Consider the following 144,179-nt stretch of genomic DNA (forward strand, 5'->3'; position numbering starts at 1 on the left):
TAAGATCCCACAAGCCGCATGGCATGGCCAAAAAAAAAAGAAAAGAAAAAAAGAATGGTATTAGTTCATTTGTCTTAGAATACAAAGAAGGGTGAGGATATAGAGGGATAAATAAATCCTAATTCATTATAAGATAAAGGAAATAAAGACTAAAAGAAAAGGTAATTTGTTTTTAGCTGAAAGGAATTTGAGGTTAAATCTAAATATATGATGAGATTATCATCTCACCATATTTTTTATCATCCAACTAATAGTTACTACTGAGGAAAGCAGTGTTTTGAGCTGAGCAATGTGCTAGTTACATAAAAATGTATAAAACATAGTGCCACACTTTAAAGGCCTCATTGAGGGGGTAAGACTTATAAGATGAAACGAGCTCCATGGAGTAATTAATAGCTAACATTTGCTCAGTACTCACAAATTTAGAACATAGTTTCACATACCATTTTGTAAGTTTAAAAAATATATTTCTAGATTTCATTCTTCCATTGGGATGTCCTTTGTCTTCACCTCTGAAAGACAGCATTAACTCCGGGATTGTGATTACTTCCTAGCTTTAGTTCAGTTTTCTCAACCTTTCTTATTGTCCTATTCCCTGATCTTTCCAATTTCTTTTATGATCCAATATGTCAACGTCACCTCAATGGGGTATTGCCCTCTGAATTTCCAAAGTGATTTTGCTTATTTTAATTTTCAGACTTCTAAAATACATGGTTTATGGTGGAAATAATACAGATCCTGAGATTTCTAGGCTATAACTGATTGTACTGATAGATACTTTATCTTTTCAGATTATGTGACCTGACTTTTGGTTAAAATAATATGTTTACCTTATCTACTTGTGGCCTCACTTTTTTTTTTTTTTCTTTTTTTTGTCGTACGAGGGCCTCTCACTGTTGTGGCCTCTCCCGTTGCGGAGCACAGGCTCTGGACGCGCAGGCTCAGCTGCCATGGCTCACGGGCCCAGCCCCTCCGCGGCATGTGGTATCTTCCCGGACCGGGGCACGAACACGTGTCCCCTGCATCGGCAGGTGGACTCTCAACCATTGCGCCGCCAGGGAAACCCATGGCCTCACTTCTTAATCGCTCATTTAGTCACTGAAACCTTTAACTAACTTTTAACTTTTCTATTCTATATATTCTAAATATATGCAGCTATATATATTACACATTCTGTCACGTATATTCTGAAATTATACTTTCAAAGGTAACCTTATTGTCAAATCCAGAGTTCTCTTTTCCCTTCTTCTGTTTGTTTTCCTTACCCTCTCTTCGTTTCTATTCATTGGCCTTTCTTCTTAAAATATCTAGGATCCTAGAGACCAAGGTATTTAGTTCTCTTCCAATATCTTATATTTTTCTTGACCTCCTTCCATGAATCCTCTTTTGCCTCCCATCAGCCTCATTTTTTCAAAGTTTAAATTGTTTGCTTTCTTATGGGTTGCAGGAGCCACACAGGTTTCAGGGATATTCCGTTTGCATTTCCACTTTCACTCCTTCTAGGATTCCTCCAGGTTGAAATTATTGCCTTCCTCCACGCTTTAGTTCAATTTATACCTTCCCCCTGAAGCTTGCCTTGCCAATAGTAATTTTCCTTTAAATTTTCAGGAATTTGACTCTCTCTACCTCATACTGTTAATAAACTATCTGTTCATGTCTCACTTCCTGGTTAGAATTCAAAATCTTTGAGGGTAAGGGCTGGACTTCAGCTTTTTCGGTTTGTTTATTTGTTTGCTTAGAAGGGGACAATTAACATAATAATAACTATTTGTTGACTGAAAAAAGTCACAATATGTTTCATGGTTTCAGTACAACATAGCCAATATGTACATCTTTTTGGGTGTGCATATTAAATATTTTTCTTTTATCCTTTTTGGTCTCTGATTGTAATGGACAATTCCTGTTAAAAAGGTACCCTATGTAATCTTTTTAGAAATAAAAGATTAAAGGATGGCAAATGCAGGCCTATAGGAGATAGTGGAAATGGATATTTACAAAGTTGCTACTATGTGCCAGACACTGTGCTTTGCACTATAAAGATTTCTTTCGACAGACTCAAGAAACTGAAATCCAGCAAGGTTAATTTATCCAAAGTCCCACAAAAAATAAATGGCTGTGCTGAGTTTCAGAAACCCGGGTTTGCCTGGATGTTTGTGAGAATTAAATGACAAAGCTTTAAAAAGCACCAACAAATGTTGCTCTCACACGCATCTGTCCGGGAACTGGGTTTGCTTGAACAGTAGAGGAAAAAAGTTGGCTGAACTTTTTTTTTTCTTTTTGAGCTGTTTGGCATGTGGGTTATTAGTTCCCCTACCGGGGATGGAACCCATGACCCCTGCAATGGAAGCACAGAGTCTTAACCACTGGACCGCCAGGGAAGTCCCTGGCTGAATTAATTATATATATTTCTAACTCTAAGAAAGTGTCATGTCTGATTACAATAATCCTATGCTCTTTTTCATATTCAGGCTAGAAAAAAATGCCAGGCAATCTCTCAAATCATGACTATCCCGATCTGCTCCCCCCTCCCCATCAGGTAACAATTTAAACTATACTTTCGAAGGAGAAAAGGGATTTAGAAAGTGGTCTTCAGCGGACAGAGACTAAAGGAACCCAATAATTTAATCCTGTAAAATAGAATTTACTCTGTGCCTAGGATTTTTTTCCGACTAAGAAATGCTTCTGATTCATGCGGAACTTTGCAAGGTAAGCCGCGGGTTCTGATTGCAGCTGGACCTCTAAAGTTCGAAAGCAAACGGCTTTTCTCTCTATTTCTGTCCTCTTGCATCTCTCTCTCGCGGTCTCTTTTCTTTTAGGTTCCCCAAAGCCTGCTGCAGCAACACTGCAAAGTGGGGCAACCCAGGCTCATTTGCCTATCAGCAAAAACTCTTTGTATCCATCTGAAGCGACAAACCACACAACACGCCTGTCCCAGCAGCTTCGAACTTCAGGGCGGAGGACCTGTCGCAGCTTTGCCGCACGGCTACCCCATCCGCTCCGCGCACCTGGACGCGGGCGGCGAGCGACCCCTGGCCATGACGTCACCGCACCTGGCAGCCGCCGGGGGCAGGCGGTGAGCCGGAACGCGGCGGGGGCGGGGCAGGGAGGACCGAGGATTCTCGCGAGATTTTCCTCCTCCCGGCCCAGCTCCCGGCACCTTCCCGGCCTCTGTCCCGGTCTCCACCTCAGTCTCTGGCGTCGCGTTAGAGGACTGCAGGCGCCGAGGGAGCGGCGGGGGGGCGGGCTCCGGGGCTGGGCTGGCGCTCCGGGTTGGAGCCGGCGGCCACGACGAACCGGCAGGTCCCACCCCGTGGCGGGAGCGACCGGGGGTGGGGAAGCCGCCGGCTGGGCGGGCGGGGGAGGGCGCTCCAGCCGCCGCGAGTGAGGAGCGGCCGCCGCCTGTTCCTCACGGGTGGCGCGGACGGGACTGGCCAGGGAACGCCGCGGGCGGATGGAGGCGCCTTCTTGCCCCGTCTGAGCTCAGCCGGGCTAGAGCCGAGCGGAGGGCCCGCCTCCTGCCGCCGGAGCGGCCGCGCGAGCAGCCGGAGGAGGAGCGGCGGGCGCCGGGCTGCTCCCCGCGGGAGCCCCCAGCATGGGTAAGGGACTCGAGGACGCTCCCGATTTGGGGAGACGGTTCCCCTTCTCGATCTCGGCGGGGAGGGGGCGGGGGTCGGTCCCTGCGCGGCCACACTGCTCGCTCCCCGCCGCCCCTCCTCGCCCTGCCTTCCACCTTGCTCTTCTGGCGGAGAAGTGCACCATCTCGTACTTTCCTCTCTGCCTCTTTACCTGGTCCCGGGAAAGGTGAGGGGATGGGGGGGGGGCGCCCGATCACCTCGCCCCGCGCCTAGCTCCGCTCAGCCCCGAACCTTCCTTCTTCCCTAGCCCCTTCTTTCCTCCCCGATCCTGGTGGGATGGGGGAGGGTGATCGAAAAACTTGACAAACTAGCACTTTCAACTTCTTTATCTTCTGTGAACCTTTGTATAGATTGGCCTTTTAAAGCATTTTGTAGTTTGTTCGTTAGAAAAGGCAAAAAATTTTTTTTCCCTGCTAGAACTTCCAGGGGGTGCCTCAAGGGCAGGGAAGCTTGAGTATTTACTCCGTTTCTACCTGGGCAAGTGTGTTGGCACTTAAATATTAAATCTCTTCCTGAGAACTGGATTGGCGTTTGGTAGGATTTCTGCGTTGAGTCCTTTGAGAAGCGGTTTCCTGTTTGGAGTTAGACTTCCTCGCTAGAAGGCGAGAAAAGTACAAGGCCTTATATGTTATTTACTATGTGCTTTAAAGTTTTTGTTTGGAGCTAGAGAAAGAATGTGTTGCAGCCTGGTTTGAAAGGGAGTTTTGTTGAGTAGTGTAACAATGTTTTTGATAACAAAGTTCGGTGTGGGCTAGGCACTATCTCCCTGAATCCTTTAAAAATGAAAAGCAGTTTAAAAGAGAACTTTTTTTTTTTTTAAATCAAATGTGTGCCACCGTAAGGCATATGCATGCTCTGTAAGAGTAATCCCAGTGTTGGTTTTGTAGAGCAATCAGAAGGACGCTATCACTTCTTGCAGCTGAGGAAAGAGTTGGTACTGCTTCATCTCAACAAACTATTAACTGAAATTAATAATTCATGAAACTAACAAATGATTTAGGAGCAGGACAAATACACAGTACTGCTGATGTGGCACCTACTGCCCACACACTGTTTTGTGGGAAATGCCTTAAGGATAGCACGTTTATAGACAGTCGCCTAGCTCTTCTTTGTTTTCTTAGACTTTCTACTTCTGTGCTCTCCTGTCTCCCTTTTGCTCTCAGGTAACTTTTGTACACATAGTGCTCTTAAACTTAGAAACAGTGAAACCTTTGCTACTTGGAACTTTCCAAGGAATTTCTTTCTAATTTATTAGTTGAGCTTACTGGGTAATTGAGGGTTTATCCTCTAAGCTTCAAATTATAAAACAACTTTGAGTGAAAATCATACTAAAATTAAATATGGTATTCTTTTCTGTTTTAAGTAGGATGCAGAATATAATTAAATCTTTTGATGACCTAGGGTCATCATTTGTGACCATCAGTTACTGTGGGCCGTAAGGATCTGTTGGATTGTATATAGGACTGTAGATCAGATTTCTTTGCGTTTTGAAGTTATTAAGTAAGCATTTTTCTGCTTCCCTATTGGATGTGCTTGTCACTGTGATCGGTGTCCCCCTTCACCTTCCCACTGGTAATTTTTCTACGCCATTTTTTCCTCCAGAAATCAAATTTGTAATTCTGCATAAGGGTAAAAATGAGTTGACCCTTATTTAGTTGTGAGATCCTCTTTTGAGAAAAGTGAGTATCAATACTTGGACATTGGAGTATTTATTTTGATTGTTCGGAGGCCTTTTCTCAGTGACTTTGCCGTGTTCTGGTTAGGTGAGCTGCCAGATTATCTTGGTCAAGTGTGATGTTTGTACACTCTCAACTTGACTACCCAGAATGTGTTTTAAAGGTTGATTACTTGGGTGCATTTGCAGTTAGTTTTTGAAAGGTATTTGTCAGATATTGTCATATGAGTGTGTACTTTAAATTTATTGGTCATGTATTCATAATAAAATTATCAAAATCATTTAAAGGGAGTTTTTTCTTTAATATTAATCTAACATACTTGGTTTTGCTGTCAGAAGTTTTTATTTCTTATGACTTAAGACGATAGCTTAAAATATTTACATGGTATTTTATCTGGTTCATCACGAAATGAAAAATCTTTAATTTCTTCGTTTCAAAATAACTTGGATACCTATTAAGTGATGGTTCTTAACATTTAGGTGGTACAGCTAGAGAGTTAGAGCGTGCTTGGGCTCTGAACTGGGACAGTTTAAGGTCAAATCCTGGCTCTTCTACCTACTAGCTGTTGTGACTGAGCTTCAGTTTCTTAATCTACAAATGGGATAAAACTATCAACCTTATAGGTTGTTAGGAGGATTGAATGAGTTAATACTTGTAAAGTGCTTAGAACAGGCAATGTTGGTTGCTGTTATTTTCATTTTCAAATAAATTTCCCTAAATCTTGCATCAACTTGAAAAAACAATTCTCAATGTTTGACCTTTGTTAGAAGCATGACATTGTCTTTGAGGGACCGGTGGGATGAGATGATTTTGTATCAATGCAGAAACAGGAAGATAACTTCCAAAGTTTGATATACTGTGAGAAAGTTCATTATTGGTAGTAAGTTTAGGAAAAACTAAGTGGGATGAGTGTTAGTAGAGACTTATTTGAATGTTGTCTTAAACTAAAGCACTGTTTTTAGTTTCTGCATTTATTAAATGTGGAAGAATGCTTATCATAAGGAAATTTGAGGCCTTCCGTGTGGAAGAATTGGGGAGAGCTTGAAAAAGATGGTAAGACAATACTTATATTTCTTATTCCAAAAGTACAGATCTACATTTTGGAGTGGAATAAGACAGAAAGCAAATGGCACGAAGTGTTACTATATATAAATTTTTATTTCTGAAAAAGTAAGCAGATTTTAAGGATTGAATTTCTCTTAATTTTAGATAAGGTTATGAACTTTTTAGTTTAAATTATTTTTTACCACCTCACATATAATAAGTCAACATGTTTAAATTATGAGGCAGTTAATGGGCAGAAATATATACTTGGTTTAGAGATAATATGTGTACTTCTGTAGTACAGTGATTTATTTCTTTTCTTTGATTCACTCTTTGGATAAAATCTTGATTCATACAAATAAGTAGTGGCAACTGGAAATTGCCTCCTGGCGGCTCACCTTTCAATTTCAGGATTTACTTCAATTAAACTAATCCTGAGCATGAAAGAGGAATATTAGGAAATTTTTGTTTCAAAGTTGGATTGGACTTTCCTGGTGGTGCAGTGGTTAAGAATCCATCTGCCAATGCAGGAGACACGGGTTTGAGCCCTGGTCCAGGAAGATCCCACATGCCGCGGAGCAACTAAGCCCGTGCTCCACAACTACCGAGCCTGCGTGCCATGTTTTCCGAAGCCCACGAGTCTAGAGTCCATGTCTTTGCAACAAGAGAAGACACCGCAATGAGAAGCCCCCGCTTGCTGCAACTAGAGAAAGTCCATGTGCAGCAACGAAGACCCAATGCAGCCAAAAAATTAATTAATTAATTTAAAAAAGAAACGAAGTTGGATCACTAGCAAATCTAATAATCAGTTGTGTTCCTTAATTAGTAAGTACTCGTGATCAGATTTTTCCAAGGGTTTTGAATAGTTATAATTCCATAAAATCACATTTAGGGTGAAAATTCACATTCATAATATTTTATATTTTCCTATAGAAATTAGCCTGAAGTTTGCCATATATCTCTCATAAATGAGGGGTTAGCAAAGTAAAATGATGTCTTATTCACTTAATAAGATGATCTAAATATTAAGGCATTTAAGATAAGAAAGTTAAGAAAAGCATGAAGTGCCTTCAGTTCATTCCATATTGCCAATTGAAAATACCTTCAGATTTTTATTTATAAGTAATCCAATCTGTGATTTTTTTTTCCCTCCTCTCCTGTGTCATGGAATATTTTCCTCCATTAAGTGTATTTTAAGTATGATACCATTTTCTAATGTATTTAAAAAGTGGTGTCATGTCAAGAGGTTGAAGATAGGCAAAGAAAGGTGTAATGATTCTTGATATGTGTGAGAACAGGACAGCTGCAGAAGCAGTTCCTAGGTAAACTGGTGTAAGTTGTGAAAGATGTGAAAGTTTTCAGAGTTTCTGTTCAGAAAAGAAAGAGGGAATAAAACCTGATATGATGTGATTGAAATTTAGGTAAATTGGTAATCATCATGATGGATCTGTGACTTGGTAGAATTTGATATCCAACTACTAGGTAGGTTTACCTCAAGCAGGATTAGCTCTTTCTAGATGGAGAGGCCAGAACACTGGCCTGGAAATCTGGATGGAGGTACTATAGTAAGCCTCTCAGCATGAGGGATAAGAGTAGCAAAAGACAGTGTGCAGACAGGTGGAGTTGGCCAGGTTGGTGTGGGAGTGGGACGGTGGTGGGTAGCAGGTACTAGGTAGAGGTTCAGGCTGGCATCTTGGAAAAGGGAGGAAATGAGTTTTAGCAATAGGCCTTGAAGACCTCGGAACCGGGAAGCAGAACCAGACAGGGTCCAGATTTCTTATGAGAGATACAAGGTAGCTATTTGTTTCCAGGAACAAAAGTGAGCTTGGTTATTGGAATTGTTTAGGATGTGGCAAGCAGTAATATTGACAAGATACTGAGCTCCTAAGCTGTAGAGCCTATATATTTTCTGCTTGGCACTGCGTTGGTAGCTGGATCTATATGTGTGTTACAAGTGGCCCTGGGTAACTGGGGTGAAAGGAGATTCTCTGTCTCAATGCTTGAGGATATTTCTTGCCCACAGTCTGGCGCTCCCTCTGTTTATTTGGTCTCAGGGATTTGATACATCTGCTCTTTGCAGCTATTTATTTTTCACCTGTTCTTCTCCTTTCACACCCAAGGCAAAGCAGATTACAAAGTTTCAGCATACCCTTCTGTTTCAGAAACAAGTGCACAATCCTTAACAGTGTTAAATAGTCATAACTGCCAATATAATAATAAATGGGCAAGTAAGGCATAAGAAACTTGAAAGTTCTACTAATTTTTGATCCCTGAACAATTTCACTGAAGTTGTGTTAGGCTAGTTAGTAGGCTGGTTATTAGAGAGAGCTTTCTTAGTTGTTTTTTTGTTCGTTTGTTTTTTGTATAGTATACCTGCCCTTTTCAGTCCTCCCACATACTCCCCCCACACCATACTACCCACAGCTTTCTTTTAGATTTATGTTCGATAGATGTTCTGTTAGATAGATGTTCAGACTAGTTCACAGGGTCATTTATTGCTACTATTAAGCGGATAGAATTCCCTTCATAATCTTACTAGGGCTTTTCAGACCCAAGATTGTGCTTCTCTCCCTCCCTCCCTCCCTCGGGTCTTCGTTGCTGCGTGCTTTGTTGTGGTGCGCAGGCTTCTCATTGCGGTGGCTTCTCTTGTTTCAGAGCACGGGCTCTAGAGCACGCGGGCTTCAGTAGCTGTGGTGCACGGGTGCACGGGCTTAGTTGCTCTGCGGCATGTGGGATCTTCCCGGACCAGGGCTCGAACCCGTGTCCCCTGCATTGGCAGGTGGATTCTTAACCACTGTACCACTAGGGAAGTCCCTGTGCTGTACTTTCAATTTTCAGTTCTAACCTTGGTTTTAGCGCCAAGTGAGTTAGGTATTTTCTTTCTGGGCTCCTAAATGTTTCCTCCTTTGGGCTAAATTTAACTTTACCTCTTTTTTGTTTTTTGGTTTTTGTTTCATAGTTTCTGAAGACCTCAGTTGCCTGAATGTTCTATCCTCATACTTACTCTTTTCTTTCAACTGAAAGTGTATTTATTGGTTGTTTGTACTTAAAGGAGCTTTTATTCTAATAAGAAACTCTGTTTTTTAAAAATTCATTATTCTAAATTGATATCTAGCCTAAAATGTTGATCTAGTGTCAGATATGGCCATGTTATGGACTCTTTTTTTCCTAGAACCTCTTTATACCACATCATTCCTTTCCAGTGCCTCCATAGACTTACATTTTTTTTTTTAGACTTGCATTTTTAATCTTTAAAATTTTGTATACTTTATTCAACTTTCCATCATGATCACATACTGTTTCTCTACTAATTTGCAAACCAGAGATGACTAACATGGGATCCTGAATTCCTGTATCTATTTTAGTGCCACATAGCTCAGGTTCTTTTTAGTTTTATTTATTTATGGCTGTGTTGGGTCTTCGTTGCTGCGTGTGGGCTTTCTCTAGTTATGGCGAGCAGGGGCTACTCTTTGTTGCCGTGCACGGGCTTCTCATTGAGGTGGCTTCTCTTGTCACAGAGCACAGGCTCTAGGAGCGCGGGCTTCAGTAGTTGTGGCACGTGGGCTCAGTAGTTGTGGCGCACGGGCTTAGTTGCTCTGCGGCATGTGGGATCTTCCCGGACCAGGGCTCAAACCCGTATTCCTTGCATTGGCAGGTGTATTCTTAACCACTGTGCCACCAGGGAAGTCCCTCAGGTTGTTTTTAATGATTCAGTGTCCAGGTAATTCTCAGAGGGTGACTGTGTGGCATCTAATTACTAGGAGTTTCTAGGAGAAAAATACTTTAAGTATGGTAACAATAACAGTTACCACCAACGTTAAGAGAAAGGTTCTATCACAAGGTCACATTGTCAAGGAAAGGAGCTCCGGATGAGAGATTAATCAAGAAGTATTTGCCTTAATGTGAGGAATGTGATTAATGCCATGCTAGGTGCTAGGAGAATTAGGACAAATATAAGTTTTGGTGCCTCAGATAGTTTACAACAGTGTTGCAGGTTGGGCATATTATTAGAATCATCTGGATTTTTAAAAAATTCACACAGGAGATTCTGATGTAAATGCTCTCATGTCTCCTTACCTACAGTTGTTGATGAGTGTCATCAGAGTGTTGGGATGGCTAAGAGTGTTGTGATAGGAATAAGAATTAACATGGTAGGAATAAAACTTAACATGTGAATCATCAGAAATCCAAATAAGAAAAGGGAACATAGTACATTAAGAAAATATATTCCAGTGTCAGAAATGTTAAAATGTAATAAGAGAAGTATAAGGAAGATCAGGATATAGATTCCTGCATTGGAAGGCAAATAGGATTTGTTCATCTCTAAGTTTGACCAGTGACCTGGTGAGTACTTGGCAGTAGCCAAGATATTTTTTTCTCTGCTCCTGGTACTGTCTTTAGAGTGAAGCACACCTTCATTTGAACTGGTATCTTCAAGATCCTTTTACCTGAAATATTCAAAGTGTCCTAACCTTCTTAGTGTCTATCAGTGCCCCAGTACTGAGGAGGCCAGAACTTCACCCAACACCTAGACTGACCTTATTAACTATAAGAGTGCCATTCCTAGAGTATTTGCATTTATCATGATTATTGTAATAATCAAGTGCCAAATTGTTTGTTTTGGATTATAAGTACAGAAGTTCATATATTTGTAAAATTGAGACCATACAGTCTTGGCTAAAGTAGCATGTAATGTTTTTCGGAAACATATTTCAAGTTGGTCTTTCAAATGTATATTCTTCTGCATGTTTGTTTTTTCTAATTCTTTGTTACACTTTTAATTAGTTAGAAATGTGTTTTACTATCAAAGTTTTTTATTAGACTTTAATTAAAACTCCTACTCTGCTGCAGCAGAATGTACCCTGATGAGTATTTCGCCTTGCTCTTGTGGGGTGTGTGTATGTGTGTGCATATGTGCGTGTGTGCAAGCTATTTAAGATGAAGACTGCATTTTTACTTACTTACCAATTAGAACATTCTTGTCAAACACATTTTATGAAGCAGTTAAAAAAATTACCTTAGTACAGCAGAAACTAACACAACTTTGTAAATCAACTATACTCCAATAAAAATTTTTAAAATTACCTTAAATGATGACAGTAAATCTGTTGAGAGTTCAGAATTTTCAGAATGAATGTCAAATGGAAACCTAAAGGCTATACTTTAAATTTCAAGATAACCTCTTTCCCGCATAAATTTCTTGTATTCTTTATATTCTATACAACCCAACTGAACTTATGATTAAATCTCACAGTTTAAAGCCTAAATAAAAATTCCTTTGTTATTCTTTTTTTTCATATGTAATAACTTTACTTGCCCTGAGCTTATGGATGCCAGAGACCCCATCACTTATTTTATTCTAAAAAAGTTAACACTTTAGTAACTAGCAGAAAATTGGGAGCTTGCTGTGTGTCCACTAAGTCTGTGATTCAGTAATATTTTAATTTGGAGTAATTGGGGTGGATGAGGTCTAACTTTCTTTTTACAGGTACAGTTGACCATTGGATAACACAGGTTTGAACTTCACAGGTCCACCTATATGTGGATTTTTTTCAGTAGTAAATACCATAGTACTATAGGATCTGTGGTTGGTTGAATTTGTGAATGCAGAACCGCCCTGTCCGAAGGGCCGACTGTAAATTATATTTGAATTTTCAACTGTGAGGAGGGTTGGCGCCTCTAACCCCCACGTTGTTCAAGGGTCAACTGTGAACTCTTTAACCCTTTCTGTATGACTCATTGAGACTCTTAAGTCCCTTTAGTAGAGAATCAGTAATCTGGGATATTAAACATCTTGTCATGGGGATCTGCAGATTGCCTACTCCATGTATGTTACATTGATGTTACATACTTCTAATAAATAAAGGGGAAATTACTTATTTTGCATATGAGAGTTCTGTATGATTCTCCAATTTAATCCTGTTAAATAAATTTAGGCATAAAGGCTTAATTTGCTCCAGAAAGTTTGTTTAAAATAACTTGAACAATGTTGTTGAACTGTAAAATTATATAATATTAAATGGGTATCATGAAGCAAGTATACATATGGTCTTTGAGGCATACTAAATTGATAAATTACATGTATAATTAAAATGTTTCTATAGCCATGTTAAATATACAGCAAAGGTGAAATTAATTTGAATATTATGGGTATGTTGTTTTAAAGAAAATACATTATTTCAACATGTTCACTATAAAAACTTATTAGTATATATTTTTTTCTGTTTTTGGAATCTGGTGTGTATTTTACATATATATAAAACATCTTAGTTTGGACTAGCCGTAATTCACATGCTCTGTAGTCACCTGTGGCTGGTGGTTACCAGCTGGGAAATGCAATTTTAGAATGTAAATCTTAAGGGTTTTTGTGAATCTCACGAGAGTATATATTAAAATATTTTTAAAGTATTATGTAGTTAAAATTGTTACGTAAGGAATTGAACTATTTTAGGGTTTGTTAATGGTAAATAAACCATTTTTGGCCTTATCTGATTAGTTTTGTATTAGATATTTAATTATTTATCTTGGATAAATAATTTATTGTAATTAAATAACAAGTATATTTTCTCATGGAAAAAAATGCTCAGTTTAATAGATTGCGTGTAATAAGCTTGAAGTTTAGTTCTTCTTCTAAATAAACTGATTTTTTGGCAGTCGGCCTGTTGGTATATTGGAGAATTTGAAGCTTTTGAATGACATTTGGTTTGACATTTGAATGACTTGAGTGTATAATTTGGCCTTAGTAATAAGAGAGCTGTTCTTTCAGTTTATAATGCTTAACTTCAGAGATAAGTAAGATTTAAGTGTGACATTTCACAGACATGAATGCTGTTGGTAAGAGCTCAAAAGAAAAACACAGACATAATTATTGGGGAATAAGTTCTCAGAAATGACACGGGAAAAATATTTCAGAAGCCTGTCAGTTTTAAACATGTAAAATTTTGCAGGGACCTATGTGATGGCATTGTTCTGGGTAAAGTGTCTATATCTTTTGTTGGATTTTCAGTGAGGTCTGTGATCAGAAAAAAGTTCTGAAGGACTGTTAAATAGCTATTATGTGATTTTTTTACCCCCCTACATTCTAACGTTTCTAGTTTTTTAATCATATTCCACACTAATTGTTTTTTCCATAATAATAATAATTATAATTCTATCTTGTCAGTAAATACTTTGGTTTAAATTGGACAATGTTTCTTGAGATGTCTGTATCTATCAGCACAGACAGAAGCACTCAATAAGAAGGTGGGCAAGATCCTCACACTCCTGTTGCTTAATTGTTAGTTGGGAGATTGTAGTATATTATGACAGGTGTTAATATTTAGTGAATATTTATTAGGTACTTCTGTTTAAGGCATAGTTTTAGGCACTTTATAAGCATCATCTCATTTAATTCTCACAACAAATCTATATACATTTTTGTGTACTGTTATTTTTCTCATTTTACAGATTAGGAAGCAAGCACAGAAGTAGAAAGTAATAAATACTGAATCCAGGTACTCTTAATCACTATAAAATGTAGAACGAACTCCTAACTGCTCCTCTGAGAGATGTCCTTTGGGTTATGGAAAATAGGTATTTCTGATCCTCCTTATCCTGCCCTGCTGGTTTTTTTGGTGTATCCAGGTCCTAGAACAAGTGCCTTTTAGTAGCAGCCACTCCAGTATTTGCTGAATGAATTTTTTTTTTTTTTTTTTGGCTGCGTTGGGTCTTTGTTGCTGCGCGTGGGCTTTCTCTAGTTGCGGCGAGCGGGGGCTACTCTCCATTGCGGTGGGCGGGCTTCTCATTGCAGTGGCTTCTCTTGTTGCAGAGCATGGGCGCCAGGCGCGGGGGCTTCCATAGTTGCAGCACGTGGGCTCAGTAGTTGTGGCTCGCAGGCTTCAGAGTGCAGGCTCAGTAGTTGTGGCACAGGGGCTTAGTTGCTCCGCGGCATGTGGGATCTTCCCGGACCAGGGCTCGAACCTGTGTCCCCTGCATTGGCAGATGGATTCTTAACCACTGCACCACCAGGGAAGCCCTGAATGAATGTTGAGTATGATTATACTTGTGCCTAAATAAGAGGTTGTTTTTGTGCCTAAATAAGAGGTTGTTTTTTGAATATTTATTTATTTATTTGGGTGCGCAAGGTCTTAGTTGCAGCATGCAGGATCTAGTTCCCTGACTAGGGATCGAACCCGTGCCCCCTAGCATTGGGAGCACAGAGTCTTAACCACTGGACCACCAGGGAAGTCCCCAAATAAGAGTTTAAAATTTTAGACAATGTAATAGCTTTCATTTCAATGCTCCACATAGCTGTTGAGTGCATACTGTATGTCAGGCATTGTGATGGGGTTTGGGAATACAAAGATGAGTGAAACATAGTCCCCTGCTCTCAGTCCTGGCCAGATAGTGTTTGGGGATCATTTGCATTTAGCACTTCTTTGATTCTAAGAATTTAAATTATTGTTTTTTGTATGCATGCATTTATTTTTGGTGAATGCTTAGAAACATAAGATGCTTAGAGATTTTGGTGGATGCTTAGAGAAATTCAAATAATTGCTTCATATTTTTTCTTGATTCTGATTATTCTTATAGGTTCTTGCAGTTGTCTGTATAACTTCATTATGTTTTTAAAGTCTGCTTAGAAAGTGAGTAAAATTGTCTTTTATAGCAACTTCCCACTTTTTGGTAAGCTTAATATTCCTTTTTAGCTGATATTTTGTTAATTATTATCATTTAGGAAATGCTTCCAATGCTAGACATTTTATTGAACATTTAATCCCACAAGAGCATTCTGGGGTAAAATATCATTATTCCCATTCTTCAGATTCAGAAATTAAAGTTAAAGAGATTGTTACTCACCCAAGGTCAGACAGGATATGGAGAAGGCAGAATCAAACTTGCATTGATCAAAGCATTTCCTCTTAATTATTTTTTAAAACGTTTTGGGAAAGGAGAAAAATGTTGAGCTAGACAGAGCAAGTAACATAAATTGAAATGATTATGTCTTAGTGTGGTTTAAAAATGAACCTTAAATATTTATTACCTGAAAATTGTGAGTTGGTGTTACACATTGTTCATGTATTGGGGCAACTATTTTCTCTTAAAAGACAACAAATTTTAACTGTGTGTTACACATTGGTCTTTTACTCATTTATCTAGTAGGGTATAATAGGATTCTTTTTTTTTTTTTGGTGAGTTCTATAAAACTTCATGACAAATATTCATTGCTATTTTTAAAAATCTGGCTTGAAATGTGCTTAAAACTAAGTTCTAGTGTTTTTTCAGAGTTAATAGTGGATTAAAAATCTGAGGAATATTTAATTGAGTTTTCCAACTTATTTGCTTTTTAGATAGATTTTGTATGTTTGTTGTTTTTAGGATTTATTATTTTGGGAGGAGACATTAATCACATGTATATGGTAATTTCTTTGTTTTGGGCTAATTCTTAATCAGTTTTTGTGAGATTAAATCCTTTTTCATTTTTGAACTTTGCTTAAGGTATTTTTGTGGATATCTGTCACCTATTGATCTGATTTAGTAATGTTTAAAGGAATGTAATACTGTGTAAAAACTTCCTCATACCACATTTGCTTTTCTTCTTTTTGAATATGTGGTAAGAGTATATGGTACTTTGCAAACTTTCACACTCTATTTGAAACACAGAAAGGAGGGGTGGGTTTTCTATATGATATCTTAAGAATGACTGGATTTACTTATCTCTGCTGAAAAACATAAGAAATGTTATGCTTATCAGTTCTGTGTTTAACAAGCTTGAGGAAGTAAATGACAGAAATTCTAATATTATACATATAGCTAAAAGAACTTTAGGGATGATCCTGTGCTTGTAATTAGTGTTTTGACTAATAGCTCTGGGTAACTGTAGGGGACCTAAATAATGAAATGTCTGGTTAATGACATTAAGCAATGCTCATCAGTTTTTCATTTCTCCATTTATGGTAAAGGTAGTCCTGGAAATAAATTTCTGGTAAAAATTTTTGGTTTATGGTAAAAAAATATTTAATCCTGAAAATAAAAATATTTTTAAAAAACCTTTTTTTAAATAGGAAATAAGAGGTGGAAGCATTAAAGTGTTTTTTATTATTATAACTACTTCTTTGGCAATAAAGCTTATATTGGAGTATATTTTTGTTAATTTTTGTATAACTTTCTATATTTTGACCTTTGCTATAATGAACACCAGTTAATTCTCAGTGGTCTAATGTAACCAGTGCTATAATAGAAATAAGGTGAATTTGACACACCCAATTAGATGCCATTGTGCTATTTATCTGTATTGTATTGACCCAAACCAAAGTAAACATTCCCTAGTGACTGCTCATACAACTCAAACCTATTTGGAATTTGTGTAAATTGTTTACATTATTTTTTCATTAGGTGATATTTCATTATCCAAAAAATATGTGTTTATGAAGGCAGAACAGTCAAAACTTTTATAGTACTGCCATTAATATTTTTGTGCATAATCTTTTTAAAAAATTCTGAATTTTAAGATTTTTAAGCCTGGTTTTCAGACATTTTTATTTTTTAGAAGATCACTATTTTTAAATTAAGTGTTTAACCATAATTCAAAAAGAGTCACCTACCACAATGTTCATTGTAGCACTGTTTACAGTAGCCAGCACATGGAAGCAACCTAAGTGTCCATCGACAGATGAATGGATACAGAAGATGTGGCACATATATACAATGGAATATTACTCAGCCATAAAAAGAAATGAAATTGAGTTATTTGTAGTGAGGTGGATGGACCTAGAGTCTGTCATACAGAATGAAGTAAGTCAGAAAGAGAAACACAAATACCGTATGCTAACACATATATATGGAATAAAAAAAAAAAGGTTCTGATGAACCTAGGGGCAAGACAGGAATAAAGATGCAGACATAGAGAATGGACTTGAGGGCACGGGGAGGGGGAAGGGTAAGCTGGGACAAAGTGAGAGAGTAGCATTGACATATACACACTACCAAATGTAAAATAGACAGCTAGTGGGAAGCAGCTGCATAGCACAGGGAGATCAGCTCCATGCTTTGTGACCACTTACAGGGGTGGGATAGGGAGGGTGGGAGGGAGATGCAAGAGGGAGGGGATATGGGGATATATGTGTACGTATAGCTGATTCACTTTGTTATAAAGCAGAAACTAACCCACCATTGTAAAGCAATTACATTCCAATAAAGATGTTGAAAAAAAAATTGTGTTTAAAAAAAATACTCCACGGGCACTACCCCCCATCCCTTCCTGCAGCCAATTTGTTAGGTAAAAATGTTTTTTTGTTTTGTTTTAAAGTGAGGGTTAAGTTCTTAGAGTGGCTTAGTGTACTTTTTAAATACTTCACTTTCCTTTACTTGTTTTTCATTCTAGGTTTTCATATTTTTCTTTTCGGTTCTAACAGATACTCTTAATTCTTTGTCTTGTTTGCTACAAATATTTATTCCCAGTTTTCAACTTGTTTGCTTTGAAATTTCGTTTGCTTTAGTTTAGAAATTTCTTTTTTCTCCATAATTTTGATATTCACTTTCATTTCCTTCCCTCCCTCCTGTCCACTTCCTTCCCTTTTGTTTGAAAGTGTGTGTGTGTTTGTGTGTGTGTGTACTGTGTTCTTTTTTATTCAATTAGAATTTGTGGGATATGGTATGAGATGAAAATCTGTATGTAGCATGTTCGCCTTTTACATAGCTTTTCAACACTGGCAGTTTTGTGTTGACATTTTGGGCCAGAAATTACTTGTTGTTGAGGGGCTGTCCTGTGTTTTCATTGGTGCTTAGCAGCATCCCCAGCCTCTACCCAGTAGATGCCAGTAGAATTCCCTGAGTTGTAACAACCAAAAATGTCTCCAGACATTCCAAAGTGTCCCCTATGGGGCAGGATTATCTTGGTTGAGAACCATTACCCTAATATAAATTAGTTCTGAATTTACATGTTCTAAATCTAGTTATCCTGAGAGAAACTGAATTGCTATTTTAGCCTCAAAGCTTATGTTTCCTAGGGCAAAGCTTGAGGTTAAGATCTCATGCTATATAGGCTTTTTACTGTGACGAGAGGGATCTGGTTCACACAGACACACACAAAGGTTAATTTTTATTGAATGCTTATTTTAGAATCTGTGGATCATGTGGTTTCTCATATTACATCTATTTATATGATAAATTAGATTTTCCAAGATTAAACCTATCCCATGATAAACCTTGCTTAGTTGTGGTAGCTAATTAACTATGCATTTGAATTCCATTTGTTGACATTTTATTTAGAACATTATCTATTTGAGAGTACATTTCTGGGTGTAGTCTTTGGTCTTGATAATATTCAAATTGTTTCAAATACTGATTATTTTAAAATAGTGAACCTTTGTGGGCTTGTTTTGTGTTCTATAGTAGTTTTGAAAGAATTAACCTTTAAAACAAACTATTTTTGGTAACTTTTTTTGAGGTCATTTTTTTTAGATCACTCTCTGATTTTATTCCTGGGTTATTGATCTGTTGATTTTAAAAAATCTCTTGAGTAATTAGTTTTTCTTTAAAATAGAAATTTATCCATTTCATTGAGATTTTTAGGCTTGGAACTTTATAGCCTCTCCAAGAACCAGCCTAGTTTCGTAAGTTCTCACATGCCTCTGGGCTGCTGAGTCTGACCCAACTCTGCAGCATCTCTTTTTAGAATGTTGAATTGGCAGATCTCTTTGTGTATTCTGTAATCTCTTGTGGCTCCAGTTGATTTTTCATTGCTCATCCTGATGAGGCTTCTTTGAAGTATTAAATCTTTTGAGATGCTTTGGAAATGGATTGCTGGATGAGTTAACCATGCAAGTGCTAGTGCCGTTTGAGATCACTTAGCAGAACTGATCAGTTAAATATATAGTATTTCGGTCTTTGGTATTAGGACGGTTATTCATATATTGGCAAAAATAGCCCCAAATATCTAGGATGAATTTATTTTGAAGTTTACTGACTTCAGAAGGATCTGGTTTATTTAGCTCTAATAAGTGAGACGTTAGTGTTTTTTAAATATAGTTTGATTATCTGAGAAAAATTTAAAATAGAATGCTACTCTAACGTATATAAAATTAGCTCTTACAACAAACTGATTTTTAATGAATAAGTTAATTTTACTGGAAAAAACATGGACTGTGTTGAAATGAAAGTTGGACTTTCGAATAAAGGTTTCGTTAAAGTGGATAAAATATATGAAAGTTAACTCAGTATAATTCTGCAAGATGAGCAAAATAAAGAATAATTTAATTTTATTTAAGGAGGAATTCATTGTACTGAACTGATATTTACTGCTGGAACATATTTTTTGCCAAAACTTTTATAACTTACTCTAATATTTTGAGGAAGATTTTGTATAATTTATGTAGTATGTATTGTGTATATTGTATATATGCATATTGTATGTGAAGATATTATAAAATACACTGAAGTACTTAACAATTCTTACATCTGAATATAGACATTATAATTAAATAGATGGCTAGGGGCAGATAGCACTTTTAAATTGAGCAAATAGTCAGGAACTTGAAAAACAGTGCATTTGTAAGTCAGGATTTCTTGTTCCGTATGACTTGTTTTATGGAATCTGTGGTTTCTAAGATAATAAGGTGATATTGGAAAATTGGTGTTAACTTTTTTGTATTGAGTTTGGTTTGGTAACAGAATTATAGAATTCTATCAGAGAGTAGGGCGGATGGGATTTATGACTTTTAAATGATTCCTTTATGGTTGAAACATATCCCACATGGCTCTGACTGACTCTACAACTAAGTGAAATGTTTTGGTGTGTATTGTGGGACAAAACATCAGATACCCTCCTGTATCACCTTGGAATGAAACCCTCACTGAGAAAGAGTGACATTACAATAAGGAACACTGTTTTGTATATTTGGGGTTCTGACACAGTAACATTCTGTATATACAGTCCACTATGGGATACTAACGTTAGTGACATCTTTCTGATTATAAAACTGTTCATCTTAGGAAGTTTAGAAAATACAGGGAGGATAAAGAATGACAAAAATGACCCATAAACTTCTACAGAGTGAACAGTTATTTTGATGTGTTTTAGGTCTTAAAAAATAAATACATTTTACAGATTTGGTTCATACTTCACATATACAGTTGACTCTTGAACAGTGCGGGGGTTAGGGGCGCTGACCCCCTGCAAAGTTGAAAATCTGCATATAACTTTTGACTCCCCCCAAACTTTACTAATAGCTTGCTGTTGACTGGGAGCTCTACAAATAACATAAAGTTTATTTTCACATATTTTATATGTTATATGTACTACATACTGCATTTTTATAATAAAGTAAGCTAGGGAAAAGAAAATGTTATTAAGAAAATCATAAAGAAGAGAAAATACATTTATTAGTACTGTACTGTATTTATTGATATAAATTTATGTCATTGGCTTACAAGATGAATTGTCTATCAGTAGCTAAGTCAATATTGTCTTATATGATACAAAACACTGTAGATGTTATAGGTATTACTAACACTAGACATCAAAAATGAAAAGATAATGTGAAAAATGAATTCGTATTTATAGGTGTAATGATTCATACATTGATAATAAAGAAGCAGCAATATTAATGCTTTATGGTAGCCTAGTATAATTGATATGGTTGCTTCATGGTAGCCTAGCCTTTACACTAGTGAATGAATTGTTATAAAATGATGGCATACAATATTGCAGTCGTATTCACAATACAGTATGTAAATATTGTTACATTTAAAAAAAACACCTGTGATGATAGGCTAATATACAGTTTCTCCAATTATGAGAGAGATAGATGTACTGTATGGTAATGTAATTCTTTGAAAGCCAAGTTATAAAACAGTAAGAAGGGCTTCTCTGCTGGCGCAGTGGTTTAGAGTCCGCCTGCTGGTGCAGGGGACACGGGTTCATGCCCCGGTACGGGAGAATCCCACGTGCCGCGGAGCGGCTGGGCCCGTGAGCCATGGCCGCTGAGCCTGCGCGTCCGGAGCCTGTGCTCCGCAACGGGAGAGGCCACAGCAGTGAGAGGCCCGCGTACCGCAAAAAAAAAAAAAAAAAAAAAAAAAAACAGTAAGAAAACTAAGACATTAGCTTTATATTAAATATCACCCATGCCTATGTAGGGACTGGCTCTCTACTTCAATACAAGTCTTGCACACGATGTTCTACATGATGAATACTTAGGTGATGATGATGATGAAACAGAAACGTCTCATACATTTCTTGCTGTACAGTTACGAGATTTTTCACATGAAGACACACACAACAGTTAAGTTTATTAACTGTAAGGCATGATGATTATTTACTGTTCATTAAGTGGAAGTGGATAGTCATAAAGGTCCTTATCCTTCTTTTCACGTTGGGTAGGCTGTGAGGAGGTGGAGGAAGAGCAGTTGATCTTGCTGGCTTGGGTGGCAGAGACGGAAGAGTTGGAAGGGGATGCAGGAGAGGCAGGAACGCTTGGTATAACATTACAGAAATTTTTTCTTTTTTTTTGCGGTACGCGGGCCTCTCACTGTTGTGGCCTCTCCCGTTGCGGAGCACAGGCTCCAGACGCGCAGGCTCAGCGGCCATGGCTCGCGGGCCCAGCCACTCCGTGGCATGTGGGATCTTCCCAGACCGGGGCACAAACCCGTGTCCCCTGCATCGGCAGGCAGACTCTCAACCACTGCGCAACCAGGGAAGCCCCAGAAATATAATTTTTGTGTGACTTTTTTTGCTTTTTCTAAAAATGTTTCTGTAGGTACCAATTGTTCTTCCACAGTTTGCTTTAGTTTCAGTGCCTGTATCATAGAAGGATCCATCTTGTAAAAGAAGTCAAAAGCAGTTTTGAATAATCAGAACCCTTCTGCCAGATTATCAGTAAACAAATCGGTCAGTTTGTTTTCTGGCACTGCTGTTTTTATGTCATCTTTCTCATTGTTTCGTTTGGAAGCATTCATCTCCTTCAAGTCATCTTCTGTTAAATTCCTCTGGTGTGGTGTCTGTTAGCTCTTGAATTTCTCCAAGATCCATACCTTGAAACCCTTCACCCTCCACCTTTTCTTGCCAGATCTGTACTCTTTCAGTATTTCCTTGACTGGCTCTGTTGTAAATGCTGTGAAGTCATGTACAACAACTGGACACAGTTTTCTCCAGTGGGAATTTATTGTTTTGGGCTTGATGGCTTTCACAGCTTTTTTTTTTTTTTTTTAATAACAACAATAGCATCTTCATTGGTGCCACTACAGACTTTCATGATCTCTCTATGGAGGTCCTCTTCGATAAGTATTGACAGTCTTTTCTGTCGAGTACTATGTGTGATGAGCCTTAAAGGTCCTTTGACTTCCTGATCTAGAGGCTGAATTGGAGCCATTGTGTTCAGGGGCAAGTAGGTAACTCTGATGCCTTTGTTGTTGAACTCATGGGGTTCTGGGTGGCCAGGGGACATTGTCTAATATCAAAAGAACTTTAAAAAGTAGTCCTTGCTTTGCACAGGGAGATCAGCTCAGTGCTTTGCCACCACCTAGAGGGGTGGGATAAGGAGAGTGGGAGGGAGACGCATGAGGGGGAGGGGACATGGGGATATACGTATGCATATATACGTATGTTAGTATATACGTTATTAACTAACACAACACTGTAATACTCCAATAAAGATGTTAAAAAAAAAAGTAGTCCTTTACTGACAAGATTGCTTTCTTGCTTTCTCCCTCCCTCCCTCCCTCCCTCTCTTTCCTCTTTGTTGCTGTGCCCCGGCTTTCTCTAGTTGCAGGGAGCAGGGGCTACTCTTCATTGCGATGCGCAGGCTTCTCATTGTGGTGGCTTCTCTCGTTGCGGAGCATGGGCTCTAGGCACGCAGGCTTCAGTAGTTGTGGCTTGCGGGCTCTAGAGTGCAGGCTCAGTAGTTGTGGCGCACGGACTTAGCTGCTCCGCGGCATATGGGATCTTCCCGGATTAGGGCTCAAACCCATGTCTTCTGCATTGGCAGGTGGATTCTTAACCACTGCGCCACCAGGGAAGTCCCCAGTCCTTTTTCTGGATTGCAGTCTCATCCAGGCCTTCTTGTTTTATAACCAAAAGATTGGCAGCTTGTGTTTAATCTTTTTCCTCGAGGCTCGGGAGTTAGCAGCTTTATAGATGAGAGCAATCCTGACCATAAACCCGACTGCATTTGCACAAAACAGTAGTGTCAGCCTATCCCTTCCTGCCTTAGATCTTGGTGGTCGTTTCTCTCTCTCTTTTTTTTCACTAATAAATGTCCTCTGTGACTTTTTTTCCCCAGAATAGGGCACCTTTGTCTGCATTAAAAACCTTTTCAGACATATCCTTTCTCCTAAATTATTTTTTTTTTATTTTTATTTTTTGCAGTACGCGGACCTCTCACTGTTGTGGCCTCTCCCGTTGTGGAGCACAGGCTCCAGACGCGCAGGCTCAGCGGCCATGGCTCATGGGCCCAGCCGCTCCGCGGCATGTGGGATCTTCCCGGACCGGGGCATGAACCCGTGTCCCCTGCATTGGCAGGCGGACTCTCAACCACTGCACCACCAGGGAAGCCCCCTAAATTATTTTGTTAATGGCATTTGGGAACTCTTCTGCTGTCTCTTGGTCAACAGAAGCTGTTTCTCCTGTTATCTTGGCATTTTTAAAGGCAAACCTCTTTCTAAAATTAACAAACCATCCTTTGCTGGCATTAAATTCTCCAGCTTTCGATCCTTCACCTTCCTCTTGCTTTAAGTTGTCATGTAATGGCTTTGCTTTTTTTCTTGAATCTTATTAGAGTCTATAGGTATGCCTTTCTTATAGCAATCCTGAATTAAAACTTGTATTTTCAGTATGAAATAAAAAGTGCATGATTTTCGCTATGCTGGCACAGCTGCAGTGACAGCTTCACAAATTTCCTTTTTTTTTTTTTTAAATTTAACAATAGTTCTTACCCTGGATTCAGTTATCTTGAAATGGCAGTCAACTGCAGCTGCAGACCTCAATCGGTGTATTGATACTTATCAAGCAATTCAGCCTTTTCTCTGTTTCTTGGGAGCATTTCCAGCATTACCAGAGGCACTTCGTATGGGTAGGATTGCATTGTATGACTGTACCAGGTTTTTTTTTTTTTTAGTCCGTTTGTCCATTGAAGGGCATTGGGATTTTTCTAGTTTGTGGCAGTTAAGAACAGAGCTGCTGTAAACATTTGTGCCTAGGTTTTTATGTCAGCCTAAGTTTTACTTCTCCAGAGTATGTGTAGCTCGGAGTCATATCGTAAGTGTATGTTTAACTTTATGTGAAACTGCCAAACTCTTTTCCTGAGTGTCTATACCTGTTGTTGTTTTTTATTGTCACTAGCAATATATTAGAGTGTCAGTTGCTTCACATCTTTGTGGTATTTTAGTCATTCTAATAGGTGTGTAGTAGTATCTCACCATGTAGAATTGGCAGATTTCTTCTTTAAATGTTTGGTAGAATTTGCCAGGGAAAACATCTGGGCCTTGGGATTTCTTGTTTTGGAAGGTTTTTAAACTACAAACTCAATTTAAAAAATAGTTATTCAGATTATATCAAACTACCAAACTACCCAAACTTTGAGGTTTTCTTCATGTGTATCTTTTTTTTTTTTTTAATATTTACTTATTTGGTTGCACCAGGTCTTAGTTGCGGCACGTGGGCTCCTTAGCTGTGGCATGTGAACTCTTAGTCGCATCATGCATGTGGGATCTAGTTCCCTGACCAGGGATCGAACCCAGGCCCCCTGCATCGGGAGCGTGGAGTCTTATCCACTGCGCCACCAGGGGAGTCCCTATATCTTCTGGAATTGTTCGACAGTTCTTGGATGTTCTGTTTTGTTTTTTCAAAAATTATTATTTTTTGTATTTTAGTTCAAGAAGTTTCTGTTGACTTTTCTTCAAGCTTCTTGAATCTGTCCTTGGTGGTGTCTAGTTGGTAGATGAGCCCACCAATGGCATCCTTTATTTCTGTTACAGTGTGTTTTGATTTCTAGCATTTCCTTTTGATTGTTTATCTTAGAGTCTCTATCTGCTTACCTTATACATCTGTTCTTGCATGTTATCTGTTTTTTTCCATTATCACCCTTAACATATATTATAGTTATTTACAATTCCCTGTTTGATTTCAAAAATGCATGTATACTTGAGTCTGGCTCTGTGTTTTTCTTGCCTTCTAAAAGCATGACGTGTAATTTTTTGTTGAAAATTGGACATGATGTATTAGGTAAAAGGAGCTGAGATCAATAGGTCTTTAGTGTGAGGTTTTTTTAAAAATTTATTTATTTGGCTGCATTGGGTCTTAGTTGCAGCATGTGTGGGGTCTCTGTGGCATGCGGGCTTCTCTCTAGTTGTGGCGCGCGGGCTCAGTAGTTGCAGCGCACAGGCCCTCTAGTTGTGGCACACGGGCTCTAGAGCCTGTGGGCTTTGTTGCCCTGCAGCATGTGAGGTCTTAGTTCCCTGACCCAGGGATAGAACCTGCGTCCCCTGCATTGGAAGGCAGATTCTTAGCCACTGTACCACCAGGGAAGTCCCTAGTGTGAGGTTTTATATTAATCTGGCTAGGAGTGTACTGTTTTTAATATTTGTTCTAGCTGTAGGTGCCAGAGGCATCAAATTTCTTTAGTGTCCTTGTTTTTGTCTCCCCTGCTGCCTTTTGGTTTACCTAAGAACTCCTTCTCAGATAGAATCTGCATTATGTAACTCTTTCAGTGGTAATTAACTTATTATAATGGAGCCCCATGGGTATGGTTGTAAGGTGCTGGGAAGAGGAAGCATCCTATAATCTTACAATTAAATCTCAAACTACTGGTGGGTCTGTGTCCTGGGACTGTGATGTCTTTCTTATTTCCCCACCCCTCCACCTCTCCATGTGAGACAGAAAGGTAAGAGGGGACTGGAATCAGAGAAATGCCCTTATACCCTTTCCACAGGTGGGATCAGGACCTGGTGAAGTCTTTTTCCTGGAGAGTAGGTCTGTGTTTTGTGTACTGGTTATTTCACAATGATTACTTTCCCTTTCTCTCTGCCAGAACCACAAGGAGATCTTTATAGGCTCTTCACTGTGAGAACCTGGTGGGGTTCCTGGAAGTAAAACCCACAAAAGGGTGGGGGCTCCCCTGAGACTGTGGTCCCCAGAAGTTTTCTACTCTCATGCTATTCCATACTTAGCCTCCAGCAATTCATCAAAGGTTTTGTTTTCAGTTTTTGTAGTAGATTGACTTTTTGCCCCCAAAATGTTATGTCTAAGTCCTGAGTCCTGGTACGTATGAATGTGACGTTATTTGGAAATAGAGTCTTTGCAGATGTAGCTAAGGATCTTAAAATGATATCCTAGATTTAGGATTGGCCATAAATCCAGTGACTGGTGTACTTATGAAGAGTAAGGAGAAGGAGGTTGGAGACAGAGACACAGAAGGGGAGGGCCATGGAGGCAGAGGTTGGAATTATGCAAGCCAAAGAATACCAGAGGTTGCTGGCAGCCCCTAGAAGCCAAGATAGAGGTGTGGAGCAATTCTATATCAGTCTTTAGAAAGATCCAACCCTGATGATACCTTGATTTTGTACTTTGGCCACCAAAGCTATAACTATGAGAGAATAAGATAGTTTTATTGTTTTAAGTCACTTAGTTTGTAATAGTTTGTTATGACAGCCCTGGGAAACTAGTACAGTGTTCTTACCAGTTTATGACTCCAGTGGTTTCTACTTGAGATGATCTAGTAGATCTTAGCTGTGACTCTCTGGATATGCCTGTCTCTCCGTATCTTGAGGTGGTGGTTTGCCCTGTGTCCTCAATTCTCTGATGCGTCCAAGGGAAGTCACTGATTTTCCATTTGTTTAACTTTCTTCTTGTAAGGGTGGGAGTGACAGTTTCCAAGCTTCTTCCATGTTGGAGCTGAAACTGCAAGTCAGGTTTGTTTGTTTGCTTGTTTGTGTCTAGCATTTTTATACTGTATTATTTTAGTGATTACCACATGCCTTTTTCACTTTTAAAAATCTGATATTAATTGCTACCTTTACTCTCCTTCTGTACCATACAGGGATCTTAGAATACTTTAACTCCTGATTTATATAGCTGTTGTTAATCTTCCTAATATTTAAAATTTCCACATCCTCCCCCTCCCTCTTCCTCCTCCTCCTTTTTCATCTTCTTATTTATGATTTTTTTGTTGTTGTTGTTGGGGTATAACTGTCATATAACAGTATATTAGTTTCAGGTGTACAACATAATGATTTGAAATTTATATGTTTTGAGAAATGATCACCACAGTAAGTCTAGTTAGCATCCGTCACCATACATAGTTACAATTTTTTGTGTGTGTGATGAGAACATTTAAAAGATTTACTGTCTTAGCAACTTTGCAGTATGCAATATAGTTTTATTAACTATAGTCGCCATGCTGTACATTACATCCCCAGGACTTATTTTATAGCTGGAAGTTTTGATTTTCATTTCCCTGATGATTAGTGATGTTAAGTATCTTTTCATGTACCAGTTGACTATCCGTATGAAATCTCTGGAAAAATGTTTATTCTGATTCTCTGTCCATTTTTAAATCAGACTGGTTTTTTTCTTTTTTTTCTTTTGCTATTAAGTTGTATGAGTTCTTACGAACCCCTTATAAGATATATGATTTGCAAATATATTCTCCCATTCTGTAGGTCGTCTTTTCATTTTGTTCATGGGTTCCTTTCTGTGCAGAAGTTTTTAGTTTGATGTAGTTCCGCTTGTTTATTTTTCCTTTTGTTGCCTTTCCTTTTGATGTCAAATCCAAAAAATCATCCCCAGGACCAATGACAAGGAGCTTACTGCCTATGTTTTCTTCTAGGAGTTTTGTGCTTTCAGGTTTTAAGTTTAAGTCTTTAATCCATCTTGAGTTAATTTTTTCTTATTTTACTCAGTGTTTATATATCTATATATTTACCACTCTTTTGCTACTTTCCTTTGTGCATCTCTTTCTGGATATTGGATGTGTTCCTCTTTTCCTGCTGTGCTCAGAAAACACCTTCAGAGTTTCTTTCAGTGTGGCAAACTCCGCTTTTTGTTTGTCTTTTTAAATTTAATTTAATTTAATTTTATTTATTTTGTATACAGCAGGTTCTTATTAGTTGTCTATTTTATACATGTTTGTGTATACATGTCAGTCCCAATCTCTCTGTTCATCTCACCACCCCCCCCCCCACCGTCACTTTCCCCACTTGGTGTCCATGTTTGTTCTACATCTGTGTCTCTATTTCTGCCTTGCAAACTGGTTCATCTGTACCATTTTTCTAGATTCCACATATATACGTTAATATACGATATTTGTTTTTCTCTTTCTGACTTACTTCATTCTGTATGACAGTCTCTGGATCCATCCACATCTCTACAAATGACCCAATTTCGTTCCTTTTTATGGCCGAGTAATATTCCATTGTATATATGTACCACATCTTCTTTATCCATTTGTCTGTCAGTGGGCATTTAGGTTGCTTCCATGACCTGGCTATTGTAAATAATGCTGCAGTGAACATTGTGGTGCATGTGTCTTTTTGAATTATGGTTTCCTCTGGGTATATGCCCAGTAGTGGGATATCTGGGTCATATGGTAATTCTATTTTTAGTTTCTTAAGGAACTTCCATACTGTTCTCCATAGTGGCTGTATCAATTTACATTCTCATCAACAGTGCAAGAGGGTTCCCTTTCCTCCACACCCTCTCCAGCATTTGTTGTTTGTAGATTTTCTGATGATGCCCATGCTTATCTTTTTGCTTTTGTTTTGAAGGATATTTTCTCTGGTACAGACTTCACGATTTGCAGTTATTTTCTTTCTGCATTTTGAAAATACAAAACTGCTGCTTTCTGGCTCCTGCTGTTGCTGCTGAGAAGCCCATTTAAGTGTTGCTTCTTTGGTAACCTTTTAAGAATTTGTTTCCTTTTTGATATTTTGCAATTTTACTATGTTGAGTTGCAGATTTCTTTTTATTTATTCCATTTGGAATTGCTTAGACTTCTTGACTCCATGGATTGATGTCTTTTATCAGTTTGGTGAGTTCATAGCTATTAACTTTTCAGATAGTTTTTATTTTCTCCTTCTGGGACTCCAATTAAACATGGTAGACTGTTTTAGTATATCTTCTATGTCTGTTACATTCTCATCTATATTTTCTATATTTTTGTCCCTCTTGACTGCATTTTGGTTAGTTTCTGTTGATATTTACCTGTCTGCCCTTTAGCTAGTTTTCTGAAGCTGTATGTAATATACTTTTAAACTCATCCATTGAGTTTCTATTTTTGGTTATTGTCGTTCTTAGTTCTAGAATACCTGTGTGGTTCAAGTTTGTTTTCTCACTGTCTGTAGTACTGAGCTTTGTGTCAGTTTTTCAATCTGTAATTTATATCTTTGAACATGGTAAATGTTATTGTTTTAAAGTCTGTGTCTGATAAGTTCAGTATATGGAGTTCATTGAAATGTTTCTGTTGTTTCTTGTTTCTCTAGGTACTTATTTATGATGTTTTTGCATTTTACATGCCTGGTTATGTTTCCTTGTCTCTGGATGTTGTAGACTAAAAATATTTCTTGACATAATTTTATGTCTAGGTTATCTTCTCCCAGAGAGGATTCCGGTTACTTCTCTTTTGTCTTGAACCACTTGAATGGTATGAGGTTTCTTGAGTCATCCACATAACATTGGGCTACGGTGCTTGGGTGCAGTTATTTAGGGTCCTTTCCCAAAGTGTGCATGTAGATTCTCAGAGTTACCACCCTCGATAGTTCCTGAACTCCACTCTCAAATCCTAGAACGGCAAAGCTGCTGAAAGTGCCGCTTAGCCTCTGTCATGTCTTTAGAATTGGCAAATACCTTCCAGAGCGAAAGTAGCCTCAGTATCATAGTTACTTCTCTGGGTTCCAGTTCTCACTTCAGTTTCACCTGATAACATATATTTTTAGTAATTTAGTCTGTCTAAGAAGGTGATTTTTATATTGCATCCAGCTTTTTTAGTTGTCTTCCTGTGAGGGTTGGTCCAAATTATCTAGTGTTCTTTTATTTTGAGTCTTTTTTGATGCCATATTTTTAAATCTTTATTACTCTGCAGATCACATAAATCCTAAAATATGATATGTGATTAACTTGGGTTGCTTTCTTCACACTATAAAAATAAACTGTTAAGTAGCTAAAGTAATTTAAATTTTACTTTCTCTTTCATTGGTAGTCACATTTGAAATGAAAGATGAATAATCCACAAACAAAATGTGTAATCTTAAATGATGGGTTTCATAGAGAGTAGGTCAGGTAGAAAGAGCCATTAGTGATAGACAAGGGTCTGTATACCTTATACATCCTAGAGTGTTTTTCAGGATGTACACATTTTCTTTTTTTTCTTTTCCTCCCAAATGCTTTTCGTCAACATTTATTTCTTCACTTTAAGCAAGCACTTAAAGTGAAGAGAATTAGTCAGTCAAACACAATTGTTTTAAATGGTGGAAGAGTTTTGTTTAGTTTGAAATATAAAAGTTTAATTTGCTTTGCAATGTACCAGTTTTCAATGAAAGAATGAGTTTTTTGAGTTTGCACAATATGGAGGGTGCTGATTCTTGGAATGATGGCCTGCATGCTAGTTTGTATAGCAAACCCATGAATTAAATGAGTTTTTATTTAAACAGTTTTAACTTTTCTGTAAATACAATTTTTACATACTGTCTAGTGAGCATCAGTGTTTTTAGTAACTTATGTTTACCCAATTATTATATGTTTATTGTAGAAAAATGCCAAGGTGTGGGTTATTGTTTATAAGAATGCCCTTACTTCTGACAACTGCAGATTTGGGGGGTTCCCACGACTGCCCTCATGTTTGACAATTTGCTGGAAGGGCTTGCAGAACTCATTGAAAGCTGTTATACTCTTGGGTATGGTTTATTATAGTAAAAGGATACAGATTAAAATTGGCCAAGGGGGGCTTCCCTGGTGGCACAGTGGTTGAGGGTCCACCTGCTGATGCAGGGGACACGGGTTCGTGCCCTGGTCTGGGAGGATCCCACATGCCGCAGCGCGGCTGGGCCCGTGAGCGATGGCTGCTGAGCCTGCGCGTCTGGAGCCTGTGCTCCGCAATGGGGGAGGCCACAACAGTGAGGCCCGCGTACCGCAAATTGGCCAAGGGGAGAGAAGCATGAGACAGAGTCCAGGAAGGTTCCAGGTGTGATGTCATTCTCTCTCTCTGAAGTCTTGAACAGCATTAACTCCTGGTGATGATGTATGACAACATGCAGAGTATTGCCAACCAGAGAAGCTCACTTGAGTCTTGGTGTCCAGAGTTTTATAGAGAAGATGTAGTTGACTGCCCATGTGACTGACCTTTAGTGTCTAGCCCTTCCAGAGGTAGAACAGATGCTGCATGGTGTGAAGCCCCCAAGATAATGACCTTGTTTGGTAAAGTCCTCAGGTAAACAGAGGTGCCTAAGGAACTCCAGAGTCCTTAAATAAACAAAAACACTCTTCCTAGAGATCAGGATGGGGCCAATTCCTAACCTCTCTTTTGGCTGAGATTAATTCTTTTTTGTTTTAAATATTGGAGTATAGTTGATTAACAGTGTTGTGTTAGTTTCAGGTATACTGCAAAGTGATTCAGTATCAGTTCTTTTTCACATACTTACCTCATTTAGGTTATTACAGAATACCAAGCAGAGTTCCCTGCCTCTGTGCAGTGGTCCTTGTTGGTTATCTGTTTTAAATATAGCAGTGTATACGTGTCAATCCCAAACTCCCAGTCTACCCACCCCTTTTAATTCTTTACTAAAGATGAAAGAAAAGGAGATAACAAACAGCATCTTAGATCCCTTCAGGCATCCATTAACATTTTGGAATGTAACTCTTTATATTTTTCTATGCATATTTTTGTTTCTTCCTTTTTTACAAAAATATGTTGTTACTATACCTATGTTTTATATCCTTTCTTATTTAACATTGTATTGCAAGCCTAATTATGAATGTTTAAAAGGGCAAGAATTTAACCTTATTTACCATATGGTGTTTTCTTTAGGAGAAATAAATTATCTTTGACTCAGTAAACTTTTAAATTATAACACATAGAATCATGAGTTATAAACATATTTGCAATAATATTGGACAAGGCACTTTAATACTTAGTGCTTTTTTTAAAAAAAATCTTATCCAAATAATATCTATATATGCTATAAAAATACAAAAGTATTAAAAGACTTATAATGAAAAAATAGCATTTCCTTGCCTCACTGTTCTCTACTTCTATTCCCATTCTTCAGAGGGAAACAACTTTGAACTATCTTATCTTTCAGTTTTAATTTTTTTGGCTTTTGTATTTCTAAATAACAAGTTTCCCAAGTTTCTATAGCTGTTTTTTGGTTTGATACTTTCATTTTTTAACTTTCTGATATGATAGGTAACGATTTAGCTTATTGTAATCTCACATCTGTTTTCCATTTATCTCAATATGGTTTTATTTCTCTCTTGGTTACCTTTCTAAATCCTGAGTATATAGTTCTACTCTTATTTTTCTTTTCAGCAAGTAAGATAGTATTTCTGGACTTAGCACTTTGTATGGTGAAGATATTAGTACCTCTATCCTTCTCTTTATCAACCTCCCTAATCTTTACTTTATACTATAATGTGAAGGCTTGTTAACATTTATATTTTCTTCTGTAACCATAATTTAGTCTTTTTATTTTGTTAGAGATTGATTTTCAATGTTAACTCAGAAGCTAGTTATTATTTTTATTATGACCACGTAAATATTTTTTACTGTGCAGCCAAATAGTATATATGATGATTATATTTTCAACATTGTATAGCTCTTTGCCTTTCCAGGAGTTTGTAATCACCTTTAGTTTTTCCTCTCCTTATCTAGCTGTATTGTCTCTTTGAGTTCCAGATTCTTCAGGATAGTATAAAACTTCACAGTCTGTCTCTCATTGTTTTTTGCCACCAAATACCTCCTAGAACTTTCTGTCTCTTGCTTAATCTAGACTGTTTGTTCCTTAGATTTGTTGCACAATTGCTATCTTAGAACTTTTCTGTCTCTAAGCCTGACTCCACTATTTCTTGAATTTTGTATCCTCCTCTGTTTTGGTCCTTACTGGATAACATCATGTAATTGCATATGTAGGAGTTAATTTTCTTTGTCCTTGTCTGTGTGAAAATGTTATAACCTATACTTGTCTGTTGATTTGACTGAGTATGGAATTCATTTTCCTTCAGTACTTAAGTGGCTTTGCCTTTTTATTTTTCTTCTTCTAGAATCTGGTATTGCAATGAGAAGTCTCCTAATACGATTCTCATTCTTTTGTAGATGGAACTCTCTCAGAGAGCTTTCTAGGATATGTTTATCTTTGTTGTGAAATTTCACCTAGATGTGAGTACTTACTTTTTTACTTGTTCATTGTACTGGACTCTCACCGACCTCTTTCTATTTGAAGATATGTTTCATATAGCTTTGGAATATTTTCTTGTATTATTTCATTGTCTATTCTCTATTTTTCTCTTTTTTTCCCCCCTAGAACTGTTAATTGGATGTTGAATTGTCTGGATTGATCATCTGTGTCACATTTGCTTTCATATTTTCTTTATGTCTCTTTCCTTTACCTTTTTTTGTAAAGGTTTTTGGGTTTGTCGCCACCTCTGCAAAAAAAAAAGACATTTTGGAAGATGCATTTTCAGATGCTTTTTATTTTCTCATTTCTTTTTTTATAGCATTCTATTCTGATTTTATGAACTTTATTACATCTCTTGAAGATAAAAATTTGTACATGTTTAAATCCTTTTTAATTTTTAAACATTAAGGTGTAGAAATGTTTAAAGTACAGTACAAAGAATTTTTTCCTGACTTATGCCTTTCTCCTGAATATTTTAGTATTTTCTACAAATCAGGATCTTCTCCTACTTAATCACAATTCAGTTATAAAATTTAAGAAGTTAACATTTGTTTATAGTTTCTTACTTTATTCAGTGGGGTATATTCTATTACAGTCATTATTTACTTTGATGCTCAGATTGTCCTGACTTGGTGAGTAGGAGCCCTTCTGATATCACTTCTCTGTGTCCTTTGGCATCACCTTATCTTTTTTTGAGAACTTCTTTGCTTTCTGCCACAACACCATGTTTCAGGCTTACTTTGTACTTTTCCTGCCTTAGCCCTGGAATTGCCTGTCTTCCCAAGGATTCCTGGTTCCTTTCAGTAGAAAATGGTTTTTAGAAGATCTCGGCATTAGGTTTGCTCATTGCCATTGGAATGTTGCGGTTTCAGGCCCTTTCAGTGGACAGAGCTTGTGTGTGGGGGGTGTGTGTGTGTTTTATATATATGTGAATGTCTATATATTGAAAACCATGAGTTCATGATGATACTTCTCATTCCCATTTAATATCACAGGATCAAATGAAGCCTTTTCCCTTTATATTTGTAACTCCCTTTCATAGAGAAACTTGGCTTCCATTATTCTTAATATATTTACTTATTTGATTAATTCCCCTGGATGTAATCAGTCTTCCATCTCTGCTGTCACCCCACTCTTATATGGACACTCTTTTCTTCTGTGTGGGCTGTTAGTCCCCACTCTAGGTTGCCTCCACCCTCCCACATCTCGGCATGGAAGTCTGGCCCTACCCCCAACACCATTTGGCCTCTGATATTTCTCATTAAGCTGCCCTTCAGCTTGGATGCCCTCACCACTGTGATTGGTTGCTGGCACACCATATCATGTTGCCTCTGCATGAATGCCTTCCTCACCCTACCTTAGAGTTCTGATAGACTGCACTAGGGGAGCCTCCATAGATGGACACCCTTCTCACCCTACTTTGGCTCTGATAGCATCACTACCACCCCTCCCCCAGCTTTGGATACCTTCTTTGCTCTTTTTGGCCCCTGTCTTCTCACACCTTCTCAGACTCCTTCCCAACCTTGGCCTCCTCTCCCCGCACTATGCTTTTCTACACCTAATAACTTTAAGACTGAATAATTCTGGAAGGGGAGCAGTGGGTGTATATTTCATCCAGGAGTAATTTTTCAATTTATCATGGTCTTTCATGATTAACTATTGTGTACTATTCATATTTATGAATAAACAAATAAAAAGCCAATTGGGAACTCTGTTTATGTGGGTAGGACTTAAGTTTTATTTTAGAATTAGTAGGTTGGGAGCTGCCCATTGCTCTGGAGACCTCTAAATTCTGGAAATCAGTAGTCATTTTTCTAAGAAACCATCACTCATCCATAGTAGCTATACTAGTTTCCCCAAACTATTGTGTGTGTGTGTGTGTGTGTGTCAGTCTGTCTGTCTGAGATGAACCCTTTAGTTTTTTACCTTCGAAAAAAATACCTGCCTATATAGCATTATTGTCTCAGAGTTATTGTGGTTGATAATGGGTGTCAGCTCTTCCATACAGATATTAATTTCCCTGTTTTCAGTTCTACATTTCCTATGAGCACTCCTTTTCTGAATTTCTAGCCTTTCTGGGGTTCTGGAGAGCAGTTTGATGTCTCAGTTATAGTTTCCTTAAGTTCTCTGGGCTTCTGGCTTTATCAGTTATGGATACATTTTCACAAATTTAAAAAATTTCTCACTAGTTCCCTTCTCAGGTTGGGATGTTTTCAGCTGCAAATACAGTCCCATCTAGAATTTATTTAAAAGTTAAGAAAAAACTACTTCTATAACAAGAAATCTGGTATTGGAGATATAGGGTTGGTTAACTTAGCAGTTTAATGAATCTAGCAAAGATCCAGGCCATTTTCATCTTTCTTCTCTTCTAATCAGATCTGCTGTTTCTCTTGTCTCAACTAGTTGTAGCAGTTTTGTCCATTACATTCTCACTGAAGAACATCCAGAGTCTGCAGGAGTACATTCCTTCCTTGTGTTTTGTTTATAAGGTCAAATGAAACCTTCCCAGAACCCCTGCTTACATTGTATTGGTCAGTCGATCCATCGCATATGTATTAGAAAACCAGTCTGTGTGTGGGGGGGTGGGGGGGAGAGGGAGAGGGAGAGGGAATATGAATGGAATTAACTATAAATCAACTATCTTTAGACCTTTGCCTCTGACCAGCAGCGTTAGGTATCCTAGGACCTAGTTAGTCAGTCTACATTTAAGCAAGATTCCCAAGTCAACAGGATGACTTGATTGTACATTAGTGTTTGAGAAGTGCTGGTCTAGAATAGTTAAGATTTAACCCCCTAGGACTGAGAGAGAAGCCTCATTTGTAAAAGTACAGGGTCTCCATATACCTGAACAAAATCAAGTTTCAGTGAGAAAGGACGAAGGAAGAGGAGTCAGTGTGGGAATGGCTGTTGGTTTGGCAGCCAGCAGTGTCTGCCCATACTCCCTTTCCTTTTTTTTTGGTTGTAGTGTGTGTGTGTGTGTGTGTGTGTGTGTGTGTGTGAGTGTTCTTTTTTCTTATCATTTTTATAGGAGGAAGAAAAGATGAATGGAGGTATGGCTTGTGAAAATGTTAATGCTATGTGTATATGATGTCCTATTATAACCTAAAATCTTATACTTAAAAGAGGTGAAATGGATCCTTGAGAGTCTTCATTTCAGGGTGTATTCATTTTCTACTGTTCTGTGAAGAATATTGCCACAAACTTAGCAACTTAAAACAATATACATTTATTATCTCACAGTTTTTGTGATTCACCAGTCTGGGCATGGCTGAGTCCCTCACAAGGCTGCAGTCAGTGTATTGATCAGGGCTGGGTTCTCAACTGGGGAAGGCTCTGCTTCCAAGCTCACGTGGTTGTTGGCATCACTCAGTTCCCTGTGGGCTGTTGGACTGAGGGCCTCAGTTTTTTGCTGGCTGTCAGCCAGAGGCCTCCCCAGTTGCTTGCATGCCGTCCTCTCCATAGGCCAGCTCAATAAAGCATCTTGCATCTTCAGAGCCAGCAAGTGACAGAGTTTCCTAGCAAGGTGGACGTTACAATCTTATGTAATCACATACAGATCCATCCTCTTGGTCATATTCTGTTGGTTAGAAGTCAGTCATAGGTCATATCCACACTTAAGGAGAGAGAATTACATAAGGACACGAATATCAAGAGATGGGGATCATGGGAACCACTTTAGAGTGTGTCACAAAGGATCTCTAGCTGACTGAAAACAAAGTGACGATGTAAACTGCACATTGTGTTGAGGTTCCTGCTTAAAACTGGTACTGTGCATTATACTCAGGCAATCAGGAGATTTGCTGATGTAGCCAAATATTTAAAACAGGTAAGCTTTGATGGTACCTTTGTAATATTAATGATCATTGCTAAACAGTTTCCTTAGTTTTAAGTTCATTAACATGGTTAATAGTATTTCATGAATTAAGCTTTAGATGTTTCTTTTTTTTTTAGTTGACTATATTGTGGAGTATGACTATGATGCTGTACATGATGATGAGTTAACTATTCGAGTTGGGGAAATCATCAGGAACGTGAGAAAACTACAGGAGGAAGGATGGCTAGAAGGAGAACTAAATGGGAGAAGAGGAATGTTTCCTGATAATTTTGTTAAGGTAAGCATTCTCAGTTAAATTCCTAGCTGTTGCTTCACAGGATTCATTCATTCATTCATTTATCTATCTATTTATTTATTTATGGCTGTGTTGGGTCGTTGGGTCTTCGTTGCTGTGCACGGGCTTTCTCTAGTTGCGGCGAGCGGGGGCTACTCTTCATTGCGGTGCGCGGGCTTCTCATTGTGGTGGCTTCTCTTGTTGCAGAGCACGGGCTCTAGGCACAGGGGCTTCAGTAGTTGAAGCATGTGGGCTCAGTAGTTGTGGCTTGCAGGCTGTAGAGCACAGGCTCAGTAGTTGTGGTGCACGGGCTTAGTTATTCCGTGGCATGTGGGATCTTCCTGGACCAGGGCTCGAACCTGTGTCCCCCGCATTGGCAGGCAGATTCTTAACCACTGTGCCACCCGGGAAGCCCAGTGTTTGAGCTTTGAAGCAGCTTTTTTATGAGCTTCATACTGATTCTGGAGATGCTACAGGTTATTATATGATCTGTTATTGTTACAGTGTTTTTACTTTAGTGCTTTAAAAAATAAGTGAGTATGTTTACAGAAGATGTCTCAGGTGCTGGTAAGTGAATTGCTTTTCCTTATATTTTTAAATTTAAAGTGGAATTTTGGTCCCTTTTGAAGAGTTCTCGGAGCTTGATAATGTGTTTCAGGCTTTTTTTTTTTTTTTTTTTGCGGTATGCGGGCCTCTCACTGTTGTGGCCTCTCCCGCTGTGGAGCACAGGCTCTGGACGCACAGGTTCAGCGGCCATGGCTTACGGGCCCAGCCGCTCCGTGGCATGTGGGATCTTCCCGGACCGGGGTACAAACCTGTGTCCCCTGCATCGGCAGGCGGACTCTCAACCACTGCGCCACCAGGGAAGCCCCTAGAAAATGTTTTAAACTGAATTATTTGTACCCCCTCCTCCCTTTACATCCTGTTTTTCATACCACAAATTTAAATTCGAGGCATTATTATATACATCATGTTAATGTTTACCTTGGACTTACCTGGAAAGTTAAATTTTAATTTTTGCCCTTAAAGAGTTAATAAATTTCTTTCTGCTAAGATATTTTAAGTTGTAGAAATAATTTAAACCAGGAAAGCTTGAGTGTCAGAAGCTAGACTGGTTTTGCTTTGTGGATCAGTACTCATTTCCTGCATGTCAGTGTCATCTGTGACCTCAAGGAGCCTAGCAGCTTTGAGAGAAGGGTCTCCATGTAGGCCTGATGTCTTTTGAGTCATAGGTACTCTAGCCCTCATTCCCTGCAGTTCTTATCCTAAAACTCTTTCATCCTAGGGCTGAAAGCTCAAATAACATTCTTGAATTACCAAAACTAGTATGAAAAGTATGACCATCATAAACTTTGGGGGCATTTTCAGTCCACTTCAGTAAGTGTTGTGTGTCTGAAAGAATATGGTTAAGAGAAGGGTTCTTTATTTAGTGTTTTCCCACTCTACTTCACTTGGCTCTCATTAACATTCTTGTGACAGAAAAAGGAAAGGAATAGGATGCCATTGACAATGAATGTGCATAACTCCCCCCCCTTTCCTATTTTTGCCTTTTCCAAATTGGGGAGGGGCTGCTGAAATAGGGAGGCCCTTTGTTAAAATTAGAGAGACAGTAATTATGTGGAGAATAGCATATTTGAGGGAGAGAATAAGTTGAGAAACTTGCAAAATAGCCCTGGTATATTATATCTGTCATTGTTTTCCTTGCAAATTTTGATATGTTGGCACTCAGAAGGTACATATTGATTTCATATTATGGAGATTTTCTCCTGTTGGTCATTTTTCTTTAGACTTAAGGGTTTTTTGTGGATATCTATTTAATTTAATTGTAATGAAAATGAAAATCTAATGACTCAAGGTAGTTCCTCTGGATCATACCTTATATACTATCACTTATATTCCGAAAAACAAAATGAAAATTTTAGGAATGAGGTAAACCACTTTGTTATGTTGGAAACCTAATTTTTCAATTGTGGGTCTAATATTGACTCAATCAAAGCTAAAACAGTGGACATGTATCATATAAATATTTAATCCTGCTTATTTTTCTTTTCTTTAGTAATATCACTCTTCCATATCTTCTGATTTATGCTTCTGTAAAGTGAAAGCACTAGTTTTATATAACACTTCTGGAAATCCTGAATGTTAAATTAAAAATAAGTGTAGTCCCCCCCACTCATCCATGGTTTTGCTTTCCGAAGCCTCAGTTACCCACAGTCAACTGTGGCCTGAAAATATTAAAACAGAAAATTCCAGAAATAAACAATTCATAAGTTTTAAATTGCATGCCCTTCTGCCTAGGATGTGAATCATCCCTTTGTCCAGCATATCCTACCCATCACTTAGTAGTAGCCCTCTTGATTATCAGATCAACTGTCACAGTATTGCAGTGCTTACATTCAGGTAACCCTTATTTTACTTAATAATGGCCCCAAAGCTTAAGAATAGTGATGCTGACCTTTCAGGTATGTGAACGGAAGCTGTAAAGTGCTTCCTTTAAGTGAAAAGATGAAAGCTTAATAAGGAAAGAAAAAAAATCATGTGCTGAGGTTGCTAAGATCTGTGGTAAGAATGAATCTTCTGTCTGTGAAATTGTGAAGAAGAAAAAAGGAATTCATACTAGTTTTGCTGTCTCACCTCAAACTGGAAAAGTTATGGTCACAGTGTATGATAGATGCTTAGTTAAGATGGAAAAGGCATTATATTTGTAAGATTTTTTGAAAGACAGAAATGACATTCACATAACTTTTATTAGAGTATATTGTTATAATTATTCTATTTTATTATCAGTTGTTAATCTCTTACTGTGTCTAATTTATAAATTAAACTTTATCTTAGGTATATATATATAGGAAAAACCACAGTATATGTAAGACTCAGTACTGTCTGCATTTCCAGGCATCCACTGGGGGTCTTGGGACCCTGTGGATAAGGAGGGACTACTGTATTCCTCAGATTTTAATTAGCATAAGCAGGACTGTAACTCTGTTTAGGGATTTGGTGATTAAGATATCTGTCTATTCCATTTGAGAAGTAAAAGGAAGCTCTTGCCATCTAATCTGGTTTTTATTATTCTTTGTGACCTTTGCTTCTAGGTTGTAGAGGGTAATTGCTTTCTATTTTCAGATCATGGTCATCTACTGTCCATGATCAAATAACCAAATTGTAAAATAGATATATTTCAACATGAAGTTAGTGAATCTTATTGATTAACCTTTTATCTGTTTTTGGTTAGTGTAATCAGAATTAAGTATATTTGATTACTTTAGTAGATGGAGAGTAACTATATCTTCTCCACCCTTTTTAAAGCTACCCCTCATTTGCTTATATTTTTTGTCTTTTCCTTTAATTTGCTACTTCATACTCCTTATCCTACTTTCTTATCCTTATGAAACCAAGCAAATCAATATAGTACATTCTTATCTATATGGAGATTATCCACAATGTATTTTTTTCTTGGCCAGTTTTGTATTGACATTACCTGTTGTGTAGGAGGCTTCCCTCATTTGTAGAATGAGATTTAGTTTTTTTGAGTTTGCTTTCTCAATACATGATACTTTCTCAAGTGAAGACACCTCTTTTACTGCATCTCCTGGAGTCATTTTCAAAGTCAGTAAAGGAAGCAAAGTTTGTAGGAAAGAGATGCTATAATGTTAATATGTATTTTATTTACTGGCTGACTAGGTAAAAGGAAACAAAAGGCAGAGGAAGGAAGAAACACTGGAAGCCTTAGTAACACTTCATAGGTACTCAATATAATTGCTATTTTAGATGATAGCCAAAGAGTAATTTGGAGGTACTATGCATCCAGGAATGAGGGAAGAGAATAGGTTGATGAGACAGAGAGAGAGAGAGAGAGAGAGAGTTCGTGTGTGTGTGTGTGTGTGTGTGTGTGTGTATCTGGTGGTAGTAGATTGTAGCAGGGAGAGGTTCCAGAGGCGGAGGGGGTGGAGCCTAAAGCAGACTTTACCTTATTTGTAATTTTGCTTAGAGCTGAAAGTCGCTTGATACTTTTGATAACATCTTAGTTGGCACAATGTATTTGGAAGGCTGTAAACCTGAGTTTTCCCTATTCAGTGTAGACTGTATATATTTTAATTTTGTTTTCCTTCCCCTTTTGTGTTTTTTGTCCTCAGAAGATTTATTATACCTAATATTCATGGATTTGATTGTGTCTCAGTGAATATTGAAGGTCCACAAAATGTTTCTAGATCTTGAGCAATACGTTGTAAATTAATATTTTTAGAAGCGGGAGACATTGTCATTGTATTAATATATCATACTTGTTTATGTGGTTAATTTTTATTAAAAAATAACACAAATATCTAGTTGTTTAGCTAGCCAACAGGATAGAACCAAGATTTATACCCAGGTCATCTTGTCTCTTGAACCTGTCTGCTGTCTCACATTTGGTCAGATTGGAATTCTTTTCCTAGAGGAATAAGATTTGAATATCAAGCCAAGTTCTTGGTCTCCTGTACCAATAGCTTTCAGCTTTTTTAGTTTTTATTTAATCTTTTTAAAATGTAGGTAGCCCAGTAGTGGGATTGCTGGGCCATATGATAGTTCTATTTTTAGTTTTTTAAGGAACCTCCATACTGTTCTCCATGGTGGCTGTATCACTTTACATTCCCACCAAGAGTGCAAGAGGGCATATACCCTGAGAAAACCATAATTCAAAAAGAGTCAAGTATCACAATGTTCATTGCAGCTCTGTTTACAATAGCCAGGACATGGAAGCAACCTAAGTGTCCATTGACAGATGAATGGATAAAGAAGATGTGGCACATATATACAATGGAATATTACTCAGCCATAAAAAGAAATGGAATTGAGTCATTTGTAGTGAGGTGGATGGACCTAGAGTCTGTCATCAAAGTGAAGTAAGTCAGAAAGAGAGAAACAAATACTGTATGCTAACACACATATATAGAATCTAAAAAAAAAGTTTCTGAAGAACCTAGGGGCAGGACAGGAATAAAGACGCAGACATAGAGAATGGACTTGAGGACACGGGGAGGGGAAGGGTAAACTAGGACGAAGTGAGAGAGTGGCATGGACATATATATGCTACCAAATGTAAAACAGATAGCTAGTGGAAAACAGCCACATAGCACAGGGAGATCAGCTCCATGCTTTGTGACCACCTAGAGGGTTGGGATAGGGAGGGTGGGAGACACAAGAGGGAAGGGATTTGGGGATATATGTGTACATATAGCTGATTCACTTTGTTGTACGGCAGAAACTAACACAACATTGTAAAGCAATTATACTTCAATAAAGATGTTAAAAATAAATAAATAAAATGTAGGTGGCTCATGAGATGTTCAGGAGAATCCAAAATGAATACTCCTTGGCATGTTGAGGTTTGTAACTACCAGTTTTTACATAGATTTCATATTTTCATTAGATTGAAAAATATTTAGTGCAGTCTGAAAACCGTGAGGTTTTCATATGGTGTGTCATGTATTAATAGCAAATTGAAGTGTTTTTCCTTAAGTACATTACCAATAAAAATGAAGCAGTCACTATAGTGTGAAATGTTTTGTGTATCTTCTATGATTTGTACTTTAATAATTTTCAGAATTTTTCACCAACTTAACAGTTTTCCCAAAATGGAAAACTTTTTTTTCTGTTTGCAAAATGATATGCCTTGTTAAAAAACACAAACAAAGCAAGCATCAAACACTTCTGAACAGTATAAAGAAGTCAAAGTAATCTGAAATCCTACCAGCTAGAGAGTAACAACTAGTTAACATTGCAGTAGACATAAACACCTGGAGATACAGATTCTTTGTTAACTTTATATGTGAAAAATACCTCCTGGTTAGTGATTTGCTTTATTTTCCATGGTTACTTTTAATGAACGGAAACTGTTAATTTTAATATCAAATGTGTGAAGTAGGAATCCAGTTTCACTCCCTACTCCCTAAATGTGGAGCATTATAAGCACCATGTGTTTTAAGATTCAGTTTTTTCGGGCTTCCCTGGTGGCGCAGTGGTTAAGAGTCCGCCTGCTGATGCGGGAGACGTGGGTTCGTGCCCCGGTCTGGGAAGATCCCACATGCCGCGGAGCGGCTGGGCCCGTGAGCCGTGGCCGCTGAGCCTGCGCGTCTGGAGTCTGTGCTCCGCAACGGGAAAGGCCACAACAGTGAGGAGCCCGCGTACCAAAAAAAAAAAAAAAAAAGATTCAGTTTTTTCCCCTCACTTTTTGCCTGTTGTAAATCAAGTTTGTCTGTTTATGGACTCTTTATTTTGTTTCATTATCAGTATGTCTGTTTATAGGCCAGTACACACTAATTTATAGTATCATACAGTTTTTCTTTATATCTTGGTTAAAAGAAAAGTCCCCTCACTTTCTTTTCACTGAAGTATTTTGGGTGTTCTTGGTCTTTCATTCTTCTCTACAAATTTAGAACCAGTTTTTTTAATTGCTCTCCCAAATCTGTGATATATTTATTCAGTTGCATTGTATCATTGCATCAGTTTTAAGGGAAAATGCTATCTTTATGATAATGAGTTTTCAGTCACTGAACATGGCATGACTTCTCTTTCATATGTCTTCTTTTATGTCTTCCAATAAAACTTCATACTTCTTTTCATGAAGATTCACCTATCTTCTGTTAGACCTATGACTTAGGGTTTATCAAACTACAGCCCATGGGCCAGATCTAAACACCACTTGTTTTTATAGTGTCCATGAGCTGAGAATGCTAGCTAAGAATTATACAAATAGTTGGGAAAATTTGAGTGAAGAACAGTATTTAATGACATGTGAAAAATTATATGAAATTGAAATTTTAGTGTTCATAAATAAAATTTTGTTGGAGCATAGCTCTGTTCATTCATTTAAGTATATGACTGCTTTTGCACTACAAATGGCAGAGTTCATTGTTGCAACAGAGATTGTATGGCTTGCAAATCCTAAAATATTTTACTATCTAGCCTATTATAGAAAAAGTTTGCCCAGTTCCCTGACTTAGAATTATTGTTTGTCTTATTGTTTGTTTATGATTACAGGGTTTCTTTGTGTGTTGGGATAGAGGTGGTGTTTCAGCCTCACTTGGTTTACCTCTATCTCTAGTTCTGATAAGACTTAAACTCCTAATAAGTCATTGTTACCAAAGTGTGTTATATTCTTTAGATATGTGTGGGCAGAGAAAAAGGTTGAAAACTGTTGATATTATGTTTTATATAATAATCACTGTACCTGGTTTTGGTATTTTACATTTGAGAATTTAATAAAATACAACTTAATTTGCCTATTTGCTGATTTCCCCTTTTGTAGGAAATTAAGAGAGAGACAGAATCCAAGGATGACAATTTGCCCATCAAACGGGAAAGGCAAGGGAATGTAGCAAGTCTTGTACAACGAATAAGCACCTATGGACTTCTAGCCGGAGGAATTCAGCCACATCCACAAATCAAAAACATTAAGAAGAGTATGTAAATAATTTTTTTCCTGTTTATTTAAATCAAAAGAGAATGTTGTTTTATAACAGTCCATAAGTTATAGTAAGAAAAATTAGCTCAACCTTTTGTAACAGAGTACAAAAACTTCCTGCTTATTCTCATGTTACTACTTATTGGCCCATGTATTCAGTCTTCATCTGGTAATCCAGCATGAGCTGCCGACAGCCGTCTGTAGGGATTGGAAATTAAGATATAAGGCATTGTTTTCTTATTAGTCTTACACACTCTATTAAATAGTTAACACTTTGCCTTAAATTTACTTTAATATCATTTATTTAATGGGATGCTAAAATGCTCATCCTTAAGCAGTATAGATGTAAGCATTTGATAAAACGTTTTCTTTAGTGGTTAGCCATCTGAACATGTACATTCAGTTTTCCAAGGTGGCTGGCCCAGCAGAGTGCGTTTTAAGTATTCAGTGTAAATATGTTAAGAGAACAGTTTAGCATAGAGAGAGAGCACCATGTTTAAAATCGGACATGAATTTGAGTCTGTCTTACAACCTTAGATCACTTAAACTCTTGAGTTTTATTTTACTGCTGGTGAGAAAGTTGTAAGAAAAAAAGACTGGTAATATTGCTGTTCTCAAAAACTTAGTCTTGGAAAGACTGTTACTCAAAAAAGCATTAAACATATACAAAGAAGTACTACATTTATGGGAGCGGATAGTGTTTTAACATAGTCAACCTGCAGCCCCTTGAGAGACTGAATACTGACTACTATGTTCAATTTGATTTAATATGTTATAAATGAGTATTTAACCACATTTATCTTCGATCAGTGTCTTTGATGTTGTGGTCCCTTGTGCTTGATGTTGGTACTAAAATGCCTTATGTGCCAAGTAGTCTATAATATAAAGAAATTTTGTTTACATACATTTCACAAATGTAAGCCTATTTATGATTTTTATATTGTCCTCATATCTCAACCTGTTACTTTCTGTGCTACTGTCTATGAATTTGGGGAAACGTCCACTTTCTGGGTTATATCACCCTTGGATTATTTTCATAAAATGAAAACAGATTTTCATAAAAAACAGGTTTCATGACACTGAGACAGACCAATAAAGGGTTATAGGTGTTCTTTGTTTCCCAGTAAATGCAATGTACAAACAATATTTAGATATTACCCATACTGCTGTCAGCGTACTGCCTGAGGGTGGGCAGTTTACTAGTTCTAGTTGTCCTCGACTCTTTAACTCTGTTTGGGGATTGGGGGATAGATAACAGTATTTCCACATCCTACAGGTGAATCTCTATATAGAATTTCTATGCACAAGGAGAATTCTAGACCCACAAAAGGGTTATTTGTGACCTCTGTTGTAAAACTTATTTACTACTTTCTTTAGCTTTACTGAGCTATAAAGGGACAAATTTCATCTTAAGTAGAGGCTGGACAAAGGACATCAAGGTTATTTTGTCTCCTAATGGGAAAGGACTCTAAATTTTACCTTCCTTGAGAACCCTGGTCATAATTCATTTTCCTGTAAGAAAGAGAAACCATTATATAGTTGGTGCCAGGAGGCTTAGGCTTTTTCCTAAGGATCCTCCATAATTTGTTTTTAAGTACATGTGCTGCAAAGACTGAATTGGTCATTTGGTGCTAGCTAACATTTAAAACAGGATGCAGGTTGTTTTTGCTTTCAGATTACTTTTCCAGGAAAAGCAGCTAATTTTTTTTTTCTTTATCAGATTTTTTTTTTTTTTTGTTACTGTTAGTTTGAATCATATCCTTAATTTATGGAATAGATCAGTTATTCAAAAGCCGTTCATTGTAATGTTAAATAATAGTATATACCCTTTTAATCAATACCATTAATATTTAAAAAAAAAACATTTTAAGGTTGGTAATGATAAAGCCTGCATTGTGAAGGTTCATTTCAAATCTTTGTGTGCCAAGACAGGTGAATCTGCATGTGTGTTGAATTTTGTCTAAGCAACTAAAAGGAGAAGTTCAAATAGATAGTATGATATCTGGAGACTGGAATTGTTAGCTATTTTTCTCTAGTCTCCAAAGCCAAAAAGTGTTGGCCTTTTTGCAAAGTCTAGTCACAAAACCATTGAAACTTTTGCTATTGTGTGTAAGTTAACTATGATATCCTCTTTAGTAAGACAGGTATTTTCTAGAGTGAGCACAGAAAATTTTTCAGGATAAAGTTGATTGCAATAAGTTGCTAAAGTTACAGAAAAGAACCTATTTACACTTCTCATAGCAAAAACATGTACAAATGACATTACTGCTGAGACCCTTGTAAAATCAGGCACAAAGATAATGGTGTAGTTTACTTGCATTAATAAATGACATCTTTCAGCATCACAGTTCTATATAACATACAGTATGGAATATTAGTAGATATTTCACTTTACTTTTGGAAAAAAATTGATGCCAGATGTGAATCTACTTAAGGCATGTGTGAGGGAAGACATCAGTGCTTGTAACTTTGTATTCCTTATTAGTGGGAACTCATGCTACAGAAGTGATTTTTCACCTAGTTAATAATTGTTTTGAATGTAAAAGATACATTTAGATTGATACTGATAGATCACTAGTAGTTATACAGAAAAAAATGATACATGAAAAATTAGTTGACTAAAATGCTAATCTACAGAGTGTTTCATTCTCAGAGAACAATTGGTAGCATGCCTCCCAATTCTGAGTCATTTTTGAAGAAGATAATGAAAGTTCTGAATATCATCAAAATATGGCCACTGACTATACATCTTTACAGCATACATTACAAAAAGGGGGGGCATATTATTGCAGGCTCTGCTCTTTGACATTAAAATATTCTGACTTACAAGGGGAAAATGACTCACTCAAATGACTCCTCCCCAGCTGTGGCCTCTCAAATAAATGAATGGGGTAGGGTGTTTTGATTTTGTATTTTATTTTGAAAAACTTAAAATCTTACAGAAAAGTTGAAATAATAATTGTACAGTAAACATGGTATATTCTTCACCTAAGCTTGCTGTTAACATTTCGTTATATTGGCTTTATCTCTATATACATGTATAAATACATTTTTAAACTAAATCAGTTGAAAGTATATTGTAGACATGATACTTCATCCCTAAGCACATGAGTTTTTTTTTATTCGTGACTGTGACGATCATGTTTTCTAAGATTTTGATTATCTTAAGTGGTATATCAGCAGTATAGCTAGAATCTCGAATAGCTTGAATTTTTCACTTAATGGCCTAAGTAATATGATTTTTTTATTGCTGAGAATAAGAAAAAAATTTTAAAGAAGATTCAGCCATGTAGCAAATGGCTCAGTCTTAATGTTTCTTAACTCTTGATGATTATCTTTGCTTACTGGAGAAAAAATTGATTAAAAAAATATTTTTTTATATTAGAAAATTTTAAATGCTATAATAAAATCTGAAGATATACTTTCCAGAACCAAATGAAACCAAAAATGGATCAGAAATCTTTTTGTTGCTATCTCTGAAATTTTAGCATTCAACCTCCCAGCTTCTGAGTGTGGTATGCTTTTTATTTTAGCATTTGCTGGAAAAATTAAAACTATCCTTCAATAAGAAATAGTTCCACAGTTTAAGAACTCTGTTTGATCTGAATATTTAGATCTATTTTTTAGAACCATGAAATACTTGCCATTTTTGATGACCTACATTTGAAAATACAGGATTTTCTGTTTTAGTAGAAACAACAAGGAAGGTCACTTTAGTGTGTAATTTCACACAATTTGGTTTTGTTTTTCAAAAAATATAAAATATTTCTAAAAGGTTTTTCTGAAGTTATTTGACATTTATGTGTTGAATACCATAATACCTGTGGGTATGAAGACCATAAGAGCAATGTTAGTATGGACAGTCAAATCTGCCAAATAAAGCTGGGTATGGATAATGATTCAAAACTCACAGTTTAACAGAGGAAAACATCAAGTTACTGTGATACAGGGGTGATAGTAATGATTATACCTCATAGGGTTTTAGAGGTATTAACACATTAAGTAAATATTATAAGAAGTGCTCGATAAATGTTTGTAATTATTATTATAGTGTTTTATACTATTAAGAACCATACTAGAGATATATATAATGTGCAGTTAAGATTCAAATGAAAGGGCAGTTCTATACTGGAGTCATTGAGCAAGGTGTATTTAAGCTCTTCTTTAGGTAGGACATATCATTTACGTAAAGATTGGGGAGTATGGCCTTCTATTCTAGTTAGAATTGCAGCCCTTGGAAGACCCATGGAGATAAGTAAGTCCATGGTATTTTCAGGGAGTAAGGATCCAACGTGACTAGAGTGCATGAGCTTTGTTAAAGCACTCTAATCTGTAAAGGAGACAGCCTGATACAGTGGGAAGATAAAAGGCTTAGGAGTCAGAAGTGAGTGTCTTCTAGTTTTGCCTCTTTCTTGCAGTCTTGGACAATTACTGCTGAGTTCCTGTTTCTCATTGGTAAAATGATATGTATAACAAGTTTTTATGACCTTTTGTGTGGGAGATGTTTGTGAAGGACTTGGAGTGGTACTGGTACATAAAAGATGAACATATGTCCCTGTCTTTGTTGTACTTTGTTTATCCTCTTCCTTATTAATGGGTTTATTTATAAAATACTGATTAAAAAAAAAACTTGAGGGCTTCCCTGGTGGCGCAGTGGTTGAAAGTCCGCCTGCCGATGCAGGGGACGCAGGTTCGTGCCCCGGTCCGGGAAGATCCCACATGCCGGGGAGAGGCTGGGCCCATGAGCCATGGCTGCTGAGCCTGTGCTCTGCAATGGGAGAGGCCACAACAGTGAGAGGCCCGCGTACCACAAAAAAACCCACAAAACTTTATCATTAATTTCTTTGTAGATCTGAAAAGCTATATGGAGTTTACTTAAGGAAATACTCGTTATAGTTATTTTAAAAAATTGAATTTTGCATATCCTTTTATTGACAGTTCTACTCTTACATGCATTTTCTTTTCTGCTTGGTAAAGGTTCTGATACATTTTAGAAATTCAGTGAATATTTATTGACCAATATGTATGGGTAGACCATTGTATGTGCCATTTGAAATGTGAAGAATCTCCATATTTCTTTAATTGTGTTGTCAATTAATAGATAAGTTTAATATAGGCACTCGCCTTAACTTATGAGTGAACCATATAAAAATATGGAATCATATGAAAACTTTTTCTTTTTTAAATAAATGACTCACATTTTATAGCAATAGTAGGGGCTGTTGAGATGTTTTTATCCAATGTGGATTTTCCTTTGAAAAATGAAAAATTCCTTTTCAGATAATTTTGCACATTATTTTGGAAGAAGAGACTCTGGAGAATTATGCTAGTGTGAAAGGAAAAACAACAAAAACAAAGCTTTTGATTAGACTATAACTAGGTTTTAAGTGGAAAAGAGAGCATTGATAGGACATGACTGTTGGGACTGACCCCAAGATCTTTATTCTTTTTATACATCAGAAAGCACAGGTGCCCAAGTTTGTGTATGTCCCAGGTATAAACCGCCACCTAAATGAGAAGTAAACTCTGTTGTCAAGTGTTGTGTCCCGTGAGCAGGTGTGGATCACCCTCTGGCTGTCAGTTTCCTCATCTGTAAAATAAGACATTCAGCTCCTTGTGGGGCCTCACGGGGCCTCAGGGGCCCAGAGCGCTGCTGGGCGGGGTCAGGCCGCTGTCCTCTGGTGGGAGGACGCGGCATCCAGCCTGGACAGCTGCCAGGAGCGCATCCTTGCTGCTGCCGTGACTCCCGTTGGTTTAACTGGCAGGTGTCTGATTGGCACATGAAGTGTACGGGGAGTGATTTTCCTTTTTCTTGGCTAAATAGGGCAGGCTCTTTGGGAAGTGTGAAGTTCTGGTGTCTTTGCTGGCAAAGGTTCTGATTCTGCAAAGCTCTTTTAAATGTCCTCATCCGGTGTCCATTTCTGTAGATACAGCTTTTGCTTCCACTGGTGGGGGGGCTTTGGCTCGGCGGCCAGGCCTCCTGAGCTGCACTGGCTTTCCCTGAGATTGTTGGCCACCTGCAGTGTGTGCTCAGTTGTATTGTCTCTTTCATAAAACATTGCACATAATAACAGCAAGCAAAAGAGCTGCACAAATGTGTGTTGCCCACGTACAAATGGTGGGGGACCTGCTCTCAGAGAAGATTTAATACTGATTCTCTTGTGTGGTTCACTAACAGCTTAAATGAAAGTATTGGGCAGAGGAGGGTACATGTTTAAATTTCAATTTTCAGACATTTACATTTACTATTATTTGAAGTTCTGAAGAGCATTTTATAAGACATAGGACACTGGCTTGTGAAATGTAAACAATTACGAATTACTTTTTTTGTTCTGTAGTATAAATATGTACTGATTTCACGTTTTGGGGAAATTTCTGAAATGCATGGTAAAAATACTTTCGTCTCTATGCTTCTAAAATTGCTCACATACTTGGTAAATTTTGGTGTGAATGTCTTTTGCAGTATATCAATAAAATTTCAGTGTTTTCACAGAAAAAAATATAACTAGGTTGTTCAAAGCTAATTGATATATATGCTTGGGGGCGGGAGGCTAATTAATACTCTTTCTTCACTTTAACTCATTTAAAAAGATACTCATACTCATTAAAAAGAATCGTTACATTTTTTAAAGGCCTACATTTCCTAAACATTACTTGTCTGAATAAATAAAGCTTGTTTGAAAAGCTAAAGTAAAATTATTTTTACCTTCACCTGAGTTTGATTTTTATGTCAGAAAATAGAGCTTAAAGAAGATAAAATACATTTTGGATTTGTGCATTTTGTCTTTTTTTTTGACACAGCTACTCTTAAATTAGTGCATTTGAAGTATCTGTAGCTTTGATCAGGAAGTAGTCTGAAAATCACTGGCTTGGAGGACTTGACTGTGATAAATTTGTTGTGCCAACAGTGTCTTTTATTGTCTCTGTTTCCAGTCTCAAAATTAGCAGTGGGTATTTTACTTTTGTATAATCAGTGGGATCAGATACATAAATAGATTTCACTGCTGGGAGCCCACCTTATTTGTAGTCGGTGTGAATTTATTTTAGGATGAAGAGATAGTAACGTGGGGACAAGGTGGAAAGCCAGCCAGAGTAGATTGTGGTTAGCTGTTGAGAGTGCTTCCACGTACTGTTTTTATTCATACATGCAAATCCTATGACGATAAGCATAGTATGTAAATAAAGGTGCTACTGTTTGTTTTCATGATTTTTCTTAATTTTTTTGTGTTACCTCCTTTAGAGACCAAGAAGCGTCAGTGTAAAGTTCTCTTTGAATACATTCCACAAAATGAGGATGAACTGGAGCTGAAAGTGGGAGATACTATTGATATTAGTGAAGAGGTAAGGCAAAAACATGTTTTAGAGATAAAGCAGCAATTGGAATTGATGCTCTGGGGATTAGAAAAATGCTTTGTAAGAATATTAATTTGTTAAATTTATTTTTCCAGTTTCTTTTTTTTTTAATTTTAAGATACAGACTTTAAAATGGATCTTTAATGACTTAAAGTAAGGCTGTCTTATCTGTAGAAATAAAGCTTTATTCATCCTTGCTATGCCTGTATTTGTGTACTGAATTTGTATCTGTTGACTTTAAGAATAAAATAAGCTTTTTTTTAGCTCAAGTTAATATAATCTAAGTAGCTAAGAATATAAACCTTTTCTTTGATTCTTAATTCACTTTAGGTACAAGCCATAAAAATAGAAGGATTTTTTACTTTTTGCAAAGCAAAGGTATACGAAAGCAGAATGTTTTAAAAAGTTTTGTCTTGTTTGAATTATCACATTCAAATATTAACCCAAAAGCACTTTCCCTCATCTTAGTATCTTAGAATGAGATTTTAAAATATTAAAAAAAAATAACCTTTCATATCTCTGCTTTTACCATTAAAGAAATATTAAAGTTTTATTTAGCAGCTAAAGATGCCATTTTCAGAGTGTATGTTTTGATATCATGTATTGCCACTGAGATTGATTTTGTGTGCTAATATGTAATTTATCACTTGTTATGTTAAACTCCAATGTGTTTAGACAAAAGGCAGTTCTGGTTTATTTCTACCAGGTGGCAATAATAATAGTGTTTATCGAGCCTCTATTATGTCTGAAGCACCATTCTAAGTGTTTCACACTTATTATTTCCTTTAAGTTTCTAAACAACTTAAGGAGATAGGAATTTTTACCCCTATTTTACAAGCAAGAGACTGAATCACAGAGATAAGTGATTGGCTTATCTACTGTTGCTGCATGACACGCCATTCCAAATTTTGTGGCAAAAAACAACTGTTTTGTTAGGTTTGTTAGTTGTGTGGGTCCAGAATTCAGATAGGGCACAGAGGGATGGCTTGTCTCTGTTCTGTGGTGTCTGGGGGCCTCAACTGGAAAGGTTCAAAGTTGGGTACAGGTAAAATCATAGGAAGGCTCCTTCACTGACATGTCTAGTGTCTAGAAGCCTCAAAGACCAGGACTCCCTATGGAAAGCCATTATGTAACCTCTCCATTTGGCTTGGCTTTCTCACTGTATTGGGCTCTCAGGTGTCTCAGGATAGTAGGACTTATTACATGGCAGTTCAGGGCTCTAAGTGTAAGCATTTCAGTGAACACAGTGATAGCCTTTTATAATCCAACCTTGAAAGTGATAGTATCACTTTCACCACATTCTGTTGGTTACAAGAAAGTCATAAGCCAGCAAGATTGAAGGGAGTGGGGACAAAGCCTGCCACTTAATCGGTGGGAGGACTGTCAAGATTACGTGTAGATGAGCATGTGGGTTAGGTGATCTTGTTTCAGGTATTTTTATGCAAGTTCATATGCCTGGCGTGCAGAGCACCAGAATCTGAACCCACACAATTTGTTTTTGAGTCGGTGCTCTTTACCACTATACTACCCTGCCTTTTAAGAATTCCTTAATTAATAGGAATTTTATAGAGTTATTTACCCTAACTACCCAATTGCTGTCAATTTGGGATTTCAGGTGTAGTTAACAGTTTGATGATGTTCCCTTAGTTGTACCCGTTCCAGTTTGTTCTACGTATTTCCATCACACCTGGTTTGAAGAACTCTCAATCCTTTGGTGCCTCCTTAAGTCTGCTAAAAATTCTAAACTCTTCATATTTACTGCCTTATATTTCTCTCTTAAATAGCATGTATTCTAGGCACCTCGTATTTCAGCTATATATTCCATTAATAAGTCCTTTATTTTTATGGTACCACATTTTTCACATGCTTTGTGTCTGGTAAACTCTCATTTAGCCTTAACTGTCCAGCTCTTTTGCCATTTGCTTTTAGGGGAGCGTTTTTTTATTCGTATATGCCTTTCCTTTGTGCTCCTACAGCATTTTGTTCACACTTTTGCTATAACACCTCTCACATTATATTGTAACTATCTGCTCATTGTTTGTTTTCTTCTTTAGATTGTTTTATTCAAGGACAGAGATTTCTCATGTGCAAATTTGAATATTTTCATATCAGTTAACACCATGACTTGTACATAGTGCCTGTTGGATGAATAACTTATTAAATTTTCCTTTGTAACTGTGATGAGATGAAAAAAAATTTTTTAATATTTTAAACAGAAAAAAGAGCCTTTTCTAGCTATGATATTGCATGTACTGCTGTCAAGTAAATTTTGATAGTAAATAGTTTACTCTTTAAAAAATTATTTTTACTTATTAAGACCTCTTAGCATCCTTAGAAGAAATTATACATTTTAAAAGTTATTAATATCATTAAATAACTTCATAACTTATTATTATTAAATAATAATAAGCCTCATTATTTGTGAATGTAAACATTTTTCTAAGGAGTTTCGTTCCTGAGAATATTTCTGGTTGGGGTTGGGAGTGTTCAGTTGAGCCTGGCATCTGGACTTTTAAAAATAAGTGATTCTTTTTCATACTTGGGTTAAGACTCACTGTTCAAGTAAAATAGATAAATTACTTAGTAATTTTTTGTGCCATTTAGGAAGTTATATTCTTATATTCATAAAACTTTTTCCAAATCAGAAATTTTCAGATGCTTAAATAATGTATAACTACAGACAGAGGCTCCATAGTGTTTAAAACAGTGACATTCCAGAAGAGAGCTATCTCCTTGTTGCTGTTAATACATTATTCTTGGTTATCTGATACTTTCATGAAAATTACTTGCTTCATAGATTACAGTTGATCATAAATTCTCGTTGTTAAGTGTTGCAAAGTGCTATTGATATATGATTAATCCCATAGACGATTAATCCAATCCACACAGATTTAATCTACTCAAAATATATTTTTTCCCTTTGTGTTTTCTTGTAGATTTAAAGGGATTATTTTGCATCACTAACTTTGTGCTCATTCACTTCTATAGCTCAGTTTTTCTGTGGGGGAAGTGAAGACTTAAGAGAAATTTTTATTATCTTTGAGTTGTGAACTCTTTCAGGTAGAAGAAGGCTGGTGGAGTGGAACCCTGAACAACAAGTTGGGACTGTTCCCCTCAAATTTTGTGAAAGAGTTAGAGGTAACAGATGATGGTGAAGCTCATGAAGCCCAGGATGATTCAGGTAGACTATTTAAAAAATTTGAATAGATTTAAATAAACTTTATATTTGATCTAGTGTTTATTTTGTATTTTTTAAAACTCTAGTCTTACTTTTGAACTAAGAGCTTTATCTTATCTACCTTAAAAAAGCACTTTATGACAGGGACTTAAAGTGAGTATTTGCCTAAATATCTAGGCAAAGAATTTACTATTTTTCCTTCCAATGTCTGCTTCAACCTGAAGTAAATGTATAGTACCCTTATTATGAAACAATACTACTTATGTTATCTCATTTCTTTCCACTTAAGACCTACTTATATACAATTTTGCCCAGAGTTTGCAGATGGCTGAACTACTTCAGAAATAGTAGAAGTTTAAAAAAAATCTTCCTCTGGTTATTTTCTATATTCACACAATAGATTTTGTTTTCCATGTGCAGCCAGAATGTCATTTAAATTATTTTGTGATCTCTGTCATTTAGAGACTCACCTATAAATTAATCTTAAATTTGTTCACTATTCAAAAGTACGATTGAAAAAGATTTTATCCCAAAGCTAGATTTAATTTTTTTTACGTCTGTGAATTGCTGTGGGATTTAGGAGAATTTTTTTTTTTTTTTTAAGAGAAACTAAATTCATAAGTGGTAGTGTAGAGATAAGTAGATCTTTTTCTTTATGGAAAAGTATGTGTAATGAGAATGTTCAGGGTTTTGTACTTGCATTAACTAGTATTATTTGGCAGTTTTATAATGGTTAGATAGATTCAGATATTGAGGTATAGACATATAACCTTAGGGTTGCCAGTATCGCCTTTTTTTTCAAAGACAGTGTAATGTCAAGATATGAAGACTATTGTTTTAGTCCATTAGGGCGGCTATAACAAAACACCACAGACTGGGTAGCATAAACAACAGAAATTTATTTCTCACAGTTCTGGAGGCTGGGAAGTCCAAGATCAAGGCGAGCCAGCATAGTTGACTTCTAGTGACGCCCTCTTCCTGATGCATGGTTGGTGACTTCTCACTTTGTCCTCACATGGTGGAAGAGACAAGGGATCTCTCTGGAGCCTCTTTTGTAAGGCACTAATCCCATTCCTGAGGGTTCTGCCCTCATGACCTAATCACCTCTCAAAAGCCCCACCTCTTAATTTGTGGGGTTAGGATTTCAGCCTAGGAATTTTGCAGGGACACAAATTTGCAGACCATAGCAACTATATATCATTCAAAACAATGAGATGAAGTCTTAAGGTTGTCCAGACTGTTTCTGTACTTAGTACTTCATATTGCATTCCAGTGGACACTACTGTTTTTTAATCTGTCTAGGATGTTGGGCTCCATGATGGCATGGAGTGTGGTTTGGTCATCTTTGCTTAACTGTAGTTTCTTAGTGTGCAAAATGGGAATAATAATTTTTACCTAAGAGGACTGTTCTGTGAACTAGCAAGATAGTTTCTAAGCATAATGCTTGCAACATTGCAGATTGTTTTGAACCTAGTTTCTTTTGCTTCTTTTTGTCAGTACCTTCAGTATTTTGAAATTAAATAGGAAAGCATTATAAGGTTGTTATGTGTAGCAAATGCAATTTGTAAGTCTCACTGTCCTCAATGGTGAGGGAAAAAATTTTAGAGAAAAAAATTAAATCATTTTACATTTAATAGATGGTAATATTAAACATAATTTATAAAAGGTATCTAGAAATCATTGTTGAGATAATTCCTGAAGTTTTTGTGATGCATTTTTAGTTCTACCATTTTAAACCTTATAAAGAAAGTTCTCTGAAATTTTTATCCTCATCCATAATTATGGTTTGTTTGCACATGAAAGATTTATGCAGTTTTTTTCTCCTTCTGAAGAAAGTGTTGAGCTTTGAAAAGAGTCAAGTAATGAAATGGTAGAATAGGGCATGAAATGATAGAGCAAGCTCACAGACATCTAGGTTTAGAGCTACAAAGTCCTAGTACCACCCTCTCATTCTGTAACAGAGAAACCTAAAACTTTTAGAAATTACCACTTAATATTACTCTACATACATATTCTTAGAAGACTCAAGACTTCTAAGAATTTTCTGTTTCTGATCTCATTCCTGTGTACTTTTGCGCACTACCTCTCACTTTATGGGTCCATCCTTTAAACTGCAGTACAGTGATTTTTTTTTTTGAAACTTTTTTTTTTTAACTTGGAGCAACATTGCAAAAATAGGGAGGTCCCATAGTACCCTTTATCCAGATTCACCACCAATTGTTAACATTTTGCCTCGTTTGCTAATTTATTACTCAATTTCTATTCAAAAATCTGGGGGGAGGCTTCCCTGGTGGCGCAGTGGTTGAGAGTCCGCCTGCCGATGCAGGGGACACGGGTTCGTGCCCCGGTCCGGGAAGATCCCACATGCCGCGGAGCGGCTGGGCCCGTGAGCCATGGCCGCTGAGCCTGCGCATCCGGAGCCTGTGCTCCGCAACGGGAGAGGCCACAACAGTGAGAGGCCCGCGTACCGCAAAAAAAAAAAAAAAAATCTGGGGGTCTTTTTTCCTTTACCTTTAAGTACTTCAGTGTGTATTTCCTAAGAACAAGGGCAGTCTCTTATAACTACAGTACAGTTATCAAAATCAAGATATTTAATATTACCAGTACTGTTTAATTCACAGTCCATATACAGAATTCTTAATTGTTCTAGTATACTTTACATAGCTATTTTTTTCTCCTAGACAAGACCATGCAGAGAATTTATTTAAGTTTCTTTTGTTTAGAATAGATCCCCAACCTTTCTGTTTTTCTTGACCTTGACATTTTTAAAGAGTTTAGGCTAGTTATTTTGTATAATGTATCCCAGTTTGGAGTTTCAGGTTATATTTTACTGATAGGGCTACAGAATGATGATGTCTCATTGTATTGTATGGAGGACACATGTGCTTTGTGTCTTTTATTACTGGTGATGTTAAATTTGATTACTTGGTTAAAGCTGTGCTGCTACTGTAAGTTTACTGTTTTTTTCCTTCTAATTGATAAGTGTCTTGTGGGGAGGTACTTTGAGACTATGTAAATATCTTATTCCTCATCAGACTCACTCAGCAGTTAAAGCATCCACAGATAAATTTTGCCTGAATCAGTTTTTACTGTGATAGTTGCAAAATGATGATTTTCTAATTCCATCATCCCATCTGTTTATTATTTGACATTCTTCTATAGAGAAGAATTTTGCTTTCTCCCCAGTTGTTTTTTTTTTTTTAAATCAGCGTGGACTCATCAGTTGTTTCTTTTTTATTCACTAGGTATTAATCTATTATTGCCATTATTATTTATTTTGATACTGCCAGGTTTGGCCAGTGAGAGAGCCTTCAAACTAGTTTCTGTGACATTTAAAAAAATTAACCTTATTGGAAATACAATTTACATACGGTAAACTGTGTATATGTAAAATATATAATTTGATGATTTTGACAACTGTATACATCCATGAAAACCACTACCACAATAAATGTACAGGACATTTCTATCATCTTTATGATGCCTTGTAAACTGAGCCCTTAAAATATGTACAAAATTTAAAGTCCATATGGAGCCACTAGCAAAAGACAAATTTAAATTTGGATGTAGTTCATTACTTTCATAATTATAAAACTTTGGGCATTCCTTGCAGCATTCAGCCTTCTTTGAATTTTAGTAACCTTGCAGAATCATATCTGTTAAAAATGTACTTCCTTGCTTGCTTAACCCCTTTCCAATAGCAGTGCATTCTAAATGTGGAGCTTTGTGATTATGGGGTGGGAAGTCAGTGGTTGAAGTACACTGTAATTCCTTTTTTTTTTTAACTCTAATTTTTAGGCAGAAAGTTTTTGCATATTGATGTAAATGCCAGGAAGTGAGTACTTTATAAGGTCTTTAGAACTTTAGTGATAAAGGCATAGAGTCCTTTAAGTTTTAATGTAAGAGTTTGATATCTTATGCATTATGACTTAGAGAATTCATGTCCACTATTCCTGTGTCCTAACAAAATATAACATCTTCTATGTATAACTGGTGTTTTGATAGTCTTTTTTAGTCAGTAAAATGGTGTATGTTTCTGGTAACTGTTATAAGAATTACCAACTGTACATAATAAATTTTTAAATTTGTTTTTTGCTTATAGTATTAGAATACCATATCCACTGCATTTGTTTATTTTACATAGTTTCTTCTTACACTCCTTTACATTTAGTAGAGCTCTTCTCTTCTTTTAATAAATAAACTGAAGTATATAGGATGATGTTCATGGTTTGACCAGTTAAATTCTAGCTATTACTGCTAAGAAGATAATTCTGACTCTAGACAGTAGGTTGACAGTATTACCTGAGCCTTAGGGTAACTTATTTTTATGCCCTCAGTTTTCATTGAAGAACGGTGGTATAAAAGCTATAAAAAAAAAGCCCCTATTATATTTAGGAATGTGGTAAACTTATAATCTATTCTATTACTCAGTTGTTTCTATATAAAATCTCAAGATTAGTATCTTTTTAGTAGTCAATTTCAGGAAAAGCTTTGCTTCTCTAGGGAAGTGTGATATTTCTGTTTTTATAATGAAATGACTGCCCTTTCATTTTGTCAAATATTCTTAGGCTTTCTTGTTTAGAGTGTCTTTTTGTCACCTTTCAGATTCCACTTATTTCCTAAGTAGGACTTGCTTTCAGTTTTCCTTCTTTTTAATAAAGCCAGTGACTATATCTACTGGTATTTTATCCCTTGTTAAGTCTTCTCCCCACATTAAGCCTATAAAAATCTCCATTTTTGGACTTCTGTGGTGGTGCAGTGGTTAAGAATCCGCCTGCCAATGCGGGGGACACGGGTTCAAGCCCTGGTCCGGGAAGATCCCACATGCCATGGAGCAACAAAGCCAGTGCACCACAACTACTGAGCCCACGTGCCACAACTACTAAAGCCTGTACGCCAGAGCCTGTGCTCCGCAACAAAGAGAAGCCACCACAATTAGAAGCCCGTGCACCACATCGAAGAGCAGCCCCTGCTCACCGCAAACAGAGAAACCTGCTCACAGCAACGAAGACCCAACGTGGCCAAAAATAAATAAATAAATTTATTTTTTAACAAAAATTTCCAGTTTGATGTCTAAACAGGCATCTTGAACTAAGATGGTCAAAACTGATCTTCTTTTCTCTGTACCCAAATTTGCTCTGTACAGTCTTCTTCATCTGAGCTAATGGCAACTCCATCCTTCTTTTACTTAGACCAAAGAATTGGATTCACCTTTTACTCTTTATAATACCACACTCTATACTTGATTCAGTAACAGATTTTGTCACCTACTAAATAAATGTACAGAATCTGTTTTCTTTTACCACCTCAACAGCTGCTACCCTGGTGTAAGTTATCTTTTCCTGTATAATTGCAAAATCTGTTATTTGCCATTACCTCCCTACTGAATGTTAAAGTGCTTACTTTCCAGTAGCTGTCCATTTTACTTAGAGTAAAAGCCAGTCTTCTTAAATTGGCTATAGAACCCTCCAAGATCTGGCACCACCAAATGTCTCACCCCCGCCTCTCTGACTTTATCTCCTACTTAACCATCCCCTTTGTTCTCATTAGTCTTCTTACTGTTTTTAAAGATGTCAGGAACATTTCTGTCTCACAGCCTTTGTACTTGCTGTATACATTTGCTCTGAATGTTCTTTGAGATATCCTTAATGGCTTTCAGTTTGATTTCAGGATTCTCCTCAGAAATCACCTTTTCAGTGAGGCCTTTCCTAATAACTCTGTATAAAACAGCAAAAAGCTTCTATCTTCCATTCTTTAATTCCCTTATCTTCTTTGATACATTTGTTATTATTTCTTATTTATTTTCTTATTGTCTGTCTACCCCCATAGTAGAATATAGATTTTGTTTTGTTCACTGCTGCATACCTAGTTTCTAAAACAGTGTCGCAGTGTTGCTCAGTGGATGAATGAATGCATAGTGGTTTGAGGCGTACAGAGAACTTTTCAAATACTTTGTCATGTTAAATCCTCATAATTTTTGAAGTTAGTGTCACCTCCACTTTAAAGGTGAAGAAATTATAACTCAGATTATTTAACCACCGAGTGGTAAAATCACAACTGGAATTCTCTTCTTTGGATCTTTTTACTTTACTATTTTATTTAACATATAGGGGTGAGGCTGTTAGGTAATTCTCACTGTTTTAGCTCATGTGTTTGCATGTCAGTCATGCCTATAGAACTGTCTTTTCGTGTACTTTCACCCCTGTGAGAAATAGAGCAGTAATATGTGGGTTCGATGGCATTTCCCATGGACTCAGTGCATTCCCAGATCTGAAATTTAAAAGTTGAAGTGAAATTCTAAATATAAATACTATTATTTAGTTAATTCAACATTCATATGTTTGTTCATTCAGTATATTGAGTGCTTATTGTTGAGCATATTGTGCATGTTTATGGGAATACAATGATGAGCAACATAGTCATGATTATTCCCCATTTTGAAGCTTTTGGTCCATGGAGAAAGAAAAGAATATTAGACAAGTGATTATAATTCAGCATGAGAAATATTTGTGGCAGGAAGATTCAGGGTGCTGTAGATGTGTAAAGAGCTAACTCAGACTGAGAAGGATGTAAGGGAATGCGCCCCATAGGAAGTTAAAGATTGAGATCTCAGAATGGGTAGGAGATCCCTAGGCAGGTTTGTGGCAGAGGGTAAAGAATGAGCAGAGCAGTTTCAAGATCCTGAAAGAGAGTCAATTCAGAGGGATTATAGAGTGTATAGTTGGATGTGGTAAGTTTTGAGGCTAGAGAAATTGTTGGGTCAGGCTTAAGAAGCCATTACAGGACTGGTAGTCAAGTCACAGAGAAGCCTGAGAGGGGAGAGAAATGATCAGATTACTTTATTTATATAAATTTATTTTATTTATTTTTTGGCTGCTTTGGGTCTTTGTTGCTGCGCATGGGCTTTTCTCTAGTTGTGGCGAGCAGGGGCTACTCTTCTTTGCAGTGGGCGGGCTTCTCATTGCAGTGGCTTCTTTTTTTGTGGAGCATGGGCTCTAGACATGTGGGCTCAGTAGTTGTGGCTCATGGGCTCTGGAGCACAGGCTCAGTAGTTGTGGCACACAGGTTTAGTTGCTCTGCAGCATGTGGCATCTTCCCAGACCAGGGCTCAAACCCATGTCCCCTGCATTGGCAGGCAGTTTCTCAACCACTGTGCCACCAGGGAAGCCCCAGATTACCTTTTAGATAGAGTGGTTTGGTTGCAGTGTCAAGAGTGGATTGGAGGAGAATACGATTGGGGTAGCGAGACCAGTTGAGAATGTTTTGATAATTTAGGTAGAAATAGTATTAACCTAAACTAGAGGAGTGATCATGTGAATGGAGAAACATGGGTAGCATTCCTGTGCTAAATAGGCAGTATAAAGAACTGCACCTTGTGATGATGGGATGATGGGGAATAACTGAGAAAGAAGAGTCGAGGCTACCAGATCTTTGGTCAGTAAGCTGGGTAGATGATGTCATTTGCAGAGAAGGGATAAGTTTTGGGAGAAGATGATGAATTCACTTTTGGAGATGTTGACTTTGAGTCCTGTGGGGGTGTCAGGGCATCCAAGTGAAGATATTTGGTAGTCAGTTGTATGTGTGTGTCTGAAACCTTGAAAAGAAATTTGGGGTGGATGTCCAAAATTGGGGCTTGAAAGTATGTTAGGTGATACAAGAAACCATGGAGTTAGATGAGATTACCTAGGGAGGATGTCTAGGGTGAAAAAGGAATACAGCCTAAGATAGAATCCTGCGTAGCAACATTTATGGTCTAGGCCAAGACAGAGTAACTAAAAAGAAGACCAAGAAGGCACAGAGAGAGAGCCAGGAGGCAACCTGTGAGTGAGTGGTCCTCATGGGAAGGGAGTGTTTCAGGGAGGACATGGACAGTAGTGTCAGATGCTGCTGCAAGGTTAAATAAGATAAGTAAGGTAAGAAATAAAATGTAATCCTGATTTAGGGTTGAAGAAATCATTAATGACCTGGACAAAAGCAGTGAAGAGGTGATTGGTAAGTGTAAAGCAGTGTAGCAACATATACTCCAGAATGTTTTCCTTCTTTTCTTAAGAAGGAAGTCTTGATCATTTTCAGATGCTAATGGCAGAGGACAAGTAGAGAGGGAGAAGCTGAAGATGCAAATTCAGAAGAATGGGACTTATCAGCAGAACAGGATTTACTCAGGAGGTGGGAGGACATGAGATTTACATTATAGGTATCATGATTAGTTTCAATTTATTGGGGGTACTTCAGAGTTAGTGCCCAGAAGCTGAGGGCGAGATAACCTGACCTTTAATTTCTTCGATAAGAAAGGAGAGAAGAGAAGAATGAGGTGCAGAGTGGAGAGGTCAGAATTTTGAGGAGACTAAAAAGGTCCCAACAGGGATTGTTAAATGATTTGAGCCATGTATACCTCTGGGCTTTACCGGGCTACTAGAGGGATACATTGCACAAAATGTTTAAGAAACTCTGATAGATTGTTCTTTAGGAGTTCTCGTGTCTTATGTTCATTCTCTTCGGAGGAGTCAATCTGAGGTTTCATTTCATTATTCAGGCTCTGAAAAGGAAGATGATGCTTATTGCTAGTGGGGCACAGGATCCTTGTAGAATGGTGATGGACCCTGGGTGTGCTAAAGGTGGTGGATAGAAATTTGGTGATCTGCAGCCTAGTCTCCAGGAGTTAAGATGGTGCACAATTTACTTTGGTGTCTAATCTCACATTAGCTTTCACCTTGAACTCCTTCTCCTGGTGAGCAGCTTTGTAAGGAAGAATGTTCTGGGGCTTCAGTGCTTTTACTGGTAATATGTTATATGAGTCTTTACAAGTTGTTGTTAGAGCCAGATGCTCTTTCTAAATGATTCTTTTTAGGAACTAAGGAATACAGGTTTTAAGTCCATAACACACAAACACAACATTTTCTTAGGAAATGCAGGAGTATCATAAAAATCTTTGAATGTTGGTGAAAGATATTCTTCTCTGGAGTAAAAAGAGGGGGAATTTATGCCAGCAACTAAAGTAGATTCCAAGTTCTTCTACTTGGTTTACATGTTTTACCTTAATGTAAGACCCATTCACTTTAATAGTGAACTTGGATTGCTTCCATTAAGTGCTTTGTATTTTCATCAGGTTTCTTACTTTATATTATTTTTCTTTAGCACTCAGTGCAGTTCACATAATGATTCTTGTTTGTTTTTTCAAAAAGTAGTTGTATTTTGGGGCTCTTGGTGGTTTTAAGTCATTTTATATGGAGGTGCAAGTCATCAAGTAGTTTTTGCTGTAGAGATTTCATGAGAAAGGGAGGAAGGGAGAGTTTTAGGTTTAATAGGAAGATTTGCTGTTAGGTTTTATGACTGACAGTGCCATACATAAGATGCAAATATAATTTTTTTTAAAGCTTAGCAATGCAAGGACAATCTCTGATGGATAAAACATGGGCATAAAAATATTAGAAATACCTTATAGGGTAAGATTTCTGTTTTGTCTGATTATGAGACCTTCTGTTTACCCTTTCTCTCCATTCTTTTGTTCTTTTCTCCTTCTCTGTCCCTGCCTTCTCCCCCGACCCTCTGCTTTCTTCCTTCTAGTGTCTATGTTGCCCTTTTATTTTTTGCTCCTTCTATGTGATCATGCTCTTTCCCACTTGAATAGTTTTCAATAATACATCTTTAAACTTGTTAAAAGTAATAGGCCCTGAGCCAGGCACTGTTTTAAGTGCTTTATAGGAATCAACTGATTTAATTCTCATAACAATCCTATGAAGTATCCCATTTTGCAGGTGAAGAAACTGGGCATATACAGTGGAAGAGGTGAGCTATGGATCAAGAAGGTTTAACTCTAGAGTTCAAAAGCAATTAGCCTATCCATTAGTACTAGATAATTGAAATATCTATGCATTTATTTTAATGATACATGCTTTAATGACTGTAGTAAAGTTTAGAATCACTAGATCTAAAAGAAACTGTTTATTTTATGGCTATAATCAAATACTCAAACTGATAATTGCACCTTAGAATCATCTGCTGATTCATAATTGATTATCAAAAATCTTCACACAGGAGGTGTAGTCAAGATGGCATACTAGGAGGACGTGGAATTCGTGTCTCCTCACAACTAGGGCACCTACCAGGCACCTGTGGTAGACCACAGACACCTAAGGGTATGGGAGGAAACCCCAGTGACTGGTGATCTCTCCTTTTGGCTTGTTCTCCCCTCCCCCCTGCCTTTTTTCTTTTTTCTGCTGTGGTTTTATTTTACCTTGTTGCAGTTGTTTCAATTATAGTTTTATTTTTCCTAATATATTTTTTACCTTTCTATTTTATTGTTTTTTATTCTTTGATATCGTACTGCTCCTTTTTTCCTTTCTTCCTTTTTTTTTTTTTTTTTTTTTTTTAACGGCACAACGAAGCTTGCAGGATCTTGGTTCCCAGGCTAGAGGTCGGGCCCAAGCTCCTGTGGTGGGAGCTCTCCAAACCACTGGACTAACAGAGAACCTTAGATCCCAGGGAATACCAATTAGAGTGAGGTCTCCCAGAAGTCCTCATCTCAGCACCAAGACCCAGCTCTGTCTAACTGCCTGTAAACTCCAGTGCTGGACGTCTCAGGCCAAACAACCAGTAAGACAGGAATATAGCACCACCCATCAAAAAAAAAAAAAAAAAAAAAAAGAAACGACAAAAAAATATGTTACAGACAAAGGAGCAACATAAAAACCTACAAGACCAAATAAATGAAGACAAAATAGGCAACCTACCTGAAAAAGAATTCAGAGTAATGAGAGTAAAGATGATCCAAAATCTCAGAAAGAGAATGGAGAAAATACAAGAAACATTTAACGAGGATCTAGAAGAACTAAAGAGCAAACAGTGGTGAACAACACAATTACTGAAATTAAAAATACTCTAGAAGGAATCAATAACAGAATAATTGAAGCAGAAGAAAGGATAAGTGAGCTGGAAGATAAAATGGTAGAAATAACAGCCAGGGAGCAGAATAAATAAAAAAAGAATGAAAAGAATTGAGGATAGTTTCAGAGACCTCTGGGAAAACATTAAATGCACCAACATTTGAATTTTAGGGATCCCAGAAGAATAAGAGAAAAAAAAAGGGTCTCAGAAAATATTTGAAGAGATTATAGTCGAAAACTTCCCTAATGTGGGAAGGGAAAAAGTCAAGTCCAGGAAGCACAGAGAGTACCATACAGGATAAACCCAAAGAGAAGCATGCTGAGACACATAGTAATCAAACTATCAAAAATTAAATACAAAGAAAAAATATTAAAAGCAGCAAGGGAAAAGCAACAAATAGCATACAAGGGAATCCCCATAAGGTTAACAGCTGATTTTTCAGCAGAAACTCTGCAAGCCAGAAGGGAGTGGCAGGACATATTTAAAGTGATGAAAGGGAAAAACCTACAACCAAGATTACTCTACCCAGCAAAGATCTTGTTCAGATTCAATGGATAAATTTACAGATAAGCAAAAGTTAAGAGAATTCAGTACCACCAAACCAGCTTTACAACAAACGGTAAAGGAACTTCTCTAGGCAGGAAACACAAGAGAAGGAAAAGACCTACAAAAACAAACCCAGGGCTTCCCTGGTGGCGCAGTGCTTGAGAGTCCGCCTGCCGACGCAGGGGACGTGGGTTCGTGACCCGGTCCAAGAGGATCCCACATGCCACGGAGTGGCTAGGCCCGTGAGCCATGGCCGCTGAGCCTGCGCGTCCGGAGCCTGTGCTCTGCAGCGGGAGAGGCCACAGTGGTGAGAGGCCCACGTACCGCAAAAAAAAAAAAAAAAAAACCCAAAACAATTAAGAAAATGGTCATAGGAACATATATATTGATAATTACCTTAAATATATACAAAAACAAGACCCATACAACTGCTGTCTACAAGAGACCCACTTCAGACCTAGGGATGCATACAGACTGAAAGTGAGGGGATGGAAAAAGATATTCCATGCAAATGGATATCAAAAGAAACCTGGAGTAGCAATTCTCATATCAGACAAAATAGACTTTAAAGTAAAGAATATTACAAGAGACAAAGAAGGACACTACATAATGATCAAGGGGTCAATCCAAGAAGACGATATAACAATTGTAAATACTGATGCACCCAACATAGGAGCACCTCAATACATAAGGCAAATGCTAACAACCATAAAAGGGAAAATCGACAGTAACACAATCATAGTAGGGGACTTTAACACCCCACTTTCACCAATGGACAGATCAGCCAAAATGAAAATAAATAAGGAAACACAAGCTTTAAAAGACACATTAAACAAATGGGCTTAATTGATATTTATACGACATTCCATCCAAAAACAATAGAATACACTTTCTTCTCAGGTGCTCATGGAACATTGTCCAGGATAGATCATATCATGGATCACAAATCAAGCCTTGGTAAATTTAAGAAAATTGAAATCGTATCAAGTATCCTTTCCGACCACAATGCTATGAGACTACATACCAGTTATGGGGAAAAAATCTAAAAAATACAAACACATGGAGGCTAAACAATACACTACTAAATAACCAAGAGATCACTGAAGAAATAAAAAAATACCTAGAAACAAATGACAATGAAAACACGATGACCCAAAACCTGTGGGATGCAGCAAAAGCAGTTCTATGAGGGAAGTTTACAGCAATACAATCCTACCTCAAGAAACAAGGAACATCTCAAATAAATAACCTAACCTTAAACCTAAAGCAATTAGAGAAAGAAGAACCAAAAATCCCCAAAGTTGAGGAAGGAAAGAAATCATAAAGATCAGATCAGAAATAAATGTAAAAGAAATGAAGGAAACAGTAGCACAGATCAATAAAACTAAAAGCTAGTTCTTTGAGAAGATAAACAAAATTGATAAACTATTAGCCAGACTCACCAAGAAAAAAAGCAAGAGGAGTCAAATCACTAGAATTAGAAATGAAAAAGGAGAAGTAACAACTGACACTGCAGAAATACAAAGGATAATGAGAGATTACTACAAGCAATTATATGCTAATAAAATGGACAACCTGGAAGAAATGAACAAATTCTTAGAAAAGCACAACCTTCAGAGCCTGAATCAGGAAGAAATAGAAAATATAAACAGACCAATCACAAGCACTGAAATAGAAACTGTGATTAAAAATCTTCCAACAAACAAAAACCCAGGACAAGCTGGCTTCACAGGCGAATTCTATCAAACATTTAGAGAAGAGCTAACACCTATCCTACTCAAACTCTTCCAAAATATAGTAGAGGGAGGAACACTCCCAAACTCATTCTACAAGGCCACCATCACCCTGATACCAAAACCAGACAAAGATGTCACAAAAAAAGAAGACTACAGGTCAATATCTCTGATGAACATAGGTGCAAAAATCCTCAACAAAATACTAGCAAACAGAATCCAACAGCACATTAAAAGGATCATACACCATGATCAAATGGGGTTTATCCCAGGAATGCAAGGATTCTTCAATATAGGCAAATCAATTGATGTGATACACCATATAAACAAATTGAAGGAGAAAAATCATATGATAATCTAATAGATTCAGTAAAAGCTTTTGACAGAATTCAATACCCATTTATGATAAAAACTCTCCAGAAAGTAGGCATAGAGGGAACTTACCTCAACATAATAAAGGCCATATATGACAGACCCACAGCCAGCATCGTTCTCAATGGTGAAAAACTGAAACCATTTCCTCTAAGATCAGGAAGAAAACAAGGTTGCCCACTCTCATCACTGTTATTGAAGATAGTTTTGGAAGTTTTAGCCACAGCGATCAGAGAAGAAAAAGAAATGGAATCCAAATCGGAAAAGAAGAAATAAAACTGTCACTGTTTGCAGATGACATGATACTATACATAGAGAATCCTGACGATGCCACCAGAAAACTACTAGAGCTAATCAATAAATTTGGTAGAGTAGCAGGATACAAAATTAATGCACAGAAATCTCTTGCATTCCTATACACTAATGATGAAAAATCTTAAAGTGAAATTAAGGAAATACTTCCATTTACCATTGCAACAAAAAGAATAAAATACCTAGGAATAAACCTACCTAAGGAGACAAAAAAGACCTGTATGCAGAAAACTATAAGACACTGATGAAAGAAATTGAAGATGATACAAACAGATGGAGAAATATACCATGTTCTTGGATTGGAAGAATCAACACTGTAAAAATGACTATACCAACCAAAGCAATCTACAGATTCAGTGCAATCCCTATCAAACTACCAATGGCATTTTTCACAGAACTAGAACAAAAAATTTCACAATTTGTATGGAAACACAAAAGACACCTAATAGCCAAAACAGTCTTGAGAAAGAAAAACAGAACTGGAGGAATCAGGCTCCTGGACTTCAGACTATACTACAAAGCTACAGTAATCAAGGCACAGAAACAGAAATATAGATCAGTGGAACAGGATAGAAAGCCCAGAGATAACCCCATGCACATATGGTCACCTTATTTTTGTTAAAGGAGGCAAGAATATACAATGGAGAAAAGGCAGCCTCTTCAGTAAGTGGTGCTAGGAAAACTGGACAGCTACATGTAAAAGAAGAAAATTACAATACTCCCTAACACCATACACAAAAATAAACTCAAAATGGATTAAAGACCTAAATGTAAGGCCAGGCACTGTAAAATTCTTAGAGGAAAGCATAGGCAGAACACTCTGACATAAATCCCAGCAAGGTCCTTTTTGACCCACCTCCTAGAGAAATGGAAATAAAAACAAAAATAAGCAAATGGGACCTAATGAAACTTAAAAGCTTTTGCACAGCAAAGGGCACCATAAAAAGACAAAAAAAACCCCTCAGAATGGGAGAAAATATTTGCAAACAAAGCAACTGACAAAGGATTAATCTCCAAAATATACAAGCAGCTCATGCAGCTCAATATCAAAAAAAACAAACAATACAACGCAAAAATGGGCAGAAGACCTAAATAGACATTTCTCTAAAGAAGATATACAGATTGCCAATAAACACATGGAAAGATGCTCAACATCACTCATCATTAGAGAAATGCAAATCAAAACTACAATGAGTTATCATCTCACAGTGGTCAGAATGGCCATCATCAAAAAATCTACAAACAATGAATGTTGGAGAGGGTGTGGAGAAAAGGGAACCCTCTTGCACTGTTGGTGGGAATGTAAATTGATAAAGCCACTATGGAGAACAGTATGGAGGTTCCTTACAAAACTAAAAATAGAACTACCGTATGACCCCGCAATCCCACTACTGGGCATATACGCTGAGAAAACCATAATTCAAGAAGAGTCATGTACCACAATGTTCTTTGCAGCACTATTTACGGTAGCCAGCACATGGAAGCAGCCTAAGTGTCTATCAACAGATGAATGGATAAAGAAGATGTGGTACATATATACAATGGAATATTACTCAGCCATAAAAAGAAACGAAATTTAGTTATTTGTAGGGAGGTGGATGGACCTAGAGTCTTTCATATAGAGTTAAGTAAGTCCAGAAAGAGAAAAACAAATACCATATGCTAACATATAGTCGGAATCTAAAAAAAAAAAAATGTTCTGATGAATGTAGGGGCAGGATAGGAATAAAGACACAGACGTAGAGAATGAACTTGAGGACATGGGGAGGGGGAAGGGTAAGCTGGAATTAAGTGAGAGAGTAGCACTGACACATATACACTACCAAATGTAAAATAGATAGCTAGTGGGAAGCAGCTGCATGTCATAGGGAGATCAGCTTGGTGCTTTGCGACCACCTAGAGGAGTGGGATAAGGAGGATTTGAGGGAGGGGATATGGGGATATATGTATACGTATAGCTGATTCACTTTGTTATACAGCAGAAACTTAACACAACACTGTAAAGCAATTATACTCCAATAAAGATGTTAAAAAGAGAAAAAAAAATCTTCACACAAAGAAAATTCCCTATGGTTTCACTCCTGAATTCTGTCAAGCATTTAATCTTCCACAAATTCTTTCAGATTTCTTAGGTCTGTATGACTTTAGGAATTATAACACTTTATGTCATGAAGATAAACACAGAAATCCTCAACAAAATATTAGCACATCAAATCTAGCAAAATATATAAATGTTAATACATTATGACTAATGTGGTTTAATCTATGCATTCAAAAGTTGATATAATCTAACATATTAAAAAGTTTAAAGGAGAAAAACCATATGGTCATCTCAGTAATGCAGAAAGATTTTTACATATTCAACACTTATGATAAAAACTCTTCATAATAGCAACAGAAGGGAACGTTCTAAATTGGATAAAGTTCATCTATGAAGAGCCAGCTAACGTTCTTAATGGTAGGTAAATAGTGATATACCTGTCTGATGGAATACCTGTTAGTGATAAAAAGGAATGAAGTGTTGATGCATGGAACACATATTATACTTAGCAAAAGTAGGAGACACAAAAGACTTATGTGCTGTATGTTTAATTTATATGAAACTTTTAAAAGGACATATCTGTACTGACGGAATGAAGATCTGAAGTTTCTTGAGACTTGAGGGTAGTAAGAATTGACTGGGATCGTGTGTAAGTGTCCTTTTCAGGGTGACAGGGATATTCTGTATCTGGATTATTGTGGTTACATGGTGCATACATTTGTCAAAATTTATTGTAATATCCATTTAAAATGGGTTCATTTTACTGTATGTAAACTTTCCTTGAGTAAAATTTATTTAAAAATATATCACCAAAAATATATGTGGCTTGGGCTAATGTTGCAAGTGGTTAGGGTAGATCACTGTACTTGTTAGCATTACATTTCTTAAGTTCATAAAAGTAGTTTCTGTTAACTTATTCTCAGATAGTTTCAAATGTGTGATTAGAGGCTTTTGTTGTCTGAGTCATTATGTTAAAATATTTAGGACTGGTTTTGGGGTCATCTGGAATTCAGTTCAAATGTTGGCTTTGTTACTACTTGTATGGCCTTGGGAAAGTTCTGAATAACTGCCCATTTTACTTATTTTGAAAATGAGGAATAATAGTGCTTAATGTTAAGCCTGTAGGTGATTATGTAAATTAGATATAATTCATGTATAGTGCTCAGCAAATAGCTGGCACAGATTTAGCCCTGAATAAATGGTAACTACCATTTTTATTATTTCCTCTGTTGTTCTTAACCATTAAACTTCAACAGACTGCTTAATTAAATGAACTGAAATCATGTATTTTTCCCTACCCCTCAGCCCTCATTCTGAAATGTTTCTGGAATCTTCTTGGATGATTACTCTAGAACTTTTTTCTTAGATTATTAATTACTTCATCCCTGAGTTAAAATGACAGGCCTTGAACTGTGGACTTTTTAAAATAAAAACATGCTAATATTACCAGTTTTTATATTCAGAAAATCACCCTAATTTTGATCAGTTTGGGTCATGTAACTTTTTTAAATGATTAACTTTATCTCTTTAATGTTTCTGTCTTACATTACTTCATGTTTGTGCAAGAGCTGTAAATTTTGATATGCTCTTCTTAAGGACCTGGTATACTATGCTTTCCTGGATTTCTGATTAGCATTTTACTAATTAGGAATACCTAAAATTGTTTTAAACAGCATTAAAAAAAATCAGTATAAAGTGCATCTTATTCTTTGGGATATTTTAATAGTCATTTTATTATTTTTATACCATTTTATACCATATTATACCATTTTTTATTAGGAGGTATAAAATATAGATACTGTGGAAGGGGAATGTCAAGGTTTTTGTGATTTTAGGTGTCATTCTTTAAAAACAAATTATCCTTTCAGAAACTGTTTTGACTGGGTCTACCTCACCTTTACCTTCTCCGGGAAATGGGAACGAAACTGCACCTGGATCAGTTACCCAGCCAAAGAAAATCCGAGGAGTTGGATTTGGAGATATATTTAAAGAAGGCTCTGTGAAACTTAGGACAAGAACATCCAGTAGTGAAACAGAAGAGAAAAAACCAGAGAAGGTAGTAATGATGAGCTTTCCTTAGATTAACCCCATTCATTCTCTCATTAAGCTTTTCTTAAAATGTAAAAGGTAGTTTGCAACTCTGTTACCTTTTCTTTTTTGAGATTGCCAATAATAGATTATGAATGAGAAGACTGTGAGAAATTGTTTTCAAGTTTAAGTGACTTACTTTAATGTTTATGTTTGATTCTTATAAAATTGGATTTTGGGGGGTAAATTTTACACAAACTTTTCTTAGTGGAAACTTTAGAATTTTTAGTTATAGTGTAAAAATAGAAAAGGCAAGTTTTTGTTTTCCTTTTAAAGCTAAAATTATATGTTTTTCTTTCAATTTGAAGTAGGCTTTAAATGGGCCATTTTAAAGTGAATTCTCAGTGAGATATTAAGTTAATTAGGCACTGCTTAACTTTACTCTGGATTGTCAGCAATGGTGAAATCTAATCGCTAGCCCTAGATGTATGGAGAACATTATTTTTTATTAGCATTTCACTGGCGTTGTGAAGTAAATCAAAGTGAATGTACCATACTAATAAGAGATTTTAAAATAAACTGTTAAGTTTCTGTTTTGTGGGGGAAATAGCTACAATCTTTAGAGTATAGTCTTCCTGGTGTTAACACCTTGGAGATCAGATTGAGTACTTCACATAGGTGGCTTGTCCCTTGACTTTTAAAGCATTGTTTCCCTTGTAGTGCTCATTTGTATGTCTTATTTAACTCGTAAGATTTTAAAATATTTTAGTATTTACTTGCCTTTTTTAGTTACATTTCACTTAGAAGACTGTTTTGGTTGGTGAAATATATTCTGATGTTTTCTCCTAAAATGGTTAGTTTCAACATTTTTTTTTTCCTTTCCTAGCTTGTTACATATTTTCTCATGTAATAATAATTTGGGTTCAGGAAAGAGAACTTGTACTTTCTGTCCTGCCCTCTCCTAGCTCTGTGACTGTCTGGCATTAAGATTATTAATTAATTCTTGGTTTTAAAGGTAGAGATTAGAGTTATTGTTGTTGGAATAGTGCTGTATAGTCATGTAATAGCTAGGAATGTCTAGAAGCAATGTCTGCATTATGAGGGACATTAAGCTAGATGATCTGGGGTCGCTTTCTAACTCTGAAGCTTATGGTTATATTGAATAACTTTATTTGATTAATGATTACACCAGTAATCTTTCATTTGCCATTTTTAATGTCCACTAAAGAGTTGTTGTTAATGAGAGTAGTCTCAGGGTTACCGTATAGGATGGCCTTGGAAGGCTTTCTTTGATCACTGATGTAGGAATTGATAAAGTAGGGAGCACATCTGCTATGTTTGTAGGGCCAGATTGGAAGATATGATGGTTAAAATTAGGAGAAATTAAAGTGAGCATCTTAAAAGATAACTAGAACACAGAATGATCGGTAAATTAGCAGTATGTTCAGATTTTTAACTAATGAAATCCAGGGTCAAATGTAGTGTTACTTCTAAGGACAGAACTCAAGGAAACACTAGTACAAGATGAAGGGCTTCCTGTAGTCAATTACAGTGGAAAATTGCCTACTAGACTATATATTGTTAAAAAGGGTTGTAACATTACCTAAATGTTTTCATTCTGATAGCAGCAGTAAGTATAAAGACTTTATTTTATACTCTGTCTCATTGTAAGGAAGTTTAATGCAGTTGTTTTAAGAGTCCACCTTCTGGAGTCAGACTTCTAGGTTCAAATCTGGGCTCCACTACTAAATTATTTTTATTGTGGGCAAGTTACCTAACTGCCTCCTAACCCATGAAAGGAGTGGATGATAGTGCCTACTTTATGCAGATTGTTCTAAGGATTAAGTTACAATGTATGTAAAGTGCTTATTAGCTCAGAGCTTGGTACATGGTAAATTTTCAAATGCTATTTTTATCTATTTTAGAGGTTCTAAAATAAATCACAGTATTATGGGTATCAGAGTATGTTTATTATCCTTAAGATAAGGAGTTTTAAAAACTAGACGTTCTGGGCTATCATTTAAGTAGCTTTTCAGATATTTATATTTTTCATGGCAGTTTTCAGTTACATTACTAACCTGGCTATAAGTACCATTAGGGAGAGCTAGATAACTGTTAGTGGAAATTTTGTTTAACATTATTAGCTTTGTTCTAACTTAAAATAATTGACACCATCCTTTCTATTCTAGCCCTTAGTCACACAGTCACTAGGTTCCAAAACTCAGAGTGTGGAGGTAACAAAAACAGACACTGAAAGTAAAATTAAAGGTAAGTGTTTGAATGAAATTTTCATATTAAGAATGAAGCATGCTCAAATATATTATTAGATTTGTTGAAGACATTAGTTACATTGTACTACTTCATCGGAGTGTTAAATCCTCCTAGATGTAAGCACCATGAGGTCAAGGATTTTTGCATGCTTTGGACACTGATGTATCTGATACAGTTAGAACTGTGCCTAGAACACAGTAGGCATGTAGTAACTATTTGAATGAATGATTAATGAAATTGTTACTTAATTCAACATATAGTATTGGCCAAAATTATTGAAATCATCTCTAGAAGCTTCTGGTGTACATTTCTTTAGACAAAGTAGAGGCTTAAAAGTATTTGCTGAAAGAACCAATTTATAGAAGCTTCATTATTTACATTTTTCATTTTAGCTAAAGAATATTGTAGAACGTTGTTTGCCTATGTGGGTACTAATGAAGATGAACTTACTTTTAAAGAAGGGGAGATAATACAGTTGATAAGTAAGGTAAGACTTTTCTCAGTTTTCAGTGAATCACTTAATTTATTCATAGAAATATTTTTCAGTAGTCTCGCATTCCCACTAGAATGTAAGCTCTAGAAAGGCTGTGACTTTGTCTTGTTTATTTCTGTGACCTGAGAACCTGGCACGTAGTAAGTGATCAGAAAGGTTTTTTTAAGCAAATGTTTATTGTCTGTCTTTGTTATAATTGATGTATTGGAAATTATTTTTACCATCAAGTTGTGTTTTTTTCTCTAACCATATCATCCCCCGCCCCCGCCAGGGTTCTGTTCTCATTTCCTGTTTTACCTCATTGCATTTTTTTGCCCCATCTAATGTTCATTGTAGTGTTTGTAATATAAAAAGAAAAAGAAGAAAAATAGGGAAACAACTTAAATGTCCATCAATATATAAATGGTTATAAAATGTCATACTATGGAAAATGATGCAGCTATTTCAAAGAATGAGGTAGTTTTATAACTTGGAATAAATTAAGGAAAAAGAAAACCCTACAGTATTGGGGTGTGGGCAGAGTCCTGTAATAACTGTAATAGAGAAATATTAAAGTATTTGTTTTTGCTATATCCCTTTAAAGTAATTTTTGAAATTTCTCCCATTGTTTTAAATTGACTTAACAGATTGTTTAGTGTATGTAATTAAAAGAAGTTTTTTCATTGAAGTATAATTGACCTACCACACTATGTTAGTTCCAAGTGTACAACATAGTGGTTTGATATTTCTATACATCTGTTATTTCTAGTTACCATCTGTCACCAGACAAAGTTATTGCAGTATTATTGACTATGCTCCCAATGTTGTACATTTCATCCCTGTGACTCATTTATTTTGTAACTGGAAATTTGTACCTCTTAAGCTCCCTCACCTCTTTTACTCATCCCTCCCAACCTCTTCTCCTCTGCCAACCACCGGTATGTTTTCTGTATCTGTGAGCCTGTTTCTGTTTTATTATGTTTGTTCATTCCTTTTGTTTTATAGATTCCACGTATAAGTGAGATGGTATTTGTCTTTCTGTCTTATTTCACTTAGCATAATACCCTTGAGGTCCATGCATGTTGTCACAAATGGCAACATTTTATTCTTTTTTGTGTCAGTCATATTACATTGTAATATACATTATATACATATAAAACATATATATAGGGCTTCCCTGGTGGCGCAGTGGTTGAGAGTCCGCCTGCCGATGCAGGGGACACGGGTTCGTGCCCCGGTCTGGGAAGATCCCACATGCCACAGAGCGGCTGGGCCCGTGAGCCATGGCTGCTGAGCCTGCACGTCCGGAGCCTGTGCTCCGCCACGGGAGAGGCCACAACAGTGAGAGGCCCATGTACCACATAAATAAATAAATAAATAAATAAATTATATATATATATATATATATATATATATATATATATATATATACGCATATATACATGGTAATGTACATTTTATATATATATATATATATATATGAAACACAACTTTATTTAAGATGCTTACTGATGGATATTTAAGTTGCTTACATATTACATATCTGGGCTATTGTAAAGAATGTTGCCCGTGAACATAAAGGTGCATATCTTTTCAAATTAGTGTTTTTTTTTTTGGAAAAATACGAAGAATTAGAGTTGCTGGATCATATGATAGTTCTATTTTTAATTTTTGAGAGGTCTCCATTCTGTTTTACACAGCAGCTGCACAAATTTACATTCCTACCAAAAGTGCACGAGGGTTCTCTTTTCTCCACATCTTCCCCAACACTTGTTATGTGTTGCAGTTGTGATTATCCTGACCTTTGTGCATGACCTCCCCAGGGGTGTGGGTCTTGATTATACTGTCTCTCTGCCCCTCCAGCCTGTTTCATTGTGGTTCCTTCTTTATATCTTTAATTGTGGAAATTTTTTTCTGCTAGTCATTCGCATTGATAGTTGCTCTACTGTAAATAGTTTTAATTTTGGAGAGGGTGAGCTCAGGGTCTGCTTACTCTGTCATCTTGACTAGCCCCCCCCAGTGCATATAATTTTTAATACACATGGAGATTGGATTGATAACAACTAATTTCTCATGGAAGGGTATTTGGAAGGAATTGTAGAAGATTCTGTTAACTTCTAAAGCAAATGAATAATGTGATTAATTTTTGGTGTATAAAGTGTTGAAAAGAATGTTAAGATACAGTTTGGAAATTTATATTCTGTCACCACCCTCCTCTTCTACTTCCTTTTCCTTTCTCTTCCCTCTCTTTTTTATCCTTGTAAAGTGAATTTTTAAAAAAATTATTTGTTTATTTATTTATTTATGGCTGCCCTGGGTCTTAGTTGTGGCACACGGGATCTTCATTGCAGCATGCAGGATCTTCATTGTGGCACGTGGGATCTTTAGTTGTGGCATGCAGTCTTCTGAGTTGCGACATGCGGATTTCTTAGTTGAGGCATGCAGACTCTTAGTTGCAGCATGCTTGCAGGATCTAGTTCTCTGACCAGGGATCGAACCCAGGCCCCCTGCATTGGGAGTGTGGAGTCTTACCGACTGACCCACTGGGGAAGTCCCCTGAATTTTTAAATTATTTGACTAATTAAGAAATTAAACTTAATTTTATAACTGCTGCTTGAAGTAATGTGTGGGCAATATATTTTTTTAGGAGGACCTCAAAGTCTGTTAGGTCTTTATTTTTCCTTGTAGCAACAATGAAATTCAGTATTTTCCTATTTTGTTGCTAACTTTTTCTTATTTAGAGATAACTCCTATTATCTTTATTCTTCATTTTGCGGTTTAGGAGACTGGAGAAGCTGGCTGGTGGAAGGGTGAACTTAATGGTAAAGAAGGAGTATTTCCAGACAATTTTGCTGTTCAGATAAATGAACTGGATAAGGACTTTCCTGTAAGCTTTTCTTTTTCAGTGATGATAATAATTTTAAAAAACCTTTTGCCAATATTTCTTAAAAAACAAGTTTTTTACATAGTAACAATAATTTTCTGAGGGGATTTCAGATTTATATAATCAGGTGAAAGTTATCTGAATTATGGTAAAACAAAACAATGTATCAGTTCTGTGCTTTATTCCTGTTTTCCTTTCCCCCTAACTAAAAATTAACCTAGTCTTTATTACTTTATTATAATTAAAAGAAAAAAGGCTGCCCATACTATTTAGACAAATTAGCACTTGACTGTAAGAAAAATTATATTTTTATTTAATTTTGTTGAAAATTTTTATTTTAAGGTCCTATTGATTACTATTACTCTGTCACTGCATTTTTGGGAGAGTGAGAAGGCTTTGCCTGCTTACAGGATTTAATGTATCTATCTCATGTCTCACAGTGAATAAAGTGACACTGAGTCATTCATCAGTGATCTTTTGCTTTTCTACAGCTTGATCACCTATGGAGGGATGAATCTAATTGAGTTTTTAAATTAGAGGGAAAGAGTTATACAGAGAACAGACACACCCCAGCAAGACAGTCTACTATATTTGATTTAAGTCAATGCAGAAATCTCTAACCTTTGCAGTCTTTCATTTAAAGTAAATTACAAGAGGATAATGTAAGAAGGCTTACACTCTCTGAGATTCTTCCTTTGCTAGATTTTGTTCAGTATTAATTCAACAGCCTTCGGGTGTGCTTTATTTTTTATATTCTTGTAATGAACACATTTCTTTTTTTGGTTTTTTATATAGGTGTTTATGCAGTATTGATTATCAGTTATTTTTTAATTTGGAAAAACGAAATTCACATACTTAGAAATGTGTCTCAAGTTTTTTAAGGCAAAAATGAGTGAATGAGTAAACCCAAGAGAATTTTAATAAACTGAAAAACAGACCTTTGCCTTTAATCTTCTTTTTGAGAGTGCTGAGTAACCAAGGGTGAAAGCTAGATATATTTATTAGCTACTCCTATTCTTTTTAAACAAAGTCTCTTTCTCTCTCCCTTTCCCTGCCACCCCTCCTTCCCCCCGACAAAAAAACTCAGCTGTTAAAGAGTGGTAAAATGGTGCATAGGAATCTTAAAATAGGGAAGGCAGGAGAGAATATTTTTGCTCATCATTAAGATTTTTTTTAATTTTATCTAACTCAGTGATATTTTTGAAATATTTGAATTTATCCAAAGAGGCATTTGTTCTAATAGAATATATTTTTCATCTGTGACCTTTTGTGGAGTTGTTTGAGTCTTATGATTTTATAATTTTTGACAGGGATGGGATGAGGAGAGATGTTTATGTAACTTAGATCATTTATGATCAGAGTTTACTTTAACTATAAATATTTAATATGTAAGTGTTTTACTGTTTTCACAATTATTATTTTAATAGAAACCAAAGAAACCACCACCACCTGCGAAGGGTCCAGGTAAGTACGAAACAAATTATTCAGATGGCTATTTTTCATATTTTTAATTTCTAAAATAGTGAAATTGGGTCTCCTGTAAATCATTTATTTTCTTTTAGCAAAAATTAAGGTGCTATATATAATTTTAAAAAATATATAAAAATTGAATGTTCACGTGTATTAATATCTGTCAGTATTTTTTTTTAAAGTACAAACTGTATAAAATAGGAATCTTGAAAATAATTTGGATATTTTTGTTATATGGCATTTTGAGTTAAGAAAATTGACTAAGCTTAAATCTATGGAAAACAATATATTAAAAAAGAAGACAATATATTTACCTAGTTAATAAGTTATTCTGCCTTTTCAGATGCAATCCATTTTTTAATGCCGCAAACAAATACTGATTTTTTTATATACTCTTCCTTCAGAGAGTGTGATAAGGCTTAAGCAAACTAGAAGAGTTTAGTTTTTCCTTTTTAAACAGTGGAATAAATGATGGAGTCCCTAGAAGAGTTTTCCAGAGTTAGAGTTTTGTCATCTGACTCTATTTCTATAAGTTCTAGCCCTTAATTTCTGATTTTTAAATGTGCTGTCCAATTTTTGTTTTCCTTGAAAGATTTGCTCTTGTTTTAGAATAATGCAAGTCCTTCCCTCCTCCATAGTTTCAGCTTTGTGTTTGCTAACCTTATCTGAGAGCAAGGATAAGTTAAAAGTAATTTTTATGGAAGTTGGAATTGGAGCCTTTTTAGCCACTAGTCATACTGGGCTTTTAAAATTAATTAAAATTAAATAAAATTAAAAAGTTAATTCTGTAGTTGCAATAGCAGCATTTCAAGTCTCAATGGACAGTATTGAACCACACAAAAACAATATTTCCATCATCACAGCAAGTTCTACTGGACAGCGGTATTGTAGAGAATGTGAACTCCTTCATTTGATAAGGAAGGAACTGAGACCACAGAGCTATCACTTACTAAGGTGATCGTGGCAGGTGCAAGATTATATGTTGAGCTCAGTGATTCTGGTATATTGTTCATTCTTTTAAACCATATTTTCATCTGATGTTATTTTTTAAACCTTTGCTTTTTAGGAGTATAATTATCTTTGTGCTCTAAAACTTTTTTTTTTTTTTAATGTATTAACGTTTTTTTCCCCTCAGCTCCAAAGCCTGAGCTGACAGGTGCAGAGAAGAAGTATTTTCCTACAAAGCCTGAAGAAAAAGGTGAGGCAGATTCTTCTACTGTCAGAAAAATAATTCCTTTCATTGTCAGTGTAAGAAAAACATATCTCCACACTGAGTCATTCACGCTGATTTTTAACAAGTGTTCATTATTTACTATGTAGTGCTTGGGGATTTCCAAAGAGGGAGTTTGTCAAGATCAATAGGAAATTAAGATTTTTATTCAAACTGATACAGTTTACATTCATGAAAAGTTACACCATCACCTCAGTAAGGATGTAGTATTTAATGTTATTTCAAATAATGTGTAAGAAAACTAAGCATTAAACAGTTATACTCTTATTATTTTCATAGTGTCCAAGTTGAAATACATTTAAAATTTTTTTCTTAGGTATAAGAGTGAGTTCTTACTTAAAACATGTAAGTGATTTATTATGTATTATTTAATTTTCACTGCATATATTTGTCATATAAACTTGGAAAGGTATTCCAACATATGTATTTTGTTTGAAAACATTACTTGTTATTGTTAACACCTCCTTCTCTTTGTACACAAAGATCTGCAGTGGCTGTATCTAATAGATTAGGTTATATATTCCTGTAAAAACTTGAATACTGTTGCAGAATACTTTTGTTTCTACTGCCTTTGTTGTTTCTACTTCCTATCCTTGTCTCTTGCTTAAAGTGTTACTGTATTCTCTCATTTTAGTTCCCTGTCTGGCTTCTATTTCAGATTCATTTTTTAGAAACTGTTTTTCAGAAGTTTCAGATTCACAGTAAAACTGAGCAGAAAGTACAGAGTTCCCGTATTCTTGCTGCCCCACACATGCACAGCCTCCCCCACCGTCAGCATCCTGCATGATAGTGGTGCACTTGTTACAGTCAGCGCACCTCCATTGACGCACCATTACCATTCAGAGTCCATAGTGTACATTAGGGGTCACTTATGGGGTTGTACATTTCATGAGTTTGGACAAATGTATAATTGTAATATCATACAGAATAGTCTCATCTCTTTAAAATTCCTGTGTTCTGTGCTTTCATCCCTCTCTTCCCCCAACCCCTGACAGCCACTGATCTTTTTATTTTCTCCATAGTTTTGCTTTTTCAGAATGTCATAGAGTTGGAGTCATACACTATGTAGCTTCTACACATTGTCTTCTTTCACTTTGTAATATGCATTTAAGGTTTATCCATGTATTTTCATGGCTTAATAGCTCATTTCTTTTCAGTGTTGATTAATATTGCAGTGTCCAGATGTATCACAGTTTATCCATTCACTTACTGAAGGACATCTTGGTTGCTTTCAGGCTTTGGCAGTTATGAATAATGCTGCTATAAACCTTGCATACTTTTTGTGTGTACTAAGTTTTCAGTTCACTTGGGTAAATACCAAGGAATGTAATTGCTTGTTCATATGGTAAGAGTATGTTTAGTTTTGTAAGAAATTGCTAAATTGTCTTCCAAAGTGTCTGCACCATTTTGCATTCCCACCAGCAAAGAATGAGAGTTCCTGTTGCTCCACATCCTGGTCAGCATTTGGTGTTGGCAGGAACTGATCCCAAATTATTCGGTACATTTTTGGTATCATCTTCTACTCTTTTCATTCACTAAATGTAGCAACCACACTCTTGACTCTGAATATCATACACCTTCATAGCTTTATCTCTCATGATCTGTGCTCAGCATGGAAAGTTTTTATATCCCCAACTCCCCTTGTTTTTGCATTTGAGATTTTTAAATTTAGATGCAAAAACAATTTATATTTAATAAAGGTATTTCTTGATCTCAGATTAGTCCTTTGTGATATAGCTGTTGTTAGGTCCAAGTCTTGGATCAGTTTATTTTGGTACTTGGTTATAATATCTCCTACATGAAAAACTCATCATACAAGATACATAGAACCAAATGTAAGAAGTATGTTACTGGCTTTATTATCTTCATTATGATATTTCTTTTATAGTCCCCTTCATCAAATAGGTAAGGGTTTTGTTAAAATTAAGAATATGGCTTCTTTTTTTTTTTTTTTTTTTTTTTTTTGTTGACGCGGGCCTCTCACTGTTGTGGCCTCTCCCATTGCGGAGCACAGGCTCCGGACGCGCAGGCTCAGCGGCCATGGCTCACGGGCCCAGCCGCTCCGCGGCATGTGGGATCTTCCCAGACCGGGGCACGAACCTGTGTCCCCTGCATCAGCAGGCGGACTCTCAACCACTGCGCCACCAGGGAAGCCCAAGAATATGGCTTCTTATATTCCCTGAAATCAGTCAGTTGATCTTATAAATAAAATGGAAGGTAATGCATTTGTATTACATTTATTTGCTCAAAATCCTGGTCATGATGAAGCATCAGGGACTGAATTTGTCCCCCTGAGTTAGACAATTAGAAAACTGGACAAAATACATACAACAGTGGTTTTAGACATCAGACAACAGGTAGCATAGGACTGTTATCACTGAAATCAATGAGGCAAACCCTAAAATTACCCCTAGCTTATTGTCTAGAAGCAGTTTTCAGGCAGCAGAAAGGAGAAAGCCAAACAGAGCCCAGTATTCATAGAGAGTTGAGGTAACAGGAGTTTAGGGAGGCCAAGGCAGCTATAGTTTGTGGGACAGAGTGCCAGAATGGAAGGAACTGCATAGAGCACTGAGAGAGCTCTACAGGGCTTACCATGAGGCTTTGGCCGAGTACTGAATTACATACCTGTGAAAGGAAATTTTCCATAGCTGGAGAAATAACTGCTGGAAGACATTTGCTGAAACAGTTTCTGGAACTCACAAATAGTTCATGTTCCCATGAGCCACAAGACCTCATAATGCATTGAAGTCCATAAAAGGGTGTATCAGCTTAGACTAAAGGCCTACCTTGGAAACAGATCAGTCTAATTCCAGAATGCTTTACATTATAATATAACAAAATCTAGCACCCAAGAGGATAGAATTCACAATGCCCATTATCTGATCAAAAATTATCAGACATGGAAAGAAGCAAGAAAATAGCAACCAAAAGAGAAGTCAGTCAATTTAAACAGACCCAGAAATATCAAGAAATGATGGAAATAGAAAGAACATTAAAATAGCTATTATAAATGTAGCCCATGTGTTCAGTAAAGTAGAAGAAAATGCAAACATGATGGTGAAAGAAATGGAAAATATAAAAAAGACCCAAATGGAAATTTTGCAGACAAAGAATACAGCATCTGAAATGAAAGACACTGGATGGAATTACCAGCAGTTTGGAGACTACAGAAGGAAATACTAGTGAACTGGAAGACATAGCAATAGAAGCTATCTAAAAATATATAGAAAAAAGACTAGAAAAAAATGAACAACGCATCAGTGACCTCAGTAACAATATCAAGCGGTTTTACGTGTAAATGGAGTCCCTGAGGAAATGAAGAGAGGAGACAGAAAAACTATGTGAAGAAATAATGGTTGAAAAATCTTTAGATTTGGTGCAGATTTTAAGCCCACAGATCCAAGGAGCTCAGTGAACTCCAAGCAGAAAAAACATAAAGGAAATCGCCTTAAGGCACATCATCATAAATTCTATGAAAAGCAGTGATAAAGAAAAAAGCATAAAGTCTGCAAGAAAATAATCGTCAACCTTGAATTCTCTACCTGGCAAAAATACTTTTCAGGCAATGGAGGCAAAACGAAAACTTTCAGACAAAATCGGAGAGAATTCTTTGCTAGTAGACCTGTATGTACTACACAGGGAATGTTAACAGAGGTTCCTTTTGGCAGAAGGAAAATGATGCTGTTTTGGCATTTGGATGTATACAAAGTAATGAAGAATGCCAGAAGTGGTAAATATGTGAGTAAATAGAAAAGACCTTTTTCCCCTTATTTCTAAATCTTAACACCACCACCAAAACTCTTCAATTGAAAGATTTTAAAACTTACTATAAAGTGTTGATTTCAAAGTTTAGGTGTGCAAATGTAAGCAGTTTTTAAATAAGTGAAACAAGACAAATATAACAAGGGAAGCAATTCTTAATATTGTCAAAATGTTCTCATTAACCTGACATGGCTTTAATAGATCTGGTGCAAGAAATAAGAAAAGTGTCAGGCATTGCCTATTAATGGGCATTGGGGGAGAGAGCCACTGTCAGTTCAGGGTCAGAGGGTCTGAATATTATTGGCATAGATTAAGTTATTTCTTTAAAAATAAAAATAAGTTTATCTCTCTCTTGTTCCAGAGTCAACAGAGCTTTTTCAAACCATGGCTAGGGCCACCTTGAGGAGCCTTAAGCCTTCTTACAGGAGAAACGGTGTATGCCGCCAGTGTGTGCGTTCATTACTTTTCTCTCTCTTTTGATCTCAGTTTCACAGAGTATGTCCTTTGAAAAGCCCTGCCATATTGAGGAGGATTAAAAAAGAGCTAGTAGAAAACATGAAACGAATCACCCTATTGCCCTTGATTCTTAGGTGACGCCCCATTATTTCATGGGATACTTTCCCAAGTCATAAGAATGGAGTTTAAATCCTCACTGTCTACTCGCTGTCCAAGCCACCGCATGGGTTTTCTCAAATCTGCTTAGCAGTGTCATTCTCACTGTTTCCTCAGAGGTACCTCGAGTGCTTGCCATGCATGTTGCCCCTCAGGAGAGTAATGACAGCAACAGTTTGGAGCACAAGTTTTTCTCCTGCTTTTGGGGAAGACTTTCTTGGACATACCTTTCAGTAGCCTGCTTCATTCTTACCAATGTATGTAAAAGTTATTCAAATTCATTACTCAGCAAGGGAATATAATTTTAAACCAAAGTAAGATTCTCACCAAAATGGGTGAAATTTTTAAAAAGACTAACAATACGAAATGTTGGTGAGGATACAGATTCTCAGAACTCTTATACACTGTAGGTGGGAATGTAAACTGTTTTATCTACTCTTGAGAACTAAAGTTGAATAAATCTATATACCCTGTTACCCAGCACTTTTACTCCTAATTATATACTCACAAGAAATGTGTGTTCCATATGTACACCAAAAGACTCAAATAAGTTTATCATAGTATTATTTACACTGACCGTCAATTGGAAACAACACAAACGTCCATCAGTAGTTAAATGGATAAAAAAATTGAAGTATATTCATATGCCAGCATACTATATATATAGCGTAGCAACAAATGAATGAGATAGAGTTTCACACAGCAGCATATTATGGTTTCAGTGGTGTAAAATTAAAATATTCAAAAGTGATCTATAGTGTTAGAAGATACCTTTGGATGGGAGCATTGAGGTAGTGACTGGGAAGAGGCATGAGGGGAAGGAACTTAATGTGGCTAAGGTTCAGTTCTTGGCCAGAGTGGTGGTTACTCAGTTGTGTTCCTGTGATGATAACTTCTTGAACTTTGTACTTAGGCTTTTGAAAATACATTATATTACAGTTTAAGTCACTTCAGTGAGATAAATATGGGTAGATTTTGTTTTGTCCTGAATTTTTCTAAAATATTAGGAAAATAGATTCAGTTAAGAACATACTTGCTACTTTTTGCATAGTACTGTGTTTTTCTCTAATGTATCTCCAAACAACGAGTGATAAAGAATGGAATATTTGACTTTTTAGTCAGAATTTATGGACTTGTAATCATTCATGCTTTAGTACCAGTATTATTACTTATTTTTAAATTCTTATTCATGCAGCAGGGAACTAACCCTAATCTGAATTAATGAATGGATTAACCTAGTATGTATAGTGTTAGTAATGTATTGCTATATTTTGTAGTAAATAAGATAGGGCATATTTGTTATTTTGCTGTATTTTGTTAACTGTCATATATTTTTGTTGTTTTACTAAAAAATTTCTTTATATGCTTATAATTTTATGTATGTTAAGTTATCATAACATCTGTGTCTTACATATGTCTTCTTTTGGGCATTTGGATAGCTAACATAAGAATGGTTTCCTTAAATCCAAATTTCCTTTTGTTTTTTTGGCCAGTCTCTAGCTAAACTTAAATTCTATGCACAGTTGGATATCCACATGTAAAAGAAAAAAGTTGAACCCCTGCCTCATACCATATACAAAATTTTACTAAAAACTGATCATTCACCTAAATATAAGAGGTATAAAACTAAAACTTTTAGGAAAAAATATAGGGGTAATTCTTTGTGGTCTTGGGTTTGGCAGTGGGTTCTTAGCTATGACACCAAAAGCACAGAAACAAAAGAAAAATAGTTAAATTGGATTTTATTAAAAATTAAAAACTTTTGTACAGCAAAGGATATTATCAAGGAAGTAAAAAGACAAACTACAGAATGGGAGAAAATATTTACAAGCCCTATATCCAATATCTGAAGTATGAAGAGGGTCCAGTATCTGGAATATATAAAGAACTATTATAGCTCACCAACAGAAAGATAAACAGTCCAATCAAAAAATGTGCAAAGAACTGAAATAGAATTTTTCTAAACGACTACCAAGCATATGGCAAGATGTTCATCATCAGTCATTAGAAATGCAAACCAGGGCTTCCCTGGTGGCGCAGTGGTTGAGAGTCTGCCTGCCGATGCAGGGGACACAGGTTCGTGCCCCGGTCTGGGAAGGTCCCACGTGCCGCGGAGTGGCTGGGCCCATGGGCCATGGCCGCTGAGCCTGCACATCCAGAGCCTGTGTTCCACAATGGGAGAGGCCACAACGGTGAGAGGCCTGCGTACCGCAGAAAAAAAAAAAAAAAAAAAAAAAATGCAAACCAGGACCACATTGAGCTACCACTTCATACCCACTAGGATGTCTGTAATAACAATAAAAACTGAAAATAACAAGTATTGGCAAGAATGTGGAGAAATTGGACCCCTTGTGGCCCTGGTAGAGGAGGGAATGGGGAGTAGCTGATTAATGGGAACAGAATTTTCTTTCAGGGTGATGAAAGGGTTTTGGAACTAGATAGAGGTGGTGGTTGCATAACATTGTGAATGTACTAAATGGCACTGAGTTGTTCACTTTAAAATGGTTAATTTTACGTTAGGTAAATGTAACCTCAATAAAAATAAATAAATTTGGTACTCAAACACACTGCCATCATATATTAGTTATATAATAAATCAACATATAGTAGTAGTTGGTTTAGTTATGGATATACCTGGAATGGTGAATCTTATTTTTGTCACCTTTGATTTCCAGCAGTATTGAATGTGTTCTTTTGTTTTAGACTAACCTATAGGAATCGAATTGATTTCAAGCTGTTATTTATTTATTTATTTGGCTGCGACTCACAGTATGCCGGATCTTAATTCCCAGACCAGGGATTGAACCCTTGCCCTCTGCAGTGGAAAACAGAGTCCTAACCATTGGCCCACCAGGGAATTCCACAAGCTGTTATTTACATATCTGTTAAAGAAGTATATTCATTTAATCAGTGAACTTCTATTTATCATTTAACATTTTCCCTGATTTATCTAAAATATCTTTTAATATTTTCTAGAAATAAGTTTGGTTAACTGTTATAATTCTGATAATGATGGCTCTGTCGGCTTATAGTTAGAATTGGGGAGTTGGCTTTCACTTCTGGTGGTGTAATTACGTGATGTGCTTGTACAGTTTGAAGCCATATAGAGATGGATTTTTGTACCAAATGATGATGAGGGTTTAAAAGACTAAGCTATGTTTTCAAACGATCCAAGGAAGCTGTACATAAATGATAAAACTGAAACAACAGCATTTTATATTTTCATTGTTGTTAGATAAAATCAGATATTTTTAACAAGGGGCTTACCACTGGCCTTCAGTGTTTTTTTGTTTTGTTTTGTTTTGTTTTAAATTTGGCCTTTTATCAATTTTGACTGCTGTTTGGTTTTTGCCAAGTACTTTCTTTTTTTAAAATTTATTTTATTTATTCATTTGGCTGCTATTGGGTCTTGGTTGCTGTGCGCGGGCTTTCTCTAGTTGCAGCAAGCAGGGGCTACTCTTTGTTGCGATGCTCAGGCTTCTCATTGTGGTGGCCTCTTTTGTTGTGGAGCACGGGCTCTAGACACATGGGCTTCATTAGTTGCACGCAGGCTCAGTTAGTTGTGACTCACGGGCTCTAGAGCACAGACTCAGTAGTTGTGGCACATGGGCTTAGTTGCTCCTTGGCATGTGAGATCTTCCCAGACCAGAGCTCGAACCTGTGTCCCCTGCATTGGCAGGTGGATTCTTAACCACTGTGCCACCAGGGAAGCCCCTGGCCTTCAGTGTTTGTTCAAGATTCATAATTACTGGTTTCTGATTGATAAGAAATCTCATGAAATTATTTGTGGTCCTGTGATAGACATTCTTTTCAAAGACCTAGTAAATCTTGAAAAGCACTCAGTATTGCTCTTGGGAGCTTTCTTATTTTTGCATATATGCCTTATAATATATTTTTGCTGACTGCTGTATCATGAATATCTCATATGTGTGCACACGTGTCAAATTTAATACCCATTCTTAGTACCTGAAAGATCAGGAACTAAGTATGTCATTATGTATAGAACTATGCCTTTTTGGTGATAAAATTTTTTATTAACATGGCATGACATTGTCCTTAATGTTTTTTCCCAGCATATTTTCTTATCTATTTCATAGAATATTAAATGAAATGGTACTAATAAAATTCCTAATACAATGATAAGAGTTATAAATATAAGCCTGTAATTTTTTCATCTGTGACTAATCAATCTAGCCTCAGTTTCTCTTAAAAAAATTTTTTTGTCATCATGATTATTTTTAAATAAGTACATTAAATGGCACTAGAGTTCCTACTCATTTTTAGTTCTCTATACTTCAGTTTCAGAAAATGATCTAGATATAAGTCTAGATAATATTGTTCTCTGCTTAGAGTAAAATCATACATGATTATATTTGAGTAGAATACCAGCCCTAAAAGCAAAGGGGGTGGTGGGAAGACAGTAAGAAGTAGGCATTATTTGTTGATCAGAAGCTTATTAGTGGTCCTCCTTCCCACCAAAGTAGAGTTTTTTTTAAAGGATAGTTAAGATTATTAAATTATAATTTTAAAACAGTGCACATATACACGAATAGTGTCTCTTTCTGTTTCACACCTTTCCAGCCTGACATTAGCTTTAAGAAATAGGAAAACCTAAACAGTTCTGATTGTTAGTAACCTAGTAAATATTTTTAAATAATCAGATGAAAAGTCAGTGCTGGAACAGAAGCCTTCTAAACCAGCTGCTCCACAAGTCCCACCCAAGAAGCCTACTCCACCTGCCAAAGCCAATAATTTACTGCGATCTCCTGGAACAGTGTACCCAAAGCGACCTGAAAAACCGGTTCCTCCACCACCTCCTGTAGCCAAGTAAGTTTTATCTAATTTGAAGTTAGTTTATTGATTTACCTGCCTTTGACATAATTGGCCCTACTGCCTTTCTAAATGTCAAAGTAATTTTTAAAGTATTTGCTTTTCATATTTTTTTGTAGAGACTGTAATCTGTGTTAAATGTTAATCTTATATTCATGCTAGGTGAATATACTTATGTTAAGCTGTTTTACATTTCGTATTTTATTATGATTAGTCTTAGGGTAGAGGTTTATGTTTATGGAAATAATTTTATAGACAAGAAAGAAAATCAGTATTATGGTATAACATCTTTAGTGTCATTATTATTTTATTTTTAAATTATTTATTTATTTGGCTGTGCCAGGTCTTAGTTGCGGCATGTGGGATCTTTTAGTGGCGGCATGCAGGCTCTTAGTTGCGGCATGTGGGATCTAGCTCCCTGACCAGGGATCGAACCCGGGCCCCCTGCATTGGGAATGTGGAGTCTTAACCACTGGACCACCAGGGAAGTCCCTCTTTAGTGTCATTAAATCACAGTGTTAAAAGATGGTCATGCTTTACATACGAATGATTTTTGCATGTGTTTGATTTTTCTCATTTTAGGATTAATGGAGACGTTTCTACCATTTTATCAAAATTTGAAACTGAGCCAGTATCAAAACCAAAGCTAGATTCTGAACAGTTACCACTTAGACCAAAATCAGTAGACCTAGATACATTTACAGTTAGAAGCTCTAAAGAAACAGGTAAGTTAACATGTGGAAAGGTGGTGCATAAAAAGAAGTTGCAAATGTAGTTTTCAGAAACTATTTAAAATAAGAAAGTTGTGCATGTAATTTGTGTGTGGATAGATACAGTGGAAATTTATTAAAATTTTAAAAAATCTCTGAAGTTGAAATAGAAAAATGAAACTGAAAGAATATAAATGGGCAAGGTATTTATGGTTCACATAAACTTTCTCACTGGTCAGAGAACTGAGATGGATATTAAAAGATCAGTCATTTATCATTCTATCCCTTTATAATGGAATGACCATACCATCTAACTTAAGCAGATGTGAGTGACATAGACTTTCAGTGCCAACACTAGATTATATTTAAGAAGACTATTTTTATTTTCCCACTTAAATCTCAAGATACTTTTGTTTCCAATTCTGGAAAATAGGCTTTCTTATGACTCTCTCTCTCTGTATATATCTATCTCAGCAGGCTTTACTTCTTTAGCTAAATATTATTCCTTAAGTTTTAGGACTGATTTTTCAGCCCATTAATCATCTTTGTCTCCTGGTTTTTTATACTTCTCAGTTGTAAAATGGAATACGTGAAACAGAAAAGTCTCTTTTTTTTTTGCTTCAGAGAAGTCTTGATACAAGGTCTCACTGTTAAAGGCATTGCACCATCATTACTTTGTGGTAATGCTTATTTTATAGCACTTTGCATTCGTTTTTAGTTTTTTAACATTTTAAAAGCATTTCTCATATATATTTCTTATTTTAACACTGACTCTAAGAGGTAGATGCCATTTTCCCCTATTTTGCATCTAAACAAAGTAAGCTAAGGACACAGCAAGTGTTCAAGATCATGTAAACAAGAAGAGAACTCTTTAAATCCCCTTTATATAAAGTTCTCTGTGATTTTCTTAAAAAGAAAATTAATGTCTACGTACTTTTTAGCTTCAAGTTAACAGTTCTTTACATTTAAACTTGAAGGCCAGTTACACTAAGATTTTTTTTTGTCACTCTATTGTAAAATGTGCTACGTATTACCTTTCAAATTTTTTAGGTGATTTTTTCTTCGTTCTCTTTAGTTTGTCAGTACAAAAGCTCTAACCTAAGCATAGTCTCCTTCAGTTTTTTAATTGGAACGTCTTATAGATCTTTCATCATGTATTTGGAGCCTACCTGATCTGGATGAAGCCATAGTCATCAATAATTTCTGGAAATTGAGATGTTGATTGTATTTTAGAGACAGTCACTCAAATATATCCAGTATGTTTTGGTGAAAATTGTTCTAATTACTGTTAGTTAAATAAAAAACAAAAAAAAACTTAGTGTTTTTAAAAAATATCCTTTAATTTTTTAAATTGAGGTTGCTGGTAAAAAATGTAATTCTATTAGTTCTTACTGTTTTCTGTTTGATTTAAAATGTAGCTAGAAATTGTTTTCAAAGTAATAGAGAAAAAAAATTTAAGCAACACACCTTAACTCTGGATATCAAAAATCCATAGGTATTATCTTTTGAATTTCCACAATTTTCTGCAGTCTTTATTTATCAGAAGTCTTAAATTTGATGAGTCTCTTTGGTAATATTTAGAGCTTATTATTTTTTTTCTGTATTTTTGGTACTTTGTATCATTCTTCAACATTTGCTTTATTTAGTTTTCTCAAAGTCATGAAAATTACAAAATAATCTAAGTCAGTTAAAACAAATTTTCACTTTTTTTTTCCCAAACTTTATCTATATAGGATTACCAGCAAGCTTTATTTCCTTTGGTACATTTCTAAATACCATGTAACAATGTCAGACTATTGGTGGTTGAAAAGTTCTTTTTCCTTTGTATTTTAGTCCCATTCTTGTCTTATATCCATAGCTATTATTTATTCTTCATTAAAAATGTGAGGCTTTGTGGACAGAGTTTGAAAATTTCTAACTTCTAGTTGCTTTTTTGTTTAAATAAATAAGGAAGTAATTTAGAGGTGCCGAGACACCTACACGATCAAAAACACTAACAGCTGACTTCCAAGTTTCAGTCTTTATATCTTCCACTATCACACTGCCTTTGGTGTACTGCACTTACACCCTATAAAGTTCAGAAAATATAAATTTTGGAAATTGAGTTCATATTAAGTAGCAAATATTTACTGAGCAGCTGTGTATTTGCAGTAGTGTTTTGGGCACAAATAGTTCGCTAAGATAAAAGGCATAGCTGCTGATAGCAAGTAGCTTATGTCTCCAACCTCAACTCAGACTATTCCTTATTTCCTTTTTTTAAAATTAGAATATCATGTCCTTAGTACTTGTAGTATAAAAGTGTTTTACCTCTTCTTTGAGTTGTTGGCACCTTATAAAAAAACTGTGTTCTGTATTAGATACAGCCGCAAATTTGGCATTAGACTGAGGCATGTTTTAATTTACATATATGGCCAGTTTGAAGTTTTAAATTTTTTAAATGACATATGAAACTAGCCTTCTTAACGTAAGTTTTCAGAAAGTTTACAAACATACATGAAAATCTCCTAGAGTTAATTATTTTGTAAAAGAATAATTTGAGGCGAAATGATATAGTAGATTTGCTGTTAAAAAAATGGAGTTTTAAATTATTAGCTAATTGGTCATTGGCATGTTTGCTTATTTTCTCACTTAACTAACAATTGAATGATCCATCATATCTATGATACCTATTAGAAAACCTGACATGGAAGTTGTTATAAAATGTAATTTCCCTTCTTCCCCTCCTCTACTGTTAATCACTTCTTAACTCTGTTTCTGCTCTTATCTATTAAGGATGTAAATTCCTTTCGTTACTCTCTGATATGATTGTATACAAACCCATATATAAACATATATATTCATGTGTATAAATACAGTCTTTTTGTTCATAAGAAAAACATTCCTAGAATACTCAGTTTGTTTCATTTTTTTAAGATTTTTCATAAATATTCTCATATATGATACAAGATAGTACTATAAATTGCAGAGCTATCAGACCATGCTTTAATTTTTTTCTCTTTTTCCAACACTTCATCAAAAATTGGTTTAAGATAGTCTCATTGCTACTACAGGTTAATTGTAAAGTTCACATAGTCTAAGTATTTCTAAAATAGTAAATTTTCCAGGAAGTAAAATTGGTTTACAATTAGTTTTAAACTACAAGACAGAAAACTTAGTGGAAACATAGCTATTTCATTAAGAAAGCACAGTTGATGAAGTATTCTTAGAGTGTAGTATCTTATCCTTTCTCATTATCTTTTGTGATAAATTCTTCTTGGATTAAAGGAAATTTTTAGAGATACGTTATTTGATCTGAAAACCTTCATTGTTAAATAGGGCAACATTCTTTCTCTTCATTTCTATTTAATAATTGATCTATTTTGTTTGAATTAATTTCCCGATATTTATTCATTTATTTCTTCCAGAAAGAATTTATGGTGAGATTTTTTGAATACAGGGTTTACCTGTTGAGTGGTAGACACTATAAAAAGCGAGCCTGTATCTAAACTAGTATTAAAACAAAACAAAATACCATACCCCAAAAGGTAGAATTTACCTGGGAAATAAGAGCAGTAATTAAAATTTTTATTTTCTAATAATAATTTCCTTGATAATATCATTATAGAGAGTATCATTTAAGGCACTACTGTATTTTTATAGTGGGATATTTAAAAATAATATTTGGCATATTTTTTTTCCTATTATACCATACCAGAATTAAAATTGCCTCTTTTATTGTAACTACTATCATGTGCTGAGGACCAAAACTTTGAATGAAGGTGGTTTAATTTCAGTTATAACTATATCAATGAGTTGTTAATATGTTGATTTATTACTCTGACCTCTAATTTTAGTACTAAAACATTCTTTTAGAAGTTGCCTTGGTGTTCAGTGAGTAATTTAAAAAAGACTTCTTTCTAGTTTAATGTATATTGAAATTAATACTAATCATAATTTTTGATTTGAAATTAATACTAATCATAATTTTTCCTTTTGAAAGACAAAAGAATAAATCTAAAATCTAATACACATCTTAATGTAAGTTTAGATAAACTGCAATATCTGCTAAACATTAAAATGGTTCTATTCATTCTACAACTGTTCCTTTTTCCTGCTTTGTAAAATAATTTTTTTGGTTTAGTCTTTTTTCTAGACATTCCTATCCTTGACTTTTCTTTCCAGATTTTGTTTCCTAGCCTGTTTGCCATGTTTCCCTTCTTACGTGTCAGGAAATTATCCTACCTTTCTCCATTTTGGTAAGATGACAATTTATAAAAGAAATAAAAATAATATAGTCAATATGAATAGGTGGTGCACATTGATTTTTCTTTGTAATTTTACTAAAGTGTACGTGTTTGTCTGTCTATTCTAACCCTTTTGGTTTTCCATTTTAAAATAAAATGAAATTCATATTGGAAATTTTTTCTTGATAGTTTAAAATATTCTTTTGATACAAGGTTATTTTAGTTGACAACCATAAAAGTCAGGTTTTTTCTCCCAAAATTTTATATTTACTTTGATATTTAAAAATTCCATGTCTTAGGCAATGTGTAGACATGTAAATGGCTGGCAGAGTGACAATGTGATGGCAAGAGTTAAGTGATTGTCATGCCTTTTATGCCGTGTGTAAAATATAAATCCACTGATACCACTCATAGGTAAATTTAAAAGCATTCAAGTATATCATGAGTCAGAAATGTGCACTATTTCATTTTACTAACCTAATGACTTAAGTGGAGGACCTGAGAGAGTTTTAGAATAGTAAAATTACTTGTCTTGGTGTTGTGGCCCAAAACTGGACATACAGAAGACATTTTTACATGAGCATGGTGTATAATTTTGTAAATCTTCCTTTTATTTACCCTTTTAATTTATCTTCATCTCTTCCTTTGTTTTTGTTTGTTTCTTTTTCTTTTTAAAAGTTGCTTAAATATGCATTTGAAAATAATCTCCACAGGCCAAAATGGACTGTACTTTTCAAGGTTTTTTTGTAGGTTGTCAATACATATTTATCGATGTAAAAACAATTTTAACCCTTCAAACTATAGCATATTTTTAACATCTTTTAAAATATTGTTTTCTTTGTTTATGAAATTAACAAATGAGATATTTAAATATATGTTTAAGCTCAAGGTCTTTCACATTATATAATGCTTTCTCCATTAAAGCCACTGTGTTTCTTATTGTGGTTTGTTGTATATTATAATTATTTATAGACAATTATTGAACAATTTTTTGAACAAAAATTAATCCAAGCCCATTAGATTGCCTGTTGTGGTATATTAGCCTAGTGACTACATCCAAGATAGAACGTACAAAGTAATCCCAGAATGTGAAGATGGAAAAGAATTAACAGAGGTCAACAAATACTTACAGTTGTTACAAAATGTATATTGCCAGTTAGTGGTAACCTCTTCCTGTTTTACCTTTGTGTCCTCCATCCCTTTAAAAAAAATTCTCTAAATAAATTACTTCGAATATGAAATTTGATGAGTAAGCTTTAAGGGCAGTAATGATAAGTATCTTTAGATTTCTTTTAAGAAAGAACAATTCTCTGAGTTTGGACATCTAAATATTTGACAGAAAGCATTATAAACTTCCAAGCAATGGCAACGTGAAGAATGATTCCATACCTGGAAGACAAGGCAAAAGATACCTGCTGCCATAATGAGTGACAGCATATTGACTGTGATTAATAATCTTAGTTTGGAACCTGGGCCAAAGGAAAATTATAATGATAGTGGAAGTGCCAGGAATTAGCCTTAGGGTTCTTATTACCACTTATAGATATCTGGGCTTCAAAATTAAAGACCAGCTCCTTCAGCAAGGTTTTCTGGACCATCTAGAAAAAGGGAAGGTATTATATACTATTGTTTCAGAGATAGAAATTACCTAGATTTGTCCTTAAACTCAAGTTATTGGATCAAAGGTCAACCAGCCTTTGATGGTGGGGAAGCAAATGGATGATTTATGTAGCATTTTCCCTTGGTATTTAATTTGCCTTAGATTTATAACTATCGTCTGATTCCTACACATGATAATGTCTAAGCAGAGGTACAGTGAACTATAAACAGGTCGAGTCCCAGCTACAGTATACTATGCACATACATATATGAAGACACATTAAATTACACTTTCACTTTACATTAAGAAATGCAATTGGAAAGCAGCAGGGTCCCAGATAAAATTGAGTTTAAAAAATTCTAATATTAGGATATTACTCGAACTTTAAAACACATTTCATAAGTTAGTTTTTTGATATGTTGTAATTAATTTTGAGTTGAAGAAGTAGATCATGTTTTTTTTTATAAGCAAGAACTTAAGATGACTGCTTTTTCATACTACTACAACTTGTGGTACAGATTTATATCTTTCAGTAAGAACTTTTGTTGAGGTCTAAGTCTCTGTTAAAAACATGAACTTTATATTGTTAATATATAAAATGTATCAGGTAAAGAGGATGTTAGTTTTTGAGGGTGAGTGTTGTTTTCCAAATGCATATGAAAAGCACAGGTCAACTTGTGAGTCTTGGTGGTGTTCTTTTTAATTTTATAGTTTGTTAAAAATCAGAGACGTTCTTTTTTGCCTTTTAAAATGTGCAGTTATCTCTTAATAGATATGTTTACTTTTATTCTCCAGATCTTGTAAATTTTGATGATATAGCTTCATCAGAAAACTTGCTACATCTCACTGCAAATAGACCGAAGATGCCTGGAAGAAGATTGCCTGGCCGCTTCAATGGTGGACATTCTGTGAGTTACATTTAGTATTATAAAACACAGAGAATTTAGTAAATCCAGAGTCCTTCCGAAGATAAGAATGAGGGAGGATTTATAGCTCCACTGAAGTTTAAAAATCAGGAAGGTAACTATACTCAAGTGGCCAAGGGTTGTATTTAAGAGATATGGGGAAGAGACCTGTTCATTTCCACAGGACGTGGAATGGAAGGTTACAGAATCAGAAGCAGAGTTGTCCTAAGACCATAACCACAGAGCACAATGTCGAGAGGGGACAGGGGACCTGTGCAATATACTTGTCCACAAGCAGTAATTAGAATTGAGTTGTACATATTCACTTCAAGAAAGAATGAGAACATTTTTTTTCCCCTTGAAATAGTCAGTGTTTTTTTGTAGTACTAATCCTGGTCTCTAAATGTGTAACTTCTTTTTATGCTCTCAGTATATTGCCTGGGATACTGGTAGTACTTCAGTGTTAATACATTAGCTCTTAAGTACTATTGTGCTTTTAAATTACCTAAGTAGGGAAAAATTTTGTTGCTAATAGGCAAGCTGTTTTTCCGCCCTCAAGATATGCAAGTGTGTTATTCAGCATGAAATTATGTAAAATCCTGTTAACAATAATGGAATATCAGTATCTGCTGAAAACAGTGATAAAAGTTACTTACTTTATTATCTAGATGCTTACTGCCTTTTCTTTCTTTGGTGTTTTCTGTTTCTTGATTTAAAAAAAAAAATCATTCAGCCAACTCAAAGCCCAGAAAAAATCCTGAAGTTACCAAAAGAAGATGATAGTGCCAACCTAAAGCCATCTGAATTTAAGAAGGATTCATGCTACTCTCCAAAGGTAAGGTGCATTTTGGTCTAAGATTTGTATAATTTTTAGCGTTCTTTGTGAACATCAAAATTGTGGAATTTAACATGTCCTTCAGGGAAGAATTATTTCTTCTGCCAGGAAATAAAATAATTCCTACTAAAACTAAATAAAATAATTACTATTAAACTTAAGTTACATTATTCTCTGTAGATCTTTTTAAGGAGAGTCACATTATTTTAAATGAGTAATACAAATGTTACATGTTTCATATTTTTTAAGGCATAGATCGATATACATTTGTTTCATTTCCCGTTAAACATGCACTCCTTAGGCAGAAGCCATCACTCTTTTACTCCTTATGTAACTTGGTGCTTGGCACCATAATAAGCACTGAATACACACTGGAAGGAATGGTAGAATACATGGATTCTTCCGTCTGTTACGTGGTGTTAAGAGTCTTTGCTAAGCCCTTGCCATTTTAATTTAAGATAGTATTACCACAACTGACACACAATCTTATTTGAGAAGATCATGCCTGTTCCTAAATTCATTTCAAGGCATTTGACTGCTATTCATTTTATCAGATACACTTAATCTGAATTCTCTCAGCTGTTAGCAGTCTACTGAAATTTTACTTGCTGTTACCTAAGTGAAATGTTAAAAGAATGTCAGGCCATGGATCCATTTTAATGCCTCCTCTATGGACTTACTAAATCCTTCATAATTGCTTTTAATTGGAGCTCTCTGGATATTCTAAATAATAACTATTTAATATGAAGGATCAAAGCAGTACCTTAATAATGCTTTTATATTCTTGCTTCTAGATGTTCCACTAGGTAAACCATAAGATAAATCTAATGGATCTTCTTTTCTCTCTTTTTTTTTTTAAAATAAAGCCCGTGACATTTCTCACAAAAACCCTTAGTAATTACAAGTTTATTCTTTGGTCGTTTAGTGGTTTTTCCAGTTATGAACGTCAAACTGCTTTTTGGATTTTGAATTTTTTTATTTATCTTGGAAGTATTACTTTATCTCCTTGCAGTAAAAATCTTTTGAATTTATAATGTAATATTAAATGTAAATACAAATTTTCTGTTTATTATATGTTTTCAGCCGTCTGTTTACCTTTCAACACCTTCAAGTGCTTCTAAACCAAATACAGCTGCTTTTCTAACTCCATTAGAAATCAAAGCTAAGCTAGAAACAGAAAATTCTTTGGATGAACTTAAAGCTCAGATTGTTGAATTGCTGTGTGTTGTGGAAGCACTAAAAAAGGATCATGGGTAAGTGTAGCCCTTATTTTCTTCTCTGAGCACTACTTAACACATGTGTAAAGAATTCTTTCAAATTATATCAAGTAAAGAAGTAATCTGCCAAGTTTCTAGTATGAGCAAGTTTGTTTTCAAAGAAATTTTTATTGATAGTGTCTCTCTAGGCAAAAAAGCTTGAATTAGAAAACATAATAATTAGAAACTCTATTAATTCTAGTTATTCTAATTAGGAATTGGAAAGCTTGGATAAGAAAACCCAGCCCAATTATGAAAAAGGCAAACCAGGTAAATCAGAAAGTAGTAGCTCGATTATAGAATTGGTTCTAGTAGCTTGATTATAGAAAAATGGCTAATAGGCACATGAAAAGATGTTCAACATCATTAGTCATTAGCACATGCAAATCAAAACCACAATGAAATACTACTTCGCACCCACTAGGATGGCTATAATAAAAAATATGAACAATACAAGTGTTGGCAAGGATGTGAGAAATTGGAACCCTCGTGCCTTGCTGGTGGGCATGTAAAATGGTACAGCTACTCTGGAAAACAGTCTGGCAGTTACTCCAAAAGTTAAATCTCATGTTCTCATATGACCCAGCAATTCCTCGCCAAGGTACAGTACTGCCCAAGAGAATTGAAAACAAGTGTTCAAACAAAAACTTGTACACAGATGTTTATAGTATTATTCATAATAGCCAAAAAGTTCAAACAACCCAACTGTCCATCAACTGATGAATAGATAAACAAGATGTGGTACATCCATACAATAGAATGTTATTCAGCCGTAAAAAGAAATGAAATACTAATACATGTTATATCATAGATGAACCTTAAACACATAATTTGAGGCTAGAAATGTCAAACATGGGTTAATTGGTCTTAAAAGTATTAGGAAAAGCCATTTTATTTTGGATCTGTGGTGTATCTATATATACATTTGGTTTTCTTCTCAGAGGACTTTGATCACTGTTTCTGCTGGGGTTGAGTTGGATATTTATAAAACAAATGGGTTGGGATAGGTGATTTGTAAGGCCTTTCTCTTAACTCTGAAAGTTTTTGATAATGGTATATGGTGAGGCATGCCTAAGTAAAAGTTAGGGACTTTTTAGAGCTAAAATAAATTTAAAAGATCACCTGCTATAGTCCCCTCCCTTCTTTTAGATGAAGAAATAAAGGTTTAGAGAGGTAAAGCTAATTATGTAAGATCACACAGCTCTTAAGTGGTAGAGCTAGAACTCAAACTTGGATCTTCTATTGATTTAGAGATCTTTTCTTATAAACGTTATTATGTGAATTTTAAAATGTGTTAACATTTTAAACATACTTCCGCAAAAGCCCAGTAGGTAAAATAGATCAAAGATCAGCTAATCTAACTAAACTGAGGGTGAGGGTTCAGGTGCTCCTCCCCTACTCCAGCTTCTTCTCTGGCCTCTAAGAGTACCTCATGGAATATGGAATCTGGTATAATACTCATCGCCAGAGACCGTGTTACCACTGATTTTGAATTCACTGTTTCTCCTCCAATTCTTTGTTGACATTGGATTATTTATTTTAAAAAATATTGAGATTAACAACATGATGTATTTGTAGTTCGCAGAGCACTTCTACAAACATCTCTTAGATAGAAACATAAAGTTATCTTGAATGCCTACTTAAAAAACATATATTGTGCACATTTATATCATATAGAGAGAGGAAATTTGATACATGATATTTCTTGAATTCTTCAGTTTACCTTGGTTTAGGTTTGGCAGATTTATCCACAGTTTCTGCAGTAAGCACATTATAAACTATAAGTTCATTTATCTAGTAAATATTTATTGAGCATCTCTCAGGTACCAGTTAGAGAACAATCTGATTTGTTAATTTTGACATTTTGCATTTTTGATACCAAGTGTGCTATAATGAAAGAATAAATCCACATACAGATTGCCCATAGGTGCTCTTAAATAAGCTGTAGAATGAGTAAGGATATTAATGACTTACATATATTATTTATCAGATATTTTAGAATTCTTTCCAAAGAGTATTTTAAAAGTCTTGAGTTCCTCTTGGAAAATGAAATGGAGGGGAAAATGACTATATAAAAATATACAAGGGAACCTAGAAAAATGAAAACATGAGTTACAGAAGAGGGATTGTTGGCTGCAGTTTTTTGTTTATTGGTTTGGATTTTAATGTGATAGTTAATTAAAAAAACAGAGAAAGATATGTAAAGTCCAGGTTATTGTATTAAAAATTATAATTTGCCTTGCATTGTGACATATTTTCACATTCATTTTCCCAAATTATTTGGGCTGTGTGTCCTGCCTTGGAAATGGATGATAACTGAATATGGAAAATTACCTGTATTCACTTAAAAATTTCTTTATCTCAGGTTTGCCATGATTTTGCCATGTTTTTTAACTGTTGTATTGAATCATTTCAACTAGAGAATTTGAATTTTTTCTCAGTCAATATGGCTATTTCCTTTCAAAGTTTTCCCTATGTTCTGGGATATCAGGCAACAGATTCTATTAACCTTAGTCAAATATATATTGTTTAATCAAAAGACTTAACAATAATAAATACTTTGTTTTTAGGAAAGAACTGGAAAAACTACGAAAAGATTTGGAAGAAGAGAAGGCAATGAGAAGTAATCTAGAGGTAATTCATTTCTTCCAGCACTGAGATTGTAGTCAGCATAAACTAGACATGTTTTTTCCAACCCAACTGGGTGATTGGTTCTGCCACAAATTATGCTATCCTGCTTTAGGTGGACACTCCCTACAGCTTTGTCGCCATTTAATTAATCTCTTGTTGACTCCCTGCCACATTCCATTCATTCATTCGGCAAATGTTTTTTGAGCACTCACTCTCATAGACACGGGGCACAAGGTATATACACTCATGAATAAAGCAAACATGGTTCTTGCCTCTTAAAAGTGTCTAGTTTTAGATCTTTTGCACTCAACACTCCTTCTTTCTTGAGCTATAGTTCTCTTTTCTTCACAGTTCAACTTTTTTTTTCTTTTTTTTTGCCTGGGGGCAGGGGTGGTGATGGTACTTGGATGGCTATAGATTTGCTGGCTTTAATTTCTCACTGAATTGAGTTTACTTTGTAGCTAATGTCATCGTCTTCACTCTCTGCTGTTGACTGACAGTTTCAGAGTGAGGAAACTAGGGTTTAGAATGATTAAGTCAGCAGTGGAGCTAACATTTTTAATAAAAGCAGCCAGACTCCAGAACCTTTGCTCTTAGGGATTAAGTTACACCATTTGAACGAAGAAGTCACTTAACCTCGTTTAGCTTTAGTTGTTGAGATAATATGTGTGAAGGTATTTGGCAGATTATCTAAACTCCATTTTTATTCTTATACCTGACACATAACCTTTATTGGCACTCTCCTTTCTTTCTCTGAAAATACTCAATTTTCCCCTTTATTCAAAAAATAAAAAGCCCCCTTTTAGGTCTAGCTGCCCTCTTGATCTGTATTCTCTTTTCATTTGCAGTTCATTTGTTGCAAAAAAGAAAACAAAACAAAACAAACAAAAAACAAGAAAAGCATACATTTACAGTCACTAATTCTTCACTTTTAGTTCAGTCCTTAACCCCTTGCATTTTGGGTTTACTGATGGCAACTCCTATGTCTCTTTGGTTTCTACAGCACTTCACGTTTTTACCATCGCCACCTTTTCAAAGTATGTCTTGGTTTACGTGACCCTGCATTCTTCTGTCTGACTTCTCCATCTCTTCTCACCTAAGTGAGGTGTTCCTTCAGTGTTGTGCTTAGGCCTCTTCTCTGTGCATCCACTCTTTGCTCACCTGTGTCCAGGAGTATCATAATTAGCTCTGGTGTATTTGCCATTGAAATCTAGTTCTTTTCCCAGCTTCTGTCCTGAGTTTCCAGCTATTAGACTCCCTGGATGTTCCACTGTGAACTTAGACTTAGCATGTCCCCTGTCACACGTAGCACCTTTTCAGATTCTGATTTTCTGTATGTGTTGAAAGTTTGTTGCGCTTCTGGTCATGCAGATGTGGGACTTCTGTCTCTTCTAATTCCACTAACTTTTAGGCCTACTGGCTGTACTCCCTAACCTTTTTCTCTTTATTCTCACTGTTTCTGTCCTTTTCTTATGCTCTTATCTTCTGTTTAGCTTGTTTGTTTCTCTCATTCGTATCTTGTCTTCCCTTGCTCAGTACTTTCGAAAACTTTCTATTACTTGCTGAATGAAGTTCAAACTTCTTGACTTGGCAAATGAGGTCTCTTATGTCCTGGTCCTAGTTTATCTTTCTTTCCTCACTTGCTAATCCTCAATTGTCCCTTACAGTTAATTTGTCTGAATTTTTACTCTTACTGTATTTTCATGGATTTTCCTTTTGTCTCACTTATCATGCCCAAGTTCTGTAGATTCTCAAGGCCCTGCTCCATCACATTCACTGAGTTGGCCACCAGTCTTCTGATTAATTCAAATTCATGTTGTTTAGTTTTGTAAGAGATGAATAAGTAATAATTTTCTGTCATATCACTATTCACATTATGTACTTATTTTGCCCATCTTCTATACTGTTGGAGGTGGGATCTTTTTCTGTTTCATCTTTGCCCATAGCTCCTAGCACAGTGCTATATATATATTAGATTGCTAACAAATTTTTGTCAAACTAATAAATGTTAGAAGATAGATATTAAAAATATATTTTCTAAATATATGTTAAATTCCCAGTGTGCAACATGGTAGAAATTGAAAAATTAAAAACAAATGTTTCTTGACTTTCATTCCTTATATTTTATACATAACACATATTCATATATGAAAATAAAGTAATAAGGTTAGCAAGAGGAACTAATACAATACTAAATTTGTATATATGACTTAATTTGTCATAAAAATCATGGAAAGAGTCAAATGAATTATTTGTTTCTTTTTTGAAGAATTTCATTTGATTATATTTTCCCAGCAAGACCAGCTGTTACTTAGCCTCTCACTGACCTGTATTATAAATTTTTTTTTTTGGTGGGAAATGTTCGATACTTAATACACTTAATAAGGCATTAGAGTCTTAGGATCATATGTTTAAAAGAGAAATTATATTTCCCCCCAAATTAAAAGTAATACTTTGAACTACTATAACATTAACATTATATACTATTATATTATACTGAGGAGTGGTACAGAGGACTAATGATGAACAATGAACATAAACATGCTAGAAGAGAAACTCCAGCAATGCAAGTATTTGCCAAATTTATGTGGCCAGCAGCAGTCTGTGAGGAGTATTACTGACTGCGTGCAGGGTTATTCTCCACCCTGACCTTCATCCCGCCTGCACTCCCTCTTCTACCAATTTTTTTTTCTTTCTGTTCTCTGTGCATCCTTGCGCACTAAAATTCATGCAGTGGTTAATGTATTTGGAATAGAGATGATAATAGCACATCACGCTGAAGATTGAAGGTATTTTGTCTCAATCCAATGCTACTAACATGTTTGGCTAATAATCATATTAGTCAAAGAATAATATTAGGAAAGATCCTGGAATTAGCAAACCATTCTTGAATGGTTAGGATCCCTTAGGAGATTGTGAGCTTATTGAAATTATACTTTTGACTGTAGCAAAATGCTCATCATTTAGTAGTGATCTATTTGTCAGAAGTTAGCCATAACACGTATTATTTGTATGCATTGTTGGGGAGAGGGATGATGCTATCAGGAGAAGTAAAGCCTAAATGTTTCTACATGTAATTCAAGGTCAGAGATGATCAAAATACCATATAATTGGGAAGAGAGTACAAAAACTGTGGCCTTTAAAAGCCTTAGACCTTACCAGTACAAGTTCGGCATGGAACCACTAGCATGGTGTTTATCTCTTTGATCCTCAACTAGTTATTTGTAATATGTCAAAGTTAAATAACTCTGTAGTTATTGTGAAAATTTAATGAATTTTTCTAATTTTCTTCTAACGTTTCTTAAATTGTGAACTTCTGTTAAGTGAAGAATGTCTTCTACCTAACAGTGGAACTATTTTTTCACACATTGACTGCATTTTATATATATTCCTGGGCTTTAAAGGCAATTTAATCTAGAACATACTGTTTACAGTTGAGAAAGTTGAGACCAAGTGAGGTTAAGTGGCTTACTGATATCACCTAAGCAGTAAGTGAAAAACATAGAACCTAAAACTGGTCCTTTTAAAAAAAAACAACATTCTGTGTTGCCCCGTTTGTTTAATTATAGGTACGGGTTACATTTCTTATTTTGGTTTCAAGGATACTCTTGTTTTTGTAGGGCTGATTTTCTCACAGATCTTTCAAATGCTCACGTTATTTAATATTGTTCTGGGTGAAACAACTGTAGCTGCTTTTTTGTTGTTGTCACCTGTCATTTAGGAACTTGCATTGTGACATTTTCATCTGTTGAACTTTTTAAATATTTATTACACCATTGGAAATTGGATTTTAGAATGGAAATCAAAATCTGGAGGCTTGAAATTATGATCAGATCTTCATGACATAGGATAAAATAAATAAACTTCTAAAGTAAAGATATTTTATCTGTTGCCATTTAGGTGGAAATAGAGAAGCTGAAAATAGCAATCATGTCTTCTTGAAGTGACGTGCACCCAGTGTTCTCAGTGTTCCAGGGATTCAGAAGCAACACTATGAACTTCAAACTGACTTGTTACTTAAAAATAACAAATGCTGACGTCGTGATAAAGAAATATGCGTATATGAACTATTATATCTATAGAAAAAATGTAGGGGGAGGGGTGAATTTTTTTTATATATTTTGTTTTGCCAATATGAAAAAAAAAGAGGCCTTATTTCTTATGTGCTGGGATTGCAAACTCTTTTGTTTAGTTTGCTTGAAATACTACTGAATCTGTATAAAAAGGAAAGAAAATTCACAATAGTTTTTTTTTATTGAAACTTGTAGTATTATTTTTTAAAGAGATCTATACTATAAATATGGTGATATCTTTACGAATAATCTGTAAAATATACCATTGAGAGGGACAGTTTAGCTTTATAGTAACTATAGTCACTACTTTTCCCATAAAACATAAGGGATATAAACTTTGTATATATATATTTTTTATGTTTAGCTTCTTACCCAGGATTACACTGATGTGCCTGTTTGTTTGCAGTTTGTGATACTCTGGGTGATGAAATAGGAGTTTCCTAGCTACAAACCAGATTACTCACCCGTGCATATAGTAATAACTGTAATGAACTAATCAAAATAATTTCTTCAACTTTTGGAATATTTTTTTATTGCTTGCACTATAGGATTCATAAAGGAATTTAGTTAAAATGTATTGGATTGTTAAATGTATTGGGGAAAATATGAGCTATATTTTAAATTCATTAGGTCTAAGGAACTAAAAATGTCAATTTAACCCTTAACTTGTTGTGCCTAGAAACTACAGCACATATAATATGCAAACACCAGCCTTATTGCTGTACTTTTCTGTTTATTTTACAGGCTCAAATATTACTCATTTCATAATCTTGTGATTTAATTCTTCATGCCCCTCCATTTGATTTTTAATAATGGTAATGTTAGAAAAACAAAACTCCAGAACTTTCAGAACTTCAGTATGCAGTTTCATACTTTGACAAGTTATCATTATGTAAATACTCAGGTTTTACATTGTGTAATTTACCTACTAGACTAAACTAACTGGTGGAGATATTTGGGGCTGTCATTTAGGTAACCAGCTTTATAAAGAGTGTTTAGTAGGTCACAAAACGTAACATCACAGCTTATTTAAAACCAAATAGTTGGCCATATTCAAAATGCATTTTCACAAAGTGGGTGAATAGCAGTTTCATCACGGCCGCTTATGAACAATTGAACTTTTTAAAATGTTATCTATAGATAATATGTCTCAAAATATGTGGGTTTATATTGAAAGTAGAAAATTTGATCTTTTTTTGAAAAAAAAATTAGATTTTAAGCTTTATTATAGCAAATGGCTTTCAGATTTTGAGTGCCACCTATCATGCTTCTATTTGTGTTCTTTAAACCCCCAAACCAATATTTTTCCTTTAAATTTTAGTTTTAAAATACTGAAATCTTGTGTTAATGAAATTTTGTCATATTGTTTCAAATAAAAGTGAAATAGAAAATAATAGAAACTCCAATACATAATTACTTAATGGTAAATTCACAACTTAAATTAGTGCTTTTGGGGAAATCTGTGCATTAAGTATGTACATTCTAACTTCTTAAAGTCCTTGGGCTCTTCTGATGAGGTCACTGCTGAACCAAATTGTTTATTCCGGTTCTACTGTTTTTAAATGACTTGTCAAATGAATGATTTCTTTCTTCTTAAATAAATTAGGTCTTATTTTAACATGAAAGTCTTCAGGTAGAAATAAAAACAATGTACCCTGGAAATCACCCTCCAGCTTTATGACTGGAAGATCTGATTAAGTGCTCCCTCCTCACCCTAATAACAGGGTAGGGGAGTTACCAGCAGATTTCAGGCTGTTCTTAAAGTTTTTGTTGGTCATTTTCTCACCAGTGCATAAAATCAAGATGGTCATGAGTACTGAGAGACATTTAAAGTGTTTGCTTGTATACTCCTCAGTCAGAATTGAAAAGTAATTCAAGTACTGTGTCTCTATTTTCTTGCCCTTGACCAAATAGTAAAGAAAACCAAAATCAAAGGGAAAAATGATTACTTTAGCAATTTACCAGTATTTGCTCTTGATATAGGAATTTTATTAATTCCTGTTTATAAAGTTCATATCATAAAATGCTATGTAATTATATAGCTTTTACTTGGGGGTAAATCTTTTTTTTTTTTTTTTAGTGAATGAGTATAAATTACAGAGTAGAGGTGAACAGCATGGCATCTGTCATTGCCAAATTGGTAGTGAATGTTTGCTATTCTTTGAAAAACATAATATTACTAATTTCCTAATTATATTTCAATATTAGGAGTACTGTGTGTGTGTGCGTGCGACCACCAAGCTTTGGTGATACTATAAAGCTGTTACCTCCTTACAAAATCTAAGTCTGAAGATAGGAAGAGAGAATGGGCCTGGTGTAACAGAGGATTCTCTTTTTATGCTTCTTACTGTGATGACAGAAAAAAATAAACCCAAGTGCTCTCTAGATGTGTTGGTAAACATTTTATGCTTGCATTTAAACTTGAAATGTACGAAAAGAATGAGACAATCAGTTCAAATCAGAAATGATAAGTGTTAAAATTTAATGGCCTTGTTTTGCTGTAGCAATAAAATGACCAAGTGCAATGACTTGATTTAATAAAATCATCTTTTAAAAGTTGCTGCTATGAATATTTTTAGCCATAAAATTTTATCCTTGTTGTAGCCTGACTTGCCTTCAGTAACTGTTCTGTAATGCAGTTGGTGTTGTGGTATTCTAACATTCCAAAAAAATAATAATATATATTTATGGAGAAACTCAAAATAGTATACTTCACTGACTTGTTTACAGGTGCTGTAAAGCATGCTTCTCCCTCAAAAAGAAAATAAAGAATAGTATTGCCAGTTGTGTCAGTCTTTATTGGTTATTTTTCATTAACTTCAGCATATGCTGATTGCAGAGTATGATGAAAATTATTTTATATTACTTTGAGTTTTCCAAATAAAAGAAACAATGTAAATAGTAAAATAAAAGCATTCGAAGTTCTAGACCTATGTGACATTTACTGAACCTTTGTGAGTCTTTTCTTTCTACCTGGAACTGTGAGATGATAATTCCCACCTCACAGGATTATCGGGAGAATTTGAAATGATTTATATAAAGTACTTTATCTTGCCATAGAGTCGATTTTTTTTTAATGGAAGCTGCTGATTTACTTTTCTCAAAAGCACCTTGTGGTGATGGATATGATGTAAATTAGGCACGTGAGATTAAGAGAAAAGGCATAGTATGTCCTCTCCCCTTGGTTTTGAATACAGCATCCCTTTCTTTGGAGGAGATACTGCTTTCATTTGTATGATATTCGAAATGGAGCTGAGAGTACTTTGTGCAAATTGAATTATTGACTCAGAGACTGAGATTTTAAACATTTGAAACAAAGAGCTAGTCTCAGCATGGGAGCTCTCCACAGTTACATTTTTCTGTCATCTGGAAAAAGCTGATTTGGAAGAACTAAATAGAGTATAAAGATATGGAGACAGAATTCAGAAGGATTTTAAGACTGATGACAGTCATTCCTGAAGCCCCACTACCCACCCATTGCTTGGTTCCTTAAGCATAAACTTGCACATAAACTTTTTGGTTTCTGAACTTGCGACTGGATGTCCTGGTAAATATAATACAAAAAACAAGATACAGTCATCCCCCCTTATCCACGGCAGGTACATTCCAAGACCCCCAGAGGATGCCCGGAACCGCAGACATAATACTGAACCTCACATAATACTATGTTTTCTCCTATACATACCTGTGATAAAGTTTATAAATAAGACACAGATTAACAACTAATAACAAAATAGAACAATTATAACAAATACTCTAGTAAAAGTTATGTGAATGTGGTTTCTCTCAAAGTATCTTACAAATATAATGCTTTCTCCATCCTAACTAAGCACTTGCCACACACCGTGGCCCTAACTTTTGCAGCTTGAGGTGCGACAGCGCAACTAGCCCAAATTTGTTTTCTTCCCAATTTCGTGGATAGAAGATTCTTGCCATAGGTCTTAGCAACCTCAGCATGTGATTTTTTTTTCTTATTGTCGAGAGCTTTCACTTTTTCACTTAAAGGAAGCACTGTTTGTCATACCTGAATTGCCAACATCACTACTCTTGTGCTCTGGGACCATTATTAAGTAAAACAAGGGTTACTTAACACAAGCACTGTGATTCTGCTAGTCTCCTAAGTGGCTAATGGGCGGGACACGCTGGACAAAGGGGTGATTCACATCCAGAGCTGGACGGCGTGGGATCATGCTACTCCAAGCGGCGTGCACTTTAAAGGTTATGAGTTGTTTATTTCTGGAACATTTCATTTCATACTTTTGGACTGCAATTGACTGCACGTAACTGGAATGGCAGAAAGCAAGACCGCGCATAAGGGGGCACCACTGTAGAGTCTGGAAGACATCAAGGCCCATGTACTCTTGCTGAGCACATACATGACTCCAGGCTTTCTAGAAATCGGGAAGATTTGAATCATGGAAAGGAATAAGACAGCACTATGGAAAATAAGTGTGGCAAGTCGTTTAAGTTAAAAAAAATGTAGTTTGAAAATTTCTACTTGCTTTTTATTGGCTTTTACAAACACTGGGCATAAATTAAGCCTTGCAGGCAAATGATGGTGAAGTTTTGGATTGTAGAGTTTTAGTGTTTGAGGGACTTTAGAGATTGTCTAATGCCTGTGCAGATGGTTTTGTCTGAAGGAACAATTTTCAGATTTAGCCCCATTGTAGGAAGTAAAAGCTGAACTCACATGGGTCTATTCGACTTGCCAATCAAGGTTCAAGAGACTAGACTGTGTTGGGGTGTGAAAATGTTTTTCTGAATCCTAACAATTATTGCTTTTATTTTTACCACTGACACCTTTATTGTGAATATGCTTGTATAAAAGGAAAATAAATTTAGAAATAGGCAACAATATTTTTTGTATAGAGCCAATAATTTTTTTTGTTATCACAGAATGTGTTGTGGTTTTCATTTTGCGACTATTGGGTGGTATTCTTTTCTATCAACTTGTAAGTGGTCTTTATTAGCTACATTTCAGTTCCTAGAAAATTGTGTGAATAAAGTTATGAAAAGTAAAACTATATTTTAAGTGCACTGAGTAACTCAATTCTTTAATAAGGGCAATTGTTAACATTTCATGGTATAGTGCATTTTTAGAAATATTACTAAACATTAACAGAATGCAAATACAATCTGACATGACATTTTTACTCTTATCCTCTCCCTTGAAACTGACTATAAAGACAATAAATAGAATGAAAAATCGACTTGATAGATTGAAAGAGATTTAAGGAAATCTGTTTCTCAAATAAGGAAACAACAACAATTTATAATAAAAATACCTCCCAAATGCTTTGAGATTTGGAACAAAATGAGGACAGCCTGAAGTCTGACATAAGGCTCCCCAGACCTCATTCCAGATGCTGATTCTCTGAAATGTCCATCTGATGGTCTTAGACCCGAATCCTCTACAACAGAATGGAGCTGTGGCACTGAAAAGGAAGCCACACCAGCTGTAAGCCCTACTAACTTGAAGGCTGAAAACCGAGGGGCTCCCAGGAAAGATAACAGGTTTGATGACAGGGTGTTTTAGGTAACGGTCCTGAATTAAAGCTATCGTTATCTCCTGCTCCTCTGCTCTAGTCAGCAAATAACTGACACCAGTCAAAGGTGAGCGATCAGGCACCACACACAAGCATCTTTATAGGTGCGTGTGTTATAGTTAAATGTATTTTTAAAAAATTGTCCTGGGGCTTCCCTGGTGACGCAGTGGTTGCGAGTCCGCCTGCCGATGCAGGGGACACGGGTTCGTGCCCCGGTCCGGGAAGATCCCACATGCCGCGGAGCGGCTGGGCCTGTGCTCCACAACCGGAGAGGACACAACAGTGAGAGGCCCATGTACCGCAAAAAAAAAAAAAAAAAAATTGTCCTGAAACGAAGGCTTGATTTTGCAAACAAAAATCCCTATGTCCTGCGGCGGGGAGGGAGGATTGACAAGATTTATAACACCAAGACACATTTTTGTTAAGTTACGAAACTTTAGGATAAAGAATGAATATTTGCCCAAAAAGAAATAGAAATTTTAATTGACTAATTCCACCATAAATAGGAAATGTTATTAAGGCTCTACCACGAAAAAAGACAGCAAGGCCAGAGGGGATCATAGCTGTGTTTTAACTGCTTGATTTAAACTAGTCAAAACTGTAGGTGGAAACTTCCCCAATTTATTTTATGAATCTAGTGTAACTTTAATATCTAAACCCGATCACCACAGACCAATCTCACTTGTAAAGATTTGGTGTGAGGAGATTTATCAACCTTAATGCATTACATGAAATGATGAGTTAAAAATGGTCATACTGGGACTTCCCTGGTTGGGACTCCGTGCTCCCAATGCAGGGGGTCCTGGTCAGGGAAGATCCCACATGCATGCCACAGTTAGGGAGCTGACGCAACAAAATAAAATAAATTAATTTTAAAAAAAGTGGTCATACTGACAGAGCAGGGTGGGGTAGGGCCGAGCATGTCCTTTGCTGGGAGTGCGGTGCAGGGAATACAAAGATAGTTCGGTACCACTCACTCTTCCTGCCTTTTCTTTCTTCTTCAACTATTTAAGGATTCAAGTTGAAATAGCTTCCCAGGACTAACCACTATCACGTCAATTATTATGAAATAGCCATGCTTCCAGAGGCTCTGTATTATGCTCTTAAAATGCTTTTAACACATTTGTTATACTGGGCTTTAAGTAGTCAGTTTAATTACCCTAAGGTTTATAATAAACTTATCTTTAGTCTAAAAATAAGCATGTATGTATTGTGCTTACCATGTACCAAGCACTGTTGCATGTAATCTCCATCTAAATCTACCTGTGTATCTATATATCTAACTATCTCAACAATTTGATGTCATAGATACTATTATTATCTCTTGTTACTGAGTCCAAGCTTGTACTGCTCCCCACAAAACAGGCCAATAAATCAGGAGAGATGAGGTGTTGGGACAAGGAATAGAGACTTTATTCAGAAAACCAGCAGACAGAGAAGATGGTGGACTAGTGTCCCAAAGAACCATCTTACCTGAGTTAGAATTCAGGCTTCTTTTATACTAAAAGGGGAGGGGGTGTGGCTGGTAGCTGCAAACTTCTTGGTGCTGGAATCCTTTGTTCTAGCAGCTGTGCACATAGGTCTGGTCATAATGTTCCTATAAACCTCCAACAGGACAAATATTATTCTCTGTTCTGCAAATGTTTAATGGAAAAGTGTTATAACTTTAAAGGTCAGAGCCCTGAGACTAGGCTATCCTGTATATTTCAGGCTATAGGCAACATTCTTTTACAAAAGGTGCAAAGCCAACACGAGTAAGCACAGGCTACAGAGCACAAGGGTTAGAGCTAAAGGAATAGATCCAGTATGGAGTCAGGTTTGTTCTTCTCTGTTACCCTTTCACATATGAGGAAACAGGCTCAGAGAGGTTAAGCAACTTGGCCAAGGCCACCCAGCTAATAAGGGATGGAGCTAAACCTAGGCAGGCCAATTCTGAAGCCTGTGCTTTTGATCATATGCTCTCTTTACATAGATAATGTGTAGAGAACATTCTTTGTAATCCTTTATATTTCTTTTGAGTATCAAATTTTCCTATCAGTAAAGAGTTAGACTAAATAATTTACAAAGTTCATTTTCAGTGATCTCATAGTCTGTTTAGATGTCTCTGTGTGACATAAGATTTGGGGGAACATTCTTTGTTTCTTGATGTACATCTTTGCAAATTTAAATGATTTTCATGGCTCTTCAGCAGACATGAGAATCAAAAACTCTACTTAGATTCCCTACAGAGATTAAATGACCACTAGATGGCAGTCAGATGAAGTTCAGCTTCTCCGGAGCAGCTTGAGTAAACCTCAAATACAGGTAGAAGCGGCAAATAACAATTGCAGAAGGTTCCAACCCACTGAATTCACCCGGAACTGGGACACAGCCACTGCACTCCCCTAGCTCCCTCCCCGCTAAGTTCCACATGACAGACTGAAAAGGGTTGATGCTTTGGAATCCGACAGATCTGGCTTTGAAAACTGGCTCTTAGAGTCAGTAGCCATGTGAACTTGGCAAGCCACTCAAATCTTGTCACTTCCCTTATCTATAAGAGATCTAAAAAAAAAAAAAAAAAATCATTGCTACAGTTTAAAGCCTTTCCCGTGACTTCCCTGGTGGCGCAGTGGATAAGACTCCATGCTCCCAACACAGGGGACCCAGGTTCGATCCCTGGTCAGGGAACTAGATCCCACATGCATGCCGCGACTAAGAGTTCGCACGCCATGACTAAAGAGTCCACCTGCTGCAACTAAGGAGCCCACGTGCTGCAACTAAGGAGCCCGCCTGCCACAACTAAGCCCCGGCACAACCAAATAAATAAATAAAGCCTTTCCCTCTGATCGTGTACTCAGAGAAGAGAGAGAAAGGGGGCACCAGGTGCTTCACATTTTTTTCCTCTAAGAGAATAACCACGTCACAACAGCAGCAACAAAACCATTCTGCTCTGTTTGTCATTCCTTGTTGGATGGTGATGCTCCTTTGACTCCTGGTTGCTGCCATATCCTTGGCCCTTCCTCAAACCTGATTGGTCATTTCCTGCCCTTGGTTCTCTGGGAACTGCTCCTGTTGCTCCATTTTTTCCTGCAATGTGTTCTGATATCTACCAGATCAAATTCCCTCCAGGGTCACTTATGTAACAAGCTCACAAAATAGTGAGCTTGTGCTGTGGGCTTCTTAAAGATATTATGGTACAATCTCTCTCATTTTGCCATCTGTCTTCGCCCCAAGGGCCTCGTACAATTCACACAGAGTTGGGGTCCGACATGACAGCCCAGAGCAGGTGGTCAGTGGGGAGTCCTTGGTGCCATGACCCTGACTGAAAAAGCAAATCCAGATTCAGCTCGAATTCTAAGCAGAAGATGACTTTTCTCTCCAAAAGGGGGTCAAAATGTCCATCTTGTGGTTGATGACATGACTACAGGGTCACAGAAGCAGGGAACAGTACTACCCCAGAAAGGGCATAGTCACCTGAAGGACTTGAAGATGTAGAACATGCAGTGTAGGAGGCCAGGGTGCGACAGCATCACACAGCTCTTCCCACCAACAAGTCACAGAACAGCCAGGCCCCTGCAGTGGGCTTTCGGGAGAAGCAAAACATTCCACATTGGCTGGTATCAGCTGGGAAAGGCTCAGGGCTTATTTTGAGCAGGTGAGAACTAGTGATTATCTATGATTCTTAATGGCAACAAAGGTCCTGGATTATGAGAAAAAACAACCCCCTGGGGGCCTGAATGGCACTAAATTGAATTAATAAGAACTGTCTTCTTTTTCTTATAAAATAAGTTTTTGTAAGAGAGGGTCTATAGACAATGCAAAGGGCAAAGGAAAGTTGAATTTCAGTATTTTTATTCACTATTGAGTAGTTTTTTCCACTCTTGAACTAGGGGAAAAGAGTTGAGATTTGGATTCTAACCTGGGCTTGTATTCCCCCACTCAGGAAACTTGGGTAAATTTCATCACATCTTTGGGTCTGTTTTTTCAACTGAAAAATTAGGATCTTGAATTTTAATAGCAGTTCTAACGTTCTAGATACAGATTACAAAAGCAGTGTGTTTAGTGTTACACCTTCTTGTCCTTGGTGCCACGTACATGAACAGTTGGTACTTTCTCCTCTTTAGGGGGTTACTGTTGTCTAAGCTTGAAGAGGTCTTCCACAGTCAGTGATGTCTACCTACGAGGCCACCAGCTCTTGCAAAGGCAGGGAAGTAGGTGCGTCTAGAGCCCTTCACCTGAGACCAAAAACCACAGGGCTCCAGGAAAACAATAGCATCCACACTGAATAAAGGTGCTGGGACATAAGTCCGGAAGTGAAACAGAATTGGAGCAGCCAGTAAATTTTTTAAAATTAATTTTATTGGAGTATAGTTGATTTTCAATGTTGTGTTAGTTTCTGGTGTACAGCAAAGTGGATCAGTTATACACATACATATATCCACTCTTTTTTAGATTCTTTTCCCATATAGGTCATTATAGAGTATTGAGTAGAGTTCCCTGGGCTACACAGTAGGTTCTTATTAGTTACCTATTTTATATACTGTAGTGTATATATGTCAATACCAATCTCCCAATTTATCCCTCCCCTCTTGCCCCCTTGATAACCATGTTTGTTTTCTACATCTGTGACTCTGTTTCTGTTTTGTAAATAAGTTCTTTTGTGCCACTTTTAGATTCCACATATAAATGATATCATATGATATTTGTCTTTGTCTGACTTACTTCACTCAGTATGACGATCTCCAGGTCCATCCATGTTGCTGCAAATGGCATTATTTCGTTCTTTTTTATGGCCAAGTAATATTCCATTGTATATATGTACCACATCTTCCTTATCCATTCCTCTGTTGATGGGCATTTAGGTTGCTTCCATGACCTGGCTACTGTAAATAGTGATGCAATGAACATTGGGATGCATATGTCTTTTCGAATTATGGTTTTCTTCCAGATACATGCCCAGGAGTGGGATTGCTGAGTTATGTGGTAGTTCTTTTTTTATTATTTTAAGGAACCTCCATACTGTTCTCCATAGTGGCTGTATCAATTTACATTCCCACCAACAGTGTAGGAGGTTCCCTTTTTCTCCACAGGAGGGGCCAATAAATATTAAACCACACAGTGGTGGAAGAAATGTTCATATATTGAGATAAGGAGAAGTCATTCTGGCTTACACATGATTTGACTTGAATTTTATGTAAATTAGAACAGCCTGTCTTATGGCCTGTTAAACCATATGCATTGTACATCTGCTTTAACCATTCAAGAAGACAATACATTGAAAAATCAATATGGACTAACTATGGTTCAGGCATTCAAAATGGAGCTGGATGGCCTTTGTGGATGTGATTTCAGACACATTCCTGCATCACTGAGAACTTGAATTTTCTGAACTGTTTCAGAATCAAGGACACCACCAGCCATTCTGGAAACAATGTCTGCTAGCAGCTGCCAGCTACAATCTTATGGTCTCAAGATCTCCCCTTGTAACTACACAACCATTTTGGACTCCAACCAATCCTTACTTTACAAGCATCTTGTCAGTTCCAGTCCTAATTCTTGACAAACAATTTATGTAACCTTGTGGTTTTTGCGTATATACGCCTCTGCTGTTTTGTAGTCCAGCGGAACACAATTCAAGTGCTTCTTGAATCTGTGTCTCCTGGGCTGTAGTCCCCAGTTTGGCTTGAATAAAATTCTTTTCTATTCTTATTATAGATTGTTTATTGTTTATTTCCCGTCAACCACAGGAACTGAGCTGAAAGGACTAGTCCTTTAAAAAAGAAAGCAGGAAGTGGCTTTGAGGTAAATTGATGAATACAATGAAAAGGAAATAATTTGCTCCTGGGAGTAATTCACCATCACAGTCTGTTCCAGCAATCAGACTCTTAGAGTTAGCCAGCAGGCTTATTCTGGGATGGAGAATAACACTGGAAGAGAAAGATAACAAGATCGCCTGCAGATCAAATTTGAGCCTAAAAGCCTATTTAGTGATTAAGATGGGAAATGAAGTTGTTGACTACTTAAATGACGGAATTGAGCAAAGGTGAGGGGTGGGCAAGGAAGAGGGGATGTAAGTGAAAACTGGGAGGGTGAGATTTAGAACTTTACAAGTAAGTTTTTCGTTGTGGTTTTTGGTTTTGGCCACACTGTGCAGCTTGTGGGACTTTAGTTCCCCGACCGGGGATTGAACCTGGTCCCCTGCAATGAAAACGTGGAATCCTAACCACTGGACTGCCAGGGAATCCCCAGATGGCTGAGAATTCAAAGCAATGTACCTTCCCATGTTAAACAGTACTGGAACTGAGCATTCTTTCCTGTCCTGATGTGAAATAACTCAGAAAATACACAAAAATAGATTAAGACCTTGCTCTCCAGGAAATATTTATTCCTGGAAGATAAGCCCTGAACCTTGTAAAAGAGCTTTTTATCAAGAGTAACCTCTTGCTCTTCAAGACTTGCTGAAGACTTTGGTCTTGTCCACCTAGCCAAGCCATTGGACTACAAACTGTGCCCACTCTCAACCAGTTCCTAAATTTTTTAAAGACCTAACAACCCTATAAATATCCTCCCCTGACTTCCTTCTTTTGACACCTATGAAGGCCATCAAAGTGGTGTTCTCCTACTATGTATAATGGGTGTAATTGTCTTAGCACTGCTCGATCAATGGAGTTTTCTGGTGGTCTTTTGGGCAGTTGTCAAAAATGAAGTGTTGCTCTAAGCTATGAAACAAAGGTTTTATTATAACTTGTCAGAAATGAGGCCGCTATGTCATACCAAATTGCCTTTACATTTTGAATCTTGTGTTAATTGTCAAGATTTCTTTGGATCCTTTCAAAAATTTTGGATCTAGTAATACTTGAATTCTTTTCAGCCTTGAAAATTCAAAAAGCTCAGAAGCTTTATTTCCCATATCAGTCCTGTGGCAACTCTTACCCTCCTTCCTTCTTCCCTCTCCTCCCACCCCCAGAAGGCAGAAGAAGGTGACCAGGGACCGATTTGAATTTGAGGCCATGCACCTTCAAGGATGGTTGAAGTACCTATGGCTATTAAATGCATTCAAAACCAAACATTTACTGTGTATTGTTGTTGAAAACAAGCACAGTGCTTGTTTTCCTGGAAAAGGAGGAACAGACAACCTCCAAATCAATGAATAGATAGATATAGATAATTATAATGGTATAATTGTATACAATTATACTGTTGTATAATTATAATTGTATAATTGTAGATAATTAGAAATTGGAAAGAAATGAACCGAGAGATACAAACAAGGGGCATTAATTTAAGATGATGGGGTTGGTAGGTAGAAGGATGAAGGGACTTATTTAGAGAAGATGGTCAAAGAAGCCCTCCCTGAAAGGCTTACTGGAGCTAAGACCTCAGAGAGGGCAAGGCTGGACAAAGGTGAAACAGGAGAGTAGTCTAGGACACAAAATTTGAGACCCTCCTTCTCAGGTTTATGTAAGTGTAGGTTCGACACTTTCATGGCCCTGAGATCGAGAGCCTCCTTAAGATTTGCTCCCAGGTGCCTCTCTTTCCTCACCTTGGGGGAGGAGAAATAGCCAGTCTCACAGGGACCGGTGTGTGTGTGTGTGTGTGTGTGTGTGTGTGTGTGTGTGTGTTGAAGAAGGCAGTGGGGTGAGGGGCTGGGGAGAAAGAGTCACAGAAGAGTGAGCCTAGGCAGAAGAAACAGGATACACAGTGGCCCAGAGGTGGAAAAGAGGTTGGTCTGTTTCTGGAGCTGAAAGGATGCCCTTACATCTGGATCAGAGTGGACAGAGGGAGGAGAGCCCCAAGGTGAGGCTCGAGAAGCAGGAGGTCCCAGGCGAGCTGGGCCTCGTAGGCCCCTTGAGGTACATAGCCCTCATTCTCAGTGCAATGATAAGAGGTTTGAATCTGGGAAATGATACGAATGAACATATGTTTGAGCAGATTTCTGCAAAACTGATTGGAAGGGAGCGAGGGTGAAATCAGGGAGACATTAAGAAAGTGTTTGTATTTCTGCAGGCAAGAGAAGATGACCTGGCCCGGATGGAGGTAGATAGAAATGGACAGAGTTGGGATCTCCTTTGAGGAAGAAGTTGTAGGACTTGCTGACATGTGAATGTGGAGCTTAGGAAAGAAACGTGGCTGGAGATCTAAGCTGTGGAACTGGATGAGCTCCTCTAGGGAAAGAGAAAGAGAAAGGGAGGGAGGAGAGGAAGTGAAGCAGAGAGAAGAGGAGCTGGCTTGGGTAACTCCACACACAGAAGTTGCTAGAGAAGAGACCAGAGAGGAAATCAGAAGGTGAGGACACACAACCCACTGTCCGTTGACAGATGAATGGACAGACGTGTAGTAATACACACACAGCGGAGTATTATTCAGCGACAACGTGGATGAACCATGAGGAATTATGCTAAGTGAAAGAAGCCAGTCACAAAAAGACAAATATTGTATGATTCCACATATACGAGATATCGAAAGAAGTCAAACTCATAGAAACAGAAAGTAGAAGGTTGGTTACCAGGGGAGGGGGTGCAAATAATGGGGTGTAATTGTTCAATGGGTATAGAGTTTTGGTTTTGCAAGGTAAAAACGTTCTAGAGATCTACGGCATAAATATGTGAATATAGTTAACACTACCAATTTTTTTAAGTGGTTACAATGGTAAATTTTATGTTATGTATTTCTTTGGATTGCATAAAAATGTGAATATACTTAACACTAGCAATTTTTTTTCAGTGTTTACAAATGGTAACCCTTCTTTATTGCAATTAAAGAAAAGCAATTTTAAAAAAGAATGGTGTTTCTATAAACAGCCTCACAGACATAGAGAACAGACTTGTGGTTGCCAAGAGGGAGGGGAGTGGGGGAGGGATGGAGTGGGAGTTTGGGATTAGCAGATGCAAACTATATGTAGAATGGATAAACAACAAGGTCCTCCTGTATAGCACAGGGAACTATATTCAATGTCCTGTAATAAACCATAATGGAAAAGAATACGAAAAAGAATATATATGTGTCTAACTGAATTACTTTTCTGTACAGCAGAAATTAACACAACATTGCAAATCAACTACACTTTAATTTAAAAAAATTTTTTTAAAAAGGGTCAGCTACAAAACAAAACAAAAAGAATGGTGTTTCTATAAAGGGAGAAGTGGTCAACTGAGTTGAGGGTTGCCAAGAGAGCAAGCAAGAAGAGAACACAGAGTTAATACATAGGTTCACCAAGATGGAGAACAAACGCCGGTGACCTTTGTACAGATGGCTGCAGTGGCATGAGAGAGGAAGCAAAATTGAGAGAGAACTGAAGGTTAGGAAGTGGACACAGCCCTTGTGGACAGTTCTCAGGAGAAGGTTAGCTAAGAAGGAAGTCGTGGGGCAGAGTGAGTAGGAGGGAGAGCTAGTCTTTTAGGAAAGAAGAGACTTGAGTATATGTGAAGGTTAATGGGATGATCCATTGTAGAGGGAGAGGTTGATGAGGCAGGAAATAGGAAATTTAGTGGAATGTCACCCTAGAGAAGATCTGAGGAGATGGGGACAGAGGTCCCGGGAAGAGACAAGTGTTGACAGGAAGACAGATGCTTCTTCTAACATGACAGGAGGGAAGGATGAGAAGGTGGGGCTGCGTGAAGGTGGGTTTGTGGGTTTGGAGGTGAGAAGTTTCTATTTTCTTTGTAAAACGTGAGATGAGATTGATGGTGTGAGGACTGGGGGGAAGTTACATCAGCGGTTTGAAGAGAGCGAATGTATCTCATCAGTCATCCAGGATCATGGCAGAATGAGCCTAATAGAGAATCACAGCAAGACTGACCAACCCATGAAGGGGCTGTGGAATTCTGCATTTGTTATTTTAAAGTGATAAATATAAATATATTTTCTATTTTATCAATTGTAAGTCACACCTCTGAAATTGAGATACACTCTGGTATTGTTCCATGGTTTCCTAGCATTGATTCAGAGTTTAATTACCTGCATTGTTGTTTCTGAGAGGTCCACAAAGCAATGGGCATCTTTTAATCAATGGCATCTTAGAAGCAGTGAAATATGGTAATTTTATTCCTGCCAGGTTCAGCTGCTAGTGTGTAGATGTGGAGAAGGCCTTTCTTTCAGGGTTTCAAAGACAAGACAATAGCTGTCAGTCACAAAGAGACCTATTTGAGTCCACTCGAGGAATAATATAATTGCAATGTGATTGTAAGCACTGACTTCTGAGGAGATCAGCTCTTCATTACTAGAAGTGTTTCATCGGAAGTTAGGTCTACGAGGCCAATCTCTAAAATCTTTTGCCAGGTTAAGACTCATAAAATTCTCTTGTAAGCTTAACTGCCATGAGATGACAGCTCAAGATCCCTTCACCAAGGTGTCCTATATTAGATGCTCAGGAGCTGTGTCCTACGTGGAGGTATGGTTATTGAAGAAAGGGTCCAAAATCATGTCTCCATCCATCAAATATTTATTAATTACCTACTGTATGCCAAGCAGTCTTTTACTTTGGGAGGAAATAAAAAAAAATCTAGGTCTCTGATCTAAAGGAGTTTATAATCTGCTATAAGAGACAGTTAACAAACAAAGAATTGTCACCAGAGGTGTTCATTTATCCAACCACTTGTGTAACACGTATTCATTGAGCTCCTACAAAGCACCAGGCACAGTTCTAGGTGTGGAAATACAGCAGTGATAAAATTCACCAGGTTCCTGCCCCCATGGTCTTTACCTTCTAGTGGAGGAAGACGATTAACCAAAATATTCCAATAAGTGTGATCATTTGCACTAGTGATATGTATGAAGAAAATATTGGAATATGATAGAGAATGACTGGGGTGCTACAATCAGAGTATCAGTTTGGCTATAAGTAATAGAAAACCTAATTGTCACAGCAGTCCTAGGAGCATTGATTATTTATTTTAAAAGTCCAGTGGTTATTGATCCCAGAGTGGGTTCAGTAATTTAGTGGTGTCATTAAGGACCAAGGCTTTTTCCATCCTTCTATTCCTCCATCCTCAACATATTGACATTTCCCTCAGGCTTGTTGCCTCATGGTTGCAAGATAGCTGCCATAGCTGCAGACATTACATCCTCCTACAGTTTCCAAAGCCAGAAGGGAGAAAGGGGTAGGTGAAGAGGGGCAAGATAACTAATTTTTTTCCTAGTGTAGCTCCCTTATTTTGTCAAGAAAAATCTCTCCTAGAAGCTCTCTTTTCTTCCAATAGACTTCCCCTAAGGCTCATAGAACACAAATGGTCATCTGCCTACAGTGACCAGCAAAGAGGACCTGTATTGCCACAGTTGGTTCAAAATAATGATGAGTTATCAAATCTAGATTTTTGGCAAGAAAGAAGACAGAATGACCTTGGGTAAGTAAATAATGACTACCAAATCAGCGGATGCTTCTCTGAGGAGATGACATTTGAACCGAAACCTCAGTGATGAGGTGGTGCCGGTCTTGTGTACCATGTACCATGGTGTTGTAGAGGCAGGACCTGGGCCAGGCTAGTTGGTCATGGAAGTTTCGACAGCAGAGGAGACACCTGAGAACAAGAATGAGTCACCAGGTGAAGCTCTGGGTGGAGATGGGCAGAGGCCTTTCAGGCTGCTGGAGGGGCTAATGGAAAGGAGAAGGAATGTGACCCAATTTGTAAGCGAGAGCGAGACAAGACGGGTTAGGTCGCAGCCCTGGTGAAGATGCCTTCAGATGGGAACATTCTGATGCCAACACTACAAAAGTAGGGATAAGGTGACGGCATGCAAAAGGAGGATACTCAGCTTCACTTCAGGCTGTGGAGGAGACTTCCTCAAGAAAGAGACAGTTGATTTGGAGTTTCAGAGACTTGAAACAACACGATGAAAAAGCTTCAACAAGGCATTACCAGTGTGTAATGTGTGAGTCAGGGAGCGACTGATGATGAGGTTGGAGCGACTGGTGATGAGATTGGAGCCACGCTGGGGAGCTCTGCTTTATTTAATTTGGGCCAGTACTTGTCTTTTCAAAAGTTGAGAGTCCCTGGTAAAAATAAATGAGCTGGTTTTCTCCTTTGTGCTGTGTGAAGTTGGGCTTGGATGATCTCCAAGAACACCTCCGTCATTTATATTCCGGGTCTCTAGTAGATGCTCAAGAAAAGTTTACCGAGCAAATGAACTATGAACAAGCCTCAGTCTTTCCTGTTGGCAAAACTTTGCCCATCAGGGTAAATTGGACTTGTCCTTCCAGACCTGACCTGGCCCTGCAGGCTCCATGAAATGGCCCTGGGCCAGCCTCCATCAACCCTTCCCTGCTTTGGACTTACTGCTTCCACTCTTAGCTGAGGAGGCCTTGTACATTCCCCACATTTATGTTTCTTTTCTTCCCAACTAGACTGTGAGCTCTGAGAAGTCAGGAGTGATATTTACATAAATCAATATATCCACAAACATATGGGATACTGGGTATATGGCATATACACAACGAAAATATTGAATTTTTCCATCTGATGAATGGACTTGAGTGGATTTCAACCCCAAAGGGGATTCTCAAATCTCTGGTTGTTCCCTAGAAGATTCAGAGCAATCCAGGAAGCAAAATGAGGATGAGGGAGCTCAGCAATTGACAATGAGGAGCACATCTCACTGTGTTACAAGAACTCCTTAATGTGGGTTTTGAAAATTACCATGCCTTAGTTAAATGTGAGTGTGGTTTTTGAAACATGGCCTTCAGTGAGCTAGAAAGTCCATGAATGCTAAAAAAGTTTGGAAATGATCTGTGAGTGTTTCAAAGTTAGAAAGACACATCACTCTGCATGTTGTCTTCCAAGAGCCTTGGTCCTTGTGTCTGTCAGTAGAGGCTAGGTTATGCTGAAGTAACAAATAGCCCCCAAATTTCAACAGCTAGAAACAATCAAGGGTCACATGTTGCTCATGCCCATCACAGGTCAGCAGGGCCCATGCTTATTCCTCAGGAACCCAGGATGGAGTGGCTACCATTTTGAATTGCTGGTCACCATGGCAGAGCAACTTGCCTGACCCCTCCAACCACAAGGAGGTTAGGAATGGCAATGCCACCTGGTACCTGAACTAGGGACATCCAGAAACAATTAGAGAACCATGCTACCATAATCCTAGTTACCAGAAAGCCAGCCAAAGACAGAGCTCCAAGCACAGACACTTGAGTTTTCTATATCCCATTTTCAGGCTTAGGCTTAGGCATGAGGACGTTAGTAGCTATGGCCAAGTACCACAGATCTTGTGCCACCTCTATAGTCCTGGATCTCTTGCCAGAAAGGGAAGCCTTGGCTATTTGTGAGGGTCTGCGTGTGTCACCCAGTGTGTGACTCATCCATTCTCTGGTAGTCTGTCCCTCCCACCTCAGGAGCTACTCCCAAGCAGGATTTGCCTGTCAGGCTGCAGGGCCCCTGCGTATGGGGCTGGCTGCCTGTGCCAGAGCAAGGCCAGCCTGAATGCCTCAGCCTGGGGAGTCACCATTCAGGGCTAAATTGACAGCTCAGAGATACAGGAGTTCAGCCTGCTAATTTGCTGTAAGATACGGCAAAGGAAAGCCACTGACACCTGCGTCTCCAGCTGCCAGGGAGTGGGGCGAATTTGCCAGTGACTTTGTCGTTGGCTAGCCACAGTGAGTAGTCCCATGTTCCTCCTCCTCCAAGGACTTCCTTGGGAGAATTTCAGAGGTGAGCAGCCAATTATGATTCTACACTTTCGAGGCTTTGTAATTTGGACTTTTGTTAATAACATAGGGAATAAGTATTCAAAAGGAATTTGGTAGCCTGGGGGCACTTGACATAATTCAATAAGAGCTCTAGTCCGTATGAAAATATTTTTGCTTTTACTGATTGCTCTCTGCTTCTCTGATCCCATGCAAATATCAGAGTCCAGGAAACTGGAATCTTTAAAGGAATTATTTTCTTCTTCTCATGACCTGAAAGTGATTAAGTACAACTACAGAAGCTAATTCACTTTTCTAACCATTATTTTCCCTCATCACACTTTGTAATGTTTTATCTATAATTTTGACTTATTATCAAGTCATCACCAGCTTTAAAGTCTCCTTGAATACAGAGGAATATTTTTACACCTTCACGTACACAGATACACAAACCCTGCACTTCCAATACTAACCTATGGCATTAAGAATTCCTGATCTTGGACATTATTTTCCTCAGATCAGACTTTCTCAGGAGGAATATAAACTTTGGAGAGATTTTTCTTGGCTCATAAGCTTGTCTGCCTTGCGTTGTTCTTTGCACGGGGAGGGTGGGGGAGGACACATAGACGTCTCCCTGTCCATTTCCTTCCATGTCCTTCCTTAAAATATTGCTGGAATTGATGCTTATCTCTATCCCTTCCTTTCTTCTGAAGGATTCTTTGTCAGTATTTGTTGAGTGTGAATTTTGAAAGTTTAGTTCTGCTTAGAAACTTTTATCCTTTGAATTTTGAGCTTTTCCCCTCTAAAGTAAACTTGCAGATTAAAGAGTGAGGCTTGAATGGACCTCACCTTATTTGGATTTATTAAATTTTCCCTACAGAGTTCATGCATATTCTTACAGTTTGGAAAAATCAGCTTATTTGTAGCTCGCAGAAATGATTTCAGGTACATTTCTGGGCAAATGTTTAGTCTTAAAAATTGCAAAACTTAAAAGACAGCAAAAACTATTTTCTGTCTTTAGGGATTGTATCCTAAGATCATACAGACCCAAATCCCTTTCCAAAAGTATTTACATGATAAAGAGTTATGGCATCATTGTCTTTTTACCCAATAAATGAAAATTTTAAACAGAAACCAAGACTCTTATTCAAATATGATGAGATCAGGGGACAGCGCTAAGCCTGGTGACTGCCTGGTGTTTCTAGAATTGGACAGGGGAGCAGAGGCACAGGGGTTGGGAGTGGAAGTGTTTTGCCTGGGTCCAGGCAATAACCAATACCAGGGAGTAGTGTCTATAGATAATCATATTTCTAAATATGTCTAAAAAAATAGAAGTAACTTATAGTCAGTCTACTTCTATTGTGAGCAAGTTCTGGTGATTCTAAACCACATCAGTAATAAAATACTCCTCCCCACTGGGGCAAACCAATCTCATCCCTCCCCACCCCAATCCCCTGGTAAGGCGCCTGCTTTGTGCAGGATTTGACTTAATTCACCAGTGGCAAAACAATCTACGTTAGAACACAGTGGCTGCACGCTTCCACAAAGCCACAGTTTAACATATGGTCTACTTTCTTGAATCCCACTCTCTTGGGAATGCATGGCTTCTGTTTTTTTAAAAATATATTCCTCTTAATGTAATCTTCATCTCTCAAGTCAATAAACCCTCTGTTGTAGTTTTTAATTTAGGGATGAGGTTATAGAATTTTATCACCTCTGCATATTATTCCTGAATCTTTTGACTGCAGTAAACAAACTCCTAAATCACACTACTTTAAGCCCTGAAGGTGATTTTATGATGATGATACTGGGGTATCTCATAGAACCCAGGGCATGAAATACGGGATCTTATAAATACAGGATTATAAAGAGTACCACCAGGATGCTCTTTATAACCTTTGTTTTTCTTGGTGTTTCTACTCCATTTGGTGCTATTTTTCTTTCTGTAGTTGGGTTGTTCTCAGTACCATTATAGTAATATCACTTGAGAGTTTAATAAAAAAGCCCACTCATCCCTAAATGTTAACAAATAGTGCAGTCTAGGTGAGGGGTATGTAGGGTTCACAGTACTATTCTTTCAACTTTTCAGTAGCAATGAAATTATTCAAAATTAAAAGTTTGGGAAAAATATTAGTGTCTGAGCCTTACTGCCAGAAATTCTGATTCAGTGGCTCTGGACATGGACAACCAGACCTTGGTTGTGTAAAGTTGGAAATTACTGCTGTGGGCTGCTGTCTTTTTCAGCTTCTCTAGAAGAGAGTGAGTCCCATTTCTTTCCTGAAAATTCCTGGGATGACGACGGGTCAACCCAGCTTGGGTCAGCTGCCTTCCCCTAACCCAGTCAGCTCCGGACAGGCCCATCGTTCAGCATCGCCGCATGCATGGTAAACCTGGAAGATGTAGGCAGTTTCCAGAAAAGCGTGGGCAGGGTAAGGGGTCAGCTAGGCAAAATGATTAATGATAGTAATAGTAATAGTAGTAGTAGTAATAGGTGTCCAGTGTATTCCTCCAATAGAAATGCAAATTGAGTCCTTAACCGCTACATTTGAGAATATCTGACTGTTGATAAGCCAAAGCCATTATTTCCTATTTTAGCTATTTTTCAAATTATGTCATTGTGTTCAAAGAATGGAATGATGGAGACGTATTCTTCGTTACTTTGAAGGTTTTGTATAGCAAAATGCAAATGGAATATACTTGATAACAAAACCCCAAACTTTGTCCGTATTGAAGTAGCCCTTACAAGTTGCTATGCATTAAATCATGTATAGGAATAAATACCATTCATGACGGTCATGTCCAGGCATAATGTTCCGGTTGTAGCAGGTATACATTTTCCACCATCATAAATATCCGGTCTTTAAAATTTCACATTTCCATAAAGAAATTCTCTAAATCAGCGAGTAGGCTCTGAGTCATACCTCCGCGCACAATTGTCTTGTAGGAAATTCTATCTCAGTCTTCTGTTTGAAGGGACTGCTTCTTGCCAAGGATCTGGCAAGAATTCTGAGTCTTACGCAGTCACAAATTGTCTTATAGCTGGAAGAGAGTGGCACCATCGCTGTTGTGCCAGCTCGGGCATGGTCACCTATTGTGATGGTCCCTCATGCTGTGGACCTCCTATTTCAGCCTTCCTTGCACCCTGAGCCACCCACAGGAGGTCCTGTCCCCTCTACGGGCATTGGGTCACCAATGACTGGGCAGTCTGTGCTCCGGGGCACGGGGGGACTGTATTGGTGAGGGGAAGCAGGGATGCGTGACGCTGATACAAAACAGCTGCATGATGACATGTTCCAGCTGGTTCCAAGAAGAGAGCTGGGCTTCCTCGAGCAAGAACTGGACTTTAAGAGAGAGGAAGACTGTGATTTCTGAACGAACCAGAGCAGGAAGAGAGAGGAGGAAGAACACGCGGAGAAGAAGGGGCAGTTTCCCATGCCCCCGTGAAGTTGCAGGCATGAGGCATGATCGGGACAGTCTTTGGCCCTTGAGAAAAAGAGTCAGTGTGATATCTGTGGACCTGGCTACCGGAGAGGAGAGTGGGACACAGATGTTTCAGTGTGGGCCAAGCGGGGCTGAGCACAGACGTCCAAAGACGTGGTTGTGCATCTCTGGCGTGGCTGGTGTCACATCCTTGCATGCCTCTCTCCTGATGCCAGGATATCATCCCTGAGGCGGAAGGAAGAAGAGAAGGAGCAAGTGACGAATTGATTGAAAGAGACCTAGCTTAGGGGCTTCCCTGGTGGCGCAGTGGTTGAGAGTCCGCCTGCCGATGCAGGGGACACGGGTTCGTGCCCCGGTCCGGGAGGATCTCGCGAGCCATGGCCGCTGAGCCTGCGCGGCTGGAGCCTGTGCTCCGCAACGGGAGAGGCCACCACAGGGAGAGGCCCGCGTACCGCAAAAAAAAAAAAAAAAAAAAAAAAGAACCACTGGTCTGGGTTCTAGGCAAATTTGTCCTAACTTCTTGCAATCCTTCCTTCACTCTGTCCACTAGCTGTAGCCATTGCAAGTCAGTGTTTTTAGCCCTACTCAGAGGAAGCAGGCTATCATCTCTCTTCTCCTCTCCTACTTTGTAGGTCTCTGACTTCTAGGTCTCCATCTCCTACAGTCCAGATTTAACTCTTTCTCCTTGGGGTGCCTGCCTGGGAAGTGTCATTCCCAGTTCCCCAAAGCTAGGATAATAAACGTACTTGTCTGCGTTCATTTTCTATCCGATATGAATGAATCTATGCTCACGTGGTAATAATTCCTTCAGTGAGTTAATATATTTCCAATCCACAGCATAGACCTGAAACACAAGGATGCTTTAGACCCAGGGGCATCACAAAGGGATGATGGTACTGTTGAGAATTTCAAGGACTAGGAGTCCTTTTCCTGTTTCTCTCTCTCTCCATGGTACTCAACTGCCTTCTCCCCACCTCCCTCCCAATCTAGAGACTCCTTCAGGAGAGGGATCCAGGCTCTGCCAGGGAAGAGGAGGATCTCTCACACCAGCCTGTTCCCATGTGGTCAGTGGTTCTAAAATAAAAAAGGAGAAGGATGAAGTAAAAGCGTGAAATAAACTGCTGTAGGTCACAATTCTCCATATGCTTTTTTTAAAAAAATTGAGATATAGTTGATATACAATACCATGTTTCAGGTGTATAGCAGAGTGATTCAGTATTTTTATAGATCACACCCCCATTTAAAGTTATTACAAAATAATGGCTATATTCCTCTTGCTGTACAATATATTCTCATAGCTTATTTTATACCCAGTAGTTTGTACCTCTTAATCCCCTACCCCTATCTTGCCCCTCCCCCCACTGGTAACTACTAGTTTCTTCTCTATATCTGTGAGTCTGTTTCTTTTTTGTTATATTCACTGATTTGTTTTTATTTTTTAGATTCCACATATAAGTGATAACATACAGCATTTGTCTTTCTCTGTCTGACTTTTTTCACGAAGCCTATATACTGTGCTTAGCGAAATAATTCTCCATGTGCTTTGAGTAATTGTGATCATCGAAAACAGACTACTAACGACAAATCCAGTTATCCTTTTGTCTTCCACAGGACATTTCTTCTGATTTTTCTCGTCACCCCACCAAAGGGCCAATCTAGCAAACCAGGCTATACTCCTAACTTGGGAGGTTGAGTACAAAGCAAAGGCGACCCCATATACATGACCTGTATGTGATATTTCTTTCAAAAAAATCACAATTTGATTAATTCTAATCAGAAATGATTTTTTCTTGGTTGAAAGGATTCTTCTCATGCAACCTACTCTCACCTAGCTCCGGTTAGAGATATATTCACACTTCTAATTCTTGGACTTCTGAAATTTTTATCGTCCCTGCAAAACAGTCAGGCCTGTCCAAGGATGCGTGTAAATCAGCCTGAGTGTATTTGAGAGGGGAGTGAGCAGATGAGCTAGCGCTACCCAGCTGCTCCCTCTTTTCCTCCCCTTAAGTTCTCCATCCCCAGGACATCCTCCATGATATCAACAACATCCCCACATTTCCCACTGTTGCCCCCTCTCTTCCCCAGTGTTAAAAGATCAAGGAATTATGCTACACACTATCCATGTGAGACCTTGGAGATACTGTAGAAGTTAATTTACATTTGCAGGAGGGTCTGAGACAGAGAGAAACAGAGGGAAGGGAACCACAGGGTGAAACAGACAGGGGCACTTAGCGGCATGGCATGGCAACTCAGAGTTGGAAGAGAGCCACCAGATTCCCAGACATGCATAGCCAAGTCTTCCAATCCTCTATCTCCATTTCCCTCTAGATCTAGAGAGAGAAGACCAGACAGGGAGATGGAGACACCCACGCTGGGACCTCCACCTTCACAGTGAGACAGAGAGATGCAGAGAGAGGCTGAGGGTTACAGAGAGAGACCCAGAGAAATACAGAAAGAAACAGAGAGAGCAACACACACAGAGACACAGAGTGACAGAGACAGAGAGCTGTAGAGAAAACCTTCCTCCCCGACCCCAGTACATCCGGCTCCAGCAGCCTCTGTGGCTGAGACCTTCTGCAGCAACCCTTGTACAAAAAAGGGCCTTGTACAAAAAAGAGGTCTTTTTCCAAGAGGAAAGGACGCGGTCCAGCTTGCAGAGAGACAAGGTTTGTAACTCAGCATTTGCGGATGAGAGAACAAAGCTGTTCCCTGGATTCCAAAGTGACTTAAAGGGAAGGGACTCACCATTTGCCAAAGGGGTTCTACCCAAAGGGGCTTATTGTTCAAGAAAGAGTGAATCCACGATGCAGTTGTCATGAGGCTTTTGGATCTTTCTGCTTGTACATTAAAGCTGTGATTGTCTGTTCTTGACCAGGTCATACATTTCAGGAGCGCAGGGACCCCGGGAGAAATGCACAGATTCCTGTCTTCTTGTCTCTGGGGAGCATGAAGGAAGCTTCCCTCTCAGTGGTGCTGATGGAGGAGGGCATGAAGTGCGGAGAGGATGGAAGCCCCCCGTCTAAGCTGTTCTGTGCTGCTAATGTTTCTCCCCTACCCACTGTCAACATCTATATATGCCATGCTGGGTTTCCACAGGGGGACAGCAGAACCTTGGTCTTGTCAGGGTTTCTAGCTCCATTGCTGTTGGAATCACGTTTATCCCCAGGAAGAGAGCTCTGGCTCAGCTTGGCAGTGGTGGCCTGGGATGTCAGCTGGCTGGATTCTGTGGGTTGCTGAGGGAAGGCCCTCATGAATAGTCACCGACAGTTGGGCCGACTCTAAGCAGGTCATTGCTGGTTCTTCTGGCAAAAGGAATCCAAGAGCCAGTATGTTAAACTCTTCCAAATTTGAATTGATTGCATGGTCAGCCTGGCTTGGGCTTAGATGCAACTTCTTTGGCTGTGAGTCAAGCAAAAAGCACAGAGCTTTTGAGCCAGAAGTGTGTTTATTTTAAGTTAAGGAGTGATGGGTAACAGCTAATCAAGACTTGAGCCAGAGATAGAAACCCAAGTCTGCTGGCTTCCAGTCCTGGACTTTCACCTCAAGACCAAGGAGCCACCAAGGCTGACTATGTAAGATTAACCCCTACCAACAATATGGTGTTTTGAAACCTGTGATGAGGAAGGAGAAATATTATATTTCCAGTAGAGAGCTACTCATTTCCTTAACATTGTATGTGAACAAGTTCAACATTCAAATCAGGAGCCACCTGATAGGAAAGCAGTATTATAGGTAAAAACCCTTCCAGAAAAAAAACAGAAGAAGAAGCTCCTTTATCAAGCCAACACACAGGCAGATGTAACAGAAGAAAATTAGTAGATAAAGGAAAAGGGGCAATGGGTAGCCCCTAATTATCCTACCAAGAACCCAGTATTAATGATGTAATATTACAAATGGGAAAGGGAGACTCACTTTGTGAATGAGTAGGGTCTCTCTCTCACTTTTTTAACGACAAAAAACTTCCTCTAAGTAGGAAAGTTTGAGAAAGCAAAAGTATAATTATCAGCAGGTAGAAAAATATACAAACCGGGAGAATGAGTCATCTTAAGTGGATTGCTCATCTTGGGACAACAATTGTACCCTTTTCAAACCAAGTCAGAAAGAAGTTTTAATTTGACATTTCCCAGTATCTCCATAGGGTCTCTTCAAGGGAAGAGAATGGGACGGGCACAGTCCTGGTTTTCTCAATGCAGAGATTTCAGTATGAAGAAATGTCATTTATCCTGAGTCAACATATTGAAATGAAGATGGAATCCCATGGAGCTAAATGGTTACAGGATTTTAACTCTGAAAAAACTTTAGAAAAGACTGAGTCCAATTGCCTTGTTTTACAGATGGGAACACTGAACACGAGACAGACAGAGAGAGAGGTAGAGAGAGGGGTTGGCCTTTCATCTGTATTGTGCATTGAGTGATCACATCTAGTATGAAAACATACTCTGCTCAGACGTACTCACCCTTAAGAGAAGATGGGGGGAAAGACGCTCTCTCTTGGGATTATTATTAATTAAGCAAGGCTCATGGATGCTAACAGAGAAACTCTGGAATCATCTGGGAATCCCTTGAAGAAGCTGAGCCTTCTCTCCTGCTACCCACAGCCCAGTCTGCCCCATCCTGAAAGGTGTCAAGGAACTGCACGGATCAGGCTGACCATGGAAGACCCAGGGTGGAGACAGATGCAATGTCCCGTTCACACCTCACCAAGGGAGTGACTTGGTCAGGTGGCTCAAGGAGAAACTGGTGGTAACAGTGTCTAAGGCAGATTCTTGGGTAGAGCACCTAGTACTTGATAATCCTCGGGAGAGTTATTTCAATTTCTGGGACTTTGGTTTTCCCAACCAGAAACTGAGGATAATGGAGCTTACCTCACAGGGTTGTTGTAAAGATTAAATGAATAAGTGTAGGTAAAATACTTAGACTAGTACTTGGCAAATAATAATTGGCCATTAAAATGTTAGCTGTTTTTATTAGAGTACCTGTGAATTCAAGCACACACCCACAAACACACACACACGCACACACACACACACAACCAAACACACAGCCATGACCTTTGGCCTGAGTTTGGATGAGACACTCTCATGGAGCTGTTCATTGACAGCTAAATGAAAGTGTTAAGTGTTGGATTCAGTCTCTTTCATCAGGGCTACCCGCCAGCAAAATGTGTAGAAGGATCTCTTCATTCAATGTTTCCAGAGTTGTGATATATGGTTCCCTGCCCTGGAAACAGTGTATGTCAGAGAGTGTACATATATTCAGGGCACTCCGAGTTCTGCATCACTTTTTGCCTTCTCTGTGAAGTCTTCCCTGACCTGTCCAACCAGAAGTGTTGATTCTCCCCACTGATTTCCTGCAATATTTATCATCTGTGCCATTCACTGTATAGTCAGTATTTACTGTGTAATATTGTTTATTTACTTTTAGCTTTTTTGTGTGCATGTATTTTCTTTCCCAGATAAGACTGTAAACCCTTGGGGACAGAATTACTCTTGTTACTCACTATGTCACTCACTTTTGTATGTCCAAAGAGCAGAGCAAAGTGCTTTGCACGTAGAATATGTTTAATAAAGTCCTTTGATGACACAACCAAAGGTCTGATGATACTGGCTTTTTAAATTTCCAAATGACACAGTACTTAACTAGTGACCAAAATGCAATGACCTGTTTCCACAACATCGCCTCCTCGAGCCTCATGGCTACAAAAGACGTAACAAAACTCCTTTCACTTATTTCTCCTTCATGCCAACATCTCTGGTAATATTCAAATGGAGGTTTGCCTTGGAATTTGGGGGGCCAGGAAGGTAGGTAGTAAAGGGCAGACACTAGAATTGGGATGTGTGGGACTATGTGGGGGTGAGAAGGACAATACAACTGGCTACCCTGTCCCAAGTCAGATCAAGGGAAGTTTCCCTCAAGTGGAATTCCATATCTGAATTCCCCACGGCTGTGCACCAACGTAGAGGCTCAGTAAGAACTCCTTGGGCCAGTCATTAAAAAATAAAACAAAAATACCTTTGGTGCTAAGGTAGGGATTGGATCACGATGTACTGATCAGTATCCTAGTCGGTGTTTTCCAAGTTCAACGTCAGTACAGGCAAAAATGCGGTCGCCTTTTAAAATCAACAAGTGACACAACCTGGCATTTTACCCCCTGCGTTCTAATTACCCCAGTGCAGTAGGTGCAGCAGAGTCTCACGTGGTCATCTGAGATAAAGAGGAGGGATGAAAAGACAAACGAGTGACTCATTTTAATGAATTTGCTTCAGATGAGAGAAACCTGTAATTTCTCTTAGACTTGTTTGACGGACCCACTGTGCAGTGAATCACAGACTTACACAAGCCTTGAAACTCAGGGCAGGTTTACAGTTCTCCCATCGGCTTCTCACCACGGCGGCTGGTTTACACTGGGGCCTCCTGGACATCCTTTCAAATATGGACAAGACAGATCCCAGCCACTGACGGGAACCTTGGGAGGTTCCAGAGCCAGCACCAGTGATGGTGGGACACAGTGGTGGGGAGCCCAGCGCCGACCCTCCTGCAGGGCTGCTGGATCTCCTGAGTGCTGTGAGTACACACGCCATGCCAACGCCTTTTCCTGCTGAAGGCAGGATTGTTGTTAGACATATTCCAGAATGGGGAAAATGTGTGATTTATGATGCTACTTTCTGGAATGCTTGCTTCTGCAGGAACCTTCCCTACCATTATTTAGAGATTGGCTAACTCAAGTTTGGAGTATTTCCTCAGTCTCTTTTACATTTGTTTTTCTCTAAAAAGTCATTTGTCAGGCTCTAAACTGCTCACTTCTAGGGGTGAAAATGCAAAGCACTTTGTTAGGCAGTTAGATTCTCTGTTCTCCAATAGTCCCACTTACTCCATAAATTGCATGAGCAACTAGTTTTCAATCCCTTCCTTCAGGCTGAGTGTAAAGCTAGATTTTTTTTTTTTTTTTTATGAAGCGTGCTTTAATAGTCTCTTCTTTTAGTGGGGTTGACAAAGCTGTCCTTATATCAACGTAAAGGGAAACATTTCCTCCACTTACTGCTGAAACCTATCTCCTCTCATTTTTAGTAGCCAATATTATGCCATTTGACGGTCTATGTTCCTTAAACTCTGAGGACAATTGTGGGAGCTCTAAAATGGGCGTCTTAAGATGCTATTTTTTTTTAGTGTCGGCCCTCCAGAGAGCTCTCTTCATGGAGCAGGGCAATTGCTCGTCCTATCAATTTCTTTAACATCATATGAGTATCAAGATAGCTGGTGACATGCTGGAAGCTTTCCAACTCCGAGGTGATGTGATTATTCAAACTTATCAGAGTTTGAATCCAGACTGCAATTCTCAGAGAAGATATTGAGCTACAAAGACACTGGCTGGATGCCATCTAAAATAACCGAGGATGAGATGTTTCTCATTATAGAAGATCCTTCATATCTTTCTTTTCCCCCAAGGCTCTTTATGAAACAGCTCATCCATGGCAAGGGAGAACCCATAAGAGAGACTGAATACATTCTATTAAGGAGGCCAGAAACACACAAACAACTTGTTCGGCCATCTGGCTGTATAATCTGTCCTAATTACACTAGTGGGGTAGACAGGAAATTAGGCTGAGGGGAGCAAAAGACACACACACACCCCTCCAAAATGTGGGTCACCTAACTCTTAACTTCCTCACCCTCCAGTTAACCTTTCTGAATTGGTCCTTCCCATCAGTGGGACTGGCCAAGGAGTATGCCGTGAGGTGCTGTCTAAAAGATTAGCAAACGAGTGAGAATAGGTCCTCTCTCTCACCTTGGGGTGCAGTTCAGTGGAGCGGAACACTTTGGGAAAGTATCCACTTTGTTTACAAGCATTCCCATCCAGCTCACCTCAGAGTGCTTTGCATGAGGAGGTTTGAGAGGTCATACTTTTCCATGCATTCCTTTCTACCTGACTGTGGTTACAGTTCCCAGGCTGTATTTCCTATTATTTTCTTTGAGAGTCCTGCTACGAGCCCTTCCTCAGCGTGTTCAGACAGGTGGCGAGGGCCTCAGTCTGCGTGAGTCATCTGCCCCCAACTCCACCTAGCATCTAGTACCAGAAATACGTTCCAGGACCCAGGAAGCCTAGCTGTATTTTTGAATTCCAACTCAGAAACTCAGCTCCAGGTACAAAGACGGGACAAATAGAAGATGGTGTTTAAGAACAGCCAGCATCTTCTGGGTCTGTCCAGGGGAGCAGTGTTTTGTGATCTCCGACCTTGTGGAGACAGCGTGGAAAGATACTTGCACTGTCATGTCATCACTAATCTGGCGGTACGCTGTTTCCTACTGAATCTAGATGAGACCTCACAATCCTTTTCTACATAAGGATGTAGTATAACAAAGAGGAGGTCCATTAGGCTGGGTGCATTGCTACTTAATTTACCAGGTTCCAAAATGATCTAGCACTGCAGATATGCTCATCTGCTCTCCTAAAATAGGAAAGTTGCCTTGTGATTTTAAAACAAAAAGTTCGGAAGCTGGCATCATTCACACCTTTATTCATTTATCCAACAAATGTTTACTGAGTGTCTATTATACATCTTATGCTCTGTTGGATGCTGGGGACAGAGAAATGTCCTTCTGTGTCCACCTCCTAGTTAATGATAACCTGATTTTTTTTTTTTTTTTTTTTTTGTGGTATGTGGACCTCTCACTGTTGTGGTCTCTCCCGTTGCGGAGCACAGGCTCCGGACGTGCAGGCTCAGCGGCCATGGCTCACGGGCCTAGCCGCTCCGCGGCATGTGGGATCTTCCCGGACCGGGGCACGAACCCATGTCCCCTGCATCGGCAGGCGGACTCTCAACCACTGCGCCACCAGGGAAGCCCTGATAACCTGATTTTTCCACTAAGTACAGCCTACTTTCTCTGGGGCTCTGGGACTAAAAGCACTAAGCCCAGTGCTCTGCTGACCCCTTGTCATTAGGTCTCAGAGCACAGGCAGTGGTATGGGAGGTACTCATTGCTGTGAATTCTCCACAGAGCTAAATCCTGAGATGCAGCCCCTCTGGGACTTTTGGGTGTTAGTTATATTTTCCTTTAAGCCTCTGAAGCCAGAAGATACTATTTTCTCTCTCTCTCTTTGACATAATCACCATGTTAGAGCAGGGAGACTGGCTTCCATTCAACTACCTAGAATAGCTGCTTATTATTAAATGAAAAACAGAAGGGTATGGTAGGAGGCAATTCACACGTTTGTGAGGCTACACAAAGAGAGGCGGGTTGTGGAAACAAGAAGGAGTGATCGGCACTCCTTTAGTTCCTGAGAAGCTGCCATTCCAGATTGCTTGTTGCTTTTGTCTCTTAAATAAGTCTTGTTTCAGATACTTTGGGAATACGACGCGGAGTGCCTTTATTGGATGACTAGCGCGCAGGTTGGAGGGAGTTTCTTTGTAAATGTCAGATAGCTGTTTATTTACCTAATTACCATAGAGAGCTTCAGGTGAGGGTCCTTTTACATCTTGTTTCTTTTCCTCTTTTTTATTCTCCATTTCTGAGTCTGTCTTGCCCTCCCTTGTGATCATCCCATACTTCTGACTGCCACGCATAGGTGCCTGTCTTCCCTCCAGCTTTACTCTGAGCATCATGTCAAGTTTCAGGATAATTCTTACATGTTGCATGGATTAAAGATTGCCTGCCCACTGCCGCCTTCTTTCAGGATGCACTAAGGCCAGGACTATTGCTCTCTGCTGGGCTACTTTGTATCACGATGTGAGTGAATGAAAGGAGCTCCCAGGAAGGTGTTAGCACAGGACTGGCATGGGGTAGGGTCCAACAAAGGCTTGTGAAGCTTGAATCTGGAGAGATTGATATGTTCCAAAATAGCATACTGTCTTTGCCTAGCAGCGTTCAACTCTCCCAAAGCACTTTTGATGATCAAGTAAATTTGGTAAAACCTGTGTGACAGTCTTCTCACTTCAAGAACTCTCATAACTTTGCTATGCAAATGTATGTGTGTGAGGGGGGGGGCGCTGGGGGGGGTTGGTGGTACTGGTACACAATGTTTCCCAAACTGATCTGACCATGGAATCCCTTATTCTTTTATGAGACCAGTGATCCACAGAAAACCACGTCAGGACGTGACGCCTTGGCCAAATCCAATAGACACCAAATTGTTTGCCCACTAAGAGTAAAGCAGGCAGATTTCCTGAATTCATAGAACATTTATACAAATGTCTTCAGTGTTGTTTTTCTTCTACCCTTGTTTTCTTTACCTTTTGGTGCCCGGGACAAATTGTTGCCAAACAGGTGATGGATAATGTGCGTATCCCAGCATAAATATGCATATTTGCAGCGTTATTCTGTCAGGATTACTGCTTACTCTTTTCATTTCCCCCCAGCTGGGTATTAGGATCTTGATTTAAATAGCCAGAGACAGTTCTTCCCAACAAAGTGTTTTTCTGCCACCATCTCCAGGGGGTTTGTAGAACTAGGGATTTTATAAAGACACACGATTTCACTGATAAGCTGAACACGCTGTAGAACCAGAAGTCAGTACATGGTATAAAGGTAATTTAAGCATCCTGGACAGAGAGCAGCTCTGGATTCTCCACGTAGGATAGGACCTGGCACGGACTCTGGCCACTCTTCGCGAGGAACTAGTAAACCCCGCGTCCAGGTGAGTGTCCAGGTGAGCTGGCTTTGGTTACGTTCACATCTGAAAGCTTTTCCTTTCAGTACTGCCTGTGTGTTGCCGATGCTCTTCTAGACAATTTATGTTTAGATTTTGTATCTTTGTTCTTCTCTTTTCCTCATTCAAAACCTAGGTTTCTTTTCCTTGTTCATCGGTACTGCCATCTAAACGCCAGTGCCGATGAGACAGTGAGAAGCTGAGAGCAGGGTCTGGGTGAAGGCGAGACCCTGGGGCAGGCCTGAGGCAGTGCTGTGCTGGAGCTGGCTTGTACTGTCTCAAGAGAGCTGACTGTTATATTTTCAGGCATTAAATTATATAAATATACCCCTTGAAAGAATTTTCCATATCGGTTGTATTTCAACTTGACATTTGGACCATTGTGATGAAACGGTACGAACCCAGAGCCATAGATTCATAAAATACCAGAACTGGGAAATAAGACATGCATTAGAAATGAGATTCTAGTCCAACCTAGTAATTTTCATAAGTAAGGAGAGCCGGAGTACATGTGAGATTTGCCCAAAGCCACCCAACTAATCATGGGAATTAGCATTCTCCTTGCTTTGGACGTTTTCAGTGAACCACACTGCCTTGAATTCGAGTCTCTGTGTATTTACAGATCTTGAAGATGAATGCTGGCCTAGCTCTCTGTCTTTTCAAGCACCAACTGAAATTGCCATCATTGTTATATTAATTAGAAAGAAGTCATTGATTCAACCAACAGTTTCTCTATAAGAGCTACTTTTAAAATAAACAAAAAGTTTTCTGGACACATGGAGAGTCAGGAGTTATGGTCAGCTGGTACTGAGTGTGACTTTTAGTGCCACAGTTCATCAGCTCTGTGATAGGCATTTTTTATTCACCTCTGAACATTTTTGAAATTGGAATGTATTGTACAGTTAGTGGCATGTCATGGTTTCACTGGCAAGTTCTTTTCTTTTTCTTTCTTAGTGGACATAAAAATAATAATGTTGCTTACAATGTCGGGTTCAGTGTAATATGGTAATTTAATTCTGTGTAACGGTGTCAATTTCCTTCACGTTTTCATTTTTACACATTTATCTCTAGTCAGGCATAGACATGAATATAAATCTATGTGCATTTTGGTCGATGTCATTGCTCATTGACTTCACTGTTATTTTTCCCCGTTTAGAATGCATCGTTAAGCCCAGCCAATGGATCTAAATTGATGAATCGTTGAGGATAAGATGTGAGTATTAAAACCTCAAGGAGAATCTTACTGTATGTAGACATTGTGCTACGTCTCGAAGAGGCATTTTATTTGTACTTGCAGAAATTTTTCCGTTCGGAATTATGCAAAACTCAAAGTTCACTCTAATTATTGTCTTTATCAATGGTTAATCTAAGAACGCGTGCTTCCTCCGTTCTGTTCTACATAATATCAACTTCTGATTAAGGATTAGGCTGGCAATGCTTCTTTTTATTTTTTAAATTCCTCACTCTCCACGCTCTTAAGCTTTCCTCATTCTCCGCTCTGCAGAGCACTCTGGCTTCTGGCCTCAGCCAACATCTGAACTCTGGGATGGGAGGGATCCCATTCAACTCTTTCTGGTGAGAAGAAAAACGACCCAACTGAGGCTAACTTGAAAACATCTATCCATCGGACTAATCCCGACCAGTCAAACTGGGCAAAAATAAGAATGCTATGACTCCTCTTGGGTTACATCATTAAATAGTCTCTCCCCAGCATTTGTAGTAACTGAAGGAAATTTACCATATAATTATCATGCCAAGTGGTATGTGGGTTACATACACCAGACTATAATAACGTGAATGATCAAGTAGCAAATTAACCCCAAACTAGCCAGTTGTGTTTAGTTCAACGTTTGTGTTTCTTATGCTCATGTTTATGATTTCATCTTGCATATATATATATATATATATATATATATTTCTGCTAGTAAAGTTTTTCTTAGTTTATATGAATACATGAAATGTATCATTATTTCATAAAGTTCCACAAAGAGCATAAATGATCTACAGAAAATGCCATGGCTATTGGATTAAATACTCTCTGAACATTTTTAGGGACTGTGGACTTAGAGGTCCTAGCATTGGTTGCAGAACATTTTTGGACTCCATAAATCACATCGCATCACATCACATCACTATGCCAAACACTTGACTTTCTTCCAGCAAGATTAGCTTTAAGCAAAGTTCCTATAATGAAAACAGTGGAGAATAAGAGTGGCCCTTCTCCTGAAGCCTTAGAGAGCAGGCATTATTATTTATAAATGTGATGTTCTCCAGGTGGAGGAGAATTGCACTTACCCATCAGTCCTATTATTTGATCCTGAATGTAGGCATCTTTTCTCCCTGATACATGTATCTGGGGAAGGGGACTGCAACAGAATTGTGAAGAATAGCAAAGAGAAAAGATCAATATGACCAATTTAGCAGAAGAAGTGAATAATTTTCGACTTGACAATGATAATGAATCATACTCTATATTTCTGTTTTTCAAATTGCAGGTTACCATCCATTAGAGGGTTGTGAATTTAGTTTAGGGGGTGGCAACCAGTTTTTGAGAGAATGTCAGATAGAATAAAGTGGAATACAAGATAAATATCATGGATTTATCAGAGTGTCTTGCTTGCAGGTAGGAAGAATAGTATTTTAACATATAAGTTTTTCAAATATAAAAATTATGTGCTCTTTTAGTTTTATATGTGGATCACTATATACATACATATTTTTGTCTGTACATTCTGAGTCACAATGTAAGATCTGTTTCTCACTGTGTCAGGGTCAAAAATTATTGAAAGCTACATGTATATGTGAAACATAAGGATACTTTTAAGACAGCTCACACTGGTTCTTCTGTTATTTCCCTTTATAAGGATCAGTTAAATATATATCCTAGGGAACTTCCTTGGTGGTCCAGTGGTTAAGACTCCAAGCTCCCAATGCAGGGAGCCCAGGTTCGATCCCTGGTCAGGAAACTAGATCCCGCGTGCTGCAACTTAGACCCGGCGCAGCCAAATAAATAAATAAATAAATAAAATATATATCCTAAACAATAGTAATATTGCAAATTTCCTAGTGTGCCCATCCACCACGTGGCTGCATATGTGAGAACTTCTTTCTACCCACACTGTCAGATCGTGAATTCTGCACGTATATCTCAACACCTATGCAAATCCATTACCACACTTTGCCTGTCATTCTGCCATGTTCCCTTTCCCCTGCTCAGATTTGGTTTACAAGATGATGGTATAAGTCAAAATACTTTCCTGTTCATTGGTTAGGAACTCAAAGACAACTTTTTTTTAACTTTTTCTTCACGGGTGCTTTGTTTTTTTCTTAACATTTTTATTGGAGTATAATTGCTTTACAATGATGTGTTAGTTTCTGCTTTATAACAAAGTGAATCAGTTATACATATACATATATCCCCATATCTCTTCCCTCTTGCGTCTCCCTCCCTCCCACCCTCCCTATCCCACCCTTCT

At 37.3% G+C, this 144,179-nt stretch overlaps 1 protein-coding gene across 1 annotated transcript; it reads left to right on the plus strand.

The window, feature by feature from the left end:
* The first annotated feature begins 3,343 nt into the window (after positions 1–3,343).
* Positions 3,344–110,270, plus strand: CD2AP (CD2 associated protein). The gene is made up of 18 exons (XM_032649586.1): positions 3,344–3,596; positions 37,661–37,821; positions 45,104–45,257; positions 52,500–52,600; positions 55,673–55,793; positions 73,547–73,734; positions 75,896–75,974; positions 76,370–76,464; positions 79,232–79,336; positions 80,761–80,797; positions 81,939–82,001; positions 91,070–91,235; positions 91,821–91,963; positions 98,567–98,679; positions 99,410–99,511; positions 100,595–100,764; positions 103,338–103,401; positions 107,299–110,270. Exons 1-18 carry the CDS (start codon positions 3,593–3,595, stop codon positions 107,338–107,340), a joined length of 1,908 nt encoding a protein of 635 aa, XP_032505477.1. The 5' UTR covers positions 3,344–3,592; the 3' UTR covers positions 107,341–110,270.
* The last annotated feature ends 33,909 nt before the right edge of the window (positions 110,271–144,179 follow it).

This window comes from Phocoena sinus, chromosome 11 (genome assembly GCF_008692025.1).
Source record: "Phocoena sinus isolate mPhoSin1 chromosome 11, mPhoSin1.pri, whole genome shotgun sequence".
NCBI classification, from domain to species: Eukaryota; Metazoa; Chordata; class Mammalia; order Artiodactyla; family Phocoenidae; genus Phocoena; species Phocoena sinus.

Bases quoted from the DNA above. Each gene is read 5' to 3' on its own strand.
- CD2AP (XM_032649586.1), top strand. The intron at 79,337-80,760 runs GTAAGCTTTTCT...TTATTTTAATAG, and splicing joins AACTGGATAAGGACTTTCCT to AAACCAAAGAAACCACCACC. The intron at 91,236-91,820 runs GTAAGTTTTATC...TTCTCATTTTAG, and splicing joins CCACCACCTCCTGTAGCCAA to GATTAATGGAGACGTTTCTA.